Source organism: Monodelphis domestica, chromosome 4 (genome assembly GCF_027887165.1).
Source record: "Monodelphis domestica isolate mMonDom1 chromosome 4, mMonDom1.pri, whole genome shotgun sequence".
NCBI classification, from domain to species: Eukaryota; Metazoa; Chordata; class Mammalia; order Didelphimorphia; family Didelphidae; genus Monodelphis; species Monodelphis domestica.
In genome coordinates, this window is record NC_077230.1 from 248,523,510 (window position 1) to 248,667,688 (window position 144,179).

General features: G+C 35.9%; 2 long non-coding RNA genes and 1 other non-coding gene across 3 annotated transcripts; 1 reads left to right on the forward strand and 2 right to left on the reverse strand.

The window, feature by feature from the left end:
- Positions 1 to 19,594: 19,594 nt before the first annotated feature.
- Positions 19,595 to 113,123, reverse strand: LOC103104473 (uncharacterized). The gene is made up of 3 exons (XR_001630141.2): positions 111,692 to 113,123; positions 43,062 to 43,182; positions 19,595 to 24,527 (listed from the first exon to the last, which is right to left on the reverse strand). It is a non-coding gene; the product is annotated as an uncharacterized LOC103104473 (long non-coding RNA).
- LOC130454117 (U6 spliceosomal RNA) lies at positions 74,836 to 74,939 on the reverse strand. Its single transcript, XR_008911801.1, has one exon. It is a non-coding gene; the product is annotated as a U6 spliceosomal RNA (small nuclear RNA).
- Positions 113,124 to 113,263: 140 nt separating the features above from the next.
- LOC103104588 (uncharacterized) lies at positions 113,264 to 116,842 on the forward strand. The gene is made up of 3 exons (XR_467938.3): positions 113,264 to 113,458; positions 115,235 to 115,573; positions 115,790 to 116,842. It is a non-coding gene; the product is annotated as an uncharacterized LOC103104588 (long non-coding RNA).
- The last annotated feature ends 27,337 nt before the right edge of the window (positions 116,843 to 144,179 follow it).

Here is a 144,179-nt window from a genome sequence, read left to right on the forward strand (position 1 = left end):
TCTTATTGAGATTATGTTCTTGGTCCTGAAGTATATTTGGGACCTTTTGCTGAACTTGGCCCTATGTAGTAAACTGCTTTTTATAATAAAAAGCAGTTCATTACCTTATGTAGTTCCCTGGATAGGGATAGAATAATTAGATTGGGAAAGAACTTGCTTAACTGAGCAGTTGATCCAAGATCTGCCTGAGGCTATGGGGGCTAGAGAAAGTGGAAAGTTAATGAGGTCAGGAAAGATGTTCCAATGACTTTGACTGAGATTAGGAAGCAGAAAAGGAGAGGGCTGAGTCTTAGAAGTAACTTTCATTTTCATGAAAGCTTTCTCAGGGAGATGTTTGACATCTTTCCCAGGAGTTTGAAAATGCCACATTTTTTAAAGAGGTAAAGGGTGTAAAAAGGAGTAATACTGGAAAGGAGATGCAGTAAGAGAGCGAAGCTTCAAAGGACCCTGAACCAGGGAGGCTCTAGGCAAATATTCAGATTAAATACATTACTCTAACTTAGAAGATGTCAAATTTTCTAATTAATACAATTAATAATCAGATGCTGTCAAATTTCACTAAAGGAAATAGCTCTAATACATACATACATTCAGGAATTCAACAGTTATTTATTTTACTTGGACACACATTATACATTCCATAGAAGATAGAAAAGTATCAGGAACTATAGATTACATAATTTCCTTCAGAAATGCCTTCAGCTTACAGCTCTTGTTGGTCTGCACAAATCTATAATTAAATACAAAAAAGACCAAAGATGAACAGAGACCCAAGGCAAGATTGAGAGAACTGTAAATCTTTGGTGTTGGTAATATTCCCTCTTCTTACTCCTTCCCCATATGGAGATATTGGAGGAATTATTGTAACTTCAGTCTTTGCTATATATTTGCAATAAATATCTCTTTGTAAAAGCTAACTGGCGTTAATTGCTTGAGTAAAACCAGATACTGATAATTAAGAGTTGGGATGGGGTATATATCTAAAACCATCAGCTAATATCATTTGCAATGGGGATAAACTAGATGCATTCCCAATAAGATCAGGAGTGAAACAAGGATGCCCATTATCACCTCTACTATTTGACATCGTACTAGAAACACTAGCAGTAGCAATTAGAGAAGAAAAAGAAATTGAAGGCATCAAAATAGGCAAGGAGGAGACCAAGTTATCACTCTTTGCAGATGACATGATGGTCTACTTAAAAAATCCTAGAGATTCAACCAAAAAGCTAATTGAAATAATCAACAACTTTATCAAAGTTGCAGGATACAAAATAAACCCACATAAGTCATCAGCTTTTCTATATATCTCCAACACAGCTCAGCAGCAAAAACTAGAAAGAGAAATCCCATTCAAAATCACCTTAGACAAAATAAAATACCTAGGAATCTACCTCCCGAGAGAAACACAGGAACTATATGAACACAACTACAAAACACTCGCCACACAACTAAAACTAGACTTGAGCAATTGGAAAAACATTAACTGCTCATGGGTAGGATGAGCCAATATAATAAAAATGACCATCCTACCCAAACTTATTTATCTATTTAGTGCCATACCCATGGAACTCCCAAAAAATTTCTTTACTGATTTGGAAAAAACCATAACAAAGTTCATTTGGAATAACAAAAGATCAAGGATATCCAGGGAAATAATGAAAAAAAAAACACTAATGAGGGGGGCCTAGCAGTCCCAGACCTCAAACTATATTACAAAGCAGCAGTCATCAAAACAATTTGGTACTGGCTAAGAGACAGAAAGGAGGATCAGTGGAATAGACTGGGGGCAAGTGACCTCAGCCAGATAGTATGTGATAAACCTAAAGATCCCAGGTCTTGGGACAAAAATCCACTATTCAATAAGAACTGCTGGGAAAATTGGAAGACAGTGTGGGAGAGATTAGGAATTGATCAATACCTGACACCCTACACCAAGATAAATTCAAAATGGGTGAAAGACTTAAACATAAAGAAGGAAACCATAAGTAAATTGGGTAAACACAGAATAGTATACATGTCAGACCTTTGGGAAGGGAAAGACTTTAAAACGAAGCAAGACATAGAAAGAGTCACAAAATGTAAAATAAATAATTTCGACTACATCAAATTAAAAGGCTTTTGTACAAACAAAACCAATGTAACTAAAATCAGAAGGAAAACAACAAATTGGGAAAAAAATCTTCATAAAAACCTCTGACAAAGGTTTAATTACTCAAATTTATAAAGAGCTAAATCAATTGTACAAAAAATCAAGCCATTCCCCAATTGATAAATGGGCAAGGGACATGGATAGGCAGTTTTCAGATAAAGAAATCAAAACTATTAATAAGCACATGAAGAAGTGCTCCACATCTCTTATAATCAGAGAGATGCAAATCAAGACAACTCTGAGGTATCACCTCACACCTAGCAGATTGGCTAACATGACAGTTATGGAAAGTAATGAATGCTGGAGGGGATGTGGCAAAGTAGGGACATTAATTCATTGCTGGTGGAGTTGTGAACTGATCCAGCCATTCTGGAGGGCAATTTGGAACTATGCACAAAGGGCGATAAAAGAATGTCTACCCTTTGACCCAGCCATAGCACTGCTGGGTTTGTACCCCAAAGAGATAAGGGGCAAAAAGACTTGTACAAAAATATTCATAGCTGTGCTCTTTGTGATGGCCAAAAATTGGAAAATGAGGGGATGCCCTTCAATTGGGGAATGGCTGAACAAATTGTGGTATATGTTGGTGATGGAATACTATTGTGCAAAAAGGAATAATAAAGTGGAGGAATTCCATGGAGACTGGAACGACCTCCAGGAAGTGATGCAGAGTGAGAGGAGCAGAACCAGGAGAACATTGTACACAGAGACAAACACACTGTGGTATAATCGAACGTAATGGACTTCTCAATTAGTGGCAGTGTAATGTCCCTGCACAATCTGCAGGGATCAAGGAGAAAAAAACACTATCCATAAGCAGAGGACAAACTGTGGGAGTAGAAACACTGAGGAAAAGCAACTGCCTGACTACAATGGCTGAGGGGACATGACAGAGGAGAGACTCTGAGCGAACACTCTGATGCAAATACTAACAACATGGCAATGGGTTCAAGTCAAGAACACATATGATACCAGTGGAATCACGCGTCGGCCACGGGGGGTGGGAGGGAGGAAAAGAAAATGATCTTTGTCTTTAATGAAAAATACATGGAAATGATCAAATAAAATACTATAAAATTAAAAAAAAAAGATTTGGGATGGGGAAGGGAAGGGCACATGGAAATGGAGTCTTAGAGAAAAGTGTTAGAGGAAGATACCTCAACTTCTCCAGGGAGTCATAGAATACTTGGGGGTAAATGTAGGCTACCTTGCTCTGGGAAATTGAGTGCAGAGTCCACTACTATAGATTGATAGATAGATAGATAGATAGATAGATAGATGGGTAGATAAATAGATATGCATATAGGTACATATATATACATATATAATATACACATATGAATAATTTACACATTTATTTTATGTATTATGTGTTACATCTACTTTGTACATATGAGTTACATATATAAATACAATACATGTATAACATGCATATATTATATATATTTATCAAATAAAATATGCATAATGTATATAGTCATCCCTTACTATATTGCAGTTTACTTATTGTGGGCTTAAAAAAATATCTAATTCTGCATCATGGAGTTTTCACTATATTGCAGGATTTTGAGGATGAGTATTAAACTTTACACAATGGAAATGCAATACACCACTACCACTTGTACAAAGATGACCAACCACAGTGTAGTGTTCTATATCCTGAGCACTGATTGGCACAGTGACTTGTAGCATTGGTCAGTTTGCTCTCCTTCTACTTCACAGATTTTCATCAATCTCAGGGGTCTCTGGAACATAACTCCTGCCATAGGTGAGGGATCACTGTATTCATAAATTCTGTTATATAGTTGTTATATATAATGATATATAACATACACTTATATCATAAAATTATAGTCATATTAATAACAGTGTAGCCTAAGGGTTTGCAAACTATTACCAGGAGATCAAATCCAACCTATAGTCAAATTTGGCAAGTAAGCTAAGAGTGGTTTTTACCTTTGTAAATAAAGTTGTTTAGGTTTTCTCATTGTTTAATTGTTTTTGTTTTGATTTGTATTCAGAAAAACATTCAGAAAACATTCTTAATTCTCCAGTCCTTATCAGTGCCTGCTGTAGCATCTCCTCAGAATTCTTTGCTCCAGTTCTTCAACACTACACTTACAAGAGTAATATATCTATCACTTTCTTTACAACAACCCTGTGAGAAAGTACTACTAAGATTATTTTCATTTTACAAATCAAGCAACTAATATTCAGAGAAGTCTAAGTGAGTTGTCCATAGTCATATAACTATTAGTAGCAGAGTCTAGTCTTCCTCTTCCAAATCTATTCCTTTTTCCACTTCATGATGATGAGATACTATCAAATATTCATTTATTAAACACTTATTATGTTCCAGGTACAACTCTAGATGTTTGGGATATAAGACAACTACAAAACCATTTAGTACACTTAAGGAATTTATGTTCTACTTAACTGGTAGTACTACATATATGCAATTCAGTTTACAGATGATACTTTGAGAAGGAAAGAACTATTAGGAGAATTATGGACTTCCATCAAGAACTAGTATATGAACTGAGTTCTTATTGGAAAATAGAGATTCTAAAATGCAGGTGTGAGGATGCAATATATTCCAGGGATAAAGGGGTGGAGAGAAAGAGGTGGGGGACTTGTGAAAGATTCCCAGGATCAGGCTGTAATGTCAACTTCAATGAAAAAACAAACAGGCCAGAAAGGATTAATTGCCAATTATATGAAAGGGAATCCTACTTTTACTAAAATAGATTGGAGCTAGATTATATATAAAAGACTGTAAATACCAATCTGATGAGGTAATAATTTAACCAATAGTCAACAGGTCACTAGGAGTTCTTAAGTAGAATCAAAGATAATGATTACATTGCTCAGATAATAATTGGAAAAATTTTAAAGTCACATAATTAGAAATTTTATTTGCCAACATAAATATAAAGTTCATTTATTGGATTATAAATTTGGAAGACACTTTAAGGAAAATTCAGTACAAATATTCATTTTTAGAGGAGGAAATTAAGGTAAAAAAAAGTTTAAACACTTTTCCTAAGGTTTACATATACATATATATACACTGTGGCAGTACTTTATATATATATATATAAAGTAGTAAAAATAATATATAAATAAATATATATATAAATAAATAAAAATAATAATATATAAAATATATATATATATAGTAAAGACTATATATATAAAGTACTGTCACAGTGTGCATTTCATTTTAGTTATGATTCCATTTCGGGAATTGGCCATGGAATTGGAATTGTCAATATCATCCAGTCATCTTAATAGAGCACAAGGGTCTTTTTAGCATTGGCATCCTGCTATCTTCATGGCTACCACAAACCCCAAATTCATTCACTTAGCTTTGTGACTTGACTTAGGGAAGAACTAAACTTACTGTAAGTCAAACCTCAGTTTATCCCTGGACCAACTTTCATTCCATGCAGCTACCCCCTAGGACATCAGGGCCTATCAGCATTGGTGAACCTTTCCCATGCTAAAGTGCCCAGAGGGCAAATTCAAGCTGTCTGTGAGCTCCTGCATTACCTGAGAGAGCTGAGGGAGGAAGTGCTTGCTTTGGGTAATGGGACAGAGGATGGTGCATGCAAAAAATATCCTCAGATGCTGGGAACTGGGGGAACTGAGCAGCTCCCTGCAGACCAGCTCTGCACATGTGCCACATCTTTGCTAATGCTGGCCTAGACAATAAAGGTATCTATCTACCATCTTCCTGAATGCAGTCCAGTGTGCCCTACCACCTTCTACCTTTCCTCTACTTGCTCAAGTAATAAGAAATAATAAACCAGCTTTTTTCCTGGGAATGACATGATAATCTACTGATCTATGGATTGCCCAGCTCACAATCCCAGCGACTCAGAGTCCTAGGCTGCCAAGAATAATGCTCAATTCAAGACCTACACTCAATTCTTCGCACTGTCATAACTCTTTCAATGAGATGCCTCCTGTCAATTAGGTCCTATGAAAAATTTTTGTCCCAATCTAACAAATTACTCTTCACATTAGCTTTTATTCTTATTCTTGGAGCAAGAGGGAAGATTCAGGGTATAAGAGGGAAGATTCAGGGCTCTATACCACAACTCAAAATTTGCCCACCTAAGGCTTTAACACAAACTTCTTTTCTAGGAAGGGATCTATGCTATTAGGTAAAAAAGGGATATATAGTCAATTCTGAGGATGTAGCAGGCTCACCCTTGAGGCTCTGGATAATTTGCTGATTGATAGTCTCACAATTGATTCAATCATAAATGGTCAAACTGCGTCCATTTACACGTGTAATTAAAATAACTGGATTTTCCAGGCAATCCAGGTGCAATGACAGGCAGAAATAACTAATCTGACATGAAAGTAGTTGAAAAAGATCCTTGAGTCTTTGTATCTAATTTCAGCTCAATCAGTCTTTCCTTGGGAATCCTTAGGTGGGTCACTAGGTTTGACATGATTTCACTCTTATTTTCTAAAAAAAAAAAAAAAGACAAACAATTTACCAGCTTAGTAATCTTCTGATGCTAAGGGCTCTGAGTGCAGCAGGAAAAAGAAGGGTTAAATAACAAAGCATATATTATAGGAATCACAGATAACATGAAAATGAAAACAATGACAATTATGATATTCTCTCCTTGGGTTTCTTTCCTTATAACAATGGTTGAGGGGCAGTTTGGCAAATCTGGTTAGAGAAATGACCTTAGAATAAGACCAGAATTCTTCCTTTGACTCACACTCTATCTAGGAACCCTTGATGACTACTAGCAAAAGATCAAGTTGCAAATTTAAGTGGGAGGACCCCATACCAATGAATTAAAGAGAAAAAACAATGAATCAATCAATATACATTTTAGGGAATATCATGCAGTAGCACTGTACTTAGCCTAGATTAATAATAATAGCTAACATTATCAAGTGATGTGAGGCTTGCCAGTCTTATTACATTATCTTATTTAACACTTATAGCCATTCCATGAGAAATATGTTATTATCCTAATTTTAAATATGAAGAAATTGAGAGTAGGAAAACTTATGTCATTTGCCCAGAATCACACAGCTAGTAAACATCTGAGGTGAGGTTTGATCTCTGGTTTTGCTGATCCAGTTCTCAGTCCATCTACTATATCAAGCTGCCTCTTGGGCAAATTACCTCACATTCTAGTGTCTCAGTTTCAGTGTTTATAAAATCAAAAGATGGATAACATGGTCTCTGAGTTTCCTTTCAGGTCTTGATCTGTGATCTGTTGTTCCTATGAACAGGTTGATTGGGTCCATTAAAAAGTTATATCTCATGCCCTTAACTTGGGACCTCACTGTTTCAAAGCCATCCTTTTTCACTAGGTCATTCACCATAGCATCTATCCCAAGTCCTTTTATGCCTACTCAAGCTTTCCATGGTTCCCTTTACCCCTATCCATTTGGCTTCATATTTCACTGAAAAAAACTGACTGAATTCCCTCTCTTTTCAATTATTTTCAGTCTCTTCCTGTTTTTTGGTTGCTTCCCTCCTATATACAAACATACCCATGTTTACCCCACCCTTTCACTTGATCCATCTAACTTTGACAGCTTATGTCTCATATTCTCCTCCCCTTTGTGGCTAAATCTCTTGAAAAAGTGATTTGCGCAAGGAGTTCCACTTTGTTTTCTCTCATTCTCAAATTTGTCTTCCTTCTGACCTCATCATTTCAACCCAAAGTACTCTCAACTAAACTCTATCCTTTTCCTAATTCCTTACATCCATCTGTTGAAGGTACTACCATCTTCTTAGTGACTCAGGTTTCCAACCTAGACACCATGCTTGCCCTCAATAACCCATCTATTGCTAAAGCCTACCCATTTTATATTCCTAACACCCCTTGAGCACAATACCTTTTCCAGTCCCAGATAAAACTCTAATTTTGAAAAGGTAGCCTTTTGCAATTCTTCTTGATTCTAATATCCTCTTTCTATTGAAGATTTCCAGTTTATACTATGTGGAGATTAATTACACGTAGTTGTTTGTATTTTGACTCTCCCTTTAAGTGAACTTCTCGAGGATGAGGATGTTTTTTTATTAATTTTCTTTAAATGCTAAGCATTTAACACAGTTCTTGGCGCATAGAAGGTACTTTGTTGTTATAAGTGAATCAATCAGTCATGCCTCACCCTTCATGACCCCATTTGGGGTTTTCTTGGCAAGGATATGTTCTGCCATTTTCTTATCTAATTCATTTTACAGATGAGGAAACTGGGGCAAACAGGATTAAGTATCTTACAAAAAGGTCACATAGTATATGAAGCAAATTTTAATTCAGGTCCTGCAGACTCCAGGGACAACAATCTATCCACTGAACCACTTAGATATCCAGAAGGCACTTATTAAATGCTTACAGACCAATCATGACCTTTGAACAAGTTTTTTGGAAGGATTAGAGGAAGAGATACTACACTATCCATAGAGCATTAGCAACGCATGATGGTGAATTCTATAGTCTCTTCCATTTATGAATATATGAACCTCTAATTCTTTCCATAAGCCTGACATTATAAACTCAGGGAATATTATAACCAGTGTCTTCCTCAGTTAAAGGAGAGGCTTTTTGATCTGAAGGATTCCAAGAGAGATTGTGTTATGCTATAAAATTTGGAAGAGCAAATATCAGCTTTGACATGGGCTCTGACATTGAAAAAGGACATAGAAAAGAGTGGAATGGGAAATATTGCTAGCCCCTTTCCTCCAGTTCTGAAATGACTTTTAGACATCAAATGTCACTCAAAACATTACCAAGGAAAGAAGAAACTTATTTTGAAAGAAAATGAGCCCTGGAGGGTCTCTAAAATATGCCATATTTCCAAAAGTTAATTATTCACCAGGTGAAAATATGATGTGCCAAAGGATTGCTCTAAAATTGGATTTTTAAATAGCTGCACTATCGATTTAGACCAGTTTTAAAGGTCAAAATTTTCTCTATGATCTTTATAAAAGAGTAACTTTTGTATTTTGGAACTGTACTTTATATAGCCAGAGAAACAGGACACACATATATTCATTCTTTAGTGTGAAGTCTGCATTTGAATGTTTGAAAAAAGAGAATTATTCAGGCCAGTAGGAATCTAATTTCAAATGTGGAAATTTGATTTCACATGTGGAAATATTCTATAAATCATATATTGAATAGAGACTTTTTTACATTGTATGACTTTAGAGAGTCTAAAATATTCTCTTATTCCTAAGTGTATTATTGCCCTTTGATGCCACCTGAATGAAAATTTCACCACAAGACAGTCATGATCATTTATTGAGAACTTGGGAACTCAGAGGTCATCTAGGTCAACCCTCTAATTTTGCAGATAAGGAAGCTGAGGTCAAGAAAAGTGAGAAGACACTCGGGTCATTCCATCGGTTCAAATCTTTTTTTGTACAGAAAGCTCCCATTAGAAAGAAAACATGTTACTCATATATGATAATGTCTTAACTCCTCAACATCCAGAGACAGATAATCATGAATTCGTAGAGGTTGAATTCTTTAAAAATCACTATCATTGATGTCCCCTGCTCAAGAAATTTCAGTGATTCTAGTCCCTGTGGGACATAATAAAATTTGCTAATTAGTATTTAATGGTTTTCACATTTGAGTTCTAAGAGATATTTACTATTTCTTCCCTACACATCCTTTTCACTCCAAACAAACAAATAATTTTACTACTGACCATATATGCTATTTTATTTCCTAATTTCATGCTCTTGTTCAGGCTAAACCTGAATGGAATTCTTTCCCAATTCACGTTTGCCTCTTGAGATCCTTATTTCTTTGCAGTGCTCAAACCATGTGCTTCCTCCTTCATGAGATCTTTTCTCATTTCCTTTATTTGTGAGTTGATTAATTTGAAATTATTTTCTCCTCATGTTTTATGTGATTTCTACTTACTTATTTGATTTTCTTCTCTTCTCCAATGAAATGTAATATAAGTTTCATGAAGACAAATAATGTTTCCTTTTGATTTGTATTTGTATTGCAAGCATAATGCTTGGAATACTAGGCACACTTTGAATGAATGAAGATCAATTGGATAAAGCAATATGAGTTTTTATTCAAATTTAGACTTAGAGCCATTATTTACAATATTTTGTAGATATTATTATTCAGTTCTTTCCGTTGTATACTATTTTTTCATGAACTCATTTGGGATTTTCTTGGCAAAAATATTGAGGCAATTCGCCATTTCCTCCTCCAAATTATTGTGTTGATGAGGAAACTGAGCCAAACAGAGTTCAGTGACTTGCTCAAGGTCAAATAGATAGTAAGTTTCTAAGACCAAATTAGAAGTTAGGTCTTTCTGATTCTAGGTCTGGCACTATATCTATTGTGCCACCTTCCTGCTCCAATTTGCAATATAGACATAACCAAATCTATGAAATCAGAAACCCCATAGAGCATATATATTTACACATTTTATATGGTAGATAGCCTACTTAACAAAGACATAGCCATTTGGATCAATGAGAGAATTTAGACTGCGTGAAACTTGAACTGGAGTGATTTTAATAGAATCCCTTTTCAACAGAGGAAATCTGGACACACCCAAAAATTATCAAGCTAGTTGAAATTGAAGCCATTTTAGAAAATGTAGTGAATGTGATACTCTAGCTCCAGAATGTGAGAACACAAGGAAGTGGGAGAAGAAAGAAGTCTTCATTTCTAACTTTGCTAAAATTCTCTGCCACCCATTTTGACCAGAGCAAGACTTTTCAAGGTTTGAAAGCTGAAGGATTTGGAACTTCTCATCTTCCTACTGGTATTTTAGCAGCATCCTTAAATAAGTTGACAGCCTTGTCTATATTGGGAGCCAAAGACAGCCTGGATATAAGATTATGGCTCCACAAATAGGTTAGTGAATAAGCTATCCTCTACCTGAAGAAACTTCTTGAATACTCCAAGAATTAGAAAAAAATGACATGCAACAATCAGAAGCTTATTTAGGGGAATGTATTATACTTCTAATATACTATATCCTTTCATTGTACCATCCTCTTTATACCTGAAGTGGAAATGTCACTTGAAGTTGCATGATTAAATTTATTGTCAACTATTAATCTTGGGAAGAAGCATCATGGTGAGGGGCTTTAGAAAATCACTTCTTAAGTCTTTAAAGATACCTCTAGTGACGGAATACCTAGGTGGTTTAGTGAATAGAGAGCCAGACCAAGCAATGGGAGGGCCTGGGTTCAAATCTGGCCCCTAGACACTTCCTAGATGAATGGCCCTGGGAAAGTCACTTAACCTCCACTGCCTAGCCCTTATTGCTCTTCTACCTTGGAATCAATACAAAGTATTGATTCTAAGAAGGAAGATATGGTTTAAAAAAGGATATCTCTAGTGTCTTGAGAAGGAGATATAGTCTTGCTCTGGGGCCTAAGAATACTCCAGAAAATAGGATTTGGGAAAAGGCTGCCATATAATTTAGATAGAATTATACTTATTTTGCTACTCAGAAACTTTTTTATTTACTTACTTGTTTTTTGTATATACTTATATATGCCATATATTCATGTTGTTTCCTCCAATAGATTGTAAGCTTCTAGAGGACAGGTAGTCGTTGTTCCCCAGTCATTCAGTCATTAACAATTCTTTGTGACTCTATGAACCATAGCACACAAGGCCATTTTTGTCCTCATTATCACTCAAAGTTTGTCATAGTTGATATTTGCTGTTTCTATGATATTATCTATACATCTTATCCTCTGCTGGCTCCTTTTTCTTTTGCCTTTAATCTTTTCCAGTATCAGTGTCTTTTCTAATGAGTACTGCCTACTGTATTATAAATGGATGATTAATTTATAACTGAGGGGTATGACCTTTCAGTATAGAGAGGGGGAAAAGAGTGGAGAGACTTCCCTTCTCAAAGCAGGGTACAGGGGAGACAGCTGATATTTAGAGTTGGCTCAGAAAGAGGAGAGGGGCTTTGAAGATTTTCCCCCTTCTCCCTTCCCTCCTTAGCTAAAGCTGCTCTCCCTGATTCACTTTTGTCCCTCTTATCCCCCCTCCACTATTCTAGACCAAAGGGTCTCCCCTTGATCTGTTCACTCACTCAGCTTGAGGAACAGATAACTTTTAATGTCAACTCAATCAGGTAATACAAAAGGAATAAGTAGCATGGAAAGAATGGGAAAGGGAAGTGGGGAAAAGGGTCCCTGTCTCTATCTAAACCCTTTCCTCCCTCCTTGAGTTTGGAGGGAATTCAGGCTTTGGCAGCCTGAACCCCCTGAGAGAAAGTCAGGTTAACTCACCCATGAGCAACAGGAGCTGAGGTAAAGTCTGCTCAGGTTTCTCTTCAGAAGTCCCTTCAATTGGGAAGTGTTTGAGGTAAAGATTTCCAGTCACCAGCAGGAAAAGTGGGTAACCCTCAGGAGAAAGTCTTTTCCCACCTTCTGTCTTCAGCTTCTCAAGACTGAGAGAAACCAACTCCTCTACAAGACAGTCTTCTCCTCCTCAAGATTCCAAACTCCTCGGACCCCTCCTCCATCAAGTTGATAAATTTCACAGACTCTTTAGCCTGGCACTTTTCTTATGTGCCAGCCTCTGTTACACTACTTATCATGTGGCCAAATTATTTAAACTTCAGTCTCAGTATTTTACCTTTCCAGTGAATAGTCTGGATTAATTTCTTTAAGTATTGACTGATTTGATATCTTTACTGTCCAAGGAACTCTCAAAAGCCTTTTCCAGAACCACAATTCAAAAGTATCACTTCTGTAATGCTAAATTTTCCTTATGCTCCAATTTACAGCCATATATTGGATTAACTTGGGAAAAAAAAACACAGAGCAACTAAATAGCCAGCAAAAACCAAGTCTTTAATCAGGAAAGAGATAGCTCCAATAACCAGCTGTTACACAGAGCCAGGTGCAAAGATACTACACAGAGTTGGAACCCTAGTGCTCTGGGGACAGTATCTCTGGAAGAATGCACCCTGTGAGATGATTCTCTGAAGAGTGATGGTATTTGGGGGTCTTATTATACCCTCTGTAGAATTTGGCACAGCAAACATGCATAGACAAACTGTAAGCAATCTGTAAAGAGCTGCAAAAAGCCAGCAGCTGAGGCTTCAGGGAGAAGTCAATTGCAATGAATACAAAGAAAAGAGTCAAGCCAAGAGCTGGGCTTCCTGAGAGAAGAGTTTAATACAATGGGAGAAACTACTACAACAAATAAGGGTACTCAACATTTGACTATGTCTACTAATTCCAACCAAACCGATGTCCCCAAACAATTCAAGATCTATAGTTCAGTCCAAAATAGGTGTACCTGGTACTTGAGTCCTCAAGGGGCAGGGGCAAACTTAAAACTTGCAGAAAACCCAGTTGAGAATTGCTATTGTAAAAAAAAATACCTTTGACTATGCAGATCTTTGTTGACAAGGTGATGTCTCTGCTTTTTAGAATGCTAAATTTTCAAGAGCTTTTATTCCAAGGAGCAAACAACTTTTCATTTCATGGATACAATCGCTGTCTGCAGTGATCTTTAAGGCCAAGAATATAAAATATGACAGTGCTTCAATTTCTTCTCCTTATATTTAGCTATTTTTAGCTAAACAGTGTTTCAAGACAATCCCAAAGACTTGTTATGATGAATGTCATGCATCTCCAGAGTAAGAACTGATGAAGTCTGAGTGAAAAACTGAAACATCCTATATTTCACTTTCTTTCTTCATTTTTTGCTCACATTATCTTCTATTAAATGATTAATATGGAAAAAATGTTTTACACAATTGCATTTGTAAAATCTATATCACATTGTTTAACATCTCAGAGATGAGAAGGGAAAAGAATGAAGGGGGAAGAGAATTTGGAATTAAAAAAAATAATTACATGTAATTGGGAAAAAATAAATTATTATTTAAAATAAAGTGGGCATTCCTCTTTAGTGAAGGGAATTCACTGCCTCATCAAGTAGCCATTTCCACATAGAGGTGATTATGTAAAGAAGTATTTAAATAGACATAAGATAGAAATTGAGATAAATTAGTAATGAATATAGCTAACATAATGCTTTTAATATACACCAAATACTGTGCTAAATGCTTTGCAATTATTATCTTATTTGCTTCTCACAACTACCTACATATACATGTGATGCATTGTCAATAGAGCTGTGAATCATTTTGGAAATCAAATTTTGGAAAACAAATAAAATTACTAAAATGTCCATGTTCTTTGATGGACAAATTCCATTATTGGATTCATACTCCTATGAGCCCAAGAAGAATAGCATTATCGTGTATACACCTAAATATTTATAACAACACTTTGTGTGATAGCAAATCCTAGGCTCAATGGGCCTTAAGACCTTTCTTGACCCAGTTTATCAATCCCAATCATTTCCCCAGGTTTATTTTTAAGGACTATCCTCAGGTGTCCTGTCTGCAGAGAGCAATGGTTCTTTTGACAATCCAGTTTCACAATAGAAAGCAAACTTAACCATGTGGAAATAATATCACAGAATTCCCACCAACACAATAGGAAGAGTTATTTTATCACAAAGGCTACCAAGAATAAGTGTTCATTTTCTCTCTATATAACTTTTATGATCCATGCTTCTATTCACAATGGAGTTCCAGGCCCATGTACTATATGTCAGAGGTCTTGTCCTTCTTGTAAAAAAAATTAGAACCCAGCCTTCATCCTCCCAAAGGTTATTACCACTCTAAAAATTTCATACAGCACATTTGCCCCTCCAAAATGAATCTAAAGCAGACAGAAGAATATTATTCAATATTTTTCAGGCATTTAAACAACACAGAGAAATGGAGCTGTTTTCTCACATAAATCCTCCCCTCTGGTGATTTGTGGCTAGGCAGATTTTGAAGGGCTTTAAGCAATGGTAAAGAATGTGATTTGGAGAAGGAAAGCTACTGCTTGTTAAATATTGAATTCTTGTCTCTGGTGACTGGGAAAAAAGATGAGATTCCAAGATCATAATTCTGAGTCAAAATCCTCATTTTAACCTCAGTGGGAGAGGAGCTTAAAGATTAAGCCCAGGAAGGATTTGAATATAGAACTGGAAACTTTATAAGATTTACATTTCCCCCCATTTATACTCATTGTCTCTTATTTGTTCATTAATTACAAGACAGCAAAGTTTAGAGGAAAGAGGACTGGTCTGAAAATGAGGGAGACCAGGTCAATTTCTGCTTCTGCCTATTGGTTGTGGGCAAGTTACTCACTGTCTTAGTCACTCAAGCAAATCTTTGAGAGTTTAAGTTACAAATAGGTTTGTAACCTTCCCGGACAAATTTTTTCATTTGAGGAATTTTCCTGGTTGATAAAATCACATGTATGTATACCTAAATACAAAATGTATACGTGTTCATATGTAGCATTTATATACATGATGTCTGTGTGGGTATATGTGTGTGTAAGAATGAATATTTATGAATTTATGCATTATATACATAATGTATGTATATATCAGTGTATTATGTATATATCCATCTATCTCTAGCTGTAACATATTGGATTAGATAGCCTCTGAGGACCTATCAAACTCTAACTTTAGGTCTCTGATCTTAATGGCAATACAGATATTTAAATATCTAGATACAAATATCACATATTGGTTAGGCAATCCTGAGCCCTTTTAACCTCTTTAATGACTCCAGACAATTCTCTAGAGGAATAGAGTCAGAAATAGGAGAGAAAGAGAGCCAAAGAAGAGATAGAGGCAGAGGCAAAGGTACACAAAGACAGAGGGCAGAGACTCAAAAGAATGCAGGGTATTCTGTGTGTGCATGCAGATGTGTGTGCATGTGTTTGTGTGTGTACTTGTGGGTGTGCCTACATATTTTTGTAAAGCAAAGAAAAAATAGTTGTTATATCTATGTATCTAAACTCCTTAATATGAGATTGAAAGGAGGCATAAAAAAGTTCATTATTGATGTTACTATCTGTTATGCACAGAAACACAAATAATTCTTGAGGAATTTCTGACAGGAAATCAGGGAAGGCTTCAAAGAAGTATTGGTATCTGAGCTGTATCTTGAAGGATGGGAGGAATCTGAACAGAGAACAGGCAGAGATTGTGGGAAGAGTGGGAGAGAGGGTGAGAGACATTAACCACATTCCAAACATAGGGATGAGTATAAATAGCAGACTCTTATGGAAGTCAAAGATGTAAACAAGAGATCATGGGATGTTTGTGGGAGATGAATTTATCTTGGTTTTATTTCCATAATATATGGTGACTGTGGAACATGGTTAAATGTTTGCTGGTATCAGTGACACTTATAAAGTTTATTTGGGGGAAAAACATTAATTTCCTTTTCATTTTATGATAAGTTAAATCATGTGACTGCATAAGGCCACCAAAAGTGGTTGTTTTATGGGTAAGAAAAACAATATCAGTGATGGGAAAGTTGATGTCTTGTTCAATCTCCTTTTGGTTGCATTCTTTTCATAATGCGCAGCACTTCTCTTATAAGGGACTCAAAGGTCCAAGTCTCTTTAATGCCATTACTAGCAGGAAGGTAAGTCCAGAGAAGGTCATGGAAGACTGGTTGGCATCTGCCAAACATGTCCACCTACACACTACATGATTCCTGCTTATGCCTAGGAATTCTCTAGGAATCCTTTCTTGAAGTACACTATTCTGCACTTTTAAAAAGTCATCCCCAGGCTCTATCTCTGCTTGTTTAAATCCTTACCTTCCATCAAGATCCAGGTCAAATGTTTCCTGGTTTTTGGAACTTCCACAGTTTTTACGTGCCATAGTTTATCTTTCTTTCTCAGAATTCTTTGTTCTTTTCTTATATTGTTCCATTTCCTCTCCTACTATTAACAACAGATCTAAGTGCCTAAGTTCCTTAAGAGAACAGGGAAGAAGTGTTGCTGCCTGTGTTACAGAGTTGTTCGGGGAAAACTATTTTGATTTTTTTTTTCAAATAAGGATTCTCTCTGAGTTGTAACTACTGATTTTTGTATAAGAGGGTTTGATAAGGAGGAAACCTATGCTAAAGACTGTTAGGGTCCATTTAGGGGCCAAAGGAACAGAACAGACGCTGCAATCAGCACAGAGAGGTGGTTTATTGTAACTCACTTCACATGCGTGGGGAGGAGCCCAAAGGGTGTTCCCCCACCCAGCAAACTTTAAGACAGGCTTATATACCCTTGGAGCTCACCGAGGGTCCATATGGTTATCACACGGGTGGAGAAGTCAATGTGGCTATCCCACAGGGTGGAGGGGTCAATGTGGTTATCACACAGGATTCGTTGGCCTAGGAAGGGTGCTTATCTACACCAGGTTCGTGGGCCTAGTTCCCTTTCAAGACAATTCAAGGTATGCTGGCTGGAATGGTGTTGGGAGACAGTCACAAAAGGGAAAAGGTATGTTTCAAGTTACAAGAAATAGGGCACTGGCCACTTTATGAAGAGGAGGAAGGAGACAGCCATAGAGAGCTTGATCTAGGGGAAGAAAGCATATCTCCTTGTGCCCACTCATAAATCAGCAAGGTTATAGTTCATCTGGGTTTTTATCCACAAATAAGAAATGCCACAGAGGTGTCCTATTGCTCCATGGCCTTGCCCTCGTTAAGGCTGATTTTTGTTACTGTTTCCTCTTAGTACCCCTGTCATGACCCTCACCTTCTCCTTTTTAATTAAAATCCCTGGGATATATAAAATTTAAATACATAAGATAAAATCATATCTTTTGATAGCTAGATAGATAGATAGAAATAGATACAGATATAGATTGATCTTGATTGGCTAAGATATCTCTGAACTCATAATCAGCATAGCATGACAGTAGTGAAACGCAACTTTGAATGAGAAGAGAGTGAGGGAAAAGAAAACCAATTTGAGAGAGTGAAGAAATAGGGAGCTGATTGAATGAAAGATAAAAGATCTCCTGTGAGCTGTAGGCATGTGGAGAAATTGGATTCCCTAACATATCCTTGATTCCCAGCACCAGAAGCCCTAGAGATTGCCAAGAATGGACCACCTGAGAGAGATTCCTCTTTTGATTTAATTAAGATTTTTATCTTGCTTCTCAGTTGAAGAGTTTTCTAAATCTTGTGTGTTCTATCATCCAATAATAATCTCCACATATTTCCTCTTACTGTTTAACTGCTTGCTTTGATAATTGCTCTCTATTTGTGATTGCCTTTTGTATGATAAACATTTGATAGGAGAGAGCTAAGATAGCAGAGAAGTAGTTAATTGTTACCCTTTTTTACAGCAACCAGTGAAGATATCTTTTACCTTGAACACCTAAATATGCATCAATCCTCGAGACTGCAAATAGCTGATGTGTTGTAGTAGAAAGATTCTAGTCCAGTACTACCCTTAGACATAGGAAAGGGAAATAGTGAGCATCCAGCTACAACTACCCACTCACTATCCAGAAAGATGGAAATCCCCCTCCCAGGACTCTTGAGAGAGGGCTAGAGCTCAGAGCACATATTTATTGAGAAAAACTCATTATACAGCTACTGCAAGTTCCTATGGTCTAGTAAATTTGGGTTCTCTAGCATTCAGTTGCTTTCCACATAGCCTTTTAGGGTTGGTTAGACCATATGTTACACGGATTCATAGTATTAGTATGCTAGAAGTCTGTATTCCTTTGGAATGAATAACATCATGATCATACTGTCATGACATGAGTACCTCTCTCCTTGCCTCAACCTCATGCCACTTGTTCCTTTTGAGTTTCCTTTAAAACTGCTAGATTGTGACAGTTTTGAGGGAAGGGACTATCTGACTTTTTTGTATTTGTATCCTCAACATTTGCATACTGCCTGAAACATCTGAGGCCCTTAATAACTGTTTATTAACTAATTGACTGACAACAATGTCAAGAACATAAATAAATAATAAAATCCATGTCAAATATATCAGACAAATTTGACACTATTTTGCCAAAATTAACATTAGTAATTTTGTTCCTTTTAACAATCAGAAAACAATAGAAATGTGGTTCCTTGTGAAATTATTTATGATCTCTTTTGAAGATATTTTCCTAGGAGTTTTGTTTTTATTTGTGCTTTTTCTTCTCATTCATATATTTTAATGCTTATACCTATGGACTAAAATAAAGCAATATTTATTGTGTAAATCCTTTAACATTTTGATAGTTCTGTGATTACTTAAACACAGATATCTTCTGTTCAATGGGGCAGGTCTCAACCTTACTTTGAAGGATACTTCATATCCTGCATAACTTTAATCCAGATACTTCCCCAAATCCTGCACAAAGGATTAATTCAAAGTAGTGGGTACTTTCCATTCAATCAGGAATTGATCCTTATCGTTTTTTGCATCATAAACCCTTTGGCAGACTGGGGAAGTCTAAGGACCCATTTTCATGACTGATAAAGAAAAGTTTAATAAATGCATAAAATGAAAACAAATCAATTATACTGAAATCTAGTTATTTCTCTCATTCTATATCTTGTATATGTGTGTATGTATATATATATATATATATATATTCATGAAGCCTCCCTTAAAAAAGCCTTGCTCTAGATCTCTTGATATTAACCAATAAAATAGATGGGTTTTCCACATCAGCTAAGTCTCACTTTTTTATATGGCCATTCTGTCTCCTTTTCTGTCCATACATTTTACCGATGATAACCTTTATATTACTTCTCCTGTACGATTCATTGTTGGTAATATATTTCAATCTACTTACATGCACCCACCATCACCTCCTCAGTGTACCTTTGGGTGGCCAAGAAGCATAATTCTTTAAAGGCTATTTTATTCCCTCTCTTTCAGTACATAACATAAGATTAATTTTGTTTTGTATTGGGTTTTTTTTTTAATTGGATCTCCTTCTCTCACCTAAGCTAGAAGTTCAGTCATTGTTCATGAGCCTGATCCCCTTGCTGATTGACATATGCACTTTCATCTGCTTTATTGTTGACATAGGCCAGTTTGCCCATCCTTAATTAGCCTAATGACCTCTACTACTGAGGAAATAATCATACTGGTGCTGGAATTAGTACAGACACCCAAATGGCTTAGTCCACCGCAGCTCAAAACTTTTGAGTTCAACTAATCCACTGGTCTCAGTCTCTCCTAGAAATAAAGACCATAGGCATACTATTCCAGACTAAAAGAATATCAGCGTTAAGAAGATAAACCTTTGTATCAGGAAGATTATTGCAATTATTTAAATATCTGTTCAATTTCCTCCAAACAAATCCATCCCACTCTTCTCTTGCTTAATTCTAGGTCCAGTGATTCACTGAGATACAGTGCCTATCCAGTGTATGAGTATATGACTTGTACATATACATTGTACATCTAAATTGTATATCATGGTTGGTGCAACAGTCACCCATCATCCAATTACTTTTTCTTTTGGATTAATGCCTTTGGGATAGTTTTGGATTTCATTTAAGAAATCCTGGAATTTTTCAATGTTTGAAGCAAACATCATGTCATCTGCAATCGGTGGCATTCTTGTTCTCTAAAGAGATTCCCTCAGCCATACATATTTTACTTAGGATATCAATACTATTTAATTCAGTGTTCAAATAATAGCTCATATTTCCTCTGGATCATATTTAAACAGTAAACTTAATTTTTTAAATTCCTTTAGCAACTCTGTAATACAGTGGATAGAGCATGGGACTTGGAGTCAGAATGAAAATCCTGTCTTCAGTTGCTTTCTAACTGTGTGACCCTGGGCAAGTCACATAACATTCTGAGCATTAGTTTCCTAATCTGAAAGTCACAGACGTGGGAGATTGAATTAGCTAGCATGTATAAATTGCTTTACAAACCTTAAAGTGATACATAAATGGTTCAGAATGAAGTCCCTTCAAGCAACTATGAAGAGCTGGAAGAATTTTGTAGTACTCTACATAAAGTGAAGAATGCATACATTATCCCCAGGGATTAGTAATTGATACTAATACTGTTCAGGTTGTTCTCTTGTTGAAGAAGAAAGAAGGGGTATGAAAACTTCTCTCGAATACTTTTCAGGCACAATTATGTGTATTTTTTTTCTTTTAAAACATAAAAGAAAAGTTTCAACAGGAAAACAATGAAGGAAAAAAGATCTGAGTCATAAGGAAATACTTTTCATATAATTGCAAAATTGATGAATTTCATATAAAGGAAAATGGAAAAACCATCCAATGCTTGAAAGTAATATGTATATATATGAACGAATCCCTTCTGGAAGAAGGGATAGATCCTCTGAAGAGGAAGAAGTTATTTATCTTCTAAGAAATGATGATTCAGACTGACAGTCACTATCAGTTGAGAGATCATAACTAAAGGGTCAGAAGAAGAGATTAGTAGTAAAGCTTGGAAATTATGCTGAAGAGAAATGAGACAGTTAATTATCAACTTTGTAATGACATTGGGGAACTATACATCTTCTCAGGGCATATATCTAGGACATGGAAGAGATCCCTATGACTTGTCAAATGCCTATAGCATACCCCAGATGCAGTCCTACTAGAAAAAATGTGGAAGTAAGTAAAGAAGGAAGGAAGGAAGGAAGGAAGGAAGGAAGGAAGGAAGGAAGGAAGGAAGGAAGGAAGGAAGGAAGGAAGGAAGGAAGGAAGTCAAATAATATTAAACTTTGGGTATACAAGACTACTTAGACAGAAGAAAGAAGCACATAAGCAATCTGGGAAATTTTGCAAGTCTGACAGATACAATGTAATAATGATGAAAACTATTGATTATCTAGATATTACTACTCTCCTCTCAATCTTTTTCTGTCTCTTCATCTCCACTTCTCATCCAATCTGTCTGTCTGTCACCCTTTTTGTTTAAATGATGATTTTATCCTTTGAAAGGTAGAGGAATCCATGAAGGGAACTGATATTTTGGATCTCATTCTCACCAATAAGGGAAAACTAGTCTTTAGGCAGACTTTAAGGAAGAAGTGGCTATTCCTGCTTAGAATTGGTGATAGAGAAGAAAATATGACTTGAGCATAAAATGAATTGCCCTATGTTTTGGTAGAGACTTTAATTTAAAAGGGTTTAAAGAAAAAATTAGTAGAATGCTATGTACTAAAGTGATACAGAGAGATTCTGTTCAGGAGTCACGAGAAAGTTTTAGGAAGGAAATGGTCATAATACAAAAAAGAAACAATTCCAATGTTGAGGATAAAGAAAAGTAGCTTAAAATATTATTGTGAGGGTTCAAGGATTCACCAGTGAACTTAAATTTGAAAATGATATGTTCAGTAGGTGGAAGCAGGGGTAGACAACAGAGGATGAATATGAAAACACTGCATGATTCAGTAAGCATAGTATAAGGAGTACTAGCAGAGAATGAGTCAAAACTGGCAAGAACATTAAGGACAACAGAAAATGGATTTTTGATTGTTTCTTAGATATCCTAAGAAAATAAAGGGATCAGACTGTTCCTGGGGGAGCATTGAAGAACATTAATTGATATGGATGAAAGAGAGTTGTTCAATTTCTGTATTACTTTCTATTTCCACCAAGGAAAATAATCTTTGAACTACAAAAAACAGAATGACAATGGCTAATAAGAAATGTACAAGTTGAATATGGAGATAGTTGGAGATTGCTTCACTGCCCTTGATGAATTCAAGTCCCCAGACTCTAATGAACCACATCCTTAGACACGCAAAAAATATGGACATGGCTGCTAAACTATTGTCAGTGATCTTTGAGAGATTATGGAGACTCAAGAGGCATATAAAGAACTTGAGAAAGGCATTCATCATCACCATTTAAAAAATAGCAAATGGGCATAAATACACCAGTGATCTTGACTTCAGTTTTGTTTTGTAAGAGGTGAGGGGGAGAGAAACCAAGAACATAGAAAAAGAAATGTTAGTGAACGTCAAGAAATTGAAGAAGTAGTCAAAAAAGTTAACATATTTTCACCAACAAATCTGACTAAATGAAGATAATTTCTCTTTTTGGATAAGGTTATTAGAATGGTAAATCTTAGAAATGCTATGGCTATCTTTTAATCAGCCATAAGATCAATGTTTTTTGCACTATGTAAGTATTTACATTTATCCTTAGAACAGTGCCATTCACAAAGTAAATATTCTGCCCTATTAGAGTGCTTCTTATTACCTCCAATCAATAAAACAACATAGAATTGCTAACAGTTTGCTATATGCCAAGTTCTGTGCTAGCAGGGATTATAAAGACAACAATGAAATCATCTCTCCTCTCAAGGAGCTAACTTTTGATAAGGGAAGATTATATGTATGTATTTAATGACATAAAATATATGCAAAATTGAAATGAGTAATTTTGGAAAGAAGAGCACTAGCAATTAAAAGAGATCAAAAAAATTTTAATGTAGAGGATTATGCTTGAAATGAATTTTGAAAGAAACAAGGTATGTATTCTAAGAGATGATGATGAGGAAGTTGTACATTCCAGGTAAAGAAGACAGATGATAAAAGGGTAGAGATGATGGAATGTTATATGTGAGGAACAGAATAACCAGTTGGGCTGTACCAAAGGTTATGAGAAGACTAGTAATATATAACAATATTTGAAAAGACATATTGGTACAAGATTGTGAAGGGCTTTAATTCAACCAAAAAAGTCTTATTCATCCTTATAATTAATATGGATCCATTAGCATTTTTAGAGCAAGGGGAGTGATACAGTTAGACCTACACTTTAGAAAAATCACCTCAGTAGGTATTCTGAGGGTGAATTAGAGTGAAGAGAGTCTTGAGACCAGAAGACCAATTAGACTACTAAACTTCCAGGTCACATGACAGATGAGCAGAGAAGCAGATATTTCCTCTAATCCTCATTAGCCCTTAAACCTCACCAAAACAGGAATTATGCAAGAGAGATATCACAGTTCCAGATGTCTCTATTCTACACGACACCAATAATCCAAACTAGGTAAAAGCTCAACGAACTAATATAGCAAACAATTTTTCAAAATTCTGAATCTCTTACCTTGAACTCAATCTGCATATCTTCCAAGCAACAGAACTGCACGAGTGGACCCAAGAATTAGCAATAGAACTCAATTCTAGGTGCAACTAGGTGGCTCAGTTGATAGAGAGCCAGCCCAGAAGTTTGGAAAGCCCTAGTTCAAATCTAGCCTCAGATACTTTTTAGCTGTGTGACCCTGAGCAAATCACTTACCTGCAATTGACTTACCATTCTCCTTCCTTGGAATTGATACATAGTATAGATGAAAAAGAAAAAAAAAGAAAACCTTACCTTCTTTTTTTAGAAACAATAGGCAATGTGTGTGAAGTGCTTTGAAGAGCTGTAAGCTAAGGGTCTACAGAATTTAGGCCTCTCTTCCCCTGTACCCTAGGCATTGTGACAAGACCAGACTTCACCTTGAGACCTTCATCAGGTTCCATGAACAGGAAGAAAAGTAACAGATATCAAATGTCTGTAAGAATAAAAACAAAAAGTCCTTAAGCAAGGACATACATATGCAAGGAAGCAGATTGGCCAAGTACCAAAAAAAAAAGTTAAAAAGTTAAACCAATAAATGGCTATCTGTATAATTCTTAGAAGAGGGAAGAGAATGAAGAGAATAGGGAAACTAACTAATGGTGGGAGAGTTCCCAGGTTTAGGGGGGAACAAAGATATGTCTGGTACATTTTTAGGGTGAAATAAACCATTCTTTAGAGGGAATAACATACATGAAATAATCAGTTTCCCAAACTTGAGGATACAATGTACATAGACTAGCAGCATGGACAAGTGCCTTATTAAGGTTAAATGTAACAATGGACAAAACCAGAATAACTCAATCAGAAATAGAAAATCTGAGACCAGAGATTGTTCTTTCTAAAGATACATTAGGCGACAAAGATGAAAGCAGAAGTTAAAGAGAAGTAACAAGTCAAATAGAATCACAAACCCCCTCCAACCCTTCCCCCCACAAAAAAACCTGTAGGATAAAATAACACAGTTATATGCTACAAAACTGAAAACACAAAAGAAATAGGGGAATATATGACATATTATATATGATAGATGAGACCTCAAAGTTGTTCTAAATTATATTTCTCCAATAATAGTGATTTGGGGGATTTTTCATATATCTAAAGATAATTCTAGTTTTTCATCTGAGAATTGCCTGTTCGTATCCTTTGACTAATTTTCAATTGTGGAAAAGTTGGTATTGTAAATTTGACCCAATTTTCTATATATTTGAGAAATAAAGACTTTATCAGACACATATGTTATAAATTTTTTTCTCCCCAGTTTATTTTGGTCTTGGTAGCATTGTCTTGTGTGTGTGTGTGTGTGTGTGTGTGTGTGTGTGTGTGTGTGTGAGCAAAATCTTTTACATTTAATGTAGTCAGTGTTTTATCTATGTTATATTTTGTAATGTTCTGTGTCTTATTTGGACATAAATTCTTTCGTTATCCACAGACTTGACAGGTAAACTATTCCATGCAAACCTAACTTGTTTATGGTATCACCTCTTGTTTCTAAATTATGTATCCATTTTGATTTTACTTTGGTATATGGTATGAGTTTTTGGTCTATGCCTAGTTTCTGCCATGCTGTTTTCTAGTATGCCCAGCAGTTTTTGTCAGTGAGTTAATCTTCCAAAGGCTTGTATCTTTTGAGTTCATCACATAGTAGATTACTATAATAATTTATTATTGCATATTGAGTGCCTAACCTATTTCATTTGATTCACTATTCTATTTCTTAGTTTGGTTGTTCTGATGGTTGTTGCTTTCTAATACAATTCGAGATCTAGGGTGGTAAACCATCTTCCTTGATGTGTTTTTTTTCACTAATTCCCTGGACTTTCTTTCCTTTTTGTTTTTCCAGCTGGATTTTATTATTTTTCTACATCGATGAAATAATTTGGGGCAATTTGGAATGCCATTCTGTAGGTAAATTAACTTAGGTAGAATCCTCAAGTGTATTATATTGGCTCAGCCTATCCATGAGAAATTAACAACATTCCAATTATTTACACCTGACTTAATTTGTGTGAAAAGTGTTTTGTGGTTGTGATCACATAGTTTCTGGGTTTGTCTTGGCAGGTAGACTCCCAGATATTTTGTATTGCCTATAGTTATTTCAAATATAATTTTCTTTTCTATCTCTTACCTTTGAACTTTATTGACAGTATAGAGAAATACTGATGATTTATGTGGGTTTATCTATATGCTGCAACTTTGCTAGAGTTGTTAATTGTTCCCATTAATTTGTGCTTCGTTCTCTAAATTTCTCTAAGTTTACCATCATATCATTTGTGAAGTCATAGCTTTCTTTCCTCATTATCTAATCTAATTCCATTAATTTCTTCCCATTACTATAGCTAGCATTTCTATTATAATATTGAATAGTAATAGTGATAATAGACATACTTGATTAACTCCTGATCTTATTAGAAAGGCTTCAAGATACTCCCAATACAGATAATGCTTGCTGATAGTTTTAGATAAATAATATTTATTGTCATGTTGAGGAATATTCCATTTATTCCAATGATTTCTAACATTTTAATAGGAATGGGTGGTCTAGTTTGTCAGAAAACTTTTTTCTGTACTTATTGAGATAATCATATGATTTCAGTTGGTTCACATCATAATCTACCATGCATTCTATATACACATGTGATCTTAATGTTAGATATCATGCAATTAAAAATTAGAAGATAGGGGGCATCTGGGTAGCTCAGTGGATTGAGATCCAGCCCTAGAGATAGGAGGTCCTAGGTTCAAATTTGGCTTCAGACACTTCCCAGCTCTGTGACCCTGGGCAAGTCACTTGACCCCCATTGCCTAGTCCTTACCATTCTTCTGCCTAGGAGCCAATACACAGTATTGACTCCAAGATGGAAGGTAAGGGTTTAAAAAATTTTTTTTTAATTGGAAGATATATAATTCACTTTCTAAACATAGTTATTGTATATATTTCATTTTTAATGAAACCAGGAATAATAGCAAATATTAGAGATAACTTTGATTCCATGAACATGAAAAGGTTCTACACAGCCTAAATTAAGGCACTTAATGTATGAAGGGAAACAACCAAATGAAAAACAAATATTTGTGTAAAGCATGATTTTTGGAACCTGGACCAATTGAACAATATTCTCTTTTTTCCTCTCCATGAATGGTAAACCAATAATTTAAGGAAGATGGATAGGATTTAGCAGACTTAATCCAAATTTTGCATAATGGAAATTGGATAATTCTATGCCTTTTAATATGACTTCTGTTACTCATCATTACAGTTTTTGAAACTCAAGCTTGTATCAGATCCAGAACCTTGGCTGTTAGCTAAACGATTTCTCACAACTTTCTGTAAAGAGGTCAAAGAGAGAAATCAGACTGTTAAAGGTTGCTTGGAAGAAGTGCGATCAAGGTCAACATCAGTTTAGACTGTATCTAGTACAAAGCCTTACTTATAGACCAGTGGAGCTTGTGGGAGGAGGTTAAAACATTTTCTCTACCCTCATGTTTCTCAGTCTCTTTGTGTGGGTAGAAGGAGAGACCTTAGGAGATTTGTTTCAATCACATGCCATGATGAGAGCTAAGAAATGGATTTCTGGCCAAGTTAGATGACAGTTGAACTGGAAAATTTGGGGAGAAGGGTAAAGAACAATGCAGATAATAGAAGAATTAAAAAAAAACTCAAAATATGGCTGAATTCAGCTTTTGATGCAGCTTGATGAACAGTATCAGCCTGATAGTTTCTGACTAAGAAGAGATATGCCAGGGGTGGCTATAGAAAGCTTCATCAGCTCTGATTGAGATAACTGACTCAGAAAGTTGCTGATAACTTCATAACTGACTTGGAGAACTGAAAAAAATTTCATAAATATTAACAGAGAATGGCTTCCCCTTCAGAGGAAAGGCTGACTAAATATCACAAACCTAATAGATAGGGAACGAAATTACAGGGGTCAGTGGAAGTAATATTTTGGCTAAGGACAAAATAAATAAAGGCACAGAGATAGAGATAGAAAAGGGGAGCAGGCTGGAAAAGCTGTAGATCCTTTTCTGCAGAGGAGATATTTATTCACAAAACAACACTCACACTCACACATCTTCTCCCTCCCTGCCCCCAGTGAATGGTGGTGGCTAGAATATCTAGTTAAGAGATGAGCTGGATAAGAGGTTAGATGCCTGTTTGGAGTAGTATATATGCCCAGTAAGGAAAAACTGAGTCATAAGACCTATTGAGAATCAGTGTAGTACAAAACCTGGATGGGAAAAGCAAAAATCCATTATCTGAAGGGAGACAATGAAGAGCAAGTTTGGTCAGCGCAGACCCTGAAGAGATCCAAAATGCTCTAAGATGTCAGTAAGAAAATATCAGTTTAACAATGGCAAAGGGATGAGTTGCCCCTCCAAGAATTTGTCCAACACAAGTTCCCTGAATGTGTATCCCCTCATACTGTGTTCCACATATGATTTTCATGAAGGTCTATTCTTCCTAGGAAATAGGTATGTATTGGGGAGAGGATAAGTTCAAAGTTAAGAGAAAGAGCACTATTGTTCTATTTCTATTTTTTAAATCTTTTCTATGAACTGTTTGTCATATGGCTAACTGACAACAGTAATACTCATGTGTTGGAGTTCTTGTGAAGGTGGATTTTAGTAGATTAGAGTAGAAACAGCTACATTGCATATTACTAGGCCTAGAGCCAGGAAGACAGGAGTTGAAATCTTGCCTTAGACACTTACTAGCTATGTAGCACTAGTCAAATCATTTAACCTCTACTGCCTCGATTTCCTCAAATGCAAAACAATATAATAATGACATCTACCTGACAGGATTTTTGTGAGAATCAAGTGAGATACTATTTATAAAGCATTCAGCACTGGAATGGAGTTGCTACATCAATGCTTATTCCTTTTCTTCCTCTTTCTTTTCTTGCCCCTCAAATAGGTAAAACTGGTGTTGCTCACTGGGGAATCCAAAATAGAAGATCACTGTAGACTAGATGACTTTGTTCAAATATCTCAGAATTATCTATTTAACAAGTTTGCTTCCAAGGAGAATGAATTAACTTGGAAGTATTACATAATCATGGGAAAGTGCCAGGTTAGCAATTAGTAGACCTGAATTCTAGGCAGAGCCCTGGCACCAATTAGCCAGTCATATTTGTTCTTTTGGTTTATTTGTTTGTCTTAGGAAATAATGAATTCATTCAAAGACAGGAATAACCTTGAAGAAGGAGGAAGAGGAGGAGAAAGAGGAAAAAGAGGAGTATGAAAAGGAGAATGAAGAAAGAAGAAGAAAGGGAAGAAGAACAAGAAGAACAAGAACAAGAAGAACAAGAAGAAGAAGGAGGAGGAGGAGAAGGAGAAGAAAGAGAAGGAAAAGGAGAAGAAGAAGAAGATGATGATGATGATGATGATGATGAAGATGATGATGATGATGAAGAAGAAGAAGGAGGAGAAGGAGGAGGAGAAGGAGAAGAAGAAGGAGAAGAAGAAAAGAAGAAGAAGAAAAGAAGAAGAAGAAGAAGAAGAAGAAGAAGAAGAAGAAGAAGAAGAAGAAGAAGAAGAAGAAGAAGAAGAAGAAGAAGGAGAAGAAGAAGAAGAAGAAAGAAGAAAGAAGAAAGAAGAAAGAAGAAAGAAGAAAGAAGAAGAAGAAGAGAAGGAAGGAAGAAAAAGATTTGTTATGAATCACTTTCCAGGTTCTATTTGTGTCAATCTTTATTTGTCCAAATAAGTCTTTCCGGATCTCTCTAAATGTATTTATTTCCTAGGCCACAATAAATTCTCTGTTACATTTATATACCATGATTTGTTACATAACCATGATACTAAAGCAATGCTTCAAAAGATTATGCAACTTCATTGGTGTGAGTACTCTCTAAAAACATAGATTATAATCTCTTCATTCATTATTTCATGTTCTAATAAAGTTTCATGGCCAAAATCCATAATGATCATCCCTTTGGTTTGAACACAATGCTGAATTAACACAAAGTCATTGTTACCAAAAATGTGAATTTTTAAAATTTACATTTTTTATCCCCTGCCAAAACTGTTTATCAGAGTATGCACTACATTCCCATTTCTTCTGAGAGCCCAAGGCCATGCTCAACTATTTTGAATCATCAGCAAAGGATTTCAGGGGAGAAAATGTGGGCTGTCAGTACTGGTGGTGGCAGTCTCTATGAAAAGGGAGAGAAGCTGAAATGTTTTTAAGATCTGTTTTTGCCTCCAATGTGCTATGGTACTTTAGGCAGCTAAATTTTCCTTTAGCTGCTAATCGTTATAATATGCTTTCATATCAGTAGACATGATCTCTTTGAGAGACAGAGTGGGATAGTGAATAGCCTGTTGGAATCTGAATCAGGAAGATCACCATTCCTCAATTGTTTCCAGCATGAACTAGCTTCATGATCACATGCATTAATCACTTCAGGTCTCGGATTTCCAGTGTCCTCATTCTTCTGATATAATTTTCAGTTTTTCTTCTTCTACCCTAAGTAGAAACAATGGGTTTATATGGGAATATAGAAGATTAAACAACTTTAACTTGAGAGATAATCGTAGATGGAAGAGAAGACAATACCATGCTAAAACAGTGATTATATCTAATCTTCAATATTATTAAAGATGATAAAAATAATTGAAATTGAAATTTTATGTTTTGCATATGAGAAAACTGAGGCCTAGAGAGATTAAGTGACTTGTCCAGGGTCACACAGGTAGTGACAATATTAAAATCCAGATCTCCTAATTCTAGATGCCATAAGGTAAAATGATGAGGCTAATGTAAAGCTTCAAGAGATTCTGTAATTCCTTATTTCTTAGTGCTTGGTCATATGCATTGTCATGGCCAAAAATCCCTATTGACCAACCTTCTTGTCTGAGCTTAATAAGTAGTTAATTACTGGCTGGAATAATTGTTACAAAAAATGTAAATTTAAAAAAGGATTAAATAACACTGATTTTTCTGATGATAATTACTACTAGCCTTTCGCATTAAACCAAACATGATATGATTGTCCAAAGGGGAAATATGTTTACATAAGATTAAGAATAAAATCCTTAAGGCCACTGACCTAGAAGCATTATTAATTCATTTGTAATTGAGAAAATGAAGTCAGATCATGACCTTTTTCTTGATTCAGTTTCTGAAAGCATTTTGAGACCCCAGGTCCTGTGAAGATGACTTTCTTCTGGTATCCATTTAACGTATTAATACCTTGTGTACAAAGTGCCCATGTCCAAAATCAATATAAAATTGACAATTTTGTCAAGCAAGAAGACTCTTTCAAAGGATTGGGCAGAGACAGTGGCTACAACTGAGGAACAGATTGTCAAAAATAGCAGCGCAGTCAGCTGTTTGTGCTCCATATGGGACTCTGAAACAGTAGCATATGCTGGTGTTTGGGATTCAGTCAGCCTACAGCAATATGGCAACATTCCAGCTCTGAGCTTCAATGAAACAGAGACTGCTGTCATTGTTTACACAGGTAGAGCCAGAAGACTTAAAGACTCTTTCAAACTTCAGTCATCTATCCCTTTATCCTGTCCCCCAAAACAAAAGAGGAATGATATTAACGAAGCTAGTACCAAGGGGATTATAACAATTTAGTTTTTCAGTTTCCCTGATGTCTTCTGGTCTTTTTCTACTCCTTTCCCCATCTAATCTCCCCCACACTTCATCTTTCTCTTCTCCTCTCCACAAAATAAACTCTACTTGGCAAATGTATTGGGAAAATATCTCTTACCCCAATTTTCTTTCAATATTTCCTCAGAACAGAGATGACTTGGGGTTCTCAGAGGCCATGTCAGTGGCCTTGCAAGCTCTATCAGGTTCTACCAAGTTAGAAAGATTTTAAAATGGGTCTGGTCTGGATTGTATTTCTGTCATTCAAAGGGAAGACTGTAAAGAGACTCATCAGCAGAGTCACCAAATGATGACCTTTTTTTAGCAACTCATGAAATTATTTACTTAGTTGATACAAGGACTGTATATTTTGCTCATAAAGGGACTTGCTAAACTATTAAAGAGTGCTTACAATATCAGTAAATGCAGAGAGGATATCCATTAATATTCTGGATTCTTTTTTGTATTGATACTGTATGGCATTAGGGAAAGAACATTGAATATAATATTACCACCACCGCTAATGCCTACCCCCACCATCCACAACAACAGCAATAATTAATTAACTTATAGAGTTTGCAGAGCACTTTATACATCTTAGGTCATTTGATCCTTAACTAGGAGAGACTGTTTCTGTTTCCACTTAATCCATTGTGTGACATTGACTAACACACATTTGGTCAAGTTCCTTAACTTCTTAGAGTAGCATTTTTTTCCTATCTTCACAAAGGAGAGTATTCTACTTAACGATTTCTAACTCCCAAATTGTATAGCTTTCTCTTTAAACACTAGCTCCTTGAAGTGGGAGATGGTAATTTCCCCAAGTGCTAACTATAATACTTGAATTTATTTGAATTCAACAGTGAATTCCAACATTGGCTAAAGTACTCAAGAAAAGCCAAATGAATCCATTAGGCATCTAGTCTGTCCAAGGCTCTCTGCTAGGTACAGGGGGTAGATAGAAAGATAAATAAGGCCCTATTCCTGTCTTCAAGGATCTTATCTAGCAAATAAAATGTACATAAATAAACATATGAAACTGACTGTGAAAAGTGCTATCACCTAAGATTTAGTAAAGTGCTAGAGAAGAACAAGGAAGACATTACTTCTTTTTGGTGAGATCAAGGAAGATTTTAACAAATTAGATGGAGAAGGAGGCAAGGTATTCCAGACATAGAGAAGAAATAATATCAGGCTGGTATCAAGGGAAAAGGATGGAATTCTTGGTAGATGAAATAGCATGAATAAAGATATACATGCTCCAGAATAGGAGGCCAACAGAGATCACAGTCTGGAGGATTTAACCCATTCGGTCTGGAAGAGATAGTAAGTATTTGAATGCAAACATGACTAGTTCTAATCAGGGTTCACATTCTACATTCCACTTGGACATCTGCCCTGCCATATGCCATACCATTCAATCCCTACCTTGTAACAACTTCCTCTTCTGTGATAGGTAACAGGTGCTGGACCTAAAAATTGTACTTCTAATGAAGTTCTGGACCTTCTATGCACTAAGAAATTATTACTTGCCCAGGATTACACAGTCAATATTATGTATCAAAGGTAGGAACGGAACTCAGATCTTCCTATCTACAAGGGCAATTCCATATGATACTGTATACTCCTTCCTCTGAAAGATATAATTAAATTGATACTATCTTTGCTAGTACTAGAGTGTGTGTGTGTGTGTGTGTGTGTGTGTGTTTAGGGGGACTTATGTGTCTCCAGATGTATACTTGACTTTCTCTTTGGCATTCAGCATTTGTCTTAAAGTCAGACCCTGACTTTTGTGTCATAAACGTTTCATTACTCAGGAGGCAGTGTGATATAGTGGAAAGTACTATGACCTAGGATCTGATCCCTCTCCTACCACCTATGAACTGTATACCCTTATGAAAATCATTTAACTCCCTTTATGGACCTCAGTTTCCTTTGTTTGCAAAATGAGAGAGTTGTATCACATGGCCTTGAACGTTTCTTTCAGCTCTGAATCTATAGTCTTATGATTGTGATATTCAGCCTCAAACACAAAGTTCAGAAAAATTTTTCATTGGTTAACTGAAGTGAAAATAACACATTTCAATCCCTATTTTAGTGACTATTGTTATTTCCCTATCCCACCTAGTCAATCCATCAATATATCAACAAACATTTATTAAGTGCCTTCTGTGTATCAGGTTGGTTGTTATTAGAAGGACAAATACTGAAGTTGAAGCTTAAATATTTTGGATATATAATAAGAAGACCAGACTAATTAGAAAAGACTCAGATGTTGAGAAAGATTGAAGCCTAAAGGAAAAGGGGATAGCAAAGAATTAGATGGCTGGAAGTGTCATGGAAGCAATGGCAATGCCCTCTGACTGCCTGGGAGATAATGGCCCAGGCATGGAGAAGAGACACAGGAAATTCTCAGAACCTAAAAATGGAATGTCTCACTCATAGAATAGCCAGAAGACCTGTGTCACCAGATCAAAGAGTATATATACTAGACAGTAAGGTCTTCACAACATCAGGTAATGAGTAATACATCTAGAGTTCAATGGCTTCGCATAGAAATATTAATGGATAAAAAGCAAAAACATCATTGAAAGGAGAAATATGGTATGTGCATTATTTTTAAAACTCAATAGTCTCTTCTAGGTAGAAGAATGAATGATTGGTGTGTTTCTGAACAAAGATTTTAAAATCCTTCTCTCTATTTTTAAACACAAGCCTTCAGAAGGAGGGGGTTTTACCTGAGGTCCCTGAATTTGTCTTTTAAAAATATTTTTACAACTTTCAATATAATTAGATTTCCTTTGTCATCCTATGTACTTTATTTTATACATTAAAAAAAAAAACATTATTCTGAGGACACGGTAGATTTCATTGATCAGATTGCCGAAGAAGCCCATGATCCAAGAGAGGTTAAGAACCCTGATGATACTGCACATAGGCTGTAGAGATACAGGAGTCAGGAGACTACTTTGTCCCTTGACATTGTTGCTTATTAACTCTATTATTCTGGATAAATCATTTCCCCTCTCTGAAATTCTTTTTTCCTTCTTTGTAGAATAAAATATATGGATTAATCCTTTGAAAATTTCTGTCTAACCCATATGATTTATATTTCTATCTATACTAATAAAATCTCATGACTTATATGAGAAACATCCCCATTATTCTTCTGTGTGCCAGCATTCATTGCTTTGGACTGTTTGACTATGGTGTTCACTAGACTTTGAAAACTCAGACTGCTAGAGAATGTCAATATTCAAAAACTTTTAAGGGCATCCTTTCACCACATTTAGGTCCACCCCCCTTTCATCTGGGCTATTCACACAAATAGCAATTGTGTCAAATTGGTAAATATATTTATTCCTGAGGCTGTGCTATGTTAACTAAATGGGTGAAAGTAAATGACAGGAGTATCTTAAGGAACAAATATTAGCAATTACTGGATTGTCTTGACAACTTTACCCTTTCCCTACACACTAAAATTATATCTATACTGTTCTCTTCTGTGTTATATACCTAGACTATTCCTTGATACTTTCTAAATAAGTTTTCTAGGGGTTGATGGAAAGGTGAGAGGGTAGGAGGGTAGCTATAGGTGGTAAAAAAATAGCTGGCATGACTGGATCCTGTCTAGAGAAACTGAAACCCATAACATCCTTACCAATCAGGATATTGTGCACCAGGATATGATTTACAGCATATGTTTAAGCCATGCAACTCATCTAAAGGATGACCAAAATGAAAACAACAGCAACTGATTGTAATATAGCAGTTTTATGATATACAAAATAACATTCTTTTATTTGATATTCATTGAAATAAAAAGCCCCAATCAGGGCAGAGTATTGTATCAGTATTCTTATTGCTAGAATGATATCGTGGGAAAATTGATAGCTATGGAATTAGAAGAATGGAACAATTCCTATCCAAGCTCAACTACCTATGTGACCTTGGGGAAGTTGCTTATTTCTCCCTCACCCCCTTTATTAAAGTTTATTTAATTAATTAATTTAGAATATTTTTCCATGGTTACATGATTCATGTTATTTCCCTCTGCTCCTCATCCCCTCCTCCCCTAGCCAATGAGCAATTCCATTGGGTTTCACATATATCATTGATCAAGACCTATTCCATATTATTAATATTTACAATAGAGTGATTGTTTAGAGCCTACATCCCCAATCAAATGTCTTTATTCTGTTTCTACTCCTATAGTTCTTTCTCTGGATGTGTATAGCATTCTTTCTTATAAGTCCCTCAGAATTGTCCTAGATCATTGCATTGCTGCATGTAGAGAAGACCATTACATTAGATTGTGCCATAGAGTATCATTCTCTGTGTGCAGTGTTCTTCTGGTTCTGCTCCTTTCTCTCTTCATCAATTCCTGGAGGTCGTTCCAGTTCACATGGAATTCCTCCAGTTCATTATTCCCTTTAGCACAATAGTATTCCATCACCAACAGATACCACAACTTGTTCAGCCATTCCCCAATATAAGGGCATACCCTCATTTTCCAATTTTTTGCCACCACAAAGATTGTGGCTATAAATAATTTTGGTCAAATATTTTTCCCTATTATCTCTTTGGGGTACAAACCCAACATTGGAATGGCTGGATCAAAGGGTATGCAGTTTTTTAAAGCCCTTTGGGCATAGTTCCAAATTGGCATCCAGAATGGTTAGATCAATTCATAACTCCACCAGCAATGCATTAGTATCCCAACTTTGTGACATACCCTCAACATTTATTACTTTCTTTTGCTGTTCATATTAGCCAATCTGCTAAGTGTGAGGTGAAACCTCAGAGTTGTTTTGATTCACATTTCTCTAATTAAAAGAGATTTAGAAAACTTTTTCATGTGCTTATTGATAGTTTTGATTTCTTTATCTGAAAACTGACTATTCATGTCCCTTGCCCATTTGTCAATTGGGGAACAGTTTAATTTTTTGTATAATTAATTTAGCTCTTTGTAAATTTGAGTAATTAGACCTTTGTCAGAGGTTTTTTGTTATATTTTTTTCCAATTTGTTGCTTCCTTTCTAATTTCCATGGCATTGGTTTTATTTGTACAAAAACTTTTAATTTAATGTAATTGTAATTATTCATTTTATATTTTGTAATATTCTCTATCTCTTCCTTGGTCTTAAAAATCTTTCCTTTCCCATAGACCTGAGAGGTATACTAGTCTATGTTTACCAAATCAACTTATAATTTCCTTCTTTATATTCAAGTCATTCACCCATTCTGAATTTATCTTGGTATAGGATATGAGATGTTCATCTAAACCTAATTTTTCCCATAATATTTTCCTAGTTTCCCAGCAGTTTTTGTCAAATCATGGGTTTTTGTCCCCCAAGCTGGAATTTTATGGTTTATCATATATTATCTTGCTGAGGTCATTTACCCCAAGTCTATTCCATTGATCCTCCCTTCTGTCTTTTAGCCAGTGCTATATTATTTTGATGATCACTGATTTATAGTATAATTTAAGATCCTATACTTCTAGGCCCCCATCCTTCACATTTTTTCATTAGTTCCCTTTATATTCATGATCTTTTGTTCTTCAAAATTAGCTTTGTTATAATTTTTTTCTAATTCAGTTAAAAAGTTTTCTGGTAGTTTGATAGGTATGGCACTGAATAAGTAAATTAATTTGGGTAGGAATGTTATTTTTATTATATTAGCTTGTTCTACACAGGAGCAATTAATGTTCTTTTTCCAATTATTTAGATCTAATTGGAAAGTGTTTTGTATTTGTGTTCATACAGCTCTTGTGTTTGCTTGGTAAATAGAGTCCTAAATATTTTATATTGTCTAGGGAAGTTTTAAGTGGAATTTCTCTTTCTAGCTTGTGCTGCTGAGATAGGTTGGAAATATTTAGAAATGCTGATGGTTTATGTGGGTTTATTTTATATCCTGGAACTCTGTTAAAGTTGTTGATTATTTCCATTAGCTTTTTAGTTGGTGCTCTAGGTTTAAGGATTGAGTCTCTAGGATTAAGTAGACCATTATCATCTGCAAAGAGTGATAGTTAGGCTCTTCATTGTCTATTTTAATACCTTCAATTTCTTTTTCTTCTCTAATTGCTACTGCTAGTGTTCTAGAGTACAATGTTAAATAATAGAGGTGATAATGGGCATTCTTGTTTCACTCCTGACCTTATTGGGAAGGCTTCTAGTTTATCCCCATTGCAGATGATGTTTGATGATAGTTTTAGATATATGCTGTTTATTATTTTTAGGAAAGCCCCTTCTTTTCCTTTGCTTTCTAGTGTTTTCATTAGGAATGAGTGTTGTATTTTGTCAAAGTCTTTTTTCTGCATCTATTGAGATAATCATGTGATTTTGTCTGTTTGCCTGTTAATATGGTCAATTATGTGGATGGTTTTCCTAATTTTGAACCGTCCTTGCATTCCTGGTATAAATTGCACCAGATCATAATGAATAACCCTTTTGATGACTTGCTGGAGTCCTTTTGCTAGTATCCTATTTAAGATTTTTGCATCTATATTCATTAGGGAGATTGGTCTATAGTTTTCTTTCTCTGTTTTTGACCTGCCTGGCTTTGGAATCAGTACCATATTTGTGTCATAAAAGGAATTTGGTAGAACTCCTTCTTTGCTTATTATGTCAAAGTTGCTTATTTCTATCTGGGTTGCCTCATCAGCAAAATGACTAGATTTAACTAGATGAGAGGAATCAAACTGTAAGCCCAGGGCAGCCAGAATTAGATTAAAATGTAACTGGAGAATACTTAACAAAATAAATTAAAATATAATACAACATGTTATTATTTTATCAATTAATCATGTCTGATGCTTTTGACTCATTTGGAGTTTTCTTGCCAAAGATACTGGAGTGCTTTGCCATTTCCATTTCCAGCTCATTTTATAAGTGACAAATCTGAGGCAAAGAATGTCAAGTGACTTATCTAAGGTCACACAGCTATTATGTTTCTGAAACTGGATTTGACCTAAAATCTTCCTTACTTCAGAGCCAGAACTCCATGCATTGAACTCCTAGCTAACTGACAATATAATATAGATAAGATTAATTTATGATTTTAAGTCATTAGAAGCCTATAAGAAGACCTCTGAGATTGCTTCCAATTCTAAACTGTATATATATGCAATATGTATATATATATATATATATAAATTCCAATTCTGAATCATATATATATATATAACATATGTTTTTGTCAAAAAATATAAAAACAAGCAAACTTGTTGATCTTTGATAGACATTTAGGGTAAAACATACTGATGGCTTTTTGTGACCACATAATTCAAGGAAAACATTAAATTCAGGAGTATCCTTCAGTGAATGCAGTGGCTTCGGCATCCATGCCTGTCTCGCTCTGTCTTTGCTAAATCAGCTTGACCTCTCTGGGAGCTGTGACCACCTTACTAGTAAGATTCGTGACTCATTCCCCATCAGCTCTGCTGGTGAAGAATAACTAATAACTGACTGTAAAAGTGATCAAAAATGTTGTTAATATGAAGGCTCAGCTGGAAGGAATCTTCAGTGAGTTGGTGGATTTTCTATTTTTTATTGTTCTTTTTTAGGCTTCAGACATGAAACCATGTTGTAAAAAAAGGTTTTTCAGGAAAGTTAGGGTCTCTGATGCCTAAGTTGAGCTGCCACTATAAGTGAAAGAAATTCATTATGGTTAGTTATATTTTTTAGATGCATGTGCTTTTCTATTTAGCATCTGTATCTCCTAGATAGCTTCATTCTATATAGCATTTACAATCCTTTGAATGCTCCAGTCCTTTACAGTTTACTTTGTCCTCAGCTGACATTTCACTCTTCAATTCCTAAATTGGCAACAATTTTGCTAACTCTGACATGGGGGAGAAAGGAAAGGAAGTGCTAATATATCCCTCTTGATTGTGAAAGCTGAGGTTTGTGGTCACTTCTGGATTGGTGATAAATAAAAATGTCACATCATTTACTAGCTAAATAGGAGCAATTCACACAACACAATGACTTTAATTCCAGAGGCATTTGTCAGAGTAATACTCTGTTCTCTGTGCAGATCAAGAAGGTGGGGAGGGGGATAATCTCCCCATTTCAGCTTCAATTCAGAAATGATTTCTTTATGGCTTCATGAGGATGTCTCTAGGAGAAGGAAATAAGATTGATTGCTCAGGTGAATATGGACTCTAGATGTGAAGAATCTAAAAGAGCTACAATTTGATCATGTAAAGTTGAAAATCAATGTTCATTTTCTGAAGAAAGACATTGTTAAGAAGAGACCCATTTCTTGTTGGATGTTCCCAGACTTTGCAAGCCTATAGAGTTATTTGGGTTGCAGGGTAGAATTCTTTGCAGGACATAATCCTTTATTTAGCTGGTTGGCTTTCATCTGTGGGCTGGTGACTCAGAATATACTTTGCACCACAGTCACAGCTTTCTAGAACTTAGAAATGGAAAAATATAGCAAAAAGACCTCAGATTCCCATGAGAAAGGATGCAATTCATCAGATATTTATTAGCTCCGACCATGTACTGGGCACTTGGCAGGCACTGAAGATACTAAAATGAAAGATAACACAATTCTTGCCCTCAAGAATCTTAAAAACTAATAGCAAGAATATAGGCTATGTGGAAATAAAAATAAGTAAAAATATAAATTTGGGGGTCAGGGACAATTTCATGTTTGTGTATCTCAGTGTCTAGTGCCTTGGCACATAGTAGGCATTTAATTACTAGATATTATTAATTGTTCTACACCAAGCACAGTGCTGAGTTCTGGGATCACAAATACAATATATATACAAATACAATATAAAGGCAATTGTTTCCATCTTTAAGAAGTGTACAGTGTAATAGAGGAAATAACACATATAGAGGAGTGACCAGCAGGAAGGGGTATTTTGATTTGTAATGTTTAAAAGATGCTGAGTGGAGCCGTAAGGTACACCCTTTCCAATAGCAATGGGAGCATAGATTGGATTATATTTCCAAAATTAAAGAATGTGGGGTTGGTGGGAAGGGAGGATAACAGGGAGGACTGTAAAAGGTGGTGAAAAAATGACTGGCATAACTGGATCCTGCTTAGATAGACTGAGACCCGCAAAACCCTTAACAATCAGGATATTGGACATCAGGATGGCGGGAGTCTGTAACTGAAAGGGTTTAGTCCTCCAAGGTATGGTCTCTGGTTTAGATTTATTGAATTATGCTGTATTGAACTGAATGCCTTTGTACACCAGGAGATTATAGTAAAAAAAAATGTGATATACATGTACCCAGATCAATGCTGCCTAAACATTCATCACCCATATCTGTTCTCTCACAGCTGGTTGTTGTAGAACAACTGGGAGCAGTAGTGGAATTGGGAATGGTCCCAGAGGTTCAATGCATGAATTAATCCCCCAATCTTGCAGTAGCAGGATGGCAATGCCTCTAGGAACCAGTATAAGAAATTCTCTATTCTAGAAATGAAGAATTAGGCCAGCTTCTAGTCCATTAAAGAGTAAGACAGAGCTGTGCTTCTGTAAGCGAAACTGCAATAGAAACTCTATTCCTAACAGCCTCTAGTGGCTTTTTCCCCAGGAATTATGAATCCACGTTTCCTTCTGAACCAGCAGCTCTGGTTTTTGTTTTATTTTGTTATTGTTGTTTTGCTTTCAGGAGATGGATCTCATTGTTTATTTCTTCAAAAAAGGGAGTTTCTTTGTATATATATAATTTGCATGTATGTACATTATTTAATTGTGGTCAGTTAACATGGACCTGATAAGAACTGATTAAACACTAATCATGAGCATGTGCTCAGAAGTCCTTTTTGCATAGCAACAAAAGAAAGAAATTATATATAGATAGATAGATAGATTGATAGATAGATAGATAGATAGATAGATAGATAGATAGATAGATAGATAGATATACCCTGTTATAAACTTTAGTAGCTAGTTGATGTAGTGGATAGAATATTGGGCATTGAGTCAAGAAGATCTGAATTCAGATCCAGACTTAAATGCTTAACTAGATGTGTGATCTTGAGCATTTGTATCTACCTCAGTTTCTTAATTGTAAAATGAGGATGATAACATTAGTATTTATCTACCAGGGTTTGAGGGAATATTAGATGAGATGAAAACACCATGTCTATAATTTAGTAAAAATTCTATAAATGTAAGCTATTATTATTATTTCTACAATTTCTCAAAAGGCTATCTCAGAATATCATCCTCCCAAGAAAGTTTTCTTTTATAAAACCACAAACTCTGCATTGGAAAGAACTTCAGAGTCATCTAGTCTATCCCTATATGGAGGAAAAATCCCCATGACATTTCCAACAAATGGCAATCCAAGCCTTTGATTAAAATCTTGCAAGGATAGTTCAAGATCATTTTACTTTTGAATAATTCTAATTTCTAAGAAGTATCTCCTTATACTAAGCCAAAATCAACTTTTAATAAGGTTTATACATTTTTTCTAAGCAAACAGGATCATAAATTTATTTGGAAGGGATTTTTAGGCCTAAACTCATCATATAGATCATCAAATTGAAGCACAAAGAAAGTTAATAATAGTCAGAGCTAGCATTTCTATAGTGTTTTAAGGTTTGCAAAACATTTTACATCTATTTACTCATTTGAGCTCACAACTACTTTCTCCCCATTAAAATTCATGTTGTTAAGTAAATGCTTCTTCTTAAATTTTAGAGAATATTTTTATATTGTTTGTCACTCAATGTATTAATTCTTTCTGCTTTATGTAATCTACAAAGTTGTTAAGTATGTCAATTACTCATGTACCCAACTGATAAAATCTTGAAAAGAATATGGTCAAGGACATAGCCTTTGAACTTTCTATTATAGATTTTCCCTCTTCCCACCTTCTCCAGGCACATAGTGACCCATGAATCAATGCTCTTTGAGGCAATTACCATTCTAGAGATCTGCAGCTTTAACCAATTGGGAAACCATCTAGCTCAGCTGCCCCTCAGTCTGACTCTCTCCATGATAATGACAGATTTTGTCAAAGGACCCACTTTTTAAAATAACCCATTACTTTCAGTCTTAGAAACAACTCTAAGAAAGAAAGGCAGGCACTAGGAAAAATTGGGTTAAGTGACTTACTCAGGGTCACATAGCCAAAGAAATGTCTGAGGCCAAATTTGAACCTATGTCCTTCTGACTCCAGTCCTGGAGCTTTTCCCACTGTGTCATATAGTTGCCCCATTAAATGATCTATTGAAGTGTTGATTTACAGTGACTGTGGTACTCTTCTAACAGACCAGAATTTGTTTACTGAAGTTACCAAAGATTTTAAATTATCTCTGATAATGAAATAGGAATTAAATATGCATGTTAATTTAAAAGCACCTCAAGATTTAGTTCATTCATACCTGTTGACTTGAACTTTTTGAAAGTAGCTCAGTGGTTTTATTCTTTCCTCATTTGCTTTGGAGTTCATTTTCCTTGTTAAATATTTTCCTTCCAACTATCCTAGTTGAGAGGTAAATTACCCTTGAAAGAAAAAAGAAACAGAGCTAAACTAATAGGATATCCTTCTCTCTCATCCATTATGATGTTACAAACCTTTATATAATATGCAAAATTCACATGCATTTCTATATCTTCCTCCTCCCGAATGTAGCTTTGTCTTTACATTTATTGCAAACCTCAGCTTGTTCTGGGCTTTAGCCTTTATGACTGAAGGACTATGGATCATGTCCCTCTTGTTTGCTTAAGCCCTCAGCCTTTGCTTCCATCTTCCATACATGCCCTTATAATATTATAGTTAATTATTTAGACCCCTGGACAACCCCTTTTTTTTTAACAACCCATTTTCTTGCTCACCAAAATTATTTGCTTTTGTGTCATCAGAATTTCTTTTCTTGAGAAGTTCCTTATCCCACTTGAACTATTTTTCCCCTAGGAAACTATTAGACCTTGAATTCTTGTCAAACTTTTCTCTGATTTCTTTGACATCTAGTCTTCTTAAGTCTTAGAGACATTTCAGGTTGTATCTGGTCTTCTCTCTCTCTCTCTTTTTTTTTATTCATCAGGAGGTCAAGCAACAGAAGTTCTTAACCTGGTGTCTATAAACTTATTTCATTTTTAAAATTTTTTATAATTCTATTTTCAACATAACTGGTTCCTTTTATAATACTAATATTTTACTTTATGGATTTAAAAACATTATTCTGAAAAAGGGATTTGTAGGTTTCATTAGCCTACCAAAAAGATTCATAACTCACCAAAATGTTGAGAATTATACCTAAAATTGGGTTAATTCTTCCCAAGACTCTAAACAGTTCAAATGTAGTAACTAGTCCATTATTTTTGGTAAGAATCATAGAATTCCAGAGTTGGAAGTGCCCTCAGAGTCCATTTTGTCTAACTTAGACATGAAAATAATCCTTTTTTGCAATCTTCCTTGTTTGTTTGTTGTTGGTTGTCTCTCAAACCGAGGATGACGATTGTCTTTGTGCTTTGCACAAAGACACCTGTGCATGAAGATTTAAGTGGAAAAGTCGATGCACAGAGACAATCCCACTTTCTCCGCGTTGGAAGCCTGGGTCCATTGGCATGAAAAGTTGTTACACCTGGAGACTTCCTCAGCTGCATTGGATGGCCTTGTTGTCTTTTGTGCTCCATCACTCCCTAAGCACTCCACAGTGCCTTGCTGCATCGCCATCTCAGCTGTTGAACCTTCTTGTTGGTTTCTTCCGCCTGTTCCACCGAAGCAGTATTCACATGCTGGGTGAGCAAAGCCTTAGTTCACCAGGGGTCTACGACCTGATGGCTACCCTCACAAGGTTTAGCTGGCCTGTCAAAGCCGTTGCCCGGGGTGTGGCCTCTGCTGCATGCTAGCAGCTACTAGGAGCCACAAGTGAGAGCTGGGTGTCAGGTGAGGGTCAGTGGCTGGAGAGCTGCCCTAGAAGGGCACGACAAACCCTCCATACCAGAGATATTACCCCTCCCTGAGCACCCCATACACCCCAAGTATTTATCCAACATCTTCTTGAAGACTCCCAAGAAAAAGTCATATGTTACTTACTACTTCTGAATGATTCAAATTGTGGTCTTTATGAATAACACTGAAAGATACTACCTAGCTTCAGAATTTATTTCTGCCTCACAGTGTTAGTAACATCTTGATCCTTAGCATTACAATAACTCCTGGTGATATATATGTGGCTCAGTAATAAAAGACTTGCATTTGGTATGACTGAGTAATCCCCTTATTAAAATCTTTGTCCCTATGAAAGGCAAGGTGTGTCTTGGTCAAAGGGAAGTGGTTACTCAGTCAGGAAAAACTACCCTCTCTGTAGTTTAATGGGAGAGAAAACATTTATACTGGCTCTCTTCTTCTTCCCTCTCCCACACGTGGCATGGGACTCAAGATTTCCCATGAGTTAGGGGTAGGCTTTTCTACTCTTGAACCAGCATGGACTTCCATGCTTGGCAACTAGACATGTGCTGCTTTGGCAGCTTTTAGTGTGTGTGTGTGTGTGTGTGTGTGTGTGTGTGTGTGTGTGTGAGCATGCGTGTTTTCCCTGAACATAGGTGATTGAACAGCAAACATGAAGCAAGGATTTTTTTGGGGGGGTTTAAGATAACAAGGATTTTCAAGAGTGTCTATATTGGAAATTCAATAGTTCTGGGGTGGTACCAGCTCTACTTTGTAAGGGACTCCTACAGCATCTACAATGTTTCTCAGTTGAGAAGACATCCACTGACAAGAAGATATGCCCTAGAGTCAAACTAGCACTAAGTGTTCCATATTTTATGTATCAACCTCCTGGGAAAGTATAAGAAGAATAAGTTACTGTATTATATTTTGTCATTATTAAGCCTTTCTTTTATGAAAAGGAAATAAATAGCTGTTATTTGCCTAATCAATCTTATCCACTAAATACCTTTTAAATCTCTCTTGGGAAGATGTTTGATAGGAGAAACCTAAGCATTAAGTGATTCCCAGGGCTCTGGGGTGGAACTATGAACAATTACAGAAACGAAAACAGAATATAACCTTCTCTTTAGAGACAGTCTCCCCCAGTATTGGACCTAATCATCATGAGATCAGAAATACAGGTACCCTTTATTAGGAGAAGATAAGAACCTCAAGTCCCAGTGGGTCTCCTACATAAGGAATGAGATACGATTATCCAGGAATTGTATGCCCAAGGATGCATTTACAGATCAGGAATTTGTATAGCTGAAAGTAATCTTCATAAACTTGGTATAATGGAAAGAGTAATGAATTTTGAAGTTTGAGTACATGGGTTTAAATTCTGACTCAATAAATTGTTACCTGTGTGAGCTTGAGCAAGGCACTCATCTCTTTGGGCTCCAGTTTCCTTAACTGAAAAAGAATTTGACATCACAGTCTCCTTTGAACCTTAAATCTTTACTCCTATGATTAGCTAGTTAAATCCTCCAATTTTAATCAACAACAACAACAACAAAAAAATATACCAACCCAATGTATAGGTATTTATTAAGCATCTACTAAATGTCAGATATTCTGCTAGGCTCTGAATACACAAACACTGAAAAAAAAAACAAATTGAAACAATTCTTACTCTCAAGGAACATAAATTCTATTAGAAGAGACACCATCTGCATATAAGAATACAAGCAATGTATTCAGAATATTTTAAGTAATGATATGTGTGTGAGGAACAGTCAATTAGACTTTACCATAGAGTAAGAGAAGTGAAGTGCTGAAGTATTGATACAAAAAAAGATAAATTGGGGCCAGATTATGAATGGTCTAAAAGCCAAACATAGGTATTTATAATTTATTTTAAAGATAATAGAATGCTGCTGAAGATTAAGTTGGAGAGTGAAGTCTTGAGATCTGGATATAGGGGAAATCATTTTACAAATGAAGAATCTGCAATCTATTGAAATTAAGTTACTTGGCTTGGGTGTATTTAGAGGAAAAGAATTAGAACTTGGGCCTCTTGTTTCCCAGGCTAATATTCATTTTCTACCACCATTCTGTCATGCCTTCCAAATATAGATACTCGCTAATCAATAATCCTGTTTTGCTTACCGTACAGTATTACTCCAAGGCTTTGTTTACTGTGCACCTTGACTAATTTCACTTAAGAAATTATATTCCTTTTAACGTAACCAGGCTTGGAGATTAACCCATGTCACACAATCAAGAAAATGGCTCATGTCTGTATCCTTAAGATTTTGTATGGCAAAGAAAGTCATCTTCTGCTTCATTCTCTTTCTTTATCCCCCAACCCTTTCATTTACTACTCTAGATATTGGAAATTTGAAGGTTTATTTAACTCAGTGCTTGTGTCTGAGATTTTGTGCTACTCAGTAGTCTTGATTTGTATTCTGGACACAGTGGCAGCCAGCAGATAATGAATGAAAAGTTTCTGAACAGATTTAGTAGAAATGGAATGCTGTGCTCAGGTCACAACACAGGATGAGGGCTGAGGATACCTTACATTCTCCCTTGGCCACTGATTGACTATGTAAACTTGGGCGTTATATTTAGCCTTCTAAATCTCAATGTCCTCCCATGCAAAACAATGATAATAATAGTGTATTTGATTGTGAAGTGCTTTGGCAACCTTGTCGGGAAAACATTGCAAGTGTACAAATTTATTATTCATGAGATTTATGAGATGTTTCAACTGCAGCTGGGTTGTTGCTTTTATATAAAAAGATTATGATACAAGTGGAGCTATTGATATTGTGTTACTGAAAAAAAAATACCAATGAAGCTTTGCTGATGGACTAAATAAGCTTAAAAACATAGACCAACTTCTTCATTATTATTATTGTTGCTCTCAATTTTGCTTTAACAATAATAATCAGAACATGGGCCATTTCTATGAACATAGCAGCATAAATTTAATCAGATCTTCCAGTAGGATCAGACACTACATAAACAAACAAAATCACCCATGGCTATTTCAAGCATCTCCATAACCATAATAAATAAATGCTGCCAGGATATATTGACTTTTGACATAACTAGGTTGGGTTAAAAACTGTTGTTGAAGAATCAATTTACACACCAACCATCTGAACCATTATGTAGATCTCCACTAGGTTGATAATAGAGAATCATTGAGTTCAGAGAGAGACCTTGGATCCCAGAGCTCATGTGAAGTTATTCCCTCAGATGGGAAGACAGGGTACTATAGTAGAAAAAGGAAACAACCTGTAGTCAATTAATCATTAAACATTTATGGTACCTGCTATATGCCAGCCACTGTGTTAAGCACTGTGGGGTTTTCCTTAATGGACTTCCTGACCAGCAAGGTCCCACAAGGGAAGGGGCTCACCTTTGTGATGGGACCCGAGGAGAGGTAGGAACTGAGAACCAGGGTGGAAATGAAAGACTCGGACAAGTCAGTGGTTGGATAGGGCAGGCAATCCCTATGATACTCCCTTTGATAGGAAAGTATGAGTACAAAGGAACACGAGGTGGAGGAGGAGATTAAGATAGGGAAAGCAGACCGAGATGGTTACAGCCTCGGGGAAGGAGAAGGTTAAGAGGAGAGAGAGACATAGTCATTGAGGAGCCCAGTGGAGTTCCATGAAACGGGAGAAAAAGCCAAGAGAAAGATCATGGGTTTGCCTCTCAATTTATTCCTGTCCTGCTTGGGCGGTACTCCCAAGGACATAGTAACCACATCACAAAATATAGACAATTAAGATTGGGTGGCAAAGTAGAGGGAACACCTTTGGGCGTGTAGATTGCAAACCGTGCTTTCCTGGGGAATTGAGTCCGAGCATGTTAATGAGTTTGTTTTAGCCAAGGGCCTCATGGCCAGTTCAAGGTTACATTCACAAACCTCATTGGTATAACCTTATGCTTGGAGACACAGTAATCATACAGTCATTTATATTTCATAGATGTGAATATGCTTGGGATGCTACAAGCACTGGGGATAAAAAAAAAATATCAAAATACAGATCTTGCCCTTAAGGAGCTTACAATCAAATGAGGGACAGACAGTATGAAAACAAATATTTACAAAAGCAAGCTGTATAGAAGATAAATGAGAAATAATAACAGATGGGAAGCATTAAAGACTGGAAAGATATACAATGAGTTCTTAATCTCTTGGCCTCAGTTTACTTATCTGTAAAATAGGGATAATAAGAACACCTACCTCATAGAGGCTCAAATGAGGTAATGCATAAAATGTAGCCATAAATCCTAAACAACTATATCCATGTCAGTTACTATTAAATTTTTGTTGTTAAATTTTATTTTATTTTATTTTTTCCCAATTATACTTTGAAACAGTTTCCAAAAATTTTCAAAGAATATTGAGTCTCATATTTTATTTCCTTCACTACCTACCATCAACTCCCCACCTGACTTAGGATGGTAAGCAATCTGACATAGATTTTACATGTGCAATCATATAAAACTTTTTTTCATAGTAATCCTTTTTGTGTAAAGAAACTCAAATAGAAAAAAAAATTAAGAAAGTGAAAAAAGTTTGCTTTGGTCTGGATCCGGACTCAGTTCTTTTTGTTTGGTAGTAGATGACATTATTTATAATAAGTCTTTTTGTATAGTTTTGATTCATTGTATTGCTGAGAATAAGTAAGTTATTCACAGTTGTTCATTGCACAGTATTCTATCACTGTATAATATTCTCTGGGTTCTGCTTATTTCCCTCTGTTTCAGTTTGTGGAAGACTTTCTATGTTTTTCTGAGCTCCTCTGGTTTGCCCTTTCTTATAGTACAATAGTATTCCATTATAATCATGTACTAAAATTTAAGCATTCCCCAATAGATGGAAATTTCCTTACTTTCCAAATCTTTGTCCTCCTAAAAGGAGCTTCTTTAAATATTTTTTAGGTTCTTATTTAAAGATTCTATTTTTAAAAAATCTCTTTGGGATACAAACTTAGTAATGGTATTTCTGAGTCAAAGGGTCTATACTGTTTTATAGTATATGGGGTGTATGGGGTGCTCAGGGAGGAGTAGTATCTCTGGCATGGAGGGCTTGTCATGCCCTTCTAGGGCAGCTCTCCAACCTCTGACCCTCACCTGACACCCAGCTCTCACTTGTGGCTCCTAGTAGCTGCTAGAATGCGGCAGCAGCCACACCCCGGGCAACGGCTTCGACAGGCCGGCTAAACCTTGTGAGGGTAGCCATCGGGTCGACGTTGACCCCTGGTGAACCAGGGCTTTGCTCACCCAGCATGTGAAGACTGCTTCGGCCGAACAGATGGAAGAAACCAATAAGAAGGTTCAACGGCTGAGAGGGCGATGCAGCAAGGCACTGTGGAGTGCTTAAGAGCATGTTGGAGCACAAAAGACAACACGGCCATCCAATGCAGTTGAGGAAGTCTCCAGGTGTAACGACTTTTCATGCCACTGGACCCAGGCTTCCAACGCCGAGAGAGTGGGACTGTCTCTGTGCATTTACTTTTCCACTTAAATCTCCTTCACGCACAAGTGTTTTTTGTGCACATTCATCTACATCACAGATGAAAGAGCACAAAGACAATCGTCATCCTCGGTTACTGAGAGACTACTACTACTACAGCAAAGTCCTTTGGGCATAGATCCAAATTGAATGATTGAATCAATTTACAACTACCACAAAAATGCATTTGTGTACCATTTTCCAACATTCTTTCCAAGTCTTGTCAATTTTCTTTTTGGTTATAATAGTCAATCTGATAGGTGTAGAGTGGTACCTCAGAGTTGTTTTAATTTGCATTTCTTTAAATAATAGGGATTTAGAGTATTTTTGGTATGACTATCGAAAGCTTTAATTACTTTGTCTAAGAACTGCCTGTTCAGATCTTCTGACCATTTATCAGTTGGGGAATGACTTATATTCTTATATATTCAACTCATTTTTGCATTTAAGAAATGAGGCCTTTGATTATTAGAAAAACTTGTAAAAAGTTTTGCACCATTTTAATTACTGTATATTGCTTTCCATTCTATTTACCCCACCCCATTTAGTTTCTGACTACCTCCCCCAATTTATTATCTTTTCTACCAGCACCCCCTTTCTTTCATCCCCTTCTACATCTATTTTCTCAGAGGGTGAAATATACAACCAACTGGTTTTGTATATTCTTCCCTAATTGAGCCAATTCTGATGAAAGTAAGGTTGACATGCTCTACTCCCTAATTCTCTCTGTTAGGATTCAAATTCTCTGGACATTGCATTTTAATTTGTAGTTATTTATTAAACAATAAAATCTGGAGCTGGAGAGAAAAAAAAAAAAGATTCTTAATCACATGGCCAGATCTAATTAATCAGAGTTTGCCTCTCACCTCATGTCTCAATTCATTCTCACTACTTTCTAGCCAAAAGTCAATCTGCCCCACCAGGCAAATTCCCCAATTTATAGATGTGCTGCTTCCTCCCAATCAAAGGGTGGGGCTCAGACCTGGGACTGAAATGGTTTTTCAAAACTTTCCCATTTGGCTCTAGTCTTTTCTTTAGAAATGTTTGAAAGTCCCTTATTTCATTGAATACTCAAATTTTTTTCCTGATGACTTATGTTCAGTTTTGCTGGGTAAGTGATTCTTGGTTTAAGTACTCGCTCCTTTGCCCCCTGGAATATATTCCTGGTTCATCTGATCTTTTAATGTAGAAGCTGCTAAGTCTTGTGCTATCCTGGATATGACTCCATGATATTTGAATTCCTTTTGGGTGCTTATAATAGTATTTTTTTTGCCCTAGAAATTTTGGAATTTGGCTATTATATTTCTGGGAGTTATCCTTTTGGCATCCCTTTCAGGTGGTGATCAGTGGATTCTTTCAATTTTTATTTTGTCCTTTGATTCTAAAATATCATTGCAGTTTTTCTTGATGATTTCTTGAAAGATGATGTCTAAGCTCTTTTATTTTTTATCAACTATCAGGTAGTCCAGTAATTCTTAAATTATCTGTCCTAGATTTATGTCCTAGGTTGTTTTTCTCATGAAATATTTCACATTTTCTTCTTTTTTTTCATTCTTTTGACTTTGATAGTTTCTTCATATTTCATGGTGTCATTAGTTTCTACTTGCCTAATTCTAATTTTTAAGGCATGGTTTTCTTGAGTCAACTTTTGTAATTCCCTTTTAATTTGACCAATTCTACTTTATAAAGATTTCTTTTTCTTAGTGCATTTTTGTATCTCTTTTCCAATGGGCCAATTCTGTTTTTCAAGACGTTTTTTCTCTTCAGTGCATTTTAATATATATTTTTCCATAGGTTGATTCTGTTTTTTTTTTAAAGTTCTTCCTTTCTTTGGATTTTTGTGCCTTTTTTTCCCAATTGGTTTATTCTGTTTTTTAAGTTGTTAATTTCTTCAGTGTTTTTGTGCATCCTTTACCAATCTTTTGAATCTCTTTTCCCTGATTTTCCAGTATCACTCTCATTTCTTTGCCCAGTTTTTCTTCTATGTCTCTTATTTGGTTTCTAAAATACTTCTAAAATTCTTCCATTAGTTCTTTTTGAGATTGGGAGCAATTAATATTTTTCCGGGAGGCTTGGGATATAGCAGTACTGACTTAGTTGTCTTTTGAGTTTGAGTCTATCTGGTAGCCAAAATAGCTTTCTATATGCTGAGTTTCTTTTTTTGTTGTTTGATAATTTTCTTGCCTTTTTCTTTTTAGTTTAAAAAAATCTTAAACTTGGACTCTGTAACTGTGATAAAGGGAGTACTGTTCCAAGCTTCAGGTTCTTTGTGCAGCTCTCTTCAAAACTGGCACTAGGGATCTATCTGCTTTCAGTTCTTTCCAAGGGGGTATGATGTAAGGAGAGATGTATTTGATAATCTCCTAGCCTGTGCTCTGGTATGTAAGTAACCCCAAGTACTCTTTTATCCCTAGGAACTGTGACCATGGTCTCCTGCTCCTCTGTGGCTCCATGTGCTGTTTTATGCCAGTGCTCCTTCTTACCAAGTGACTGCACCCAGGACTGGGATCTGGTTCTGCATATGAGCAAAGAAATAAGAGTCTTGGACCCAGAGCCAGCAAAGGGACCCCCATAATCTCCTTTTGAGCATTTGTCTGAAACTCTTACCATTTTGGGCTAAATATTCCTAAAGACTTGATTGTTGCTTCAGCTATGCCCAAGGCCTCTTGTTTTGGTGGGTACTGTGTTGTGCTCACCTCCACCCTAGTGCACTAGATCCCCTATGCCAGCCTTCTAAGTTGTTTTGTCCTGAAAAATTACTTTATCTTGCCTTTTATGGGTTATGTTGCTCCAGAATTCATTTTGAGCTGTTACATCATAGCTTTCTGTGAGGGTGGTGGTGGTAGTGGTGGTAATTTGGTAGAAATTAGATTGGTCCCTACACCTTCTCTACTATGTTGGCTCCCTTCCCACCTCTCAATTGAAATTTCAAATGAGAAAAATGAGGACTAGACAGATTAAGTAAATTGTCAAGAGCCAGGACTTTAATCTAGTTTTCTTTGATACCAATTTTGGGTGTCAATGTACTTAATTAAACTCTTTACATATGCATGTACGTATCTTATTCAATACTTCACCAAGCTACCTTTCTTTCAGTTCACAATATGGATAAACTTAGGAAGGGGAGGCAGTGTACTGTAGTTGAAGGACCTGAATTCTGGAGGTGAAAGGATCTGAATTCAAACTCTACAATTTATACTAATCACCTATATAACCTTGAGCCAGTGACAACCACATGGGTCCCCAGTTTTCTCATGTGTAAAATGAGAGAGGGGAGGTAGCTTTAAATTATAGGAACTTTCATCAAACTTGCCATCCCAGTAAACAGTTCATTGAAATATATCTGTTATGGGCTTAAATGACGAACTTTTCCCCATAAAGAATTGGTTACTTGTTAGGCTAATATTTAGGGCTTGGATAGGATAGCAGATGAACAGACTAGGAGACTTAGCATTGGTTGTCCTGTTATCTTTGGAAGTTTTTTCCTTTGGGCTTCCAATCATGAAAATTTTATTGGATTTCTTAAAGAATCTCACCTCTTCCTGTATCAGGTTGTTGCTTCCAAACTTATATGTTGAAACATTTTCAGGGAATGTGGCAAGCCTTGGTGAAGGGAAGGTGGCAATACCTATGATAATGGGAGTTCTATAGCTAGGAAATAAAGTATTTATTTAAGTGTTTAGGTTCTACCTATCCTCTGTATAGTCTATGAGACATGGAGTCAAGGCACAGCAAACAAACTTGACTTTGTCCTGGAATGAAGGCACTATATAAGTAGGAAGAAAAGAGACTCTGTATACAAATGAAAAGCTACAGAAAAGTCTTTGTTCTTCCTTTGGGCTACCATGGAGTCAGGTATATCTAGGAATCCCCGAAAGCCTGACAGTGACTCAGAACATACTAGAAGCAAGTGAAGATGTGTATGGGTATCTTCCCGTCATACTACATAGGGACTAAGGTCTGTCTAACAAAAAATTGAACAATTTAATAGATTGATCATTATGTATGGACATCACTCAGGGATGCAGTGTTTCCTACTCATCTAGAGCCAGAAACTGTTCTTGGCTTTGGGCACTTAGCTACCCAAGAGGCTTATGTGTATGTGAAGATTAAATTTAACTCTGCAGGGAGTAAATTACTTAGTGCTTAGGCTAGATATCCTATCCTATCCTCTCTCTGCCTACTTCATTCTTTCTATATGTTGTAAATAAATTATAAATAAATCTCTTTGTAATAAATTAAATTCCTAGAAACCCTATTTTAAATATAATCCAGTCCAACCTTTTTATATAAATAATCCCTTTTTACCCCTTACAAAAATTTTAGAGAAAATGTGACAATGAAAAGCTAAGCCTCATCATATACACAGAAGGTCAACTTGAACTCGTCTGATCAAATAAGGAAAAGGAATTTGGGATGTGTAGGCTAGGGAAAATATTCTATTATTTTGTTCACTGGGGTTTAAATATGTTGACAAGGGTATGCCTAAGAGATAAGAAATACAGAAAGTGTAGGTGTTCCATTTCTAAGTTAAGTGAGAGATAAAGTAGAAAATTTTAGGAGATCAAGACAGAAAAGAGACAGTACAAGACATTGATGACCTTCATAAAACTGGAACTATTACATTGAAAAAATAGATCGCAAGCTATAAAGACTGAGTAACTATGCAACCATGAGCAAATAATTTAATGCTCACATTCTCAGTTCCCTCATTTGCAAAATAATAGTAATTTTGCCCTTTACCCTATTTTTGAAGTTTGTGAAGGGAGCACCTTGTGAATCTGAAAAAAGTAATATGAATGATTTGCTACAATTGTTACAATTGTTCCTCTCCAAAGTTGTACTCTGATGCTTTCTTATAGTAATCAAATGACCCTGAGATCTCAAGTTATGTTACTGGAGCACAAATTTTGGTAGCTTCTATAAAGTTACAAAGACTCTGATAGGAACTTTGAAGGTTTTTGCTCTTTAAGGACGAGAGTAAATGAATTCAGAAACACTCATTACCAAATAGTGGGCCACTGTTTTAAATTTTTGGCCAGTGAAATTAATTAAACAGATTTTTAAAAATAAAATGTACCTCCAATATCAACATTTCCTCAATAACTGTGGTGGAATGGCAGTAAAGATGACAGAAGGGTACAAGGTTCACAAAAAATTTAGACCACCTAAAATATTAATTTAACTGTTAGTAATCTTAATGGAATCTCTCCATACTGTGACTAATGAAACAATATGCTCAAGGAGGGTCTAAATAGCATCCACATTAACAGTCAAAAAATAAATTACATTATGAAAAATGAAGTTGCAGCTAAATGAAAGGATGAATCATAAACTCAGAAAAGAAAAGGAATAAGCTAGGTGCATTTGGTTTCATCACATACCCTGAGATAAATTCATTTCATTAGACATAATGTTCATTTTACCTTACATTTTTCTCGGTGAATTTAAACCAAATGACATGTTTTCCTTATATTCAATTAGTCAGTTTTAACTCTGCAATATGTCTCAACTAATGCCAATCTTCATTCATTCACACATCAACTACCCTAGGATACTTCTTCATCATTTCTCACTTGTACTATTGCAAAGAACTTTTAAGTTGTCTACCAGCATCTCTTTTCTCCCCCATCATCATAATTTAATTCTCATCATAAATTCTCATCATATTTAGAAAATTAATAATCTCTTTAAAATGTCCCATTTCACTTTCCTTGAGAAGCATTGGTTGTTCCGTATTTCAACTAGGATAGAATATAAATTCTTTTATTTCATATTTGAGCCTCTCACAGACTGCCCCAAACTCCTATTTCCAGATAGATTATACATTACTTAACTTAATTCAATTCATAAACTCATACATAGGATCATAGATTTAGAGTTAAAAGGGTTCTAACAGGTGGATTTGGCAAACATTTCAAGGTTTACTTTATGGCTTGTGTTAGGGGTTCAAAGACAAAACTGAAGGTATCAACTATGTTTCCAGAAGAAAAATAGTATACAGAAATGAAATGGAATCGAACTATTGAAATCATTCTGGCACACAAGAAAATAACTACCACATCTGGCATCTATTGTCTTAGTGATCAAAGTGCTGTGAAAAGGAGCAACAAGGATATTTAGGATAAGGGGGAGGGGTGTGTGGGAGATGAAGTCAACAGAAATAGTTGTACTAGAATATATATATGAAATGTCGATTGGGGTAATAATTTCATTCTTTTCTGTATTTATTTTTAACATTCATTGGTTTAAAAAATGAGTTAAAATTTTCTTCTTCCCTCTACCCATTCCTCCACCCATTTTGAAGGCAAGAAATAGGGTAACATAATTTAAAAAGCACTCAGGGATTCATATTCAAAATGTCTTACAGGGGGCAAAATTCTAAAAGAATGGAAAGATCACAGATGGCACATTTTTAAGTGACAAAGAAGATATCATCAACTGCTAAGCAATATGTCTACATTTTTATTTCCATAAAAACTTTATGAAAATGATGTATACATACAGCTATGGTAACTATGATAGAATATCATATGGAAAGAGGAAAGATGTTCAGTTTTCAATGGCCAATCATAACTTTATAGTTATAAGAGAGCTGAATATAAATCAATAGAATGCTCTTGTGTTATACCTGTTAATTATTTTTAAAAAGCATTTAGCTCAGTAGACAAAAGCACAGGCTTGAATGCTCCTCTCCAATAAGACATATCCCCCAAAATATGATAAAATAATGCCTGACTGGCACTTATGTATTCTCTGGAATAAGACTTTCAATGATTTCCTGAATATCAATGCCATTAGTATACAAAGATTAAAGATGTCTTAAAGTGTCATTGAGGTTGTCATAAATGAAGAGGATTCTATATTGAAAAAAGATTCTCTTAATACTCCCATTTAGATAGGATATTATGGCAATCTTATCAAACTCAAGAGGTTATGCTTTCCTCAGTGTAGTCCCCATTTAATTTTATTTAGTCAATTTAGAATATTATTCCTTGGTTACAAGAATCATATTCTATCCCTTCCTCCCATAATCCCACTGGGTATTACATAAGTCCTTGATCAGAATCTATTTCCACGTTGTTGTGTTTTCACTAGGAGGTTCATTTAGAGTCTACAACCCCAACCATATCCCCTTCCACCCATGTAATCAAGCAGTTTTTTTTCTTCTATGTTTTTACTCCCACAGTTATCCTCTGAATGTGGATAGTATTCATTCTCGTAGATCCCTCCAAGTTGTCAGGATCACTGCATTGCCACTAATTGAGAAGTCTATTACATTTGAGTGTATAACAGCGTGTCAGTCTCTGTGTACAATGTTCTCCTGGTTCTGCTCCTTTCATTCTGCATCAATTCCTGAAGGTCATTCCAGTTCACATGGAATTCCTCAAGTTTATTATTTCTCTGAGCACAATAGTATTCCATCACCAACATATACCACAATTTGTTCAGCCATTCCCCAATTGAAGGGCATCCCCTCATTTTTCAATTTTTTGCCACCACAGAGTGCAGCTATGAATATTCTTATACATGTCTTTTTCCTTATTATCTCTTTGTGGTACAAACACAGCAGTGCTATGGCTAGATCAAAGGGCAGAAAGTATTTTAGCACTCTTTCAGCAGAGTTCCAAATTGCCCTCCAGAATGGTTGGATCAATTCACAACTCCACCAGCAATGAATTAATGTTCCGACTTTGCCACATCCTCTCCAACATTTATTACTTTCCATTGCTGTCATGTTAGCCAATCTGCTAGGTGTGAGGTGATACCTCAGAGTTGTTTTGATTTGCATCTCTCTGATTATAAGAGATTTGGAACACTTTTTCATGTGCTTATTAATAGTTTTGATTTCTTTGGATGAAAACTGCCTGTTCATATCCCTTGCCCATTTATCAATTGGAGAATGGCTTGATTTTTTGTGTAATTGATTTAGCTCTTTATAAATTTGAGTAATTAAACATTTGTCAGAGGTTTTAGTTATGAAGATTGTTTCCCAATTCGTTGCTTCCCTTTTGATTTGTTACATTGGTTTTGTTTGTATAAAAACTTTTTAATTTGATGCAGTCAAACTTATTTATTTTACATTTTGTGATTTTTTCTACCTCTTGCTTGGTTTTAAAATCTTTCTCTTCCCAAAGTTCTGACATGTATACTATTCTGTGTTCACATAATTTACTTATTTTTTCCTCCTTTACGTTCAAGTCATTCACCAATTCTAAATTTATCTTCATGTAGGGTGTGAGATGTTGATTCAAACCTAATCTCTCCCATACTGTCTTCCAATTTTCCCAGCAGTTTTTATCAAATAGTGGGTTTGGATCCCAAAACCTAGGATCTTTGTGCCTATCATAGACTGTCTTGCTGAGGTCACTTACCCCAAGTCTATTCCAATGATTCTCCTTTCTGTCTCTTAACCAGTACCAAATTGTTTTGTTGACCACTGCTTTATAATATAGTTTGAGATCTGGCACTACTAGGCAACATTCCTTTGCAATTTTTTTCATTATTTCCCAGGTTGTCCTTCTTTTTTATTTCTTCCAAATGAACTTTGTTATGTTTTATTTTATAATCTTTTGATTTTCTGCTTTAATCTTTTGGCTTTCAGCTCTGATTTCTTCATTTTTTTAATCATTTCCCACTTCTCTTTACAGAAGGCTTCCATCTTGTTAATGATAAGCTCCATTTGAGACTCTTCCAGAGCTTGTGGACAATTTCCGGTTCCCCCCCCCCCCCCAGTTTTTCCTTTGTTTGAGTTTTGTACAGTATTTCCTCTGTAGCCTGGGTTTTTTCCTCTGTAAAAATTCTCAAGGGTAGGTTCAAATCTGGTCTCAAACACTTCCCAGCTGTGTGACCCTGGGAAAGTCACTTAACCCCCATTTCCTAGCCCTTACCACTCTTCTGTCTTGCAGCCAATACACACTATTGACTTCAAGACAGAAGGTAAGGGTTTAAAAAAAAATTCTCGAGGGTCACAGCTTTCTTTTTAGGTTTTTTTGAAAGATTTTGAGGCTCCTGTGCACAATTAGCCATTTTTTTCTGGATGTTTACAATTCTCTCTTTAGTTGGAAATCTGAGTCAACTGATCAGGTTCTCTGTGTATGGAGTTAAGGAGCAGAGGCAGGCTCCGTATTCTCTACAGTCCTTTGAGGCTTTTCTCAGTACCACCCTCCAGGGGGCACTCTATGCTCTCCTGCCTGCCTGGTTTTCCACTCTAGCTGCTTTTGGGGGTGGGTCTACTGCAGTCCTAGTCAATTCCAAAGGATCCAGAAGTGTTCCCTGCTAGTTCCAGAGGCACTCCTCGCTCACTCCCTGGCTCCGGTGGGTGCGCTGGCTCTGGGCACCTAAGGTCTCCACTCACTCATGCACTGGGGTTTTCTGCCTAGTTGGCTTCAGGGGTGGGTCCCCTGTTGTCCTAGTCAGCTCCCCAAGGATGCAGATGTGCCCCCTACTCTCTCCAGAGGCACCCCTTGCGTTTGTCTTGGTGTTTGCTGGCCCTGGCTCTGGCTCTGTAGGTGGGGTTGGGTGGGAGGGTAGATCAGCTTGAGTTTGGGTGGAAGCCCTTTCATCCTCTTATAGACTGGAAAAGCCCCAATCCCACGCACCTTCAATGCTGTGCCCCACTTTACAGCTCTTCTGTTCCTCTGAAAATGATTCTTAAGGTATTTTGGGTGAGTCTTTGCTGTTGTGTGCAGGGAAGAGTATGTAAGCCATGTTTAGACTGCCGCCATGCTTAATCGGAAGTCCTCCAGATCACTGATATTTAAAGAATGAGGGTTAACAATTCCAAGCTGTATCCTAATAGCCACAAAATATGCATAACCTTAAAGATTGGCCTCCACCATATTGAGGAGATCTCTGGAGGATTTATAGAAAACCATGGTCAAGAATTGCCAAGGACAGGAAGCTATAGAAGGTTTCAATCTGGACCAGGGGAAGAAGTACATATGCTGTTAATATTGGGGATCCATTAAAGGGTGGAGGAATTAAGCAGTAGAAATCCAGTGATTCCCTACTGGAACTCTGATCATCTTGCAGTGAAATCATTTCCATACTAATCAGACTAAGAAATCTTGTACTTTTGCTTTCTACTTCCACCTCTAAATTAAACATAAATAGAACTCATAAAATCAGATACCACAACAGTTGGGGAAGATGGCACTTCTTAAGAAATATTTGCCAATAAATATCTCAAGGAGCATTCAGTTAGATTTTTAGAAATTGAAGGGGATAAGGGACTCTAGTCATCCAGTATAGAAGTAAAATTATAAATATTAATATAAAAAGCATTTATAAAGTGTATGAAATTATTGAATGCTCTGTGGAAGTTCAACTAATTGAAATGCATTTCATTTTTATTTAATTTTTTTCAATTTGACTGGTATTTCACCTCATAAGTTACTCCCAGAAGATACAACTGTTTCAACCTTTCATATCCCTAGAAGATTAATTTCCTATCTTGGAGATGGACTAGTTATTCTGAATACATTAAATGCTCCTTACAATTATTAGCCATCTTTCATCCTCAGATTTCAAAGTGATTCATAGACTTTAACACTGAAAACTCTTAAATGCCTCTTTTGAAGTAAAGAATAATGAGTATTACAGTCTCTTCACAAAGGGTGAAACATCAGTCAATGATGAAAGGGAATTAGATTGTTAAAAAAAAAAGTATGTCATAATTGAGGTCTGGCTATTATAGCTCTATGTCACCCCAAAGCCCAACAAAGAGATAAACAGAGGTCCTACCAATATTTGAACCAACTGTGGAAAAGCAAGCAGGATTTTGTGGTTGTTGTTTTGGACTGAATGGTGCAAGGGAAAGGATATTAAACTGGAATCTAGAAATGTGGGTTTCAGTTCTGGTTCTTCTATTGAATTATTGTATAATTCTGAGGAAGTAATTTTACTTATCTAAGATCCAGTTTCTTTAACTTTAAATAAATTGTTTGGTTCAGAGGTCTTCAATTCAACAGTATAATTCAATGAAACAAGCATTTATTAAGCTCCTACTGAGAATGAACACTATCCACATTCCGAGGAACTGTGGGAGTCGAAACACAGAAAAAAACCAACAGCTTTATCACATAGTTCAATGGGTATATGATTGAGGATGTAGACTCTAAATGATCACTCTATTGCAAATATTAATAATATGGAAATAGGTCTTGATCAATGACACACGTAAAACCCAGTGGAATTGTGTGTCACCTATGGGGGGGGGAGGGAAAGAACATGAATCATGTAACCATGGAAAAATGTTCAAAATTAATTAATTAAATAAAAATTTTCAATTATAAAAATAAGCTCCTACTATGGACAAGGAACTGTGCTAGGCATATTGATCTTATCCTAAGGCTTACATGCATTGAAAGAAGGGAGGAGGAATATGATACATGGACTCAGAGAAATAAATAAAAATGGAAACTATGTCATTCTCTGAAAGAAGGTAGAGATTTGAAGAGGCCTAGGGGAAGATGGAGAGCATTCCAGGCATGAGGGACAAAATATACAAAGATATAGTGATGGAAGATAAATTATTGGACACAAGGAAAAGTGAGTAATCCAATTTAATGGCAAAGGAAAGAGTTTGAAGTGGAGTAATATGAAACAAATGACAAGGCAGGTGAGAGTCATTCTGTGGAGGATTTTAAATGTCATGCTGGTGAATTTACATGTTATCCTACAGACAGGAAGGAAACTGAAAATTTTTAAGTATGAGTGGCCCAGGCAAGTCTTTGTTTTCATGTTTCTGTTGAGATTGTGTGAAGTAATTATTTAGGGAGTTTGAATCCTACACGCCCTGGTGGAAAGATCTTAGGGTCCCAAGGTCAGACTCCAGGGTTACCTGTGAGGATGGGCTACAGGAGGGGCAATATGGCAGAGGTGGAGCCAAGAGAGTTGTTAAATCTTTCTCTGGGTTTTCCTACCAGCATTTTTTGGGCTGAGGTTTTGGTGCTTTGAGCTGTCCAGGATGTTGCTTATCTTGACCCTTGATCTTTGACAAGGGATGGTCTCAGCTGACCTGTTAAATGAAGTGTCAGATCTAGTAGGCTGAAATCTAACTTTCTATCTCTCTGTTTAATAATAAATGCTTACAGATTATTGATTGAGCCTCCAGACCAATTTTTTATTTGTTACAAATAGCCATGTAGAGAAAGGGAAAGTTTGAAGGTAGAGCAGTCAAATAGGAAGTTATTACAGTAGTCAAAAATGTAAAAACGGATTCAAATCCAGAACTTAAATCCCCAGAAGTCCTTGCTCCACTTCCCAGAATACCCTCTAATCTCACTGAAACCTCACCTGGGCCGAGAGCGTGATGGAGTATTTTAGCCTGGTTGTGAATAGGCTCTGCCCTTTTTTTACTTCCGCTTCGGAGCAGACGCGGCTCTCCACCAAGCAGGCAAGATGTGAGTGGTCGTGAATAGGCTCTCTGGGCCTAGACACATGCTTTTCTTACTTGTGTTTTCTTTATATTTTAATCTTCAATAAACCTGATAAAAATAATACTCCTTGCAGAGAGAAACTAATTTTACCTGCCTCAGTATCCCCCAAATTTTAATCTTTACAGTTGGCGACCTAATGGGAGAAAAGATTCTCAATTTTTTTTAAAGGATAGCCTAGATAATGATTTCTAAGCCGCATTTCTCCAAGCCTTTTTAGCCTTTTGACTCATCTGACGGCTCCGGCTCCCAGCCCTGCTTCCGTGTGTTCCTGCCTGCAGCCCCCGCTCCAGACCTGTTGTGTTTGCCACCCACCTGGCCCCTGGCTGCTCAGTTCTGCCTGCCTGTTTCTCCTGCTGCTGCTCCTGACCTCTCTCTTGCTCACCTGGTCCCTGTTTAACCCAGATCTCAACCACCTAGTGACCTGCCTGCCCAACAAACTCTGGCCTTGGAGCAGATCTTCTCACCACTCTACCAACTGGTAACAAATGGGGGTATTGGTGGGCAGATCAGAAGAAGGGAGAGAGACAAGAGGGAAAGAAGAAAGGTTTTTTCAAGCAGAAACTTAAAAGCAATGACTGTTTTACAAGGATATCTTTTAATTGCATTGATCCTTTTATTGACTTCACCTGTGTTCCTTTAAGCTAACTTTGGGGAGGTAGCTGGGTGTCTCAGTGGACTGAGAGCCAGGCCCAGAGACAGGACGTCTCTGGTTGAAATCTGGCCTGACACATTTCATGGTGATGTGGCTCTGAGCAGATCCCATAACCCCCATTGCCTAGCCCTTACCACTCTGCCTTCAGACAATAGTCATCTAAATGGATAATTAAAAACAAAAACAAAAAACCCAAAGAACTTTGAAGAGACTAGATGTTATAATTTTGAGGCATTTCAGACTCCAATGGTTTATACAAATCTCTGTATTCTATTGCATTTTCCAGATTGTTTTGTTTCAGATATAACTTTGTGATTTTAAGTTCATATATTACTGGATTCAATAGTATTCTGTTACACTGAATCATTTTAATGTACTGGGTTCACTACTGTTATATTTTGTTGCTTTCCCCCTATAACTATTGAACAAATATCATTGTAATTAAGCCCATATATGAAAAAACAGCCTTTCTAATTTTTGCCTTTGTAAATTGTCACATAGAGGATAGATGGACTTCATCAGAACTGATTACAATTTCTATAACAACCTTTGGGGGAAATTTCTTTCCCCAATAACAATCAAATGGGGGGGATGTAAAAATGGACTTGAATTCAGGACTTCAATCCCCAGAAGTCCTTGCTCCACTTCCCCAGAATACCCTCTAATCTCACTGAAACCTCACCTGGGCCGAGAGCGTGATGGAGTATTTTAGCCTGGTTGTGAATAGGCTCTGCCCTTTTTTTTACTTCCACTTCGGAGCAGACACGGCTCTCCACCAAGCAGGCAAGATGTGAGTGGTCGTGAATAGGCACTCTGGGCCTAGACACGTGCTTTTCTTACTTGTGTTTTCTTTATATCTTAATCTTCAATAAGCCTGATAAAAATAATACTCCTTGCAGAGAGAAACTAATTTTTACCTGCCTCAATATCCCCCAAATTTTAATCTTTACAAAGAGAGAGATGATCAAGCTTAATGGCTCTGTAAGTGAAGAAAAAGGGATATATATGAGCTATTGTGGAATAGGAATTAACCAAACTATAATCATAGCATATTATCTAAATGCTTTCCTTAAAGTTTTTATGGATTCCCATCATGTTTATATACAAAAGGGTATCTATAAGAGTTTGATTCAGTACTGTTACCATCATCTCTGTACTAGAGGTGAGGTTCAGAGACTGGAAGAGAAGTGACTGATGGATTCTTTCTATCTTCACTAGTTTTATTTAATCCTGGAGCTTAATTTATAATTTCTTGAAATATTTCCAAATTGTTTAAATCACAGTTTTTGAAGAGTCCGAAGATCTTTAAATTCTCTCATGGTCATAAGGATATCTTACATTTTCTTCTCTTTAAAAAAAAAATCTTTCAATTTTGTTCTAAAATTTCTTGCTGTCTCCTGAAGTCATTAATTTCTCTTCAGACTATTCGAATTTTTAAGAAGCAAATCACAGAGGTAGAAAGAGAATCAAAGAATCAGAATCTAATGAGCTAACATATAAATCATTTGCAAACTTAAAGTGATATGTAAGTGTTTGCTATGTATGGAGTGAAAATCAATGTATTATTCTCAATGTATTTTAAGATCCATATCCCTATAGAGGGTAAGTTTGATTGGCTATATTAGATACAGCTTTGCCCTCCCTTTATCCCTTCCATTCTCATTTTTTCATATAGACCTTTTATTGTACTCTTGTGCGCAGGAAAGGGGCACTGGATTAGTTTCTTATAAACTGGGAAATTCATTTGAATCTTAGGGCATTGCCTTTGTGTCTCTGACATGAGAGCAATGTCCATGTCCACTGCACAAAAGCAATGAGGCCTCTGTCTGTCTTCATCTTATATTGGCCTCCCTGATTATTTGATTAATTAAAGGGGGGTGCATCTTTGCTATATCAAGACTCCCCAAATTCCCATTCCACAAAACTACTACTATTATTATTTCCCCCAGAGTTTTTGTTTCCTTTTTAATTTCTCACTTTCTTTTAGGTATTTATTTGCCCTTGTGAAAAATATTTATTTTTTACTTTGAGTCTCTAAAAGTCATTTTTGATCTTGGAAATCTCTAGATTTGCAAAAATGTTGATACTGATCAGTGTTTTAGTCATTTTAGTAACTAACCTGGGATTTTATGATAGACCTAAACTACTCCCTGATCCCCTTTTTCAGTTGGAGTGGTCAGAGCTACTTAGTCTCCTCCAAGGTCACCTGAGTTCCTGTGATGAATTCTTCCTCCCAGGGTTATGCTTCCCCTCCCCCTTCCCTCCAAATCCACTGCACCCCCCCCCCCCAAGGCTTGAAGTTCAGAACTCTAAATCTTTGAGACTTTCTTTGTCATTTGAGGACCCAGTGCTAGGGACTTCAGATACCCTGTATGTCCTAATCAGACATAAAGATGCCCACATACATCCCTGCTATTCTGCAAGGTCTCTTAGCCATTTTGACCTGCTTTGCCCATGGGTTTATGATCGCAGTGCTTTGGGTTTTTTTAGGGAGATCTTCACTCTTGATGTCTAAGGACAGAAAGCCTCGCCATACCTATGATCTCTGGCCCTTCTCTAATCGCCCTGGCAGTATATATATTTTAACTCTCCTGTTCCTGACTTGCTTACAGATCTCTTTCTTTTTGCCTGTGGGCTGTTGACTGATTTTTTTGTTTAGTTCTGGGGAAAAAGAAGCTACTAACTCTACCTTATTGAAATTCTTGGTCATAATCACTAGCATGGAAATGAGTTGGACAATCTGTCTCTGTTCTTTCCCAAAGGTTTCTCCTGCCCATTTTTGCTAAATTGACCCATGACTAGAGGTCCAGGGGACACTCAGTGAGTACAAATCAGCTTCACAGTACTTTGGGTCTTTCTGGTCCTTGAATAAATATTGTTGTTGTTCAGTCACATATGACTCTTCATGACCCCATTTGACGTTTTCTTGGGAAAGATTCTAGGATAATTTGCCATATACTTCTCCAGAGAAGGAAACAAGCAGATAGGGTTAAGTAATTTGCTGAGGGTCACACAGCTAGTAAGTGTCTGAAATCAGATTTGAACTCAGGTCTTCCTGATCCCAGGGTAGTCCCTCCTAGCCACCCATACTAACAATAACAGTATTCAGATGGTAATGTTAGACCTGGAAGACACTTTAGAAATCATCTAATACAATAGCTCCTTTTTTAGACAATATGATTCAGGGGGAGGAGTGCTATTTCTCCATTGTCATATTGACACATTCCCTGATTCAAGTGATATTACAACTATATCATACTGCTTTTCCTCTTTATCAATATTTAGAATTGTCATACTAAGATCCTTTAACAAAGCTACAGCTGAAGTCCTGCCAGGGTGAATAGCTTATGAAAGAACAAGGAGAGCTTACAATATCCTTTGGCTCTACAGAACTATCTCTGGATGGCCTGCAATTTTGTTTATTAAAGGGCTGATAAATTGCTTCTGACACATATAATTAAAACAGAAGATTCCAGCATTAACTCCAATCAATACAAATGTGCTCTCTGAGTGGCGATTTGTAATTGACAATGGGTAGCAGGCTTTTCATGAACCATCATTTTTCCCCTGTGGAAATGCTTTTCAGACCAGGAAGAAAAAGGGATTTTCTAAAGTGCAACTGAATCTACAATGAACCTGCATTACCCCTGACTGGAAGACCCGATTACCAACTGAATGAGACTGCCATAAAATAGCTTCTGTTGGATATTGTAAGCTGCATAGAAATGCATTTTCTTAAAATAAAGTGCTATGTCATGAGGAGTATTGTAGTACAATGGAAAGAGTCCTGCACTTGGAGTTGGAATGCATGAGTCCGAGACCCTGTTCTGTTATATATAAGTCGAAGGTGAATAAGCTAGGTTTGCTGAACCTGTTTCCTCATCCAAAGTAAAACTGGTCATATTACTATACCATATGGGATAGTAGATAGAGAGCCAGCCTTGAAGTCTGATTGACCTGGATTCAAGTCCTAAATCTATTACATTCCAGTTATGTGACCATAGCCAAGTTACCTACCTTCTCAATATCCTATACAATTCCCTAAAACTTTAAACTAAAAAGAAATTGCCAGGTTGCAGAAGGAAAGAAGGAAGGAAGGAAGGAAGAAAGGAAGGAAGGAAGGAAGAAAGGAAGGAAGGAAGGAAGGAAGGAAGGAAGGAAGGAAGGAAGGAAGGAAGGAAGGAAGGAAGGAAGGAAGGAAGGAAGGAAGGAAGGAAGGAAGGAAAGACAGACTTACTAAGTTCCTACTGTGCCAAGATTTGTGCTTTTTTACAAATATTATTTCATTTGATTCTAATAACAACCATGTTATAGTTATTGTTATTATTATTACTATTATTATTATTATCCTCAATTTACAACTGAGGAAATGGAAGTAGATAGAGAAGTTAGATGACTTGCCCAGAGTCAAATAGTGTCTAAGACCATATTTGAACTCAGGTCTTTCTATAACCAGTCCCAGTGCTGTACTCTGGGAATTCCTAATGCTAAAAATTCAAAGAACTTGATCAAGGTGGGGGAAAGACCCTCAATAATATTATCTGCCAACACCAAATTTACTGAATCACAGATTTCAAGAATTGGAAAGAACCTGAGAGGCCATCTAGCCCAACTCAGGCACAAAGATGATGGAGGTGGGCCATGGGCAGCAACCCTAATGTTCTGAAATCTTGTTTTTCTCATCAGTTTGTACTAGTCAAGCATAAACTGCAAAATCTATAGTTTTAAAATTAATTCAGCTTAAATTGCAGAATCTGTATTATTAATCAATTAACCTTTCTGTATTGTTAATCACCTGTACTAGTTCTCTACTATTACCAGCTTTGTGCCATTCTGTATTATTAATTGCCCATATTATTCTGCATTTACCTTGGTTCTTAACTGCTAGGCATTATTAATTACCTCCAGTGGCCATCCACTGTACTATGCCTTACCTATTTCCCATCCTTGGTGAAGGCATTGTGGAAGGGTAGAGAGACCTTTCCTACACTGACAATGATGACAGGTGGGACAATGGGGGCAACATGGACCATGTGCTTGTACTAAGAGCTCTGACAATCGAGGGAAATTTCCCAAACTTGTACATGCTCCTTATTCCCTTTTTGGTGTCCTGAAGTTTATCTAGGATGTGTCACATCCCAAAAAACACCTGTAATGCTATGTAATGCCCAGGGGTGGGTTATTCTGAGAAAAGGTGGATACTTACCTGGAATGGGAAGCAACAAGTCCCCAGACCTTGAATAAATATGCAAACCCTGATCCACACAGAAGGGATGCTATTCCACCAGCTCATATTCCATCACTTCTTGGGCTACTCTAGCAGCTGCAGGGATATTCCATCAGCTCCAAGGCTACTTTACCATTCCCTAGGCCATTTCACCAGATTAGGTTATTACATTATCTAAAAGCCTCATCTTTTTCAAATAAAATTCTTTCTTACTTCTGGATTGAATGGAATTTGAGTCTCAAGCAAGACCTTGATATAAACTTGTGAGTGTTTTCCCCAACAAGAGGAATCCACACTATAATATACTGCAAGACAAAGAATTGTTAAAGTATTAAAGGTTGCTGTAAAGACAGGGTTTTGAAAACCATGGAACAGTTATGTAAATGTGATTTATTATTAATAATGATGATAGTGCTGATTATAAAAAAAATGATCCTACCTTGGAGGAGCTCACCTTTTTTTTTTAATATACAGCTTTTACAAAGAAAAAAACATATCAAAGGGCAAACTAAGGCAGCTACAACTACATAGGTATTGAGCAGACTGCCAAATTAAATATACATAATAAAACTCAAACATGCATAATACCCATGAAGCAGAAATCCTACATCAACTCATTATAACCACTCAGAAAAAAAGCAACAGACCAAAGCAGGTCTCTTAAACATAATTAATTACAATTTAATAAAAGCTCTCATTTGGTTAGCATACAACATGGACTACTGAGTATAATAATAATACGAGTATTATAAGGAAGTAGGATATAGACATTTTGGACCCTATATTTTAATCAGTCAACTAGCCTTATTATTTTCTATGTGCCAGGAACTATGGTAGGTGTGGGAGATATGAAAGCAAAAATATAACAGACTTTGTTTTCAGGGAGTTTGCATTCTACTTGAGAAGATAAATTGTACATATATAAGTATGCACAAAATATAAAAATATAGAATGAACTGAGGATTGGAGGAACTGAGGGAAGATCTATTCTCTCCACTACATTTCATGTCATAGTCCAATAGAGTTTTTTAAGATGTCATTCGTTACATAGATTTAGAGAATCTTAAGAGTTTTAAAGAATTCTTGCAATGATCTAGTCTAACCTCGTTTTTTTTCAGGTGTGAATATGAAAGGGCACATAAGTGAAATGACTTGCAACCAAGGGCAAATCGGTACCCTGAAACTGCCTCTTCTGAATCTAAGTCTAATGCTCTTGCCAGTAAACAGCATAGACCTTACTGCCATTTGGTTAAATAACCCTATTTCATCTGAAAACATATTTATAAACTGTTCCTCTCTGTGTCCATTCCCTAAAAAGCCCCCAGAGTTAATAGAAACCAGATTTTTGAAGGTGACATTTTCTGATTTCCCCCTTTTTTTTAATTAAGACAAGTGACTCAAGAGTTTCCTTTTGCTATCAGGGTGTATCCCAAAATGATGCCTGAAATGTTTTAGGAAAGTATTTTCTATCTGTGAAATTCTGGATCTTCTTTTCCCTTTTATTTCTGTCTGTCTCCTTCCCCTTTTTCCTATGAGCAGGTCTTTCAGGTTTCTTTGAATATTTTAATGGTTACGGTTTTTTCTCTTTTAGTAAAAAAATTACCTGCTAACTTACTACCTCTCTCAGACCATTATAAAAACTAACTTCTTTACCATATTTTTCCTGAGTCTAAAAGCTATATAATTCTGTATAGCTAATACAGAGCTTTACACATATATTATCTCATTTGACCATTTATAACTATGTGAGGTAGGTAAGCAAGATATTATAACTCCTCAGAGGCAGCATGACTTCAGGAACAATATGCTAGAAGGGGAGTTAGGAAGTCTAGTTTCAAATCATTCTGCCTCATCTACTTACTGTCTGGGTCACTCAGCACAAATCACTTAACCTCTCTGAATCTCAGTTTTTCTACATGCAGTCCCAGAGTTGTAAGTATCACAAGTGATAATGTATGAAAAGCCCTTGGCAGAGGTCAAAATGTTATATAACTGTCCGTTGTTATTCTTCCTACTTCATAACTTCCTGAAAGGTGCCAGAGAGTGTAGAGAACTGGTCTGCAAGTCAAAAAGGACTGAGTTCGTATCCTGCCTCTGACATATGCTCATTATATGACCCAAGCCAATACCCTCTTAGTGTTCTAAAGTAGACATTTTATTTTATTTTTATAAAGATATTTTATTTACCAATTACATGTAATAACAAATTTCCACATAGGTTTTCTAAAGTTATCTGATCCAAATTGTCTTCCCATCCCCACCATGCTGGCAAGCAATTTGATCAGAATTATACATATATTATCCTGCAAAATCCATCTCTATATTGTTCATTTTTGTAAGAGATTAATCATATAAAACCAAAGCCCACAAACAAAAATCCAAATAAGCTCAAGTTAAAAAATCACATGCTTTGATCTGCATTTTGACTCCAACAGTTCTTTCTCTGGAGGTGGATAGCACTCTTTGTCATAAGTGATATAGTAGCTAACTCTGTTACAGTGGATCTTTCCATAATATTGTTGTTACTATTTACAGTGTTCTCTTAAAAACCCTTACCTTTTATCTTAGAATTGATATGAAGTATTGCTTCTGAGGTAGAAGAATGGTCAGGGCTAGCCAATTGAGGTTAAATGAGTTGCCCAGGCTCACACAGCTAAGAAGTGTCTGAAGGCAGATTTGAACCCAGGATCTCTCACATCCAGGCCTGGTGTTCAGTGCACTGAAGAAATATCTTGCTTACTTTGTCAAAGCACTTTTATACTGATAACATTCATTAATCTGGAATGTGAACACGCAGAATGTTCAAAGCAGCTTTAATTTTTGCTCAAATTCACTCTTTTATGAAAAAGAGACAGATGACAGTTCTGCTTATCTTTTCAACTGTACCATTTAGAGCCACTGCTCTTCTATCAACAAACTTCCTTTTATCTCTTCCTAATTTTGACATCAACTGAAACCCAGTTGGCATTTTAGGATTCTCTCCCTCACCTGGGCTGACAAAGCAATTGCCACTGATAACTGATCCTCATAGAATTTATGACCTGCTCCATACTGGTGCTGGAATGAGAATAGCCATCTTATTATCTTTAGCCATTAGTTCAGAATTCCCAAGCTCAAGCAATCTACAAATCTCATCCTTGCTGGTAGCAGGCATTATGAGGAAACAAATATGTAGGATCTTAGGACACTTGTTAACCTTTGAATCTTTAGTTCCTTTTTCTTGCAAGTCCCTAAGGAACAGTTGAAACACTTCTCCCTGCTGCCATGTCATTTCTATATATTTACATTAGCACTGTAACATAGCCATCTCTCATGTCTCTGAGTTTCATGAAATGCATTTATTTATATCTAGCCTTTCTTGATCCTTCACTGCTGCCATCTGCTGACATTTAGGATGCCGCCCCACCTTCCTCAAGGACTTAGAATTTATATCACTCTTTTCCTTTCATCAGTATCTTTGATGTTGTCAATATTCTCATATTCTCAAGGTAATCCTTCTGAAAATCTGGCTTCTAAATTCCTAAACCTCATACTTCTATGACTTTTGTTTTCATTCTACTGTTATGAACAAGAACAGTGATATTTTACACTTAAATATTCATTAAAGTTGCTCAGCTTATGTGATCCTGAATTTTGAAATTGCCATCTCTGACCATAATCTCCAGTCCTTCGGATTCTACCATTACCTTGCTTCTCTGGAACCTGCTCTTTTTTTCCTTATTGTGACCACAAATGGTTCCATCCCTTCCCCTTCTATTCTGATTCATATTCCTGTCTCCACAATCTTGAGCCAATTGTCAGCAATTTTATTGATGAACGCCTTTCTACTATTGAATCTCTTGCCCTCTGATTACCTACTATTCCAGACCTGATGATTACCAATTCTAGTAAACCCTCACCATCTCTGTTCTATTTTAACTCATGAATAGCAATATATTGCTGAAAGAAGACGGTAAAGTATATTAATTAGGTCTAGTACAAATTTGAATACTCAAATCTCAAAGGGGAATGGGGATATGTATATCAGTCAATCAAGTCAATAAACATTTATTAAGTGTCTACTATATATCATGAACTGTGCCAAGAATTGAGGATACAAAGAAAAGAAAAAAAAAGTACCAGCTCTTGAGGAACTTATAGTTTAATGGAGAAGATAACGTATAAATAACTACATACAAATGAGATATATACAAGATAAATTGTAGATGAGAGAAGAAAAGCAGTAGAAGAGATAGCAATAACATTTAAACAATGTTTTAAGGTTTACAAAGTGCTCTACAAACATCTATTTGATTCCACCACAACCTTGAGAGGTTGATGCTACTATTATTCCACTTTTATAGGCGGAGTCTCGTGCCCAGATCACCTAAGGTTGAGGCAAATATGTGGGAGATCCCAGAGATGCGCCTCTGAGAGAAGACATTCTGTATTCCCCTACCATATGAATATAAATAGCCTCTTTTCATTGGCTGCAATACCAGTATGGCTTACATATTTAAAACTACAAGATTAGAACAGTTCCCCTCTCTCTTTCCAGTGGGGTCAAGAGGGAATAAAAAGTTCCCCCAAAACAGCAAGATCATGAAGTGAACTGGGTAAAGGAAGGACTACCTTTCTCTTTTCCATTTTAGACTGCCCTATAAAAATAGAATGTTATTCTGGTGTGTTTCATCATCCTTTTCAGGTTTAGGCACAGGCAGCAGTGTCTCTAGAACTGGACTGAAGCCATGATGACATTAGAAGCAGAATTACAGATTGCATATTGCTGCTTCCAAGATCATCATGGCTTGAAACCAGAACCTAAGACAGTGCTGCTTACACATAGGCTGTCTTTGGAACTGCATGATAATTCTCCTTATATTCTTATCAGTGCTTTTTGTAATTCTCCACAGTGACTTTCAGGTTTTTTCTCCCCTCACCTCTCACTGTTCCCTTCCTCGTCTTCATATTAAACACCGATGATTTTGTTTTATACTTCAATTACATTGAAAGGCCATGCAATTTTGTTACCCTTACCTTGCCCTTCAAATCCTCATTAGCTCTTCTTTTCTCCTTCTACTAAACAGAGGGAAAGAGTTCTCTTTAACCTGTGCCAGTGATCCCACTTTTCTCTAACTTCCTCCAAGACCTAATTCTATCACTCTTCACTTCCCATTCATACATATTAAACCTCTTCCTGGCTACCAGATCCTTTCCTTTTGCCTAAAAATCTGTTCAAACTTCCTCCTACAAAAATGAATAAACAAATAAATAAGAGAAGGGAAGGAAGGAAAGAAGAAAGAAAAGAAGGAAGGAAAGAAAGAAAGAAAGGGAAAAAAGGGAAAAATACCTTTCTTTGTTTTTTTTTCTACCCCTAGGTGCTTTTCTTTAGTAAACAAAATATTATTTCTATTCAATGCCATGATTTGCAATGAAATCGAGTATTGCTTTATCACCTTAAGATTTAAAAAATGATTAAATACAAAACTATATGAATATCAGTTGTTACTTTTATTTCAACTACTACTACCACTGTTACCATCATTTCAAATTGTCTACCTATCATACATAGGTGACACAAACTCTGTTTCACTGTCTTCAAGTAAAAAATGGAGATAATTTGTTTGTTTAATTTTTCCCCTGCTTTGCTCATTGGAATCTAACAAGTGATTTCTTTAGGCAGTCTCAGAATTGAACATATACTTTTATCTGGTGGAATCTATACTAGAAATGCAGGGCTGGTTCTGTATTAGGAAAACTATAAGCATAATTCATCATATTAATAAGAAATAGAATAATTTTGACAAAATAGAACATTCGCTCATTGAAAACATTAGGAGCCTTAGGAATGAATGGAACTTTTCTTGAAATGACAAGAAGTGACTATCTAAAACCAAAAGCAGGCATTATCTATAATGGGGATAAACTTAAAACCTTCTAACTAAGATAAGGGATAAAGCAAAGATATATGTTATCAATATTATTCCCTATGTTGTTAGAAATGCTAGCTTTAGCAATAAAAGAAGGCAAAGAAATTAGAGGAATAAAAATAGTCATGGAAACAAAATTATCACTCTCAGTAGATGATATGGTGTTAGACATTTAAAAACCCTAAAGAATCAGCAAAAAACTAATTGAAACAATTAACAAAGTTGAAGGCTATAAAATAAACTAAATATAAATCATTAGCATTTCTATATACTACTAAGAAAACCCAAAGAGAAGTCATAGAAAGATATATTCCACTTAAAATAGAAACAAACTATAAATTAGTTGGAAGTCCACCTTCCAAGACAAACTTAGAGAACATATGAACACAATTATAAAAGGCTTTCACACAAAGACAGATCTATACAATTGGAAGAAATAGTAATTGCTTAAAGGGATGCCAAACCAAAATAATAAATTGACAATTTCAATTAAATTAATTAATTTATTTAGTTCCATAGCAATCAAATTCCCAGTCTGCTTATGTGTCATCCTTGCAGAGGGGCCATGCTAATTTTCTCTGTATTGTTCTAATTTTAGTATATGTACTGCCAAAGCACACACCCAAAGACTTATTTTAAAGAGTAGAAAAATAACAAAATTCATCCAGAAGAGCAAACAGTCCAGAATATAAAGGGAATCAATTAAATAAAGGATGTAAAAGAAGGCTAGTAGTGCCAGATTTGAAAATTATATCATATCATAAAAGAAATAGCAATGCAAACAATCTGGAATTAGAGAAGAAATTGTTGTGGATCAATGAAATAGATTAAGTGCACAATACACAGTAGGAAATGACCATAAAAATCAGTGTTTGATAAATACATGAAATTCCAGACTTTTGGATAAGAAGTCACTATTTGAGAAAAGTTGCTGGGAAAATTAGAAATCAGTTCGGAAGAAAGTAGGTTTACCAGTGATGGCATACCTTTTAGAGAGGCAGATGATGTGAGAAATGTCCTCAGGTGAGGGTGATGTGAGCAGCCCAACCATGCATCCCTCTGGCTCTCTAGTCAAGAACTCTGGTAAACTCTGATAACTTGCATGCCCACAGAGAGGGCTCTAAGTGGCCCCTCTGGCATGCATGCTATATATATTCACCACCATGGGTATATACCAGCTCACATTGTAAACCAAGAAAAGGTTGAAATGAGTGCAGGATTTAGGCATAAAGGATGATTTAAGTAAATTAAGTGAATGTGAAAGATTTTACCTGACAAATCGATGAATAAGACGAGATTATGACCAAACACAAGAGACAGGAATGTGGGAAATAAGACGTTTAATTTTGATTAAATGAAATTAGTTTTTCAGAAACAAAACGAATGTGGCCAAAATGAAAAGGAAACCAGGAAATTTTTCTGATAAAGAAACTGAGCCAAATTCATAAAACTAGCAGACATTCAGCAACTGATAAATGGACAAAGAATATGAACAGGAAATTTTCAGAAGACCTATAAGTTATCAATAGTTTCATGAAAAAAAAATGCTCTAAATCACTATTAATTTAGAGAAATGCTAATTAAAATAACTTTGAGATATCTTTATATCTATCAGGTTGACTAACATATAAAAAAGTATAATGACTGAAATTCTGAAGAAATAGTATTTCTTAATTTTAGCTTAATTTATTAATAAATGTTCAAGAAAATCTAAATTATTCAGCTTATGCACTCCATAGTTCCAACAAACACCAAAGAATGTGAGCAGGACAAAAAAGTGGGGCCAAAGAGAGGGGCAAAGGAGAGAGAGAGAACTACCTTCCATGTAGATGTTACCTTGTGACCTCACCATTCAGTCCCTCGCCTGGAAATCCCAAGACATCTCTAATTAGTAAATATCCACTGAAAAGGTAGACTTAGCAACCCCAACTCATTCCTAATGACTTCATCACAGGAAAAGACAAGTCTCTTGAGGAAACCAACCCACTCTTTCTTCCTGTAGAGGTGGCTGAATTGCTCCAACATGGCTGCAAAGTACATGCTTAGTCAAGGTTAGCCATGGCTACCAGTTCTGCCCTTAATCTTGTTAGCCTTTTAATATCTGATAAAATAAGGGAGAGTGAAACCCAGTTTCATAGTGTAGGTGAGAAAATGTTTCAGCCTGACCTTTGTAAGGGTTAAAATTAATGGTTGGACAATAATTTTGTGGTGTAAAGGATAATTTTAACTTTGTGACTTGAAAAATCTAAATAATTGGTCACCAGGAATGATTTCCAAATAAAAAAATTCCCAAGTCAGCTAGGAATTATGGAGATTTAATTAATATAGAGAGAAGGAAATAAGGAAAGGAGAGAGAGAGAGAGACAGAGAGACAGAAAGAGAGGGAGAGAGAGAGAGAGAATTAATTTAAATTGCTCTGGCTCAATCTGAGCCAGGCAGTAGTTAAAGACCTTGGCCAAAGTGGCTTCCCTGAGCCTAAGGGAAAGGGAGTCAGTCTTATCACTCACCATGAGACCATCTCCAAGAAAGCTCCAGTCCTCCACTGAACTCAATCTCCTGAACTGAGTTCCGAACTGAATTACCTGAACTGACTTTTTTAGTCTCCTTTTAAAGAAATTTTCTCTTATGTCACCTCCCCTAAATGTTCACATCTACCAATCACAGTAGATGCTTTTTCCAGGACTGCCTATTCTTAGTTCTCGCCACTCTTTAGTTCCCACCTTCTCTGGTTAGATTATATATTCTGAGGTACTTCACACTTCTTTGTTAAGCTTACCTTTTGTGAGTTACTTGACCTTTTTGTGATTAATTTAACCTTTATAGGTACTTAACACCCTTTTGTATTAGATCTAAAAATAGACTTAGCTTAAAGTTCTAGCTTCACTATAAGGTATGAGTTAAGTACCTTCATTGTTCAATCAGGAGTTTATAACTTTATCTTCCCCTAAAGTATGTCTAAGTATGGGTGGAGTAATGTAAAGTTCCCAAAACATTCCGGATTCTTATTAGACCAAGTATCTCCATTGTTACAATAAGGAAATAGCTAAATCAAGTCTTCTAAAGTACAGTCTGAGTAGTTTTTAAGATTCACACTGGTCACCAATATTTATTATATCTCAAATCAGAAATTTGTTTACAAATATTTACAAAATGGAGAGGAAACAGTAAAGTAGAGAAATGTGAAGAGATTTGCTCTGGGTCTGCTTAATCCAGACAGAGATTAATTAGCTCTCAACCTGATAGTGAGTAACCACTTGGCTTCCTCCAAGATGGAAGCTAGTCTCTCCAGAAGCTAGTAAAGGGATCAGCCTTTTACTTACCCAACGAAGTAAACCAAGAGTCAGAGTCCAAGTAGAAGCCAAGCTATGAGCCTACAATCCAAGTCATGGTATCCAGCAAAGCTCCCTCGAAGACTATCTAAGACTATCTCCAGAAGACAATTTCTTCAAACTATATTCTCAAAGGCAATCTGTCCTGGAGTTCTGGGCTTGCTTTTTATGGTGACTTATTGTCCCATATCTCTTCACAGGGGCCAATCAAAGTTTCTAAATTGTCTAGCACTGCCCAGGGGGCAATGTCTATAGTACTGACTTCTCACCTTCTGAAGGTTAAGTTCTCATCAAGGTTCACAGTTCCCTGATTTGATTGAATAATGTAGAAAAAATGGAAGGCCAATGGTTTGTGGAATTCTGAACTAGTCCAACTATTATGAAGAACAATTTGGAACTATATCCAATATATCCAATATATTTTATAGCCAAAGGACTATAAAACTTTACATATCTTTTGACTTAGCAGTTCCACTAATAGATATGTATACCAAAGAGATTTTTTTTTAAATGAGGGAGTAGAAGGACATATTTGTACAAAAGTATTTATAGTAGCTTTTTTGTGGTATTAAAGAATTAGAAATTGAGGGGATGCTTATAAACTGGGGAAGGACAGAATAAATTATGGCATAAGATTGTAATAAAATACTATTCTGTGAAATGATACACAGAATAGTTTCAAAAAAATCTGGGAAAACTTATGTGAACTTATGTAAGTTGAAGTGATTAGAACCAGAGACCATTATACAAAGAAACTGCAATATTGTATTTGCATCAATTGTGGAAGACTCAGCTACTCTTATCAAGACAAATGTTCCAAGACAATTCCAAAGACCCATGATGAAAAATGCTCTTTATCTGTAAAGAGAGGACTGATGAATTCTGAGGGCCAATGAATATTTTTTACTTTATTTCCCTTTTTTTTTCTCTTGGTGTTTTCTTTTGCAAGATGGACAATGTGGAAATATGTTTTACATGACTTGATCGATCTTGTGTTGCTCATCTTCTCAAGTAGTGGGGGATGGGTAAGAGGAGAGGAAATGATTTAGAAATGAAAATTTAAAATAAATATTTAATTCTTTTTCTTTGTAATTGGAAAATATTCCACAAAATTAATAGAAATATATATTTAAAACACTATAGCAAATTCTGTATAAATTGATGGCATAAATGTTCTCTCTGGGAACATAGAATGATGGACTGCTCCAAGTTATCTTAGAGACCAGAGCCTGTAGTATGTAACTTACAAAAGACCTATCTTGAATTTCTTTGGCTGTGAGAATGGATTAGAATCCATGTCAACCACCCACTTCTTTAATAGCACAAAGCAGTCTTAAGCTTATAGGATTTGGAGTTGGAAGTGAGCTTATAGGCCATGTAACAACCAAAATTTAGTATTTTAATGGATTGTAAATTCATATAAGTCAGTAGTGTAATATGGCAGTCAGAAAAAGTTAATGTGATGATAGGCTTCATTAAAAGTGGCATATTTCTTAGGAATAAGGAAGAGGTAACTTCTTTGTATGTTTCTCTGGTCAGATCCTATCTGGAATATTGTGTTTACTCCTGAGCACTTGACTAATAAGCTGGAATGCATCTTAATGAAGGGCCTTATACTCAAAGAGGAACTGGGAATGTTTATCTTAGAAACTAGAAGTCCAGGAAATGAAATAGAATAACTCTTTTCAAGCATTTGAATGGCTATCCCCTGAAAGAGGGACTAGATTGGTTCAATTTGACAACAAAGGGTATAACTTGAAACAATAGAGAGAAATTTTTTTTAAAAAATGTCCATCCTCAGAGACTTACTAGCTATGCGACTGACCCTGGTAAGGCACTTAACCCTTTCTGTCTCAATTTTCATATCTGTAAAATGAGCTGTGGAAGGAAATAGCAAATTACTCCAGTTCCTATGCCAAGAAAATAATCCCAAATGGGGTCATAAAGAGTTGGACATGACTGAAATGACTCAAAAGTAGCAAAATTATTGCAAAGACAAGAAAATCAGTGTGTCTGGACTTGGGCTTTTCTTTTTAAGTGACTCATTTTAACTAATCAGAGTGACTGGGCTTTAAGGTTCTGTTATAGTTTACTCTTGTCACAGAGTCCTATGAATCAATATGAATCAAAGCCCAAATTGCAAACTCAGTAGTGTATTTGAAACAGATGGTTACACCAGATGACTGAATATGTATTATGCTCAGTCCTTGTGAAACAACTTTTTAATATACTGCCTGTCAAGTGATTGAAAATGACTCATAGAAATTCACAAAATGTGTTATATTTACAATAAAATATACATAAAAAATAAATACGAATGCCAGCTAAGTCTCTTCCACAGAAATACAAATATTAAGACAACATAACCTAATGTATGTCCTCAGAGCAGTTCTGTAAGGTTATTTCCAAATCAAGATCTGGGCCTGCAGTGAGCACAGCCTTCGCATTCTGATAAGACCCTCTGTAATTGGAATGCAAAGCAAGGGGAAGCACACAAGACCACAGATGTAACAGGAGGATGAGAAGGCAAATGAAAGGGAGGAGAAAATGACCCTCAGGGTGGGCAGGTGGGCATTCTCTTTTAGCACATTCTGATTCAAATCCTGCTTTACGAATCCTCTAAGACTATATGTTCAATTCTGAGACTGCCTGAAGAAATCACTTGTTAGATTCCAATGAGCAAAGCAGGGGGAGGTGATGGGGAATTAAACAAACAAACAAAAAATAGGCTAAATATCCTCAAAATGAAGATCCAAGATCTTTTCCATACGGTATTCGTAGATGGCTTTATTTCTTTCCTTCTCACATCAAACCAGTCTTTTAGAATAGTTCAGGGAGATTCTGTTCTTAGTCCTCCAAATGTTATGGGAGAGAAGAGCCACCCAGGCTATTTAACAAGTCACGTCCATATGGTTCTGTGTTTACTCAGCTGGCTTCAGGCTCTGGGCACTGAATCCAGCAGGATTAAGGGCTTGTAAGTGATGATAGAAAAGAAGAGCCAGCTGTGATGGACCCTGTTATTTTTGTAGCTTCAAAATGGCCACTAGATAGGAAGATCTGGATAGATGAGGTACCCACTGTCAGGTGATGAGCACCTGAGGCAGGGGCAGAGGGGTGGAAAGTAACACCTGAGTCACAGGAGAGCTTTTCAAGGGGGTCACTACCAATTTTTGCTCTCTTCTACACGTCTTTTTTAGCATGTAAAGCCTGTGGTTTCTTAAATACGCAAGTTCTATCAGAAGAGAATTTTTCCTGCTTCAATTCAGGCATAAACCAATAAGGGACTGACGTGTCCCTAGCCTACTCCATGCTTATGGGAGGATTTACATCCTATTTCCTCTGAGAATCCCCAAAGCCTTTCATTATATTCTCTTAGATTTCCTCTAGAAGGAAAGGTCTGATTATCCCCATTTTTCATGGAAGGAAAATAAAGCAGGTCAAGGTGAAATAAGTAAGGATCAGCAGCAAGCCTGGTTTCTAGAGCCCCTATTCTTTAATTTCCAGCTCTCTTTGTTTCCTTCAGTTCTCCAGTTAGAGAACCATCTGACCTCAAAGATTCCTATTTCTTACAAACATTATTTATAGTTGCCAGGTTCACCATCCAGGAGAATTAATGCCATCCAGGACATGGGACATGTCCAAAGTAGTCATATCAGAGAATTCCAAAAGGCTGGGCTTTAGACTCTGGCGCAAACTGAATGCAAAACTCAAGCCACGTGACTCATGCTTTTTTCATTCCACCTGCAATTGGCTAATATTTTCTGCATGAGAATAAGGCATGTTTTGCTGCTGCATTACCAGTACACAGCTTATATTCATCGCTTATCCTTTGACATGTCATTATGCATGTCCAATCTAATCATGCTTTGAAGGTTAACCCATAATGTTACCACTCTGTATACTCGTCCCCTGTGCCATTGGGAGCCAGGTATGGGCACAAGCCCTTTTTATCCTTAACTAGTCCTGAATCATTCATATCTCATCATCCCTTCCTATTGAACTTGCAATGGCATTTTAAATTGGATTTAGGGACTGACTTTATACTGCTTGTGGAAACTGAACAGTCTTACTTTTAGGAGTTTTATTTCCTCTACAGCCATGCTCAAAAATAGCAAACCTGGGTATAGCAGGAGTGCCACCTAAGCCCAAATATCAGGCTTTCTTTTTCTCAAGAGGTGTATAGGATTTAAAACTGGAAACAACTATACAGATTTTCTAATCCAGAGGAGTGCTTGTATATGTTTAGCAACTGGAATCTCCAGGGGAAAATAAAGGAATATACACACATTTGTAAGTCTAATCTATATTATGAATGCTTTAAGTCTAGGAAATCAACAAAATAACAACACCAAAAAAAAAAGAATAAAGCCTGACATATAGGAATTCCTATTTTTGGAAGCAAAGAAGTATGTACACTAAAGATTTAATGGTTGTCTCTGCCAAGTCAGAGCTATGCAATGAGTCACATAGCTGCCCACAGCAGTACTCTAGCTTAGAGGTAATTGGGTCATGAACTAAGATGGTAGCCATGTGAGTGGAGAGGAGTGGTAGTATGAAGAAATCTTGGCTTCTGATTGGATGGGGGTGTAAGAGACACTTTGGTTCTTTGCAGAAAGAATTTTTGTAGTATTTTTCTTAGTGATGAACAATTATAAGAGGTAATAATAATTAAGAATTTTACAACCCCACCCAATAATAACTAGGTCTCTTGGCCTTAAAATAACCTTGTTTTGTCATTTTAAAAGATAAATGTAGAAGGGACATCTAGGTATCAGAGTAAGTACAGTGTCAGGCCTGAAATCAAGAGGACCTGGGTTCAGATCTGGAATCATAGACTTTCTAGCTGTTTGACCTTGAGCATGTCACTTGATCCCAGTTACCTAACCCTTGTTACCTTCTATTTTAGACATATATAGATAAATTAACACTATCATGCACATTTTTTCAAATGCCATACAGCAAAACAGTTCAGAACACTAGAGAGAACTAACAGCACTGATATTTTTAGAAAGGAGTTTTTTTGCATAAGAAACTATTATGTGATCTTCAAAACTCACTCTGTTCTTTTGATCCAATCAATTTAAAGGCAGCTAGATGGCACAATGGCTATAGTGATATGTCTAGAGTCAGGAAAGTTCATTTTCCTGAATTCAAATCTGGGCTCAGATACTTCCTATCTATGTGACCCTGGTCAGATAACCTAACCCTGTTTACCTCAGTTTCCTCATGTATAAAAAGAACCAGAAGAGGAAATTGTTAACCACTCCAGTATCTTTGCTAAGAAAACCTCCAAGTCATGAAAAAATGGATATGATTTTATCCTAGTAGTTGTTAAGGACACAAAGAAGGAAATAAAATATTTTTTCTGTCTTCAAGGAACTTGTGGTTGATAGTCTTCCAATTCTCCAACCCAAAGCTTTAGAACAATTTACCTAGTAATTAAATTCAATTTTGGAATAAACTGGTGCCTAAGAACTTCAGTATTTTTTGCTTTAAAAAATAACAAGTTTCTCTCAAAAGGAAGCAAGCATGGAAAGTAGCATGAGATTTTGGAGTCAGCCCAGATGCCCTGGATTTTAATAAAAAAATTAATTTTGTCACTGAATAAGCTTCTCCTTTATTTCTAGGTTGTCTTCCAAATGGTCAAAAATTTGAGACAAATATAAATTTTTATGGAAAAGATGATATTGTAATTGGGTTTAAAAGAGGAGAATGAATTAAATAGGTAAGGAGGATAAGGATAGATACTTAAAGTATATGGAAAAACATAAAGAAAATGTTGGATGAATGAATGAAAAGGCTATATAAAGAATTTATGATTACTATGTGCTAAGCACTATACCAAGAATACAGTACAAAAGTAAAGATTATTCTTGAATCCAAAAAGTTTACATTCTAGTGGAAAAAATATCATATAAAGGAGCATGGTAACAAGGAAAAGAGATTTTGGTGCAGAAAGTTCCAGGGATGATAAATGAAAGAGTGGCATATATTCTTCAGGAATAGAGGAAGAATATTTTTTTCCTTTATTCAGGAACATGACAACACAAGAGTACTTTATGTGTTAAGGCCATAGTGTGGAAGAGAGAAATTACAAGGCATGCAGCAAAACAAGAAGCTGGAGCTTGGTCAGCTGTCAGTCAAATGAAGACTCCATTGGGAATGTTACCAGGAAAAGCAGTTTGGAGCCAAGCCAATGGTGACTGTTTTCTGGGCTTTGGGGCTGATAGTGACTTTGAAGAAAGAAGCTGGATTTATCTCTGGGACTTGGGATAATCAAGCTGGAGTGGACTGGTTGATTTGAAGGCAGAAGAAGGACAATGTATATCTCTCTGACTGGCTCTGTTTCTTGCTAGTGACTGAATTGCCATTTCTCTCAATATCCTCTAACCTACGACTCACTGTATATAATAGGGAAACCTCCAGCTCTCTTCCTTCCATCCTCCATCTTGTCCTGTTTTCCCTCAATAAATCCTTACTTGAGACAAAGAAGAGAAAAGAGTATTTCCTCTGAAACATCCTAGCTCACCCTGAGTGACTTAGAAGGAGGCTGAAGAAGAAGGGGGAAGGGAAACTGAAAGGAAGAAGAGGGGAGAAAGGGAGATTAGAAGAGGGGAGGAAGGGAGATTTAGAGGGAGGAGGGTAGGCAAAAGAAGATAACTCCCTGATCCATTAGGTAACATTTATCTATCAAATATATCCTCCAATATCATCTATTGCAATAGAAAGCAATCAGTGTGGTAATGTTATTGAGTAAATGAAGGAATATAATATGAACTAAGGAGGATAATGAACTTAAAGAATACTAGGCTATTATCTTGGCCTGCTGCCTTATAAACATATTCATATTTCCCTCATGTTCAAAAAATTCTCACTTGGTCATTCCATGCCTGAAACTATTATCTCATATCTCTTGTCTTTTGTATTTAAGTCTCTCTAGAAGGCCATTTACAATATCCATCTCCCCTTCCTCTCCTTTTACTTTCTTTTTAATTCTACCATTCGGCTTCTGACCTCATCATTCAAGTGAAACTTCTCTCTCTAAAGATACCATTGACCTCTTAAATAACAAATCAATAGCCTTTTTTCAATCTTCATCCTTCTTGACTTCAAAAAATAGCAAAATAGCAAAAATGTCTTGTTTCCATGTTTCCTTTTGATCTCTTTTTTCTTTCAGTATATTTGGCACATGAAAATTACTGCTGCTCTTATGTTTTGCTCATTTGAAGGTAATCTTAAAGTTATTCTAAATCTTCTTTCTTCATTTTATACCATTCATGTCTTCCCATATTTCTTTATATCTTTCATATTTGTCATTTTGTGGCATGATATTGTTCTACTACATTGAAGTGGAGTGTATGAGATGTTTAGGGAAGTCAGTACCTTTGGTGAGAAGGCAGACTGAGCCCTTTTCAGGGTTGCTTTCCATATTTGGAGTATGTCAGCCAGCTCTCAACTGTGGTTCCAAGAAGATGTAGCATGTGTAGTAGCCTCACAGCCCCAAATCATCTCAGCAGGCAAGCTAAACCAGGTTGGGAGTAAGCAATAAGCCACAAACTAGTTGAAGAGTTAAAGGGCTGTCTACCTAAGGGTAGGTGGAAAAAAAACAACAAAAAAAATTTGTTCCACCAATCATGAATGCAGCAGACACAAATGCTATGGAGTGCTTGGAACTTGGTTAGCTCTAGCAGTAGCTACTTCATCCTAAGCCATCTAAGCCTAAGACTAGTCATCTTAACTTTTGTATTGCCACTGAACTTAGATGACCCTGGAGGAGAAAGTGAGGCCAACAACTTTGTACAACTCACTTAAATTCAACTTATACTCAACTCAAAAGATTTCACCAGTGATGTCATGTCCTCTCTGAGAACAAAACCAATTATAATAATATAGCAACATTATTCAGCCCATTAGCTAATTGGGAATATATGGATTGTTTTTCTAGATTTCTGGCATTTTTTTTTGTAAAAATGACTACTCTGAATATTTTTATCAAGCTAAGCTCCCCCCTTTTATACTTATAATATAGTCACTCTATTTTCCTCAATTTCCCTTGTAAAATAGGGTTGTTTTGAGTATAAAATAATAACATACATTTAATAAATGCTTATTAAAACTAAATCTCTTGGTTAGAAATAAAACTAAAATCCCTACCAGTATTTGAGTCCAATGAAAATTTCTCAGCAGGATGATTCAAAAATTGATGAAAAATATAGAGATCTTGATTAGTAGAAATGAAGAAAAAATGCTCTATCATTATTAACTAAAGATATGCAAATCAAAACAATTATGAGATATTCCATACCTATCAGACTGACTAAAATGATAAAAGGGAAACCCTTCAATCTAACTAGAACTGGACTAAGAATAAACTTCCAAAGTGGAACTGGAAAGGACCTTGGAACAGAGATATTTCCAGAGAGCATTAAACATAATGGTCTTCAGACCTATTAAGTAAGATAGATTCCACATGGTCTAAGACACTTGGGTCTATGATTCAAGACAACTTGGGTCCAACATTCAAGACAAGTAGTTCTCAGTCCTTCTGGGATCATGACCCAATTTGGGGATCATGGCAGTTTCTGTATCAGAGCTGAAAAGATGTTTTGTAAAGAAGAAGTCTCACTCAGATGGGCCCAACTGACTCCACATTCTTAAGAAGAAAGGAAAGTACTTTGTCTATTTTGTTTTTTTTTTAATACCAGCTTCTAGTCTTACTTATTAATTCAATAGTTCTTTCACTTTTGATTTTATTAATTTCTCCATTAATTTTTAGGATCTCTAAATTGGTTTTCATCTGAGGATTTTTAATTTGTTCACTTTCAAGTTTTTTTAGTTACATGTCCATTTCATTGACCTCTGCCCTCCTTAATTTGTTAACATATGAACTCAAGGATAAAAACTTCCCCCTGAGTATTGCTTTGGCTACATCCCATAGATGTTGAAAGGATGTCAAATCATTGTCATTTTCTTCAATGAAATTATTAATTGTTTCTATGATTTGTTTTTAACTAACTGATTTTATAGAATCATATAATTTAATTACCAATTAATCTTTGAATTGGCTCTCCATGTACTCTTACTGATTATTATTTTTACTGAATTATGACCTGAAAAGTTTGTGTTTATGATTTCTCCTTCTCAGCATTTCTTTGCCATGTTTTTATGACCTAGTACATTGTCAATCTTTGTGAATGTACCATGTGCTGCTGAAAAGGTATATTCCTTTTTGTATCTATTTATTTTTCTCCATATATCTATTAATTCTAATTTTTCTAAGATTTCATTCACATCTCTTATCTCTTTCTTATTTATTTTTATTTGATTTATCTAGATTTGATAATGGTAGGTTCAGTTCTCTGACTAGTATAGTTTTACTATCTATTTCCTCCTTCAATTTCACTAGTTTCTCCTTTAGAAACGTGGTTGCTATCCCATTTGGTACATACATGTTGATTACTGATATTTCCTCATTGTTTATACTGCCTTTTTTCAGGATGTAGTTACCTTCCTTTCCATTTTAATCAGTTCTATTTTTTACTTTTAACTTTGTCAGATATCATGATTGTAACTTTGGCCTTCTTTCTATCAGTTGAGGCCCAATAGATTTTGCTCCAAACTTTAATTCTAACCTTGTGTGTGTCTATCTGCCTTATGTGTGTTTCTTGCTGAAAACATATGGTAGAATTTTGATTTCTAATTCACTCTCCTATTTGTTTTCATTTTACGGGTGAGTGCATCCCATTCACATTCAAAGTTATGATTGCCATTTGTGTATTCCCTAGCATTTTGATATCCTCTCCAAGTTCTGTCCTTTCTTCTGTTGCTATATACTTTTAAACCAGTAGTTTGCTTTTAATCAGTCCCCCTAAAACTCATCTATAATATGCTTCCCTTTTTCCCCCTCCCTTTTTGTTCCTTTCTTATTATTTTTTTAGTTTAAGATCCCTCCCCCCACTTTTCCCTCCCTTTTCCTACTCCCTCACCCCTACCCCCTTTAACTTTCCCTTCTCTCTTTCCCTGTAGGGTAAGATAGAATTCCATACCCTAATGGATCTAGATGCTCTTCCCACTCTGAATTGGTTTCACTGAGAGGAAGGTTTAGATATTACCTATTAGCACTCTCTTCCTCTTCTTCTTATAATACTATTCTTCCCCTCCCCTTCCCATGTGCCTCTTTGTGTGGTATAGAATAGCTTATTTATCTTGTTTCTCTTGGTGCCATCTTTGATTCCCCCCTCCCTTTTTCTTTTTTTCTTTTTGAGTATCATCTTATACCACTTATGATCCCAATCTGTTCCTGTGAATTATTCTTCTAATTAATATAATAAAGAATATAACATTTTCCCCATATATTAATATAAACAATTTGATCTTATTGAAGCCCCTAAAGAAGGAAGTTTGAATAAAACAACATTTTCCCCTTTCCCCTCTTCCTTATTTACCTTTTCATGTTTCTCTTGATTTTTGTATTTGGATATCAAACTTTCCACTTAGTTCTGGTCTTTTCCTTAAAAATACTTTGAAATCTTCTATTTTGTTGAATGTCCATATTTTCTCCTGGAAGAATATAGTCAGTTTTGATGGGCAGGTGCTCCTTGGTTAAACACCTAATTCTCTTGCCTTTCTGAATATCATATTCTAAGCCTTGTGGTCCTTTAATGTGGAAGCAGCCAGATCTTGTGTAATTCTGACTGGTGCTCCTTGATATCTGAATTGTCTCTTTTTGGCTTCTTGTAGAATTTTCTCCTTAGCTTGGAAGCTTTTGAATTTGAAAATGACATTGCTCAGAGTTGTCTTTTGAGGATTTAGTGTAGAGGATGTTCTATTAACTCTTTCAATGTCTATTTTCCTCCCTGTTCAAGAGCATCAGGGCAGTTTTCTTAGATAACTTCTTGTAGTATGATGTCAATATTTCTATTTATTTCTGGGTTTTTAAATAGACCAATGGTTCTCAAATTGTGTCTTTGTGATCTGTTTTCCTGATCCGTCATCTTGTCAGTAAGATATTTCATGTTTCCTTCTATTTTGTCAGTCTTTTTACTTTGCTCTATTAATTCTTGTTGTTTTGCAAGATCATTGGTTTCCAATTGCCCAATTCTGGTCTTTAAGGCCTGGTTTTCTGCTATGATCTTTTGATTTTCTGCTTTAATCTTTTGATTTTCTGCCATAATTTTGAATTTCCTTTTCAGTTTGGTCTATCCTGCTTTTCATGACTCCTAGCTGTTTCTCCAATTAGGAGTTCTTGTCCTTTAAACTGTTATTTTCTTTTTGAAGTATTTCCCACTTTTCTTGCCAGAAGGCTTCCATCTTTTTGGTAAGCTCCAATTTAAATTCTTAAGAGCTTGTGTTCAATTTCCATTTTTTTGGAAGGTGTTGGCCCATTTATTTAGTTTTCCTCTTCTTCTATTTCCTCTGTAGTCTGGATTTTTCCTCCTTAAAAATTATCCATGGTCAATGCCTTTTTCTTGTTTTTCTTGGTGTTGGGAAGTTGTTCCTGGGCACTCTTTGCCATCACTATGGTTGTTTTTCCTTCCCTTTCCAGTCAGAAATCTGAGTGAGGAGGGCAGGCTCTCTGTGTATGTAGCTAAGGAACAAGGATTTTGCCTGAGGCCAGTTCTCAAGTCTCTTAAACAGCTTCTACTGTTTGTTGGCCTTCTCTGTGCTATCTCCCCATGCGTGCCCATGTTCTGTGCTCTTCAACCTCTCTCTTCTTCTTCTTTCTTCCCTTTATTGTAATTAAATTAGCTGCTGTCAAGGGTAGGTCTTTACTGGTCTTAGTCAGCTTTCAAGGACCTAAAGGTGCCCCTCGCTCACTCTAGAGGTGCTCCTCACTCACTCACTGATTCTAATGTGCACTGGCTCTGACTCTGGCTCCATAGGTGGGGTGGGGGAGGGTGAATCAGCTTGCATTTTGGTGGAAGCTTTTTCACTCCCTTATGGTGTGGAAATCACCAAATCCCATGTACCTTCAATACTGCACCCTACTATAGAGTCCCGTTGTTCATATGAATTGTTTTTTTTTTTGCCTTTTTTAGGTAGTCTCTATTGGTAGGTGGTGAGGAGAGGAAGAGTGCTGAGTCTAGACTGCTGCCATGTTTACCCAGAAGTCTGTGAATTTTAGACTTATTCCACCCAGCTTAGTCTAGCAACCAGGCATGTATACACCCCAGCTTAAGGATTAAGTCTTGAGGAGGATGGCCTATGACAAACATGTGACAGCAAATGACAAATAAGAAACAACTGACAGACCCCCTGAGCTGTCTTAAATCAAGCTTTACCTATCATGGGTATATGTGAGATGCAGGAAGTGATGTAAAAAAAAAAAACAATCTATATATTTCACAGCACTTCCTCTCTCCAGCCTCTCCCACAGAGACATGGCTCTCACTCTCACTCTTGATCGTGGAGATGTTGGTCTCTGTCGGCAATTTGGGGAGTGCTGGGGGGCATTTGGCTTCTTGGGAGTTGGCATTTGCAGTTTCCAGGTAAGAGACTGGAGAAGTTCAGGAGTGTGGGTTAGGTAAAGCATCATCCCTGAGCAACCTGGGTGAGTGATTTAGACTGATTCCTTTTTCCTTTACCTCCTAAAAGCACTATTCTCTTAGGAGGCCCCTCATCTGGGAGTAGACCTTGTGGCTGGACCCCGAGCTAGTTTTAATCTTCTGAGGAGGCCTCATGGCTGATTTCTCTGAATTTACCCTGGCTTAGGCTAGGGTGGAGAAATTTTATACCCTTTTCTCTATCTTCTTCTTCTTTCTTCCCTCTATTGTAATTAAACCACAATAAAATTCCCAAACTGACTTCAGTATTTTTAATGGGATTGAATTAATCCCTGGTGACCACTACTATAATATAGTCAGTCAATAACCCCTAAATTTATCCCTTACAAGTCCCATAGAAAAAGTACTGGTCAATATAATAAAAAAAGGAAAGAAGAAAATTAAATTAACAGTATTATAGATGAAAAACCTCACCTCCAATGAAGAAGAAATTAAGGCAATCATTAAAAATTATTTTGCCCAATTATATGACAACAAGTATGGTAATCTAGGTGATATGGATGAATATTTACAAAAATATAAATTGCCTAGATTAACAGAAGAAGAAATATAATTCTTAAACAATCCCATATCAGAAAAAGAAATTGAACAAACCATCAAAGAACTCCCTAAGAAAAAATTCCCAGATCCAGATGGTTTCACACATGAATTCTATCAAACATTCAAAGAACACCTAATCCCAGTACTTTGCAAACTATTTGTCATAATAAGCAAAGAAGGAATTCTACCAAATTACTATTATGACACAAATATGATACTGATTCCAAAGCCAGGCAGGTCAAAAATAAAGAAAGAAAACTGTAGATCAATCTCCTTAATGAACATAGGTGCAAAAATCTTAAATAAAATACTAGCAAAAAGACTCCAGCAAGTGATCAGGATGGTTATTCACTATGATCAGGTTGGATTTATACCAGGAATACAAGGATGGTTCAATATCAGGAAAAGCATCCACATAATTGACCATATCAACAAGAAAACCAACAAAAATCACATGATTATCTCAATAAACACAGAAAAAGCCTTTGACAAAATACAACACCCGTTCCTATTGAAAACAATAGAAAGTATAGGAATAGACAGGTCTTTCCTAAAAATAATGAACAGTATTTATCTAAAACCATTAGCAAACATCATCTGCAATGGGGATTAACTAGATGCATTCCCAATAAACTCAGGAGTGAAAAAAGGATTCCCATTATCACCTTTATTATTTAACATTGTACTAGAAACACTAGCAGTAGCAATTAGGGAAGAAAAAGAAATTGAAGGTATTGAAATTGACAATGAGGAGACCAAGCTATCACTCTTTCCAGATGATATGATGGTCTAATTAAAGAATCCCAGAGAATCAACCAAAAGCTAGTGGAAATAATCAACAACTTTAGCAAAGTTGCAGAATACAAAATAAACCCACATGAGTCATCAGCATTTCTATATATCTCCAACACATCTCAGCAGCAAGAATTAGAAAGAGAAATTCCATTTAAAATCACCCTAGGTAATATACAATGCATGGGGAAGAACTATATGAACACAACTACAAAACACTAATCACACAATTAAAACTAAATCTAAACAATTGGAAAAACATTGATTGCTCATGAGCTAACATAATAAAAATGACCATCCTACCCAAATTAATTTACTTATTTAGTGCCATACTCATTGAAATACCAAAAATCGTTTGTACTGAATTAAAAATAAACCATAACAATGTTCATTTGGAAAAACAAAAGATCCAGGATATCCAGGGAAATCATGACATAAAGTGCGAAGGAAGGAGGCCTTGCAGTCCCAGTTCTCAAACTATACTATAAAGCAGTGGTCATTAAAACAATTTTCTACTGGCTAAGAGACAGAAAGAAGGATCAGTGGAACAGACTTGGGGTAAGAGACCTCAGCAAGCCAGTCTCTGATAAACTCATAGATCCCAGCTTTTGGGACCAAAACCCACTATTTGATAAAAATTGCTGGGAAAATTAGAAGACAGTATGGGAGAGATTAGGTTTGGATCAAAACCTCACACCCTACACCAAGATAAAATCTGAATGGGTGAATGACCTGAATATAAAGAAGGAAAGTATAAGTAAATTAGGTGACACTGAATAGTATACATGCCAGATCTTTGGGAAAGGAAAGATTTTAAGACCAAGGAAGAGTTAGAAGAAATCACAAAATGTAAAATAAATCACAAAATGTAAAATAAATAATAAGATTTTGTACAGGCAAAACCAATGCAACCAAAATTAGAAGGGAAACAACAAATTGGGAAATGATCTTCATAACAAAAACCTCTGATAAAAGGTCTAATTACTTAAATTTATAAAGAGCTAAATCAATTATATAAAAATCAAGTCATTCTCCAATTGATAAATGGTCAAGGGACATAAATAGGCAATTTTCAGTTAAAGAAATCATAACTATTAATAAGCGCATGAAAAGTGTTCTAAATCTCTTATAATCAGAGAGATGCAAATCAAAACAACTCTGAGGTATCGCCTCATACCTAGCAGATTGGCTAACATGACAGCAAAGGAAAGTAATGAATGCTGGAGTGCATGTGGCAAAGTTGGGACATTAAAGCATTGCTGGTGGAGTTGTGAATTGATCCAACCATTTTGCAGGGCCATTTGGAACTATGCCCAAAGGGCTCTAAAGGACTGCCTGACCTTTGATCCAGCCATAGCACTGCTGGGTTTGTACCCTAAAGAGAAAATAAGGAAAAAGACATTTACAAGAATATTTATAGCTGTGCTCTTTGTGGTGGCAAAAAATTGGAAAATGTTGGGATGCCCTTCAATTGGGGAATGACTGAACAAATTGTGGTATATGTTGATGATGGAATACTATTGTGCTCAAAGGAATTATAAACTGGAGGAATTCCATGTGAACTTGAATGACCTCGAGGAATTGATTCAGAGTGAAAGGAGGAGAATTAGAAGAACATTGTACACATAGACTGATATACTGTGGTACAATTGAATATAATGGACTTCTCCATGAGTGGCAATGCAGTGATCCTGAACAACTCAGAGGGATTTCTAAGAAGGAACATTATCCACATTCAGAGGAAAAACTCTGGGAGTAGAAACACCAAAGAAAAACAACTGCTTGATTATATGGGCAAAGGGGGATTTGATTGGGGATATAGATTCTAAATGATCATCCTACTGCAAACATCAACAACATGGAAATAGGTTCTGATCAAGGACCCAGTGGAATTGCATGTCGGCTACAGGAAGGGTGGATGGAGGGGAGGTAGGGAAAGAATATGATTCTTGTAACCAAAGAAAAATGTTCTAAATTGATGAAATAAAATTAAAATTAAAAAAAATGTCAAAACAAAAAAAAGAAGAAGAAAGGCAAGGCGGCATTAATTAGATGGGATTGGAAATTTTTATCTGGGAGATTTCCAGACATGTAATCCATTACTCTGTAAGCATTTATTAAGTACCTACTATAGGTCAAGAATTATTCTAATTTCTGGGGATGCAAAAAATTGGAGGGAGGAGCAAAAATAGTCCAGACTCTCGAGGTACTTATATACAAATGGGGGATATGAAATGCAAACAATATTCAAACAAGTTATATTGTACAAATTGTACAATCTCAGAGGGAAAGAAAGCATTAAGGGAGATTGAAATGTTTCTCATAAAAGGTTGATATTTTAACTGAAGATGCAAACCTTAGGAGACCTAGAAAAGCTGAAGAGGAGTAAGAGGTATCAACTGGGAGGTATATCTAGAGATAACCCAGCTGAGAAGAGGTCATACGATCCTATCTCCCCATCCAGCTATAAGAGAGATTAACCAAAGTTATACTGTTGACTTTAGGAAGTTATTGTAGGAAGTGTTCAAGATACTCTGTAAATTATTTAGAGAAGGTTTTTAAGGTTTTTTTCAAGTAATTTCCCTAAACCTTTCTTCAATATTTCAAAGGACTCAAACTTTATTATTAGCAAATAATCTACAGTATGCTCTCACATCCGATTCACAGGGCTTTGTATAATGGATCTTAGAGTTTTTCTGAGTTTAATCAATTAACCTCACTCTGCCTCAGTTTTCTCATTTTTATAATTGGCCTAATATTTATCCTACATTACTTACAATGCATTAGTGAAGAAAAAAATCTTTGCTACCATTACATTCATACCTTTAGAACTGGAAGGGATGGTAAAGTTTATTTAATACAATCCCCTCATCTTACAGTTGAGGAAACTGAGGCCCAAAGATTGACTTACCCAAGGTTATATAGCTAATGATTATAAAGTGTGATTTGAACTTGTCTTCTGACTCCAAATCTAATGTTGTAATCATTAAGCCACACAAAAATATGAATGTAATCCATTAATCTCAAATTGCTAATATTATTTTTTTATAATTCTGCAGCATTTGATTCAGGCAGATGTCAATATCCATTTAGAAACTAGAAAGAACATTAGAGGCTACTGAGTTCAGTTCCTTGGTCTTACATGTAAGGAAATTGAGATATTTGGGATAATATTTAAGCTTAGGCTTTCCTCAATCCAAGTCCAGCACTCTATCTACTACTTAAAATGTATTTACATTTTCTCCATTATTCTAATATCACTTTACTGTTCCAAGCAGTAACTAGAAAATTCCCTTGAACTGAATTATCCCAGTGGGAATGACCCAGGAAATTCTTGGGTTGTCCAAGTTGTACTAACACTGGTGGGAGAGGAAGGCTATTAAGGTTATCAATATTCTCCCAGTGAATTCTGCCAGCCCTGAAATTCCCACGACTTGGATGCATTCTGTTGGAAGTGACACTAACACGTATAATCATTCACTCTTAAAGGAATCTGTGTGGCTGTTCTGTGAACTTTAGCCAACTCATGAGAAAGGAGAATGATGGCCTGAGTCCTTTCAGACAGAAGCTGCATATGTGGGAACATTCTTCCAGCATTCTTTGTTGTTGTGTGTTTTTTTTTTTTTTGGCAAATGCTGGAAGCTGTGGCCTCACTGTAGCAAATACTGCTTTAACTTAGTGTTTACTTTGATCAGGCCAGGACAGAGATAACCAACTGGAAAATTGCCTATGGTTGTCTATGTCCTATCAAAGCAAGTAGACATGAAATCAAGATTGTTCTATAGTATATTCTTTAATTTGTAAATGATTGTTAGTACCATTGAAATGTACTGTACTGAGTCTGGGAGATTGAAATTTTGTGCTGGACCACAGAAAGAGGATTATCACCAGTCATTATATTAGTTGGTCCATTCAGATTAGTACTGTTGTCCAGTAGGGAGTGCCAGGGACATTCTCTTCAGTGTCTCTCCTATCAGTAACTTTATTTCTACTGACATACACAGGAATCTAGTCTAGGCTTTATTACATATCACTTGGATTTTTGATGGAAAGATAGATAGATAGGCAGACAGATAGATAGATGGATAGATGAATAGATAGATAGATCGATAGACAGGTAGATAGATAATTGATGGATATATAGAAAGATACATACATACATACATACATACATACATTTATTAAGCACTTATGCTCCAGGAATTGTGCTAAACAACAGGGACACAAATTTAATCAGGGATTGAATAAATTGATACAATTACAATCAATTGGGCATACGAATTTGTCAGGAAAGCTGCTGACAAAAAAAAAAGATTATATTTAATGAAAGAAGATGGCACATAAATAGGTGCTACAAAAGGAAGGCTAAAGGAAAACTGAGTGGAAAGATGGTCAGGAGACAGCTGGGAAATTGTGTGGAGGCCTTCCAAAGAAGAAAAATCACCTATCAAAATTGAACAATTCAAGGGGCAAAGTGATTCTAATGTAGGGAGGGGAAAAGAGGTGATGGTTCTAGAGGAGGGCTATGGTGAGATCTCTTAATTTCCTCCTAACTCATTACCCCACCTCTAAACTTTCACATAGCTACCAAAGAATTCTTCCTAATGTAATTCTCTCAACTAGTTCTTTGAGAAGCAGCATAACATGGTAGATGGACAGTTTATTTAAGAGTCGTGAAGACCTGAGTTCAAGTTCTGCTTCTGTGTGACCTTGGAATTATGACAATTTCTCCATGTTCTACCTAATTCTAAGCCTAAAAATAGGAGAAAATATCCATGTCAATGTACATGGAGATATAGACTATTCCTCACTAGGCATTCCCTATAGTAATTAAGTCATAGTTCATGACAAAAGAAAAGAAAAAAAACAGCTCCTTAATCACACCCCAAAACTTTCAGCTACCTATTGCTTTCTGTTTAATATAAACCCCTTATTCTGACACTCCACAATCTGCCTTTAACCCTCAATTCCTCTCATTTAAATATTCCAGGTTTCTATGCTAGCTGGCTAATCACCATAATTATTCTTTTTCTATTCTTTTCTATCTCCATGTTTCTCACCAACCATCCTCCAGGTCTGGAATGGATTCCCTACTCCCCCACTCTGAAATTCCTCACTTCTTTCAAGAGCCTATTCATTAGGCTCCTCTTCTTTAAAGCCTCCCCTGCCCCATTTACCACCAAATAAAACCTCCCTCCCTAACTTTCTCACGATGTTTTGTTTCAGCCTCTCCTTCTCTTCTTCAGCTCTTACCTCTTTCAATCAATCAGGCAAGTCCAAGGCAACTTGTGATCATTTAGCCTGGCATCAAAATTTTTCTAGATGCTCAGAGTATTTATGAACTACAACAACACAGATTCTTAAGGATACCAAGACAACCCATTGTCCACTCCAAAGTCTCTAAGAAAAGTGAAATAAAAATTAGCAGAAGGAATTGTCACTGAATTTGGAGTTAGAGGAACTCTGCAACTTTGGGATAATCATTCTGCCATGGATCAGTTACCTCATTTGTAAAATGGGGAAAGTAAACTAGATGCTTTAAGTTCTTCCCCTGCTATAAATCTTAGGCTCTTGTTATCCCTAGGCAGGAAAATAGCACAAGAGCCAGAATTACTGCCTTGAAGTCAAAAAGACCTGAGTTGTAATCTGGCCTCAGATTATTATTACCCAAGTAAACCTGGGAAAGTCTCTCTTTCCCTCGATTTCCTTTATAAAATAGGTTTGTTGTGAATATAAAATAAGATATTTATAAAATGCATAACAGACATTTAATAAATTTTGCTTGTTAAAACTAAATCTCTTGATTAGAGATAAAACTAAAATCACTACCAGTGCTTCAGGCTAATGAAAGTTTCTCAGCAGTATGATTCAGAAATTGATGAAAAATATTGAGATTTTGATTGGTAGAAATTGTGAAAAATGCTCTATAATTATTGACTAGAGATATATCATACCTATCAGATTGGCTAAAATGATAAAAGGGCAAAATGACAAATGGAGGGGAGGTAGAAAAATGTGGGCACCAATATGTGTTTGGAGAAACTGTGAATTGACCCAAATTATTTTTAGAAAGCAATCAGGAAACCTCCTCAAAGAGTTACAAAACTGTGTATATCTTTTGATTCAGCAATACTATTATTATATTTGTTTCCTAAGTTGATCAGGGAAAATTGAGGATAACTTATAAGTTCTAAAATATTTATAGTAGGTAGCAAAGAACTGTAAATTGAAAGGATGCCCATCAGTTAGGGAATGGCAAAACAATATGACACATGGTTGTGATTGAACACTTTTGCACTGTAAGAAATGATGAATAGTTTAACTTTGGAAAAAATATGGAAAAAATTATATGACTATGAAGAGTGAAATGAGCAAAACCAAGAGAATATTATATGCAGCAACAGAAATGTTATTTGAAGAATGATTGTATTCGCCCAGCTTCAGAGAAAGAACTGATAAATAGAAATAAATAAAATAGTCTTATATATACAAATATCTTTTTTGTCAAATGATGCCTACTATAATGGAGGGAGAAGGAAGGAGTTAACTGTATATTTATTGTAATAAACAAATAAATATGTAAACTCAAATAAAAACAAGAAATGACCCTGTAATGTGAATGAAGAAGCCTGGTTTTTAGTTGTCGATCTGCTATCGACCTATATTAAATTCCTAGCTTCACTGGTTTCTATTTCCTTATTTGTAAAAATAAGGATGTTGAACCTAAATGATGTATAAAGTCTTTCTAGATATAAAATTCGGTGACCAATAACCTATTAGCCTTTATCAACTTCTCTTCTTGAGATATATTGAGTAATCATTATACCTTTTTTTTCTTCATTTCTATTCTATTTACTTCAAACCATACACACACAGATACTGACTTACAAAATTAAAATATGCTTATGATTTCAGTTCAGGCTAACACAATGGCAGAGATTCTAGTCTCATTTCTAAACTGTGTTCACCAAATCATATTAAAAGGTGCAAGGAATTTTAGGCAAATATGTCAACCTTGGAGAAGGGAAATGATTTACCCAAGGGCATAAAGGTAATTAAAAATAGAATCAGGCTTCAAACCTTGTTTGGAATTATCTCAGTGTCCACGAAGAGCTGTGTGTGGTCTAATGAAGTTTGGCCTTGTTTTCAATGGAACCTTTATTCTTCATCAATGAGGAATGCAATATTTAATCTTAGCCTGACATGACTCATCTGAGGTTTTGCAGGAAACTCTTATCTATCTTATCAACTATGAAGGTCAGAGTTAAGGTTGAGAATTCAAATGCCATTTTTTTGACACTGAGAGAGGCTCAGTTACTGTTCATCAGAAACATCATCAGCCTTCCTTGTCTTGGAGAAGTAAATGCATTTCTTGTAGTTGATTTATTATCATCTTTCCTTGGCTTGTATAATGACCTGCCTACTCTGAGATACTGTAGAGATTGATTTTATTTTTTCTCTTGTAAAAGACAAAAACAACCTTGCTTTCTTTGAAAAATGATTCTTCCTGAGATCTGTGACCTTTGGAGCTCTGTGGGATTTGCTGTCTTGGATTCCAATGTAGTAACTAATAGAAAGGAATGTTTGTATCTCAGGCTCAGGCTCTTTCCTTCTACTCCAACAGACAGTACCTGACTGTCACTGAGGCAGAGAAACAAGGAATTCATCCTTTGTTTGACTTTGAAATTAGGGTAGGGAAATAAAGATTCCAGAAAAACCCCATTTGCTCAGATTCAGCATCCTGAAATTTTCCTGTTACCATTTACCATGCTGTCATTCCTTCTTCCAAAGCAAACCCAAGATTCATTCTGTCCTAGCCAGCCAACTTTCTAATCTAAGCACTAGACATGCCATACTATCACAACCACAACCACAGGGCAGCAACCTCCTCTGACCTAGACTTGTGATAATAGCTCCCTAACTCAGTTCTCCGCTCAACTCTCTCCCTTTGCCAGTCCATCTTCCACATAGCTGCCAAAGGGATTTTTGTTAAGCACATGTCTGACTATGTCATACCTCCCTGCAAAAAGCTCAGTTGTTCTGTATTGCCTCTAGGATCAAAGATAAACCCCTCTTTAACTTTTAAAGCTCTTCATATCCTGGTCCTAACCTATCTTTCCAGATTTATTATATATTACTATCAGAGCTTCGGGCAACTAAGACCACAATACAGCTAAAAACAAATCATCAACCTTCAGCAGGAGAGTTAGGTTTTATATTGAGTGTTCTTTACATTGGTAAAACCTGGATGGAGTATCAAATAAGAGCATGTTTTCAAACACAATATGAATGAAACAGTATTCAAATTTCTTAAAGCTAAGCATTTATATATGTACATCTCACTGTGTTCAGAGCTGAATATATACAGAGATAATTATGTCACTGATCATAGGGCACAATGCTATAGAAAGAGGCCAAAATTTGGAGTAAGAGGATGAGAGTTTAAATTCTAGCTCTGCTTTTTAGTTCCTAAGTAGCTTGGACAGTTATCTCCTTGCCTGAAGCCTCAGTTTCTCCTTATCTTTAATGAAAAGGTTAGACTACATGAATTCTAAAGTTCCTTCTAGATATGAACCTTAGGACCTTAGTGGAGAGGACACATTTCTTCAATGTTTATTATAGAAGAGCCAGGGGGCAGCTGGGTAGCTCAGTGGATTAAGAGTCAGGGTAAGAGACAGGAGGTCCTAAGTTCAAATCTGGCCTCAGCCACTTCCTAGCTGCGTGACCCTGGGCAGGTCACTTGACTCCCATTGCCTAGCCCTTACCACAAGACAGAAGGTAAGGGTTTTAATTTAAAAAAAAGAAGAAGAACCAGAAAAGTGCAAAAGAAAGGGGGGGGAGGGCTGAGAAAACAATAGTTGAGGTAACCAGTAGAGGAGGAATTCACAAAAAGTCTTATGACGTTTGCACTTGAAAAGGAAAAGGAAAGCCTTCAAAAAATGAAGAACAGGTAGCACTATGAACCAATTATTAATTAATCAGTAAATATTTATTAAGTGCCAATTTTGTGCCATACAGAAGTCATTACTATTATAAGTCCAAAGTGAAACAATTCCTCACCAGAATCATGACACCCAATAGCTGGAAAATAGATGTTATAGAAAATATTATATTACATCTCATATGATGCCTTTGGTAGCACTTCTATGATGTCTGGCATCTCTCCAAAGAGAAGCCCTAGTGTTGCCAACAATTCACTGCCAATGATAAACTGCTGGGTGAGTGTATAAATACACATAAGAAATGATACTTTGGGTTCTCCTTAAAGCTTGTTGAGAGGCTCAAAAAGCAGTTGTCTCTGTGATTTTCTCATCTTTTTTTCAGGAGATTTCAGGCAAGGGAAGGATTGAAAAGGTGTTATAGTATATTTACCAATAATCCTGCTGGATGAGACTGACAACATTGATGGAAAAATCCTGAGCTGCTACTGCTGCAACATTCCATATTTTCTGAAGATTAATTAATTAATCTGCTGAAGATTAAATGAAATTGATGCCTGGTCACCATTCCTTTGACAATTAAATAGTTAGCTGCTTAATGATGTGGAGGAAAAGTGGTCAGATAAATATAACCATTATACATAAGACTATTCCTAATCATACACAGATCCAGATACATTCATAGACCTTAAAGCATGCATACGGACACAAAATTCCCATGGTATCAATTTTTCTTAGAGCCTTTTTTTATCTGCTGCCCTCAGTAGAATGTGTTTTGCTTCATTTTATTTGCATTCTTTAGCCATAAAAGAGATGTCCATATAGCCTTTGCAGAGTGGTGGGAGTGGGGGAAGGGGCTTCCAATGCCCCTCTCTGGAGTCAGTGTTTTAGTGCCACTGTTTCCAAGCAACTATGGCTTCTGGGAAAAGTTTTAAGTGCATCACTACCTATTTAAGTATAAACACCATAGATTTAGATAACTCTGTGCATCTTATACATGCTTGAATATATCAATATTGCTTGTCTTGAACTGTAATCTAGGGAAGATCATGAAATATACATATATATATATGTAGATGCAGGCTGAGTATAGAAATTTTGCATGAAGTTGCTTGGTGTGATTTCTAGTGTCTACCCCTTTAATACAAGGAGATGAACAGCTGCACACACCAGCTTGCCAATGAAATTATGAGCTATTGGAACATATGTTGAGTGCACTAAATTGTCATTTTCCTGGTAGCCTGAAGTTCCTCTACCTGACCTTCCTTCTGCAGCTTTTTTCAGACTCCGGCTCATTCACAGATCACCGGTTTTATCCTAACCCTAGTTCTTTCTGCCTACTCCAGTGTATCAAGCTGGCTGAGCCCCTTTTGTGTTACCAACTGTTCTGTTTGATTAGGGTTCATACATTTGATGTATTGCGTCTTTTGATTTTAATACTTAGATCCTTCATCCCATCCAGACTATTCAGTTCCCATTTGAAGACAGATGAGGTCTAATGGGATGAACACTGCATCTGATATCAGAAGACTCAGATTCAGCTTGCTGTTGTGATACATACTAGCTTTGTGCAAGTGTTAGCTTCTAGGATTGGATATTCTATCCTGTGCCACTGGGTTTAATATTACTTGCAATGTTAGCTTCTCAGTTTGGCTGTATAGATTGAATTATAGATATAAAATGCTTTATAAAGGATAGAGCAGGGGCAGCTAAGTAACACTGTGGAAAAATACTAAGCCTGGAGTCAAGAGGACTTGGTTTCAAATGTGACCTCAAACACTTCTTAGCTGTGTGTCCCTGGCAAATCACTTAACCCAACTGTCTAGCTTTTACCACTCTTCTACCTTAGAATTGACACTGATTATATTTTTTTATTTTTTTAAACATTATTTTATTTCACACTGATTCTAAGACTGAAGATGTGATTTAAAAAAAAAAAGTAAAGGAGGCAGCTGAGTGGCTCAGTGGATTGACAGCCAGGCCTAGAGATGGGAGGTCCTGGGTTCAAATATGACCTCAGACACTTCCCAGCTGTGTAACCCTGGGCAAGTCACTTAACTGCCATTGCCTAGCCCTTATTGCTCTTTTACGTTGGAAACAATATATGGAATTGATTCTAAGATGGAAGATAATTTTTAAAAAAACAAGAAAAAAGGTAAAGCACCATAGAAACATTCACTATAGGCATACCCCACATTTTATTGTGTTTGAATTTATTGTGCTTTTCAGATACTATGTTTTTGCAAATGGAAGGTTTCTGACAAAGGTTTCAAGTGAGTCTATCAGCACCATTTTTTTCAAATGCCATGTGTTCACATAACTGTCTCTGTGTCATGTTTTGATAATTCTTTTATCATTTAAAACTTTTTCATTATAGTATGTGTTATGGTGATCTATGATCAGAGATCTTGGATATTACCATTGTAATTGTTTGGGGGCACCATGAATCACAACCATATAAGACAAAGAATGTAATCCATGAATGTTTTATGTGTTCTAACTGTTCCGCCAACCTGCCATTCCTTCATCTTTCTCCTTCTCCTCTGGCTTCCCTCCTCCCTAAGATTGAAGAATATTTGGTAAAAATAGCAGCAGAGTTTGAGAAGATTATCTCTAATTTTCAAAGAAAGTTCTACTGTGGGTAAAATCAATAGGAGGGAACAAATAGAGTCACAAGATGAACAAAAAGATAATGAGAGATCTACTTAGTCAGTCAAGAAACAATTATAAAGCACTTACTATGTGTCTAACATGGTGTTAAGTGCTGGGGCTATGAAATACAACAAAAAAAAAAGTCCCTATACTCACATTCTCATGGTAGAGACAACATATAGACAATTATGAAAAATAAGATTTATACAAGCAAACAAAGGCACTTTAATTAAAGAAAACTGGAAAAGGATTCTTGAAGAAGGTGAGACTTTAATTGAAAAATGAAAGAAGCCAAGTAAGCCAAAAGAAGGGGATGAGGAAGAAGACAGTTCCAGGCATGGGGATCAGCCAGTGAAAATGCTCACATTACAGAGTGTCCTATTTGAGGTCACTGGCTCACAAAGTGAATGGATGGGAGTAAAGTATAAGACTGGGAAGGAAGAGGCCAGGTTAAAAAGGGTTTTAAAACTTTAATTTTTTATTTATGTTGAATTCTGGAAGTGATATGGAACCCCAGTGTTTTAAATTAGTTAAATGTCTAGGCTCAAAGAAATTATATCCCATTACTCTAAAAGAACTAATTAAAGGGAACTAGGCCAACGAACCTGGTGTAGATAAGCACCCTTCCTAGGCCAACGAATCCTGTGTGATAACCACATTGACCCCTCCACCCTGTGGGATAGCCACATTGACCCCTCCACCCTGTGGGATAGCCACATTGACCCTCGGTAAGCTCCAAGGGTATATAAGCCTGCCTTAAAGTTTGCTGGGGGGGGGGGAACCCCCTTTAGGCTCCTCCCCATGCGTGTGAAGTGAGTTACAATAAACCACCTCTCTGTGCTGATTGCAGCGTCTGTTCTGTTCCTTTGGCCCCTAAACGGACCCTAACACTAGCAGATATGATACGGGAACTTCTGTCATAGATTTCTGAGGAACTACAGAGAAGCACTACAACAGAGAAAAAGGACAAATGTCTTAGTGTTCCAGCAGGGAAAAGGAGTGCATTTAAAAACTCTAGACTGGAAGAATGAGCTAAAACAAGAAAAGATGAACTCATAGTAATAAATATAAAGTTTTGCCTTTGGTTTCAAGAAATTTAACACATAAATACAGGATGAGAAAACTAAATTTAATAGAAATTCTTCTAGAAAAGATTGGCTTTAACTCCAAGTTCAAAATTTTTGTCAGCCGTATGAAGAAAAGTGACAAAATCTTAGACCATATTAATAGAAGAAAGACATCCAGAGTAAAAGTGATATTATTCAGTCGACTACATCTCAGATAGTATCTAGAATACAGCATTTCGGGTGCCAATTTTGGGACATTATAAAGAACAACTTTCTAACAATTAGAGTCACAGGCTAAGTAAATGTCTTTTTTTTCAAGGGATTTCAAATGAATTTCAATGGGATCCAATGAGTTTTTCCAAAGGTGCAATATAGAGAACGTAGACATGATCAAATCATGACCAACTATTATAGGTGTGTGTTCCTGAGAAAGTTCCTTTACCATTCTCAGCCTCAGTTTCCTCATCTCCTCAACCTCAGTCTCAGGATATAAAGTTGGAATAATAATAGTACCTCTTCACAGGGTTTTTATGAGAGTCAAATAGCATATGTAAAGCACTTTGCATACCTTAAAGTACTAAATAAATTCTAGCTATCATTATTTCAGCAAGGTATTTGACTGAAACAATTATAATATAAATTAGAATATTAGTGCATAGAATTCAAAGAAAGATAAGGTAGAAATTAGACATGTATTAGCAATATGACAGAGGGAATAACTTCACAGGTTGTAAGGTTGAACTAATTCACAGCAAAAGCTATCTCTATTATTCATACGTAGTTCTCCAAAATATGTAAATATGAATGAATGAAAAATATTAAGTGCTTACTGTGTGCTAAGCACTCATGCTAAGTGCTGAAGATTTAAATACAAAAGCAAGGCAATGACTAATCTCAAAAATAGCATAGACTAATAAGAGAAATATCACATACAGAAGAGCAGTAACAATGGAACGCATCCTTTGATACATATTCTGATGATCCACCATCAGAAGAGTCAGAAAGAGAATGGAACAGTAGGGAGGTCAATGAACATATTGTTTCCAAAACAATGGTAGCACTGATTTGATTATAGTTCTCAAAGTAAGTGACAGAAAAGTGGCAGAGGAGAGAGCACAAGTCCAGAGCAGAAAAGAAAATGGTAGGGTAAAAATATCACATGATGGTTCTTTCAAGGGGTACGTTCTGGCAGTCCAGGGCCCCTTAAAAATAATACCTTCACCCCTCCAGTTTACCCTGTATAGATCAATTTGAGGTGTTCACTGATTTCAGGATAGAGCAGCAACAGTTGCCCAAAGGCAAATGTTTGTAAATTATATTACATCTAGGTTATAAACATACACATACATTTGCATATAACACGTATCTAAATATGTGTTTAAATACATCAATTAAAGGTTTTACATTGTACATAAGTAAAAGGATTCATGTCCTTATTTCATGGGATCTTCATTTCAGATTAAGATCATGAGTTGCATATTCAGATAAACGTTGTTTCCGGTTTCTTGCAGTCTCCAACATCTACTCTGTCTTTTGTTAATTTTAAATATGTTAATAGAGGCAGCTAGTTGGTATAGTGGCTAGAGTATCAGACCTAGAGTCAGGAAGACTTGCATTCAAATCCAGCCTCAAACTAGCTGTGTGACTTTGGGTATCAAAAGCATCTGTTTCACTTCTGTTTGCCTCAGTTTCCCCAACTATAAGATAAGCTTAATGACAACACCTACCTCACAGAGTTATTGAAAAGATTCAAATGAGATAATGTTTGTAAAATACTTATCATAGTGTCTGGCACATAGTAAGCACAATACAAATGTTGCTATTGTTGTTATTGCATTAGATAAATGCATATTCCTTTTCTTTCCCTTCCCCTGATGTTCATGAAAGGTTAGCGATCTTAGACTTCTAAAATAATAGGATGTTAGACATAGAAAAGACCTTATATGTCACCAAAGTTTACCCCCTCATTTTCCTTAAATGAGAAAATTGAGGTCAAAACTGATTTTCCTCAAAACCAAGCCCCCTTATTCTGCAATTGTTTTTTTCTAATTTCTGAAAATGTTTACAGAGTCATAATTTTAGAATTTCAATAAATTCTATAGGTCATCTAGTTCAAATTTTTCTCTGAAAATGAGGAAACAGATACAAAGAGGTAAAGGACATTGCCCATAGCCGCACAAGCAAAAAAGCAACAGAACTAGGATTTGAACCCAGGACCTCTGACTCTATTCACAGAAGAATACTAGTTCTTGCTAATGTAGTGAACATCTCTCACTGCTTACATTTAAACTTTGCTTCCTCTCTAATGACTTCCTGCTGATTCCTAGAAATGGCATCTAATCATTCCCAAGGTAACATTTGAAGTCCCGAGCTGGTTGGTTGATAAGGTATAGAAGGTTCAAAGGAAGCAGGTGAAGCTGAAGGCCCATCATACTTTAGGCTCTGCTATTTCATTTTTACTTCCATCACACTGTGTAATGCAGCAGGTAAACATGGTTCTAAGTATTTGTCAAAGATTATTTCTATAAGGCTCTATGCCAATTTAAAAAAAATAAATAGTAATGTGTACTATAATGATGGAACTTTCAACACACAAAGAAATCTTCCTAAATTATATGACAAACAAATCTACCATAATACTTACTTTCCTGGAACAAAAGTTTCATTAAGAAGAAGAGATATAGAATAAAGAGTTGATGGTTGCAATGGGAATATAAACTTACAAAACACTAAAGACAGACACAATAGAATTATCTACATGGAGCATCATAGATGAATTTATTTCACTAAAGATTCTGCCTCTTTAGAATCACACAACTTCGGAAGACCTGTGTGTTCTCTTCTCTTTATTATTGACTATTTTCTTTTTCATCATATTATTGGCAAATACAGTCACCGTACCAAAGAATATCATTATTAGAAGGACCCTTAGAAGTCTTATATTGCTACCATACATGAACCAGATATACCTGTGGACATCCACCTTTGCTGAAGGGCCTCCAAAAGGGGGGAATTTATAATCTCCTGAGGTATCCTGCTCTATTTTTAATAACTCTAATTACAACTATTACCTTTCATCTTTGAATAAATCTTTGAATAAATAGTGTGCATTATTTCCAAGGTAGAAGAGTAGTAAAGGCTAGGAAATGAGGGTTAGGTGACTTGCCCAGGGTCACCCAGCTAGGAAATGTCTAAGGCCAGATTTGAACCTCCTATCTCTACAACTGACCCTCTATCCACTGAGTCACTTTCCTGCCCCCTCAAACTGCTTTATAAAATTTATTTTATTAGGAGCTAAAAGATGTGAACTCTTTTTTGTTTTCAATCCATTTTATTTTGTTATTTTTTATTTTAATAACAAATTTCCACATAAGTTTTCTGAAGTTATATGAGACAAATTGTCTCCTTCCTTCCTTCCCTCCCCTCTGTAGGAGCTGGCAAGTAATTCAACCTGGATTATACATGTTTTATCATGCAAAACACACTTTAATATTATTGATTTTTGTAAGTGAATAATCTTATACAGTCAAACTCCCCCAAAATAAACCCAAATAAACAATTGATAAATCCTGTGTTTTCATCTGCATTCCTACTCCAACAGTTCTTTCTATGGAATTGGATAGCATTCTTTTTCATAAGTCCCTCAGAATGATCCTGGATCATCCTATTTCTCTATAGAATATTTTAATCACCCCAGTGAATCCCTTCCTTATATTACTCCCCTCCCCAACACCCCATTTCTTATTGCCCTTCTACTTCTATATTGGATAAGTTAGGATTTTGTGCTCCCCAAAAACCTTGTATTCCCTCTCTGAGCCAATTCCAATGAGAGTAAGGTTTAAGTATTAGTTATCACTACCCTCATCATCCCCTACAATGTAACAAGTTGTTTTTCTCCCCATGCCTCTTTATGTGCTATAATTTACCCTATTTTACTTCTTTCTTTCTATTTCTTTTAGAGCAATCTTCTTTTTCACCCCTAGATATTTTTGTATACCATTCTAAACAGCTTACTAACATATCCTCTGTCTGTGTGTACTTCTTCTAACTACTATGATAATCATAAAAATTTTTAAGAGAAAAATATCATTTTCCATATAGATATATAAACAATTTGATCTTATTAAGGCTCTTAATTTTTTTCACTTTCTTTACCTTTTTATGCTCCTCTTGGATTTTGTTTTTGGGAATCAAATTTTCTGTTCTAGTCTGGGATTTTCTTTAGGAATATTTGGAAATCTTCTATTTTATTAAATGACCACATTTCCCCCTGAAAGAATAGAGTTGGTTTTTATGGATAGGTGATTCTTGATTATAAACGCAGTTCCCTTGCCCTCTGGCATATCATATTCCAAGCATTCTGGTCCTTCAATTTGGAATCAGCCAGATCCTGTATAATCCTGACAAACCCCCATATTATTTTAACTGTTTCTTTCTGGCTGCTTGCAGTATCTTTGGCCTGGGAGTTTTTGAACGTAGCTCTAACATTTCTGAGAGTTGTCATTTGGGGATTTATTTCAGGAGGTGATCTGGGGATTCTTTCAATTTCTATTTTTTCTTTTTGTTCAAGAATATCAGGGCAGTTTTCTTTAATAATTTCTCATAATATGATGTTTGGCTTTTTTTTTTAAATCAAGACTTTCAGGTAGCCCCAATGATTCATAAATTGCCTCTCCTGGATCTATTTTCCATGGAAGTTGCTTTGTCAATGAGATATTTCATATCTTCTATTTTTTTGTTATTTTGATTTTGTTTATTGCTTTTTTATGTCTTATGAAGTCATCATTAGCTTCTTTATTTGCCCAATTGCAACTTTTAAAGAATGAATTTCTTCCATGATGTTTTGATCCTCCATTTTCCTTTTGGTCCATTCTACTTTTCATATTATTCTTTTCTTTTCTTTTTAATTTTTTTTGGTCATTTCCAAACATTATTCATTGGAAACAAAGATCATTTTCTTTTCTTCCCTCCCCCTCCTCCCACCACCTCTCCCATAGCCCATGCGCAATTCCACTGGGTATCACATGTGTTCTTGATTCAAACCCATTTCCATGTTGTTGGTATTTGCATTAGAGTGTTCATTTAGAGTCTCTCCTCGGTCATATCCCCTCCACCCCTGTAGTCAAGCAGTTGCTTTTCATCGGTGTTTTTATTCCCACAGTTTATCTTCTGCTTGTGGATAGTGTTTTTTAGATCCCTGCAGATTGTTCAGGATCACTGCATTGCCACTAATGGAGAAGTCCATTACTTTCAATTGTACCACAGTGTGTCAGTCTCTGTGTACAATGTTTTCCTGGTTCTGCTCCTTTCACTCTGCATCACTTCCTGGAGGTTGTTCCAGTCTCCATGGAATTCCTCCACTTTATTATTCCTTTTAGCACAATAGTATTCCATCACCAACATATACCACAATTTGTTCAGCCATTTCTCAATTGAAGGGCTATTCTTTTCTTCATTGGATATTTGTACCACTTTTCCCAGTTGACCAATTTTGCTTTTTAAGCTTTTATTTTATTTTTTAATTACTTTCATTTATTTTTCCCATTTTTCTGCCACCTGTCCTATTTGATTTTTGAGTTCCATTTTGTGTTCTTCCAGTGACTGAGAAGAATTTCAATTTTAATTTGAAGTTTTGCATGTGATTTCTTGGATTTCACCTTCCCTTATTGACTCTGTGCCTTGCTCTTTGTTTTCATTGAAATTTTCTATTGTTAGGTGTTTCTTTTGCTGTTTGTTCATTTTACCAACTTTTTTTGTCAGCATATTGAGAGTTCTTGAAGCTAATGATTCTGTCTCTTCTGTTAATGGTTTCCAGGACAAAGAACTTGGAGCTATTTTGCCCTAGGTCTAAGGGCTTCACCACAGTGCAGGCCTGAAAAGGCCAAGCATTCTGGACTTCTAGCCTTCAGTAAGGGCTGGTGCCAGAGCCTAGGACTTCAAGGGATGGGTGTGGGGTATGGGGTGCTCTGTTGTTGGTGTAGGCAGTATCTTTGGATCCTGAAATTGGTCTATGCCCAGGCTTAGAATCTCACGCAGTAGGTAGGGGGTGGTCAGCCAGCACTCCTCTGTGAGCAGTTTTATTTCTGGTTCCCCCTTATACCATGAAAATTGACTCTCTCTGCCTACTTTTAAATTTGTGTTCAGCATGAAAGCCTCTTCCCTCTGTCTTGCTTTTTGCTTTTGACTTCTGTCTTAAGGCTTAAAGATTGGTTTGGAAGATTGTCAGAGCAGTTTCAGTTTTCATTGCTTATAAGCTGATATATTGGCTCTGCCCCTTGAACATTTCTTTTTCTTAACATTTTATTTTCCCTCAATTACATGTAAAAATAATTTTCTAACATTCATTTTTTAAAAGTGTTAAGTTCCACATGTTCTCCTATAAGGGTTAAGTTAGGACTTTTGACAAAACAAGAGAGTAATTTTTCATAGTTTAAGTTTTAATGAGAATATAGTAGAGTTGTAAATATTATACCTCTAAGCCAGAGAAAAGAAAACTTCTAGAAACTTTTAGCAAATAACAATTTAGTTTAATTAAAATATAAATAGTAAAATGAATAAAGTAAAGAGGTAGAGAAAGAAAATTTCCTAGTGTCTATAATAGTTATCCTATAACTACCTATAATTACTAACTAAAACTGCCTATATCTACCTTTAACTAACAACTACCCCACAAAGTTCCAATCCAATCAAGTCCAATCAAAACCAACCCAATCAGTGTTCAATCCAACCCCAATTAGGTCTGTCAAAGGAAAAAAGTTCAAGAAAAAAAAATCTAATAGCCCAAACCAAAAGCCAAAAACCCCTTTCAGTGAGCTCAGGCCCACCTTTCATATTCTAGCAACTAAACACCAACCACCAACCCAACACATGTCCAGCAGCCAAATTCCTTGCAACTGCCAGTCCTAACTGTGAGCAACTGACCACCAGACCAACTGACCCTGGCAGCTTTTTATCCCCTTTTTATACCTCACTTCCTATCTCTATGGTTCTTCCTATCTCTATGGTTTCTCCTTCCTGTCACTGTGGGCTAGTTAATCCCTATACATCTCTATGGTAAGAGGACCTCCAGGCCCCCTGTTAAATTAAAAAAGGAATAAAGAATTCCTTTTTATAATGTCTTATGACCCTCCTTCTTCTCTTCCTGTCTTGCCCTCTCCCCTCCCTTAGATGGTAAGCAATTTGATGCAGATTCTATATGTGCAAAGACAGGAACATTTCAATATACAAAGACCAAAAGTGAGAAATTTTTTAAGTGTGTACTAGATTGAACACAATAGTAATAAAACTATCATATTTTTTCCTGTCCCCTTCTGAACTTCCTTTCTCTACTCTAAATATTTAAAATATTTTGTTGATGCTTTTATTTTTCTTCTTTTAAAATAACTGCCATTATACCCAGTCTCTTCTCTACCTCTACATTCAGCCCCCCCCCATAAAAAACCCTTATTAAATAGAGTTGAAATAATGACTTACCTAAGATAAACTCACCTTTGTCTTTGTAATGTCCACTGATTGTTCCTAGTTCTGTCTTCAGGGGTCAAATAGACTATATTTCATTTCTTTTCCATATAGTCAAAAAACTGTAGATGGCTGGGAACCAAATTCTAGTGTGATGATTAAGTATGAAGCTTCAGGGCAGCTGTGTGGCTCAGTAGATAAAGAGTCAGGCCCAGAGGTAGGAAGTCCTTGTTTCAAATTTGGCCTTACATATTTCCTAGCTGTATGACCCTGTGCAAGTCACTTATGCCCCAAACCCCATTGCCTAGCCCTTCCTGTTCTTGTCTTGCATATTATTGATTCTAAAATGGAAGTTAAAATATATTTTTTTTTTTATGTGAAGCATTATCTTCTAGCTTTCATGGCTATTCCCAAAGCGCTGGTTCTGGGATTCATCACAGAATTAGAATGATTAGGTAAGTTGAGGAATATGAAGAAGGCAAGCTGAAAGGTTTGAGGAGTCTACTGTGAGAGTGACTTCTGCTCAATTACTGAGGGTTTTCACAAAGATATTTTGTCTGAAGCCTTGGTTTTCATGGCAGTATCCCTAGTGAGGGAGCATGGCCTAAATGAATAGAATGAACTTCAGAATCAGGATAGACCTGAGTTCAAATTCTATCTTGGACACATATTGACTATGTGACCTTGAGGAAATCACTTGTTCACCTCTCATCCCAATCCCTCAAAGCTGTGCAGGTGTACTTCTATTTAATATAGTGCAGAACTCATCTTGATGAGCAACTTAAAGGGAAGGACCGCATTGTAGACTTTGTTTCTATACCTGCCACTCAGAGCAGCACCTGACCTATTGCATGCATTTAATGCTCTAAAATGACAACTCTCTAAGCCTACAAATTGCAGAAAAAGATACTTATTTCTCTGACAAATTCCCTAACCATATCCCAATCAAATTGCAATTCCAACCAAAAAAAATGCCTATTTTTCAGTATTAAATTCACTTTTACATTTCACTTTAAGTTTTTAAAAACATTTTACTTCACAACAACCCTGCCAGATAGGCTTTTCAGATATTGTGAAGAAATTGCAGTTCAAGGAGATTTAACTGACTTGCCAGAGGTCACAGAGATGGTTGATTTGGAATAGAATTTAAACCGTGTCCCTGCTGACTCCACATCTAGCATTGCTCCTCTGCTAAAGTGGAGATTTTCCTTTTTTTGTCAAAAAGTCCTATGTATGTCATCTTTTGAAACTCACTACTTTCCTAGCAAAATCTTAAAATAGAAGTCGGTATCACTTTATTTGAGTATAACCTCCTCACTTTCTACTTTGACTAACCCAAGCTCTTGCTGTTGGTATGGTTTATTTCCTAGGCAGGAAGATTCGGGTGGGCGTGTGGAGTTCCCATGGGTGCCTGCCTGCCTGCCTCCTGCTATCTTAGTTCCAGAACATGAAGAAGTCTGTGACCATTGCCTAGGCAACATAACAAAGGGAAGCCTGGGGCTCTTCCCCACCTACCTGTGTTCTATTGAAAAAGAAACAGGATGTAGGTGGCTATGCAGAGCTCAACCAGGACTTCTCCTATATTTTGTTACTAGGGCAACAGAATGTCAGGAAGACTGATGCCAAACATCCTCACACTTTAGACATCACCTGAAGCCTCCAAATGTGTACCCAAGTGACACAAAGTTCTGGGTGACATCTGGTAGACGATGCACTACTCTTCTTGACTTCTCAATCAAACGGACCCTAAGAATATCACAGAGTAAAGGAATTTAAGAGCTGGGAAAGATCACAGAGGTCATCTTCTTATGAATACCTAATCATAGGATGAATATCCACTCAAGCACTGATGCTTGATAATATACAGAGATGGAAAATTCAATATCTAATGAGAAAAACCATAGATTTCCAGAATTGTCTAATCCTTAGGAATTTAAAATTCTAAAAGGTTACTTCTAAGTTCTAGACCTGAATCTCCAGCTACCTACAGAACTTCACACAGATTCCTAACTTTTACCCATTATCTCACTCTAAATATGTCTCAAATGAAGCAGATCTCTCCTTCAATATTTACTGCTTTAAAAAAAATTCTGTTAAATATTTGAGAAGATGTGGAAAAAATGGGACACCGATTCACAATTGCTAGAGTTAACAGGTCCAACCATGCTGGAAAGCATTTTGGAACTATATCCAAAGAGCTATAAAGCTATTCATATTCTTTGATCCAGAAATGCCACCACTAGGTCTTTACTCCATTAGATCAAAGAATAAGGAAAAGGACCTATATGTACAAAAATATTTATAGTAGTTCTTTTTTTTTATTGCAAAGAATTAGAAATTGTGAGGATATTTATAAATTGGGGAGTGGCTGAACAATTTACAGTATATGATTATAACAGAATACTATTGTGACATAAGAAATAAGGATCAAGATGCTTTCAGAAAAATATGTGAAAAGTTACATAAGCAAAGTGAAATAAACAGAACCAGAAGAACACTGTATGCAGTAGCAGCAATATGTGTGATCAACTGGGAATGTCTTAGCTATTCTCAACAATAAAATTATCCAAAACAGTTCTGAAGGACTGTTTATAAAGAATGCTCTGCATCTTCAGAGGAAGAACTGTGATGACATATGAATGCAAATTAAAGCCTACTTTAAATTTTTTCTTTATTATTCTTGTTTTCTTGGTCTATGCTTTCACAAAATGGCTAATATGGAGATATTTTCATTGTTAGGCATGTATAATCTATATTAAATTGCTTATCTTCTCAAGGGAAAAGAGGAAAAAGAGAGAGAGATTGGAAGTTAAAATTAAAAAAATGTGTTAAAATTTTTGTTTATATTTAATTAAGAAAAGAAAGATAAAAATGAAATTAAATAAAAGGCTCTACCACCAATAGTCAAAACTTTGGGGTTGATTTTCTTCTTTCCTCAATCTCATCTCTCATTGTTGTTGAGTCATTTCACTTGTGTCTGACTCTTTGTGACCCTATTTGCATTTTCTTAGCAATGATACTGAAATGGTTTGCATTATTTCCTCCAGATTATCTGACAGATGAGGAAACAGAGTTAAACAGATATTGTGAACATAATAACTATCTTAGATCAGATTTGAGCTCAGGAAGATGAGTTTTCCTAACTCCATGCTCCTAGCTATCCATTGTGCCACAAGCCTAATCACCAATTCTTCCTCCCTTAAAGTCTCTCACATTCATTCTTTCTTCTCAGTTTCCATTGATAATGTCCTAATACAAATCAGCTTTCACTGTCATCCACTTCGACCACTATAATAACTTCTTCTAGCTAGTTTTACTCTTTTTACACGTCTAATTTTTACATAGTCCTGGTCATGCAACTCCTCCAGATGATACCCTTCTTTGCTTCCCTTTTGCCTGCTGAGTAAAGTTCACTCTTTATTCTGACCTATTTATTCTTATGGCTCTTCTTCATTATATGAAACCACACAATGTTTTCATCCTTGTCTTTAAAAAATGTTCAATAGATTTTAGAGAACTATTTAAATGTGAACTATATTTCTAAAGATTCTATTACTTCCTTCTCTTCTACAGTGGCTTCAGATGTTTCTGGCCTCCAGCTTTAAGAAAGAAGATGAATAATATCAACCCCACTTTGGGGTGCTGAAAGGAGAAAAGACTAAGGATGAAGCCAACACAGGAGGAATTGGAAGTCTCCATTGTATCCCTATCTGCAATTTGCTACATTTGAGACTTTGGGGAATTTCAGCAGTTACCTTATTCCCAATGGAAGTGTTCTTTCATTCTATATTGCCTGGTATATATTCTCCTATGTATATATTTTTTTTAATTTCTTTTTGGTTTCTGTTTAGACTTGGATAAATGGATCTCTTTGCTACTTGCTATGTGAATTCATTGTGGAACTGATACTTGGTAAGAAGAAAGCCAAACTTTGAATATAAAATTTGGGGAGCTCATTTCCCCATTAATGAATAGATATCAGGAATTTAGCTTGAACTTGAAGATTACATCCCCTAGACTCCCTACATTTAAAAGGACACAGAGATATAATTCTAGCCTATTACTCTGTCTCTTTGATGAGAGCAGAGTGGCCAAGCTTCTGGCTTCAACCTCCTGTTTTTCTTTCAGGAAGCAAATAAAGTCTCTCTTGGAGAAGCTGGGGAGAAGAAGTTGGGGATGTCTATTCTTCCATCTTTTGAGTCATACAATAACATCCCCATGCTAGATTTTGGGAACTGCCTCAAATATATACATCTTTATTAAACTGAATGAAGAACATTTTCCTTATGTTGAGCTGAAATCTGCCTCTCAATCCTTCAACTATCATCTCAAGCTTACATCCTTATTTCTTCATATTAAACATGAATAATTCCTTTACCATTGTTCATATGCATAATTTCCTAATCCCTAACCATTCTAGTCATGGTTCTTTGGAAACATTGCAACTTGTCATTATCCATCTTAAAAAGTAATACTAAAATTATTCTGACTGTAGGTTGGCCAGGAAATAGTAACAGTGAGATTGTCACCTCCTTGGTTCTGGACACTAGACTTCCACTAGTATAGGATTTTCCAGAAACTTTGTTACAGCTATGTGACTCTGTGAAAGTTACTATTTGTCTCAGTTTCCTCATCTGTAAAATGGAGATGCTAATATCACTCATTTCTCAAGTTGTGGTGAAGATTGATTGTTATAATTGTAAAGCACTTAGCACAGTGCCTGGAATATATTAAGTGTTGGCTATTATTTTTATTATTAATTATAATAATCATAAAGCACAAGAACTTTTTAAAAATTAATGACTTCAATAAGTGAATAGGCAGCATAGTTATAAATAAGGCAGAGCTGGGAGAGAGAACTTGAAAAAGTTAACTTCTTGATGGATTTAAAAATGGGCCAAATCTAATTAGATGAAAATGAAAAAGTATGAACTCTTAATCTTGGAACAAAATATAACAAATCAACTTTACCAATAATAGCTATAGGAGACATGATTGTGGATCTAGATGTCTTAGTGGATTACAAACTCAAAATAAGTCAGCAATGTAATCATGGCAGCCAAGAAAGCTAATGTGATCTTAGGCAGCATTGAAAGACATTATTAAAAGAGAATAGTCAGAGCACATTTGCAGAATTGTTTTCACCTCTGAATCACACATTTTAGAAATGATACCAATGGACTGGAAAGTGTTCAGAGGCAAAAAAACAAAAACAAAAATGAAAAACACAAAAGGCTCAGTGTTCAAGTCATATTTTTATCAATTAAAGGAACTAAGGTTGTTCAGCCTAGAGTAAATAAAAATTAGAAAGGACATGATAGAAGTCTGCAAGCTTCCAAAGAGCCATCACCTGGAAGACAGATTTGATTTGTTCTTCTTGGTCTAGAGGATAGAACTAAGAGCAATGTTTAGAAGTTACAACAAGACAATTTTAGGTTTGATGAAAAGAAAACCTCTCTGACAATGCAACTATATAATGGTGAAATGAGTTACCTTATGAGGTAGTTGGTTTTCCTTCACAGGAAGTATTCAAGCAAATACTGGATAACCATATATGAAGTAGAGAGTAGAGAAGATTCGTTTCTAGGTGTGGGTGTTGGGCTGGATGATCAGTAAAGTCCCTCCTAATTATTAAAAACTGGTGCCTGCTATCTTTATTGCCTATCTAATTATTGAAGTAAGAGTTTCACAAACCTCACATATCTGGTTACAAGGCACACTAATAAAGGCAATGGACAGAACAATATTAAATCAGAACTAAAGATTAGAACAATTCCACTTGCATCTGCATCAACTGGACTTATCCAATTGTGTGTGTGAAAAAGAGAGAGAGAGAGAGAGAGAGAGAGAGAGAGAGAGAGAGAGAGAGAGAGAGAGAGAGAGAGAGTGTGTACGGAGATAATAGATAGGCAAAGATGTTGAAATTGATTTTCAAATCTTGAGAAATTTTAACTCATAAAATAGATGGCATAATGAAATAAAAAGTTCCTAGAAATTGTCCTATTAAGCAAACATTTAATTGCTTTTCTACAGAGATAATGATGAGACCCAAAGAGTAATTTTGGTAAAACATTTTGGAGGAGGAAAAGTAGCAGTTCTATTCATCTGGAAGAAGATTGACAGACAGCTCAACTGAGCCACATTAACACCAGAGACTGGGCAGATAATTGGTACAGTGGATAGAGTGTTGGGCCTGGTGTCAGAAAGACTCATCTTCCTGAGTTCAAATATGGCTTCATAGAATTCTTAGCTGTGTGATCCTGGGCAATTCACTTAACCTTGTTTGCCTTAGTTCCCTCTTCTGTAAAATGAGCTGAAGGAGGAAATGGCAACCTGTGCCAGTATCTTTGCAAAGGAAACTCCAAATGGAGTGGAGAGTTGGACATGACTGTACAACAATAACAATAAAGGCCAGAATTAAAGATGGTATAGACAGGACAACAAATAGACATAAAACAGAAAACTTGACAATCTTTCCATACCAATATTTTCACCATCAGTGATAAAGAAACCACACCACATCAGATCTTGTGTTATAAAAAAAAAGTACAAATGACATTTTATACAATAAAGTGGGAAAATGTAGCTACACCAATCCAAATGAACATAGAAGTCTGTGCTGGCGGCAACAACATTTTAATCACTAAAGGATCACTTTACAAGATGCCTGTGGAGAGGAAGATCCAAAACAATGAAAGATTATGGACCATATTAATATTCAAAAAAGTTATTAAAAGAACATCAATAAAATTATTCCTGTGCTAAATTTCTCATTTTAACAAAATCATTATAGCAATTGCATGCATGTATATTAATGGCATCCCTGATGAAAACATAAGAAAACAAATTCTCCCTACAGCAATGGGAACAATTCATTGAAAGCCCTTATTGTGTTTAGTGTTTGTTGACTAGAAACAAGTATTCAATTCTTTAAGATAAAATGCAACCTTAAAGTCTATCCTCCAGAAAAGCATGGTCCTGCATAAATTTTATTGTATATGGTTCAAAATTACTTAATAAAAGCAACCTTAAAAATGAGTGACTGTCCAGTATGAACATCAAGGTAGGCATAAAGAATGAGATGTATGCTCCTCAAAGGAGTTCAACATTGTCATGGAATTTATCCCGCCCAAGATCTTAATGGAGCATTGATTCTTTCTGGATTAAAATTATAGCTATGATAGAAATGCTCCTTTCTATGGATGCTATTGTGTTATTTAATCAAGTCTCAGATTCTTACAGGTGTAATAAAGGTACTTTCTCACTATATTGATGACACTTTACTGGAGTTCAAAAGGGAGCTTATTAAGAAGGTAACAGGGGGTGGAAGAGATAGGAACCTAGATGAGTTGGCTTCTACTCTCTTCACACCTCCCCTGAGCTAGGCTTTTGGGAGATGCTGCACAGGTAATAGGGGGATTCCCTGAAGTGAAACAGTGGTGAAGAGTTGAAGGAAATCTCTGCAATCAGATAGACGTGGGGGTAACCCTGAATTCCCTGGCCCAGAGATGATCCAGAGACAAGCCACCCCAGTGATCTTGCCTCAGTGGGGGAGAGTTTTGATTGCTCTCTGTTGAGAGATACCTCTGGTTTCAGATACCTTTGCAAAGGTACCCAAATTAGGTGACTTGATAGAAAATCTCTCTGTGAAACAAAGGTTTAATGACTTGAATAAAAGGCAATTAGGGGAGATAGAAAGAGGGACTTGGTGTCCCCAATTTATTTTCTAACCATGGCCTCTTGCTCAGGTAGCTATATAGCTGGCCTGAATTTCACTGTCCCGAACCCAACTAAAATTTCCCAAACTATCTATTATATATTTATCCTAGGAAGTGATAGAACAGGTAGAAGAGGGCTGAGGGAAGGGGGAAATAGGAGGGTGAGGAGCCAGTCTCTTCTTGACAGTGAGTCCACAACTCCCTCACTTAGAATGGTCAGATCCTCTTTTGTGATGTTCCTTGAGGTATCAGATTGGTGATATCATTAGACAGAAGAAACTTTGAATGTTGAACAAATAAGTCTCCTTATGGCTCTTGGTGAGGTATTATAAATATTAAAATTAATATCCAATACTCCATTATATTTAATACTATTTATTAAAATCAACTTAGAGCAAATCGAAAGTAAAATCCAGAGAAAAGCTGCTCCAGCCACTCCCTACCTCTCCATGAGTCCAGCCAGAGAGAAAGCACCCAGGTAAGAGAGCCAACATGGCCAAAACCAAAACTGAATACCAAATTAATGTAAATGATGCACAGAGAGGAAAAACAAAAAGGGATTATGGGAAATGTAGTTTCCAGGGTTCAAGATTCTAAAGCAATAGATTCCCCCTTGTGACCAATCTCCTCAATGGATCATGAAAACATAACTAACTTATAATGTGAACTAGAGATATATACAAATATTACAGTTTTTTAAAGCAAAATTACAATAATTTGGGGATAAGAGGAAAATAAAAGGGAAAAGGAACAAAACCAAAAAAAAAAGGTGCACTGACAAAAAGTCAATTGGGGGTAGTCCCCTTTGGCATAAGAGTGCACATTCAAAACAAAAGCATTTCAACCCCCCCAAAGTTCAAATTCACCATATCTCAAAGTTCAATCTGGATCTTTTAGTGCAGAGTGTGGTCTCTGCAGGCATCTTCATGGAGCCTTCTAGATTCTGGGAGGTAGCCTGTTGTTCTAAATTAGGCTCAAATTCAAGTCAAAGTTCACAATAATAAAATAGTCCCCCATGAGGAAATTAATAATACATTCCCCCTGCTGAGGAGGATACAGGTATATAGGTAGGAATTATACAGGGATACATTGTAGAGTCATAAGGCATATGAGTCAATTATCAAAAATATCAAAAAGTCAAAGAAATTTTTAAAAATAACCTCTGAGTGAAATATAGAATATAAAAAGAAAACTTGAAAATAATTCTGGGAAGAAGGAAAAAAGGAAAAAAATTCCCAATTCCCAATAGGTTCTTGTAGTGATACCTGTCTCTTGAGCTTGCAATGGCAATCACTCACTCACCCAATTTAGCAGTCTGGACTACACTAAGTTTCCACATCATGAAAGAAAATAGAAAAAGAGACTAAATCTCAAGACAAATGGCAAATAGAATTCCCTACCTCAACCCTTTTCTTCTCTTTTTTGGGGTAATGGAGTCAGAACAATCAATGTTATGTTCTTGATATAGAGTGCAGTACAAGGAAGCCCTGCATTTAACACATGTTAAATAGCCTCAACCTCAAATCTCACACATGATCAAGTCACTGCGCTTTTTTGTGCAGAATATGATCAATACCCCTAGGATTGGCTTGTTTTTTTTTTTTACCTTTTGGGGCTTGTTTGGCACTTTGTGGGTCAACTTGTGCTCCTTTGTGGTCCGTTTCTCCTTGGGTTAGATATAATCATAGAGCAAAAGTCAATTTTGGCCAAATGCTCCCTATGGGGGAGGGGAAGGTAGGGGAAAAAAAATCCCTTGTCTACACCAGAGATCAGCAAACTATTGGGGGGAAGAGTCAGATCCAGCTAGCCCTAAGCAACTCCTCCTGCACAAGCTATTTTACTAAATTGGGAAACTATGAATACTTTTTTTACATTTTTAAATACAAAAAAACCTTTGTTTTAAAATGTAAAAAAATAATTCTTAAACCAAGAACTATATAAAAATAGACAGAAGCTGAATTTTGCTTACTGATCCTCATTTGCCAACCCTTGGTCTGATGGTCAAGGCATTGAGTTAGTAATAAAATTATGACAAGTTTTTCAGAAAGGAAACAGATTGGGGTTAGAATTGAATGGAAATAAACTTGCGAGGTAAGTTGAATTAGAGTAATTTTTTGGTGCTTGTTGAGATCCTTGGGTGCTCCCTGGCAAAAAGATTGATCTATTTAACACAAATGCTCTCTGTAATGCTATATTGTTTTGAATCTTGAAATACAACATTCTCTGAGAAATCAGTTTGTTTTTTAGAATAACACCTGTTAGTTCCAGGTTTTCGCCCACCACCACGGAAGACCAATAGACAATGCAATTAAGCATAAGGGTCATTGATTGCTCTGGTGCGCCCCAGGGGAGCTCAGCAAAAGAGTTCCAAATGTAGCTCATGGATGCAAAGATTCATATACCCACCAGAATTTATGGACCCCCAGTCCTTATCTGGTACATACTATTGTTGGAACTTTGACATGTTAATGTTTTCCACCGGGGGTCTGCTTGGCCCCTAAGTTCTTATCTGGTACATATTGCTGCTGGGACCTTGACATGTTTTTGTTTTCATCGGGGGTCTGCTTATGGATGTTCTGAACTTCCAAGGCCAGGCAGTTTCCTGCTCAGGCCTCCCTCACACCAAAAGGCAATAGAGAATTGTATATGGAGGGTAAGCAGGCTGTAGGTCCTTTCGCATAATGGTTTAAATTGAGGAAATGGGTATGGATATCATTGAGAAAATATTCAGTCAGAAAATAGAGGTGGACAGATTATATTTTTTTATCAGTAACTATAACATGATCTGAAGAAATGTGGAGGAAGAATCACATAGGATAGGAAGGCATACTGTGCTGTGATCTGTACCAGTGGAGAGACTACCCAGGCTGATGAGATCACAAACTATTGAAGTATTAAAGGATTCCAATAAGAACAATCTCCCATAAATTATTAAAGGGAAATAAAATTTCCATTCATAATGCAGATGCATTGTGATCTGAGTCCAGAACGGTTAAAGAATTAAAGCTACAGATGCATCACACTATTCAGTCAAAAAGAATGATTAATAAAAATTACATGCTGGAAACTATGCTAAATGCTGATATTACCAAGAAAAGTAAAAATAATCCTTTCCTTCAAGGACCTTACAATATAATGGGGGATTTTCAATTCAACAAACATTAATTAAACACCTATTATGTGCCAGGTACTGTGCCAAGTTCTGGGGAGAAAAAGAGTATAGGCATAATAGAAGAATGTAGAGGAATGTCGCTGGGTGGGAAATGAAGAGATAATTTCCTTAAATGGAGCTCCTTGGAGATCTCTGCCCTCCATTCAGAGGGAGAGATTGGTTATGATATATAGAACCTATCCCCAGAAGCAGAAAGTACTAATGCAATGTGAGTTTCAGGGCTGAAGTGATATTGTAGAATGAAATGTTTCCTTAGACATGATGAAAAATTCCAGGATTACAACAGGAACCATTCAATGGCAATGGAAAACTACACAAAAATTGTAAATACATTCTATAATATTCACAATAAGGGATTACATAGAAGCATAAAATATTTTCAAGAAAAAATATAACTAGAAAAGGAGTTGGAATGCAACCAGGATTAAAATTGACTACTGGTTGACTTATCTGATCCACCAGTATCAATGCAACATCAAAATAGCAAAACCAAAGCTCCTATCTTATTGGCAGGCTGGCAGGAATGTCTAGTAATGAATGTCTTTCAATTTCTGCAAGCATTGTCCAAATGTGAGACCACAGTTGAATTGATGGATCAGTGTTTAAACTCTACTAGCAGCAGTGGAAATGAAAATGAACTCTCCTTCCTCAGAGATCAACAGGAACTTTATGTTTTTTTCCTATTTGTTTATCCTATGGGCATTTATTTTTTGTATAAATATATATGCATATGGTTCCTCTAATATTCTATAAGCTAAGTTTGCAGTGCTTTATTGATTTTTGTATTAAGTTCCAACACCTAATATCATATTCAGCATATAGTAGGTCCATAAAAACAGTATTTATTAAATTGAGTGAAAGAGATATGGTCCAAGGACAGCTGAATCTTTTTGAGGCTATATAACGGGCAAGCTGGTTATGCTTTTAAGAGTATTAGAGGAATTCCATTTAATTCAATACATATTTATTAAGTGACTACTTTATGCAAGCAATGTATAGGATGCTCAAGGTACAAAGACAAAAATGAAATAGCTCTCAACCTAAAGAAAATTATATTGTTCTACAAGGAGTGCATGTGTATAGCTAGGTACATTAATAAAAAAATACAAATAAATCTTAAGGGAAGTACTAATAAATTGGAAATTCAGGAAAAGTTGTACTAAGGAAGTGACATGAGCTAAACTTTAAATTCTGATGTTGAAAATATTTAAGGCATCAATACAATATATACAGTAAGATCTATTCCATACTGAATAAGAGGTTAGAGGATATGAATAAATAGTTCTCAAAAAAATGAAAATTATTAATAGTCACATAGATTGTTGTAAAATATTGCTAGTAATAAGAATGCATGTCAAAATAATTCTGGTGTTTCAATTCATAGCCAATAAATAGATAAAGATGATAAAATAGGGAAATAATGAATGTGGAAAGGATTGTAGAAAGACAAAAAATATATACTGTTGGCAGAGCTATGAAATACTGTAAAAGATTTAAAAATAATTTGTAATGATGCTAAGAAGGCATCTAAAACCCAGAAATCTCACCACTTGACTTATATCCTAAAAATACAAAGAAAAGTCCCTTATATGCTGAATATTTACAGGAACAATTTTGTACTAGTAATGAATGATGAACAAATTACAATTGATGCCCATTACCTGGAAAGTAGTTTAAAAAACTGTAGTACACAAATGTAAGGGAACATTATTATGCTATAATAAATTATGAATATTATTTCTAGGATTTCTTTAACTTCTAAGTTTTTGATCCTATGGAGACCATAGACAAGCATGAACTGATGCACAATGAAGTATGTAGAACCAGTATATATACACAATGACTACATTAATTTAAATATAAAGAACAACAAAAAATTGACTGGATAATATGAAAATATAACAACAATGCCTGTCCCCAAAGAAGAGCTATATTAGCTTGTTCCACCTTTGAAAAGTGGATGACTACAGGTTTAAAATATTTTATACAATGTTGAACTTAGTCAAGGTATCCTATCCTTTTTTTAACTTACTTTTTTATTATTTGTTATAAGATTTGACTCTTAGGAAATCGAAATTATGGGAATTTAATATTAGGAAATGGATATAGTAAAAAATAAATTAAAATTCCAAATAGAGAGCCATTTATTATTCTTGAACAAAATAATAACAGTGAACAGAGAAGAAGCTTGTTTGGGGTATGGGATAGAAAATAATGATATGCCAAGTTTGAGGTACCTAGGGAAGAGTATCCAGTTGGAGATAGCAAGTAGGTTTTCGGAAATGTAGACCTAAGGTTTAGGAAAGCAATTACTACTAGAGATAAAGTTTGAAGAATCTGGTCATTTACATAGAGATGATATAGAATTGGATGAGATCTCTAAAGACATTGGAGATAAAAGGAATGAAAGAAAACTTCATGAATATTTACTTTTTTGAAGAAGTAATAGTAACAGAACCTGAAAAGTTAAGAGATAGGCGTAACTAGTTTGTAATGAAGGTCAAGGAAAGAGAGGCTCTCTGAAAGGATAGTTAAATAGTATGACATCAGAGAGTTTAAGGAAGAATGAGGACAGAGAATATACCATCACATTTGGTGATCAGGAATTCTAGGGACTTAGCAATTTTTTATGCAGTAGTTGAGAAAGAAACATAAATGTTAGAAGGGCTTTCAGAGGTTATCTAGTGTCTGCCCCTCTTTTTCCCCATTTTATAAATGAGGAACTAGCTAGGAAAAGGTGAAGTGAGCTTTCCATGGGTTACAGGTTTGAGTTTTCCTTTTTAAATGTTTCATCTTTTTTCTCTCTTCCTTTATCACTTTCCATTGGTTTGTTTGTAGTAGATTTCTTTTTTCTTTTTTTTCCAAACTCTTACCTTCCATCTTAGAATTTTGATTACTGTGACCCAGCTCTCAATCCAATGAGCCACCTAGCTGCCTTTTTGCAGATAACTTCTGATTCAGATCTCAATTGATTCATTTTTCCTTGTTAAATTCATTATACATAGATTACCATATTGATCATATTTGTTTTAATACAACTTGTGCTTTTGTCATTCCTCTGCTCAATAAATAATAATGTCTAAAGTTCAAAATTGAAACTCATCGATCTGCTTTTCAATGTTTTCCACAATCTGGCCTCAATGTCTATTCATATTTTTCTCTCACTGCTCCCTCTTATTACCACTACACTCCAGTAAGACTGATCTTCAATCTCAGCCAGTATTTAATGGTAGTCTCACTTGTTCTTTGATTATGCAATTTCTATATAACATACAAGTATAGAGACGGGGTGTTAAAGCAGAAAATAGGAGTTTCAGAGAACTATGCCAAGTGATGATTGTGGGGAAATGGAGATGGGCAGTGGGTGTTAGGAAAAATAAAAGAAATATTCTTCTAGACCCCAAAGTGTGGTAAGGATGAAAGAAGAGTTGACATTCCTTGAGAAGCATGTTGAGGGACATGGTGTCATTATAGCAATAAAATCATGTTTCATTTAGTTTAAGAAAATAAAACTACAATTCAAAGAAAAGTCTAGCCCATAGGGAAGCTGGTATGCAACGAATAATTTGAAAGGCTCTAGCAGAAGTGGATATATAAAGGGGCAAAGAAGGATAAAGTAAACCTAGGAAGAGAGAAGGAAAATCTGGATAGGAATCAGAACTTCTTTACTTGTCTAATGCTCATCTAATGGGACAACTGAGTTGACTTTCTAACCCTTAGATAACTAAGGGATAGTTCTTTGGAGTAGGGATGCTTCAGTCCATTGTGGAAAGGTGGGAAGGACAAATGATACGGAGTCCAATCTCAATCACATTGCCTCATACAGATTCAAAAGTACTGACTTTTCAATAACCCAGTCAGTGTAGAAATAAAGCTTCAGAAAAACAGGAATAGGTTATACAGAAGAGATATGATGAGCCTATTGCTGAGTGAACCTCTGTGGTACAAACAAATAGATAGGACTCAAGATGAGGAAACCTCCTGATTGGACACTTTGCTCTAAGAATTGTAAAATTGTAGGTCATAGGATTATAGATCTTAGGAAATAGAGCAGGAAATGATCTTAAATATATCTAGTTTGGTCCCCTCATTTTACAAATGATGAAACTACCTTGAGAGGAAAATACCTTGCCCAAACACCCAACTGGTAAATGTCAGAGTAGCAATTTGAACTTGAGCTTTCTGACTATAATTACTGGATGAATCAGGAAGATAATATAGAGGTTCTATGTATTTAATAACCTAAGCTTCCAGAAAAAAATCTGGATAACATGGAGAAGGAACTATATTAGGTAAATGACTCTACTGACCAAACATGATATTTGTAGGTATGAGTTTATAGTGACAGAAGTAGGTAGCTGAATCTTAGATAGTTCCCCTCTTCTTGGCACATGGCCTCTCAAATATATCTGAGATCCAAGCTCCTTTTTGCTTGCAGAAGTTGGTGTTTGGAGCACTTTCTTTGACCCCAACCTGGGTCAAAGGAAGTAGTGTCAGCATCTTTACTAGACTGCTCTTTCTGTCACCTACCTGAAATTCGGATACTGAAGCTACATCATAGCCTACTAAAATTGGAACCTATATGGCATCCCTGGGAGAATATTAATTGACAATCAAATATTGGTAATGATTTGTATACAGGTATAGTATAGGATTATTGAAACCTCTTTGTAATTTCCCAGCTTCAGAAGTATTTCCATTTTACAGACAAAAAAACTAAGGCTCAGCTAGGTTAAGACAGTGGCAGAACTAGGACTCAAATCCAACTCTAACTTCAAGCTCAAGGCTCTTTCCACTATCCCAGGCGGCCTCTAAGACAAGGAAGTGCCGGTTTAGGTAGGGAAAAACTGGGGTACTGCTGATCACTAAGATGCCTCCTGCAGTAGCTTCTGGCCCTCCTCAAGTTCCCCAGTGAATTGTGTGTTTTTGTGTGTTGGGAGAAAGGAGGGGAATGTTATTTCCTCGCATAACAAAAGAACTAAAACGGAGCTCTCATGGGGAGGAGCACTTGGAAGTCTGTCGCCATTGCTGCTGTCCCGCATTAGGGCGGGCGGTCCAAGCCTCCCTGTGGTGTCCCACAGCCAGGGATGTGAATGGGCCGAGATTCTTTTCTTTTGCTTTTTTTTGCGATGTTGCCTCTGTCCTTTCCAGCCCGCCAAATATAAGCATCAGAACGACATGTGCCTTCGTGGGCACTCAGGGGGAGTTTCCTTGCAGGAAGTCTCTACAGTTGCTTTTATGCACAGTTGAACCAGCCTCCCCCTGTGCCTGTTATGCTCCAGCCAGAAACACAATCACTCCACCACAGCAAGGAACAAAAAATGTGCAGGGCTATTGAACACTGTGAAATTGTCACAGAGCATTAATTCAAAGTTATTAAGCACTTGTTATAGTTTCAGCTGCTTTGTTATGTGGGGGGAAATTAGCATTGTTGGACAGTTCTGAAACTCCCCTCTGCCTGGGAGCTAAGGTGGCCTGTCGTGTTCATTTCAAGAGGACTCATTAAACCTGAGATGATTAGCTGCTACAAAAGGCAGATCTCTTCCTCTGCTGCATGGACACTTTACCTGGTATGACCTCACATTACCTACACTTGGTCTCTTCTTTCCTTATTCTTGTGCATAAATGCATGGTTTAAATCATCAGTTAGCATTAGAAAGAGTAAGTCTATAACTTGAGGGCTACAAAGTATTTTCTCTGATCTCAGAACTCCCAGAAAGCAGAGAATTTAAACATCCTTATCCTCATGGTGACCATTTATTGATTCATCAAATGTTGAAGCATGCGCCTATTACATAAAATCTATGCTGTGCCCGCTATATACAATTATAGCAGTGATTAAGAGTGCTGGCTTTGGAGTCAAGAAGACCTGAGTCCATATCTTGCCTCAAATACCAGTTGGGAGATACTAGGCACATGACAACCACTTTTGTCTCAATTTCCTTATCTGTAAAATGGGGATAATAACAATCCCTACTTTACTGTGTGTGTGAATGTGAAGATCAAATGAGATACAGCTAGAAGCACTCTATAAAGGCTAGCTATTATTATGTCAGTGATGAATTCAGGGTCACTAAAAAGGCCCCTTGTCCCTTTTTTCTCTTTTGTTAAATTGTAAAGTCCCAAATGCAAAGTTTTGTACTCACTTATGTGCTGTACTCCTTTAGATGACCCTCAGCATTTGTTTTCCTCTTTTCATAATGCTGCCTTACTCAGTGATCTGTTTGACAGATATTTATTCCTTTAAAATGTTCTCTTACATCAATGTCTGCAGGCCTTTCATCATTCCGACTGCATTTCTACAGCATTACTATTGATATAACACCTAATCTTATGTGCAGCTCCAAGCTCATTACCTTCACACCCCTTTGATAATGGAATTCTCACCACTCAGTTAGGCGGGAGGACACCTGGCTGGACTGTTAGACTGAGGCTTTATTTCTTGATTTATTTAGTTGTCTGAACTCTGTAAAGCCAAATGGCAAAACCAGCAGGTTGACAAAAAGAAAAATATGGAAAATAAGTGAAAAAAGATGAGTCTTTTTTTTCTTGTATTAGGAGAGTAGAATCAAGCAGCACTGATGAAGAATGAAAGTAAATGTCTTAAAATCAAAATACAAAATAATTCCATCTTTCATGCCAAGCACTAGCTTCCCTGTATGCTTTGAAATAGATGTCTGTATCTTTTTGCTTCTTCTTCTATTGGAATATACTAAATCTATTCAGTTAATCTAGAAAGGTTATAAGTCTCAACTGGTGGCAATGAATGGAAATCGGGGAGAGACTAAAGCAGGAAGGATTTTCTGTTCATATTGTGAATTTATTCCTTTTGTCCTTCCTTTGACTTGTACTGTCACCTTTCCTTAATTCTTCTCAAACCCTTTCAGAAATGCCTCTCAAAAGCAATTTTGCAATGACTGCTTACAATTTTTATCTTATTCATGGGATCTGGAACTCACTGTGTTCACAGCCATAATATAAATCATTTTCATAAGTACCCGAAATTATAAAATTAGTTCTTAAATGTCAATAGTGATTAATCATAAGATCAAAAGGTCAACTAAATAGTATAATGGATAGAGTACTCAACCTGGATTCAGGAAGACTTGAATTTAAATACTACCTTATACATTTAATAGCAGTGTGGTTGTAGACCAATGATAGTGAAGCCTTTTGAGACCAAGTGCCCAAACTGCAACCCTCCATGCTGAATGTGAATCCCCTGACTTACCCCAGACAGGAGGGAGGAATTACTCCCATTGGGCTGGTAGGCAGAGGGTCAGGTCATGTGAGAAATGTCCTTAGGCTCATGGAGAGGGAAAAGGGAGCAGCTCCCTGCAGTACACTATGGCACAGGTGCCAGAGGTTTATTAACATGATTATAGACTGATTACTAAACTTTTCTTGGCCTCATTTTCATCATCTATAAAATAAGGATAATAATAACAATATTCTACCAAAGTTGTTATGGTCAAATGAGCTAACATGTAAAAATACTTTGCAAATCTTAAAGTACTATATGAATTCACTCTGCCTCTCAGCCTCAGTTTCCTCATCTCTCAAGTGAAGAAGTTAAGCATGATGCCATCTAAAGTACCTCCAGCTCTAATTTCATGCTTCTATTAATTGGTCTTAATAAAAAACAATCTCATCCTTTGGTCAGAGATTAGAATAAAGGAGAAATTAATAGGTCATACTATAAAGGGGACAAGAAATTGTTCATGATGGTTGGTTTCTATTTTTTTCAATGAAGTAAAGAGTGAACTCCTCTATTGAGAAAGAGGAGGAAGACTCTAAGACATTAATGAAACATAAGCAGCATAGAGCAACTATTACAGAGAATATGATAAACAATCTATTCAATTTATCTATTCAATTAACAATGGTCTTTGTTATTATAGTTGCTTCTCTAACTCATTTTAAAGATGAGGTAATGGAGGCAAAGATGGTTAAGTGACTTGCCCCGGGTCATATCACCAGTTAGTCCCTGAGGCCATATTTCTCCTCAAGTTAACTCCAGGACTAGGGTTCTATCTGCTGCACCACCTAGCTATACTCACAAAAGTCATACACGAAGAGAAATCATGTGTGGATTATGGTCATCAATAAGCTCACAGATTCACTTAAGTGATGAAGTATGCAGAGTTTGAGTCTTCTTAATTATCATGGGATGAATGTGCTCCATTTAAAAATTTTCCCTCCTAAAATATGGTATCCTGAGTTAGATAATAAGAATAATCTAGGTCTCTTCTAATTGGGACAGAGTAGATATTCAATGTTTAAATAAATGAATGAATAAATGAGTGAATAAATTAATATTTTCCCAAATGGAGAAGCTTAAGCACTCTAGTATACTGAGGCAATATACAATTGCTACATTTTTTGTATCCTACAGAAAAAACACAATAATTATTCTTGCTGCTAGGTGCCCTAATTTATCTAGGTAGTATATAGCATCCCAAATATTAATTCTTTTAAGGGGACAAGGGAAAATATTCATTTTTTACCAATTTTTTTAATTGTTCTATGAAAAATATATAGCTCAAAAAAACCTACCCTTCCCCTCTAAAAAAGGGCATGTCCCAAATTCTTCCTCAGCATCTGCTATAATTAAGAGTTGACAGCATTATCTTTAAAAGCATGTACAAACTATAGATTGAGTACATGAAGATTCTATGAGTGCTACAAAAGATCTGTGAAAGCTGAAGTTGTTTCCTATTATGGAACATTACCCTAGTGAACTGAAATATTTTGACAGTCAAAGTTATATTAAACCAGGGTTGAAAATATGGTTAACCTCCTTTTTGATGCACAAGTTTAGGCTAATATGGTTAGAACTTTTGTTCTGTATCATGAAACAAAATCTAGTAGATTGTTGAAGCATGTGCCTAGGAAGGCCGAAAGGCCCATTCAATTTCACCTACATCAAGAGAGATGCGTCTGCTTGGAAGCGGAAGTAGAATGAGCGCTCAGTAGGCTTTTATAGCTGGTTAAATAGAAATTTTGATCTCGCCAAGGTGAAAATCTCAGTGAGATTAGAAGGCATCTCAGGAACTAGAGCAAAGACTTCTGGGGATTGAAGTCTGGGGTACAAATCTCCATTTTTACACCTCTATTATTCACTTTCCCATCAATAACTAAAAAAGAGTGTAGGGTTTATATATTGTTGAAATAAAGAATCTCTCTCTGTTGTTTTTTGACAAATAAGATCTGAAGCCAGATTCGACTACAAAATACTTTTCATGCAAATAATGTCACATCTAAACAATTGAAAAAGCATTAATTGATTATGGATAAGCCAAGCCAATGTTATAAAAATGAAAATTTTACTGTTATTAATTTACTTACTCAGTGCCATTCCAACCAAATTACCTGATAATTATTTCATAGATGCAGAAAATAATAACAAAATTCATCTGGAAGAACAGAAGAAAAAGAATATCAAGAAAAGCAGTGGAAAAAAGATGCAGATACATGGTTTAGTTGTACTAGATCTCAAACTATATTACAAAGTGGCAACCAGTGGAACAATCTGGTAGTGGCTGAGAAGTAGTAGAGTGGTGGATCAATAGAATAGACTAGGAACTAAACACAAGGTGATAAATAATCAGAGTAATATAATTTTTGTCAAACCCAGAGGTCCAAACTTTTGAAAGAAGAACTCACTATTTCACAAAAACTGCAAGGGAAAAATGGAAAAAATATCAGAAACTAGACATAGACCAATACCTCATACTATATACCAAAGTAAAGTCAAAATAGAAACATGATTTATAAATAAAGGGTATTACCATAAACATATTAAAAGAATGCAAAATAGTTCACCTGTCAGACCTATACACAAGGGAAGAATTTAGGTTAAAACAAAACAGAGAACATTATGAGATGTAAAACAGATAACTTAGAATATATTATATTTTTCAAAATTTCTACAAAGTCAATCCCACCAAGATTTAAAGGCAAACAGGAAACTGCAAAAACATCTTTATACCAAGCATCTCTGACAAAACACCTTATTTCTTAAACATATAGAGAACTGAATCAAATTTACAAGAATGCAAAGCAATCCCCAACTGACAAATAGCCAAAGGATAGGAAGAGGTAATTCTCAGATGAAGAAATTAAAACTATCTTTAGTTATGTGAAAAAAGTTTCACACCTTTATTAATTAGCGAAATGCAAATCAAAACAACTCTGAGGTACCACCTCATACCTGTCAGATCAGCTAACATGGCAACAACGGAAAATGTTAAATATTCGAGGGTATGTGGGGAAAATAGGACAATAATAATATGCTGTTGGTGAATCTGTGAACTATTAAACTGCTTCTAGAGAGCAAAATGAAACCATTCCCAAAGGGCCATAAAAATGTATATACCCTTTGACCCAGGAGTATCATCACTAGGTCTTTATACCAAAGAGATTTTAAAAAATAAGAGAATAAAATACAACACCCATTCCTATTAAAAACACTAGAAAGCATAGGAATAGAAGGGCCATTCCTAAAAATAATAAACAGTATATATCTAAAACCTTATCAGCTAATATCATCTGCAATGGGGATAAACTAAATCCATTCCCATTAAGATCAGGAGTGAAACAAGGATGCCCATTATCACCTTTATTATTTGACATTGTATTAGAAACACTAGCAGTGGCAATTAGAGAAGAAAAAGAAATTGAAGGCATTGAAATAGGCAAGGAGGAGACCAAATTATCACTCTTTGCAGATGACATGATGGTCTACTTAAAGAATCCTAGAGATTCAACCAAAAAGCTAATTGAAATAATCAACAACTTTAGCAAAGTTGCAGGATACAAAATAAACCCACATAAGTCATCAGCATTTCTATATAATTCCAACACAGCTCAGCAGCAAGAACTAGAAAGAGAAATCCCATTCAAAATTACCCTAGACAAAATAAAATACTTAGGAATCTATCTCCCGAGACAAACACAGGATCTATATGAACACAACTACAAAACAATTTCCACACAACTAAAACTAGACTTGAACAATTGGAAGAATATTAACTGCTCATGGGTAGGACGAGCCAATATAATAAAAATGACCATCCTACCTAAACTCATCTATCTATTTAGTGCCATACCCATGGAACTTCCAAAAATTTTTTTACTGATTTAGAAAAAACCATAACAAAGTTCATTTGGAAGAACAAAAGATCAAGGATATCCAGGGAAATAATGAAAAAAAAATACAAAGGAAGGGGGTCTTGCAGTCCCAGATCTCAGACTATATTACAAAGCAGCGGTCATCAAAACAATTTGGTACTGGCTAAGAGACAGAAAGGAGGCTCAGTGGAATAGACTGGGGGCAAGCAACCTCAGCAAGACAGTATATGACAAACCCAAAGATCCCAGCTTTTGGGACAAAAATCCACTATTTCATAAAAAGTGCTGGGAAAATTGGAGGACAGTGTGGGAAAGATTAGGCTTAGATCAACACCTCACACCCTACACCAAGATGAATTCAAAATGGGTTAATGACTTGAACATAAAGAAGGAAACTATAAGAAAATTGGTCGAACACAGAATAGTATACATGTCAGACCTTTGGGAAGGGAAATACTTCAAAACCAAGCAAGAATTAGAAAGAGTTACAAAATGCAAAATAAATAATCTGGATTACATCAAATTAAAAAGTTTTTGTACAAACAAAACCAATGTAACCAAAAATCAGAAGGGTAGCAACAAATTGGGAAACAATCTTCATAAAAACCTCTGACAAAGGTTTAATTACTCAAATTTATAAAGAACTAAATCAATTGTACAAAAAATCAAGCCATTCTCCAATTGACAAATGGGCAAGGGACATGAACAGGCAGTTCTCAGCCAAAGAAATCAAAACTATTAATAAGCACATGAAAAAGTGCTCTACATCTCTTATAATCAGAGAGATGCAAATCAAAACAACTCTGAGGTATCACCTAACACCTAGCAGATTGGCTAACATGACAGCTATGGAAAGTAATGAATGCTGGAGGGGATGTGGCAATGTGGGGACATTAATTCATTGCTGGTGGAGTTGTGAATTGATCCAACCATTCTGGAGGGCAATTTGGAACTATGCCCAAAGGGTGATAAAAGAATGTCTACCCTTTGATCCAGCCATAGCACTGCTGGGCTTGTACCCCAAAGAGATAATGGACAAAAAGACTTGTACAAAAATATTCATAGCTGCGCTCTTTGTGGTGGCCAAAAATTGGAAAACGAGGGGATGCCCTTCAATTGGGGAATGGCTGAACAAATTGTAGTATATGTTGGTGATGGAATACTATTGTGCTAAAAGGAATAATAAAGTGGAGGAATTCCATGGAGACTGGAACAACCTCCAGGAAGTGATGCAGAGCGAAAGGAGCAGAACCAGGAAAACATTATACACAGAGACTGATACATTGTGGTACAATCGAAGGTGATGGACTTCTCCATTAGTATCAATGCAATTTCCCTGAACAATCTGCAGGGATCTAAAAAAAATACTACCCACAAGCAGAGGATAAATTGTGGGAGTAAAAACACTGATGAAAAGCAACTGCTTGACTACAGGGTTGGAGGAGATTAAACTGAGGAGAGACTCTAAATGAACACTCTAATGCAAATTCCAACAACAGGGAAATGGGTTCGAGTCAAGAACACATGTGATAACCAGTGGAATCATGCATCGGCTATGGGAGAGGGAAAGGCGGGGGGGGGGGGGGGTGGAGGGGAGGAAATGAAAATGATCTTTGTTTCCAGTGAATAATGTATGAAAACGACCAAATAAAATAATGTTTAAAAAAAATAAGAGAAAAGGATTTACTGGTATAACAATATTTATAGCAATTTTTTGGTTTGTTTTGTTCTGTAATGGCAAAGAACTGGAAACAGAATGGATGTCCATCAATTGGGGGTTAGCTGAAAAAGTAATGGTATATAATTGTAATGGAATACTATTGTTATATTAAAAATGACAAACAATATGATAACAAAATAACCTGGAAAATTTTATATGAAGTTGATGTAAAGTGAAGGGAACAGAACCTGGAGATTATACACAGTAACAATAATAGTATATGATGATTAATTGAAAATGACTTAACTGTTAACAAAAAAGCCAGGATCCAGGACAACTCCAAGAAACTCATTATGAAAAAGGTTATCCATTACCATAAAAGGAAAAGACAGAATCCAAATGCAAGTTGTAGCATATCATTCTTCACATTATTTCCTCCATATTTTTATCTATAGTAAGCAATGTACGTCTTGTTCTACAAAATGATGAACATGGAAATATTAATTTTGTGATAACATATATAACTGCATCATATTACCAGCCATCTTAGGGGAAAGGGAGAAAGGCAACATAGGTTGCAAATATCAGAAAATTTGTATTAAAATTTGTATATATATATAATTTTGAAAAAACTTAAAATAGTATTTTTTAAAAATATGATCCCAAATCATGCCTAATTCAGAGGTTAGTACTTCTCTTAATCTACCACATTTCCTTGAATATTCATTGAATACATGATGAATTGATTTCCATAATTCCTCTATGATCTACGTCAAGTTCCTTCTTTCAATATGAAAGACTGACATATTAGAAAAATGAACAAATTATTGACCAAACCCAAAATTAATGTTGCTTAGGTATTTTTTGTGTAATTTTTGTTTTTCAATATTTAAAACAGTCAAAAAGGCAAGAGAATATTCTTTTAAGAATTTAATTGAATTGTGCAAAAATGTATTAAGTGCTTACTTTGGGCAGGGGACAGAAGCTAGAGAAATGCAGAGAAAAACTTTATACAAGCTAGTAATAAAAATGATAATGTATTAATTAACATTTTTTATTTACTTTAAGGTTGCAAATAGAACTTTCATATCTCCAAAGCAAAATGTATAGATCTTTATTTTGTTTTGATTTGTTTTTAATATATAAAAGAGTAAGCATTTATTTAGGCAAAAAAAAAAAACACATTCCTGTTAGATATTCTCACCATTATATGTTTCATTTGAATCACATAATAATATTTGTTACATAATCATAAAAGACTGGCATAGAAAGTAGATTGCTAAAAGATTACAATTGAATGGAAGAGAAGCAAAGGTAGGAACGGCTGAATCAGTGCTCCTCAGAATGATTCAGAAAGGAACTCAGCTCAAACAAAATGATTCTCTGGGTAGCCTAAGGTGAATTTCATATTTGGCAGACTAATGTTTTCATAGAGGATTATGGAAAACTTAAACCTTGCCATAACATATAACCATTATTGGAAAGGAAATGCAGAAGAGAATGAAAGGAAGGAGAACTGTCTCTTCTCCAAGGCTTCCAAATAGGAAGTAACAGAAATATATTTTACTTAAATAGGTCATGCTGAACAAGTCCCAAAAAACAGTTTTAATACAGATATAAAAGATGCTGAATACTGCTACTTAAAACAGTCAATAAGGAAGAAGTGGTCCTGCAAAACTTTTCTATAGAAGAGATTTCAATACCATATATTCTCTCCTAGTACAAACTATTATTTCAGATTTAGAGTGAGACAGAGAGAAATTTGAGAGGTACAATCTGTCATAGTGAATCATTTAGAGTCAGGAAGAGCTGGGTTCAAATTCTGCCTCCAAAATTCACTAGTTATGTCTCCATTGACAAGTCACATAACTGCCACCAACCTCAATTTCCTCATCTTTAAAATGGAGATAATAATAATACCCCACAATTTGGTATGAAGAAATATTATGTAGGCAAATTACTTTGAAATTCTCAAAGAATGACATAAATCTAAATTGTTTTTATTAGTATTATTATCTTATCTATTACCAACCTTATGTACCTTCCATCTTATTAGAAACAGAGTTCTCTATTCCTTTATAATATAATTCTTATAACAGGAACTACGCTATCCTTGATAAATATATTCCTGGATACCAACAAGATGGAAGATTGGATATTGTCCACAGTTCCCATTAACTCTAAAAACAAATAAACAGACAAATAAGGATGAATTATGTGCCAGATGGAGTGCAATTACATCTAAGTACACAGGAGAGGGAGAAAGTAGGAGAGAAGGGGGAGAGACAGTGAATGACAATGTAAATTCTTTATGAATTAACATCAGAGAAGCTAATACTTAAGGAGCTTACTTGATGCCTCCTCCCTTCACCCCTCTATGTTCCTAGTAGGCATGTAAAAACCAATCCATAGGATTGACCCTTAGAACTCTGTTGGGATACACTTTAAATTTGTACACAACTCAGCTCTTACCCACTCTCCACTCAGAAGCAGGCAATATTGATCCTTCCCAGTCAAATAAAGGGTCAGGGGAGTCATGGTGCCATTATCCAGGGGTTGTTCTTAGTTTAAGGATATCCAGGTTATGCACATTCTGACCAATGTAATAATATTCCTCATCAGTATCCCTCCAAGCTAAAAAAATAGCAGGTACTGATTCAGCCCAGTTAGAGAAAGGTCAAGAGTCAAGGGAGGAACTGTGTGAAAGGGCCAGTGTGTGGCTACATTAGGGCCTGAAGGAAAGCAAATGAAACCAGTTCTGTATCACCAGAAGTCACTAATGCCAGGTATGAGGTCAATGAAATAAAAATCTTACCCTGTAGGAGAAATTTTATGGAGCTTTGTCATCTGACCCTGGTGTTCAGCTCACTGTGAGGATGGTTTTAAAAGTGAACAACCAAGAATATAGAGAATAACAATATGAAATTCTAGAATTGCTAAGTGAAAACTGAAGTCTACAAATGAAGAAATTAAGAATGAATACATAGCCATTTATGTCTCTCAAAACAGAATTTAAAAAAATTAACTGAGTAGATGGGTATTGTAAAAATTAAAATTAGATCTTAAATATAAAAATATTATATTGTTAGAGATTTATTAATGATCATTAGAAATCAAGGAATAAAGAGGATACAAAATAAGGACTATGTGCCGATGACTGATTAGCCATTTCAAAATCCCCACTCACCACTGCCAAGCTCTGGGACAGGGCCAAAAAGAGGCAGGACCTTCCAGGCCCCTCCTAATATCCCCTGTCTACAGAACGTATGTAAGGACAGGAAGTCAGTGGGCTCCCAGGAAATGTAGTTCTTTTTTAGGGTAACAGATTTTCAATTACACAGTATTGAATGCATAATAGAAGTTTTTTTTTTTTCCAAAGAAGCAAAAAAGAATAGCAGATTTGGAATATAGAAAGCACCAAAGTAGAACAAAATTTGTTATCAGAGAAACAAAAGGCAAAACACTAAAAGAAAACATAAATTTCATACATCCCAAACTATTTACTTCTAATACAAGATGCACAATCAGACACTAGCATGCTGGGAAAAAATGCAAATTGTATAAAGTTTCTAAATACAGAAGGCAAATATCAATTTGATGAGTCTAGATAATACCTTTAGGGAAACATAACAAAACTATATAAGTCTAAGATACCCAATGATTAAATTTATTAATTCCTAACAATGGAAAGCAAATTCAGTGACTATAAGAAATACATTCAAATATAAAGGAAAGGTAATTTAAATAACACAAATTACTCTGTGCCATTTAGATGCTGCAGAAAGGGATTCAGTAATGTATCCTGAAAAGCAAAGGAGCTCAAGCTATAATTTCAAAGAGCATATCCTTCAAATTTTAGCCTAATTATCAATAGAAAGATGGAAATTCAGCAAAATAGACGAATATGATGCAAACATTGAGAGGAAAATGTATAAGCAGAATATTTGGCTTGCAAATGCCTCAAACAATAGAAAAACGAGAAGGCTAAAGTATATTTACCAGAAAAGAATAAACAACTAAGTGAATTACTTCATATTTAGAAGTTATATTAAAGTGGGAAAAAAAAAGAAAAAGGTACCTCTACTTGTCAAAAATAAAGAGGAACCAAGAGATTTATTTTTAAGCATATGAGGGGATAGTTATGTAAGTAGAATTTAAAGAAATAGAAATTAAGGTGGAAGATCAGAATTAAAATGCCATAGAGCAAAATTCACAAACCCATGAACACTCTTTATAGATGACAAAAAACATATTATGAAGAAAATTACAAAGTAGGAAGGCATATAAATGAAGAAAGAAGAGATTCAAAATAGGGAGGAAATGTTGATGTAACAAAACCATGGGCAAATAATGAACAAATGATGATTTCTATACTGTCTCAGCAAGAAAAGACATATAAAAGAATGAGAGAAGTGCCAGATGAGAGGGACCAAAATGTTAGAGATCAAAAGTAGGTCTTATTCCAACAGGGGAGAGGAGTTCCATTGAAGACTCTCCCCATGGGGAAAGAAGTAGATGCCTTTAATAGAAGATAAGGATCTCATCAAAGGTCTAATCAGAGAGGACTTGTTGCATTGAGAGTCTATTTTCTCTAAGTTTTGTGACTTCCTGAGCAATGTAGTGCCCAATGGATATGTGAATGCCTAGGGATAGCTGAAATTGAAAAGGAGGCAGGTATATGGACTCAACAATGACACTGGAAAGGAAAGGAAAGGAAAACCATCATGGAGTTATCAGGGGGTAAAACTGATCCATATGATTTGGAATACAGCAAAAATTCTAACTTAGTTAATAATATCCTTCACAGATTATTATTCCTAAGAGTGAAGCCCAACAAGAAAAATGGCCAAGAGACTATATCTAAACTGGTTAAAAGAGGAAGTCAGAATCTCATAATTCTGAATTATTTTGTCCATGAGGAAAATAAGGACATTAAAGGAAAAATGTCTGTAAAGTTATAGGCTAAGAATGAAGAAATAAAATTTAAAAATAAAATGGAAAAGAGAAACAAATAATGAAAAGTTCAAAGTAGAAAAAACTTTAAATAAAAAGTACAGAAAAAACCCTAGCAACAAAAGATGAGAGAATTTTAAACTCATTACTAATTGAAAAGAGAATGGAATGGTATGGGGGAAGAGATGGATATCTAAATAACTTTTTTCTTTCAAATTTTTATTTTTTCCTAGTTTACATGTCAATACAATCTTTAATATTTATTTTAGGAAATTTTATAATCAATCTTCTCTCCCTTTCCTTCTTCCCATGTCTCCCCACTGTCCAACAAGGCAGGTAATATGATATAAGTTGTACTTTTATTATCATATACTACATGTTTCCATGTCTGTCATGTTACAAAACATGACACATATTGTATGCTCAACAAAAATTTCATGGAGGAAATAAAGTGCACAGTGATGTGTTTCTCTCTGCATTTAGATGTCCTTCCATGATCAGAAATATCAGAAAATTTTTTATCTTGAGTCCCTTGGAGTTGACATGTGTCCTTACCTTGTTGATAAAAGCTCAGTCATTCATTCATAATTGATCATCAGACATTATTGCTATTACTATGTATAATTTTCTTCTAATCCTGCTCACTTTGCATCATTTTATCTTTCCAGGTTTTGTGTGATCATCTTTTTGTAATTTCTTATGGTATAATAGTAAACAAATTTTAAAAGAAAAATAAATAAAAATTTAGTAAAGTTCCAAAATTAAGGAACAATTAAAACCAGGAGTGGGGAATATAGCTAGGAAACAAAGCCTGTGAAAATAGCATTACTTCAAAAGTATAAACAAAATTAATTGCAAAGTCAAAATGTTTACTAAGAAAATGAAGGAGACTTTTTAAAATCCTCTTAAAAAAACAGAAATATATTGGGGGAAGCTAGGTAGCTCAGTGAACTGAGAGCCATGCCTAGAGATAGAAGGTCATGAGTTCAAACCTGGCCACAGACATTTCCTTGCTGGGTCATCCTGGATAAGTTATTTAATTCCCAATGCCTAGCTCTTTCCACTCTTCTGCCTTATAATCAATTCATAATATTGGTTAAAAGATGAAAGATAAGGTTTTTTTTTTCAAAGCATGTCTCAAAACAATTGCAGTTAAATTCTCTTTCCCATGTCAATGTATGGCATCTCAAAGCCTGAGAGTGTTGTTGTCAGCCATGTATATCAATCAACCAAGCATTGAAGTTCCAAGTCTGTGAATACAAATGGAAAAGGAATTGTCAGATAGAAGTGATTGAAACATTGGGGATAAAATGCAAAATTCCTATTCTTGAGGAACTTAAATTCCATCTAAGACAAGAAGTGAATAGATGAATGTATTCAAAATAAACATAAAGAGAATGAATATGAATAAATTCAAAGTAGATCAATGTAAGATAGTTAGTTAGGAACTTGAGGTAAAATGAAGAAACACAAACATTGGCCATATCATCTTAATTTTTGTTGTTGTTGTTCAATCATTTCATTCATGCCTGTCACCTTAGTTAGCTAGATTTTGATGTTGCTTATGTTAATTTGGATGGCAAGATCAGAGGATTTGGTCAAGGAAAACTAAGGTGCCTTAGTCTGAGATAGATCTTTGGGGGTTGTTAGAATGAAACTGTGGAAAGAAAACCAGAACAGGTTCTGGACTTTCTGCCACTGTGGTGGTACAGGCAACAATGGGAATATTAGAGAGAGAAGAAATTGTCAAGACTGACAGTTGGTAGTGGAAGGGGCAGCTGGGAGTGGCACTGGGTCTTCTGACTAGCACTTCCTTCCTGGAGTGGGTAGTGGGAGGAGCTTTGGCTTCCCAGTCTGGATAGGAGTGCCTCCAATTCTTCAACCCAAAGAGACAGGCCCAACCAACTCTGGAGGTCAGAACGTTTCTTGTTGCTTGCTGTCTACTGCTAAGATTTTGAAATTAAGAAAACTTGCACAGATATAGCGTAGACAGGAATAAGAAAAACCCTCCACCAGCCTGTGAGGCCTGGCCTCTGCTCCAAAGCTGAGAAAGATGCCAACCTTTTTTAGGGACATCCCTCTTCCCTTTTCCCTGATACCTCTCCAATCAGAGCTAGTTATTAAAATTTATCTCATTTGAATATCACAGTCAGATAAGTGGACTATCTTTCCTGAGGCATAGAGGGAGCTGAACCTCAGTTCAGTCATCCAATTACAAATGTTCCTTATTGGACCCTGCTGGGCAACCAAATTATGGGGAAAGGTTTGTCCCTCAGGAGGATCCCTGTTTACCTGCTCTGGGGCAACTTTGTCAGCAATCCAGTGAGAAAACATGACTGCAGGCTATCATAACTGGCTCATTTCTTGGACACCCCATTTGGTTCAAAAATAACCTCTCTGCAGGGGGCATCTCTTTCCTTTGCCTCACCAGCAGCCATATTCTCTCTCTCCCTTCAGCTCCTCCATTCACTGCTACAAACTTTCCATATCCCCTGTTCTTCATATTCACATCTTTCCATATAATTATTACAAAACCTACTACTCTCCTTACGCCCTGGAAAAAAAACTTTAACTGAAATTTAAAATGTCATCAGTGACATTTAAAAGGCTTTTCTAACCTTATAGGATAGAGTCTTTGGACAGAGATCTTGATCTTGGTATTTGAAGGAAATGAATCAAACAAGAGATTTAATAGTAAACTAAGGTCTCTCAAACCAAAGGAGGCAGGAAGAAGTAAGAGGTATGTTTGAGAGATTTTACTTATCTTAAGCTCTAGATAGTTTTAAAGGGCAATAGAAAAATTGTTAAATTAAGACAAGAATTTCAGGTATGTTCTTCAATAGTACTAAGAGCAATGATTCCTAGGTTAGGGTCCATGAGCAGATGAAAAAAAGAGAAAGAGACAGGCAGAGACTGAGAGATGAAGAGTAACTACATTGTAATACAATTGTATTACTGAGGAATATAATTTGTAATCCTTTTAATTCTATTTTACACATTTAAAAGCACTATTTTGATAGGTCTACAGGCTTCACCCGAATACCAGAGTCCCTGACATAAAAAAAAAAAAAGATTAAGAAACATGGGTCTAGAGCTTTAAGAAATATGAAACCTCTGCCTCTTGGTCTTTGTTGAACACTTTGGTTTGAGAGGGAAATTCAGAAAATGGAAAGACAGTTTTGACAGCTGCTTGCTGTGGAGGAAGATATCTTTACCTTGGTTTATCTCCATCAGAGAATCAACCTGAATTGTTTTGTCATGAGACTTGTTTTGATTGGGTGACAGCATCTTACTGAAGAAAAAAACTAATTAGAGAAGAAAAAGAAATTGAAGGTATTAAAATAGGCAAGGAGTAGACCAAGCTATCACTCTTTGCAAATGATATGATAGTCTACTTAAAGAATCCTAGAGAATCAACCAAAAAGCTAGTCTAAATAATCAACAACTTTAGCAAAATAATATTTTGCAGGATACAAAATAAACCCACATAAGTCATCAGTATTTCTATATATCTCCAACACATCTAAGCAGCAAGAATTAGAAAATGAAATTCCATTTAAAATCACCCTCGACAATATAAAATACTTGGGAATCTATCTGCCAAGACAAACACAGGAACTATATGAACACAACTACAAAACACTCTCTACACAATTAAAACTAGATCAAAACAATTGGAAAAACATTGACTGCTCATGAGTAGGATGAGCTAACATAATAAAAATGACCATCCTACCCAAATTAATTTACTTATTTAGTGCCATACCCATTGAACTACCAAAACACTTTTTTTTTACTGAATTAGAAAAAAAACATAACAAAGTTCATTTGGAAGAACAAAAGATCAATGATATCCATGGAAATCATGAAAAAAAAATGAAG